Source organism: Calypte anna, chromosome 1 (assembly GCF_003957555.1).
Source record: "Calypte anna isolate BGI_N300 chromosome 1, bCalAnn1_v1.p, whole genome shotgun sequence".
Lineage (NCBI taxonomy): Eukaryota > Metazoa > Chordata > Aves > Apodiformes > Trochilidae > Calypte > Calypte anna.
The window spans coordinates 187,357,157-187,499,754 of NC_044244.1; the positions used below are offsets into that span (position 1 = coordinate 187,357,157).

At 40.8% G+C, this 142,598-nt stretch overlaps 5 protein-coding genes and 10 non-coding genes across 16 annotated transcripts; 11 read left to right on the forward strand and 4 right to left on the reverse strand.

The window, feature by feature from the left end:
• The first annotated feature begins 12,733 nt into the window (after positions 1-12,733).
• VSTM5 (V-set and transmembrane domain containing 5) lies at positions 12,734-18,055 on the forward strand. Its single transcript, XM_008500531.2, has 4 exons — positions 12,734-12,900; positions 15,841-16,170; positions 16,269-16,409; positions 18,012-18,055. Exons 1-4 carry the CDS (start codon positions 12,816-12,818, stop codon positions 18,053-18,055), a joined length of 600 nt encoding a protein of 199 aa, XP_008498753.2. The 5' UTR covers positions 12,734-12,815.
• A 2,551-nt stretch (positions 18,056-20,606) lies between these two features.
• MED17 (mediator complex subunit 17) lies at positions 20,607-34,757 on the reverse strand. Its single transcript, XM_030468814.1, has 12 exons — positions 34,466-34,757; positions 33,976-34,142; positions 33,399-33,618; positions 31,900-32,036; positions 31,719-31,803; positions 30,458-30,610; positions 29,521-29,651; positions 28,294-28,478; positions 27,581-27,718; positions 26,472-26,589; positions 25,110-25,269; positions 20,607-23,311 (listed from the first exon to the last, which is right to left on the reverse strand). Exons 1-12 carry the CDS (start codon positions 34,695-34,697, stop codon positions 23,106-23,108), a joined length of 1,932 nt encoding a protein of 643 aa, XP_030324674.1. The 5' UTR covers positions 34,698-34,757; the 3' UTR covers positions 20,607-23,105.
• A 1,530-nt stretch (positions 34,758-36,287) lies between these two features.
• C1H11orf54 (chromosome 1 C11orf54 homolog) lies at positions 36,288-45,700 on the reverse strand. The gene is made up of 9 exons (XM_030450051.1): positions 45,615-45,700; positions 42,941-43,049; positions 40,903-41,001; positions 40,685-40,758; positions 39,865-39,966; positions 38,737-38,913; positions 38,315-38,464; positions 37,610-37,726; positions 36,288-36,668 (listed from the first exon to the last, which is right to left on the reverse strand). The coding sequence occupies exons 2-9, from the start codon at positions 42,996-42,998 to the stop codon at positions 36,495-36,497; spliced, it is 951 nt and encodes a 316-aa protein (XP_030305911.1). The 5' UTR covers positions 42,999-43,049; positions 45,615-45,700; the 3' UTR covers positions 36,288-36,494.
• Positions 45,701-46,070: 370 nt separating this feature from the next.
• TAF1D (TATA-box binding protein associated factor, RNA polymerase I subunit D) lies at positions 46,071-59,414 on the forward strand. 2 transcript variants are annotated; one of them, XM_030469407.1, is made up of 15 exons: positions 46,071-46,247; positions 47,975-48,214; positions 48,321-48,783; positions 49,045-49,220; positions 50,521-50,575; positions 50,874-51,042; positions 52,741-52,786; positions 54,006-54,128; positions 54,392-54,439; positions 55,265-55,299; positions 55,836-55,907; positions 56,640-56,688; positions 57,541-57,610; positions 58,415-58,487; positions 59,164-59,414. In XM_030469407.1, exons 2-6 carry the CDS (start codon positions 47,988-47,990, stop codon positions 51,000-51,002), a joined length of 1,050 nt encoding a protein of 349 aa, XP_030325267.1. In that variant the 5' UTR covers positions 46,071-46,247; positions 47,975-47,987; the 3' UTR covers positions 51,003-51,042; positions 52,741-52,786; positions 54,006-54,128; positions 54,392-54,439; positions 55,265-55,299; positions 55,836-55,907; positions 56,640-56,688; positions 57,541-57,610; positions 58,415-58,487; positions 59,164-59,414. The 2 variants fall into 2 exon arrangements, with proteins under 2 accessions (XP_030325267.1, XP_030325268.1); XM_030469408.1 differs by lacking the exon at positions 46,071-46,247 and having other exon boundaries at positions 47,933-48,214.
• Positions 52,536-52,605, forward strand: LOC115600509. The gene has a single exon (XR_003989032.1). It is a non-coding gene; the product is annotated as a small nucleolar RNA SNORD5 (small nucleolar RNA).
• Positions 53,770-53,898, forward strand: LOC115600501. The gene has a single exon (XR_003989025.1). It is a non-coding gene; the product is annotated as a small nucleolar RNA SNORA40 (small nucleolar RNA).
• LOC115600492 lies at positions 54,164-54,273 on the forward strand. Its single transcript, XR_003989017.1, has one exon. It is a non-coding gene; the product is annotated as a small nucleolar RNA SNORA8 (small nucleolar RNA).
• On the forward strand, positions 54,648-54,780 carry LOC115600495. Its single transcript, XR_003989019.1, has one exon. It is a non-coding gene; the product is annotated as a small nucleolar RNA SNORA1 (small nucleolar RNA).
• Positions 55,445-55,517, forward strand: LOC115600489. Its single transcript, XR_003989014.1, has one exon. It is a non-coding gene; the product is annotated as a small nucleolar RNA Z40 (small nucleolar RNA).
• Positions 56,455-56,585, forward strand: LOC115600498. Its single transcript, XR_003989022.1, has one exon. It is a non-coding gene; the product is annotated as a small nucleolar RNA SNORA18 (small nucleolar RNA).
• LOC115600491 lies at positions 57,275-57,414 on the forward strand. Its single transcript, XR_003989016.1, has one exon. It is a non-coding gene; the product is annotated as a small nucleolar RNA SNORA8 (small nucleolar RNA).
• Positions 58,046-58,168, forward strand: LOC115600496. Its single transcript, XR_003989020.1, has one exon. It is a non-coding gene; the product is annotated as a small nucleolar RNA SNORA32 (small nucleolar RNA).
• On the forward strand, positions 58,532-58,661 carry LOC115600494. The gene has a single exon (XR_003989018.1). It is a non-coding gene; the product is annotated as a small nucleolar RNA SNORA25 (small nucleolar RNA).
• A 598-nt stretch (positions 59,415-60,012) lies between the features above and the next one.
• Positions 60,013-98,735, reverse strand: CEP295 (centrosomal protein 295). Its single transcript, XM_030454648.1, has 29 exons — positions 98,652-98,735; positions 96,306-96,430; positions 95,998-96,198; positions 94,880-95,004; positions 93,944-94,034; positions 90,890-91,003; positions 89,482-89,622; positions 88,213-88,396; positions 86,255-86,440; positions 85,116-85,340; positions 83,858-83,964; positions 82,198-82,410; positions 81,334-81,431; positions 80,124-81,207; positions 79,018-79,174; positions 78,643-78,795; positions 77,011-77,235; positions 73,603-73,709; positions 72,584-72,722; positions 70,963-71,202; positions 69,493-69,647; positions 69,039-69,201; positions 66,202-66,839; positions 65,217-65,387; positions 64,017-64,134; positions 62,358-62,561; positions 61,727-61,835; positions 61,127-61,238; positions 60,013-60,311 (listed from the first exon to the last, which is right to left on the reverse strand). The coding sequence occupies exons 2-29, from the start codon at positions 96,402-96,404 to the stop codon at positions 60,276-60,278; spliced, it is 5,595 nt and encodes a 1,864-aa protein (XP_030310508.1). The 5' UTR covers positions 96,405-96,430; positions 98,652-98,735; the 3' UTR covers positions 60,013-60,275.
• Positions 72,959-73,042, reverse strand: LOC115600500. Its single transcript, XR_003989024.1, has one exon. It is a non-coding gene; the product is annotated as a small nucleolar RNA U2-19 (small nucleolar RNA).
• Positions 98,736-142,598: the final 43,863 nt, after the last annotated feature.

The following is a 142,598-nucleotide window of genomic DNA, read 5'->3' on the forward strand; positions in this document are numbered from 1 at the left end:
CAGCCCATTACAGCCCATCCCACCCTGTGTCTCTGAAAGGGAGATACCTTTCCTCAGTGGTGTTGTGCCCAGCTGCTCCTCCTGTTCCCCTGCAGAGCCCTAAAGTTTGCTATTAAAGCCTTTCCATGCTCACACACTCAGCCTGCTGGCAGGGGACACACAGATTCTTGAGGCAGTGTCAGAAACAGTGCTCTGGGACAGGACCTTGCTGAAAAGCATCAGCATCACAGTCACATCACCACCCAGCGTCACCACAGAAAACTCCCAGTGGCTTCAAACAAGCACCTCTCAGCACTGACAGGAGTGTCTGGCACACTCAGCAGAGACATTTTGCAAAGCTCCTCTGAGTTTCATACCACAAAAACACACTCTGCTTTGCGGGGAGAGATGAAAATGGCAAAGACACAATTACTGTAACTCTCCCAAATGTTTAGTATTTTCCATCCTTATATGACTCCCTCCTCAGAACATCCCCCAGCAAGCTTAAAAAGAAAACATTCATCAAGGTCAGGCAAAATTTTGAAAGGAACTAGCTGCAAGTAAAATAAATATAAAAACAATTCTAGCCTATACTTAATGACAAAATGCCCAGTTGTTCCAGCCCAGCACACCCAAAGCCCTTGAGGTGTTGCCAGCACAGGGGATAATGACCCAGCTCCCATGAAATCATTCCTCTCACGGACTATTGCCTCTAGTTCAGTATTCCTTTTCTTTCTTTCCTCCTCTTTATAAAAAATTCTTGGCACCAGAGGGTCCCAATTTACCCTCCACTTGTGGATTTACCTACTTTACCCCCTAGATTTGTCCACACCAAAGACTCTGCACAGTTTCAGTTTTCATTAACTTTCCCCAGCCAAGGCAGCTGTGCTACCTCTTTCTGGCATTTTTTAGGTTACTAACACCCTATCTGTCAGTTTTAGGATTTCCTACATTTGTCCTCAGTGGGGTTACAGCTGAAAGTGAAGAAATACATTTTTAGCACTGTCAGGGAGAAACCCCCCCATGAGCCATGAGCTGCATGGGGCCAGGATGATCCTCTTATCCACAGGAATGCCTTGCTCTCTGGCTTCACCCCATATGCCACACACTAATCTTCCCTTGCAGTTCTCAGACTTTACTACAGCCTCTGCTAATAGAGCTTTTTGCTCATCTGATGTCTTTTCCTACTCTAGATCACCACTGACTGTTGTGCTCCTATAGCAAAAGGCTTCAGATGTACTAATCCCCCACAACAGAACGTTTGTAAACCCCCCAGAAGAAGCCAGCTCACTTTGCTGGTCCTTAAAGCCTTGAGGCAATCCATCATCCCTGGGGATAGGAATGCTGCTGCAGCAAAGCAGGGCTCTCCCTGCCATCCGGGTGGGGGCCAGGATCATGTTTCTGATTGGAATTTGGTCTGTCTGGAGGGAGAAAAATGTGACCTGTAGTAAGTTTCCCATTATCAGACAAAAAGCCTGAACACCCCAAATTATGTATAGTTGCATGAAGTGAGAACTTCTGTTCATAGCAGGAGGGCAGTTTTCTTGATCAATTTAATTCATTATTCTAAAGATTCTAAAAATTTATAAAGAGCTTCCAGATTTGAAAGAGTAGCTGGATTAGGTTTTTGTCAGCTGTCTCAAAGGAGTTTAAGAACCTCCTGGGCACTGCTTGTGCTGGCCTACTCCATGGGGCAGGGAGAGGACACAGGGAACTCAATGTCCACATGACTGAATGCTTCTGCATGATAGAGCAGTCCTGGGCCATCGGGTGAAGTTTTAGAATGAATGCAACCAGACTGTGCAGGTTGTTAAAGGGTACAAAACCTGCTTGAGTAGCAGTGGGAGACAGCAGGAGGTGGATGAGCCAAATATACATAATTCAGTCTCAGTCCTTTAGAGTGATCTGGAGTGAACTGTCACCAGAATAGCACCTGATTTTGGTTTCAAATAAACCAGTTTGTTCACTCAAAAAAATATCAAGAGAATGTATTAACATTCACCCAAAGTAGACAAATCAGCAAATGCCAGCATCTGGGCAGCACTCTGCTGTCACCTGGGCTGGCAGGAGCTGCTGAGATGCCCTGAGGCTTCCATTGTCTTGGTTTTCTTTGACATTTTTAGACTGCATTTCCTGTGGAGAGTCTGAGTGGGTATCAGAAAGCAATTTGATTAAGAAACAAGAACAATGCAAAATCAATGCCATGTGCATTAGGTGGATTTTACAGCTGGCTAACTGACAGGTCTTGAAATGTAATTATAAGTAGGAAATTATCATCCAGTCTCTGAATCTGCAGGGAGGTGGCTTCTTGGCATCACTCTGTGGAGCTGCACTCAGCAGTGACTGGGCAGGCAGTGAGGAGCAGTCAGAGCCCATGGTGTGCTCAGAGGGTCAGGCAAGCAAGAGGAGCTTCAGTAGGGCTCATGGACAATACAGTGCAGATGTCTATAGACAGATCAGGCAAGTCATAGCCTAAAACTGACTACTGACTGTGCTCTCCTGAAAGGAAGCTGTGATATGCCCTGCAACACTGAAGTTTACATGAGATGTGTCAGAACCCAGAGCATGTTCCTCCTACTTTGATAATGTCTCACAGGCAGAACTTATTCAAGATCCCATGTCTGGAATTTAAAACTAGACAAATTCAGACTACAAACATGTCTCAGCTTTTTAAATGTAAGGTCCATTAAATGTAAGAGCAATATGCTAAAGACTAAGGTGGATCACTGAAAGTGCTTTAGTGACACCAAAAGCTTTTCTGAAAGTTATTCTCTGTTTTAAGGAGTAGTTTATTCAGGGGAGTCTTAGAGTATGTGATAACCAGCCTAGAGTTCAGACTGGCAAAGCCCATCAATGTCTTGTGTTCCTTACTTCTCCCAACCCTGAAGGGAATGAGCAACCAGGTGCCATTCAGAAAACCACTTCCACTTCTAGCTTAATGCTGACAAATGCTTCTGCTTGGTACCTTCTGCTCCAGCAATGGAGAAGAAGTCAAGACCACACTGTGACTTGGATTTCTCAATCAAAGCTGGGTCCTACATTAGTAGACTTTCTAAATCCTGAAACACAGGTTATCTGTGCAAAGACAAGGGAAAAGACTGTGGTTATTAATGAAGAAACCAGAATTTAAAAAAATGAAGCATATTTATGACTCTGGAATTCTTGCTATGACACTTGCATTGCATTGCAGCAAGGGCATGACAGTGTTTTCTTTAATACAGACATAGGATTTGTTTTCTTTAAGAGCTCAGCTATGTCCTTAATTCAGGAATAACAGACCTTGACATGATTACAAGACTGGAGTGAAATTTTACACTACAGGACTAAAGCAAACTGGAAAACTTCCAACTTAAACGCATTTTTTACAATTTTGGTGAACTCTGTAGTGTTTCACTGCACATCACAAAACAGACCTCTGGCCAGGGCTTGGACCACAGCATGATGAGCACAGTCCAAGGACTGATATGGAACAGAACTGGAACAATTCCTAGTAGACACTACTTCCCTTAATCAGACCAAGTTTTCAAGCCTAGCTAGGATAAAGAATTGCAAAGATTATCTATCTAGTTGGTGGTTATCATGATGGAATTAGGAAGAAACAGGCAGAGAGGCCTGCCAGTTTGAAAGTGTTTGTTGGTGAAGGCTAGAAAACAAGAAAGAAGAGTGGAAAAGCCACAAGAAAGAAGAGAAACACAGGATCCAGACCAAGAGGCACCACACATGATTGGCATATGGTGCTCAAAAGGAGAATGTTCTCTCCCATGGGAAACATCCCCTCCTGGAGGATACTTAAAGTGATAATAGGATACTGAACAATGGCCAGATACTCAGCAACCAATAACAGACACCCTTAAGTAACCTGCCTTTAATATCAGAAAAAGGACTGTGTTGCAGAATTTACCCCATTGTGCCATGTCATCATTGATCTGTGACACAGGAGTGGGAAGTTTGTGGGTGGTACAGGGTAATTTTCAGGATATGCTTGTTCATGCAGTATCTTCTCAGCCAGGTATCACACACAGTTGACCTTGATTATTAGAAACTATGCAGCTGTCATCATTTCACTGGGTAGTGAAACAGAGATAAGAAAAAGGAACCCATTTAGGTCCTGAAAGGACTTTTTTATTTTTTAATTTCTTGGTCTCACTACTCAGTCACTAGCTGTAAGTGTAAGAAGCACTTTATGGACAGTGAGTTACTCAATGGACATGAAAGACATTTGGTTTCCAGAAATGAGTTATTTTATGATGCATGGTTTCTCATTGGTTGGATGAGGCTGTTAGAGACAAACTTTCATACCACTGCTCTGGGCAGAAGGAGAAGGAGTGTGGGAAGTAACTGGGTCTGTAGTGCAAATGTAACCAGGTTGTATTAGCTTTCCCTCTCTGACATGTTCAGGCAACTGAGAATAACACACTGCTCTGAAAATGAAGATTTAATGTCTATGAGCACTGGTGACCACCTGAACAGCAAAGTACAAGGAAAAGATGACCTTTAGCTGTATTGCAGTCACCATGCAAATGTTCTGTCCTGACATAATTCAAGGAGATAAATGCCATTATAGCATAAATTCGTGCTACCTTGTATGCAATCTATGAAGTATTACTGCTTAATCCCATTAAGGTAGATCTAAGACCAACCTCGCTGAAGCTTCTTTGGCTGTATAACCCCCTCAGCAGGAGGAAAGTCACCTTTGAACACATCAGACTGGGAAAAGGACTTAAAACAAGTGGAAATGAGGCTGAAATCGAACCTGCAATCTCTGCTCTGGGCTCTTTCAGCTCATCCAGTTAAGCACAGGTTCTCCACAGGCTTACAGCGGGTTTCCCCAAAAGCAGGAATCAAACATCCAACTGTTACTGAGGACCAGAGATGAATATAGACTGAATATCAAACTTTTTTCCCCACTTACTGTATAGCTATTTCTACATAAGTCCTTTAATAGACCACCTCCCCAAAGACCTTTGAGGTTCATTAAATTGTTTAGCCATTTGAAATAGAAATCTGTGATACAGAAATACATGATGAAACCTAAATTAGCAGAAAACACAGAACTTTTCCAAAGTATCATGGAAAAGTAAAACCTCCAGAAAAACTTGAGTGCTGTTTGAAGTAGATGAAGGCTGGGAAAACCTTTCAAACTTCCCCCTGCTTGCTGTTCTTAGAACCAAGCACTTCTTTCATTTTCATGTGTATCTTGATTTATGGGGTTACTCCAGTTCACTTCATTGCGGCAATTCAAATCCATGAAACACATCATAAACTGAGGTCATGGTCTTTCTGTGGTCCCTGCATGTGAGGGTCAGTGCACATCCATGAAGATCCACAAACACCTGGGGCTCTGGACAAGTCTCTGATCAGCTGCATGTGTTGTTGTGCAGCCCCTTCTTGGAAACTCAAAACAAACCCCACAAGGTGGCAAGACCACAGCTGGGGAAGGATGTAGAAAAGCAAGAGGCTACAACTTGCAATACAGATCATAGGTCTGGCCATGGTAAACCTTGCATTTAACTCTGCAGAGGAGATAATATCTGTCAAATTGACATACTACTGGTGAAACCAACAGCAAAACTTAAAACTGGCAAGTTACGTATAAAACCTGGAATTTCTTAGCTGTATTTCCACTGTGGAGTCCAACACCATCACATGCTGGCCCTGTTGCTATAAAGCACCAAATTCTAGGTCCTGGGCATTTTTTGTAAAGCAAGCACCATGTCTGACAGCCCTTATCCAAAGGCTATATGTGCCAGGGCTTTAACACACCCAAGAGGGAGAGGATGCTTGCCTTCAAGAGGTGAAAAAGATACTGAAACTCAGGCAGGCTCCAAATTCCTGAGGGCAGACTCAATGTTGGAGAAGCCCCGTTGTGCTCTGCTGAAGATGACCACCACCCTGCCCAGCTCTCCTGTCCCTCCCATGACTTGCAGGGCAACGCAAAGCCCTGGTGCCAATCCTGATTTGCACAGCTAGAAAGAAGAATGGGGTTTCTTGGGAAGCTGGAAGAAAGAAAGCGAGAAGGAGAGGTAGGAGAGAGGCTGTGTTCACCACTCCATCAGCTGTGCTCTTGTGGGTGAGAGAAGGCAAAAAGACACCTCTTGGCCTGTGAATTTTTATTTGGGCTTTATCATCCTAAATATCCCTCTGGTGGGAATGTTAGGATGGGATCTTGTCAGTGGTTTAACCTGGAGGGTCTCCTGTTCTTCAAGTCAAGTTTTGAGAACATGCTTAAAGGTCAAGACAAGTTTCCTTTTCCTTAAACACTGCAGGCCTGGCATGTCTTGTGAGATGTGCCTTATGAGGCAGTGTTGAATCCACCTGATCATCCTTTTTCACAAGAGATGTTTAGTGACAGATGTCAGTGAACTTCCCATTCTGACACCTACAGTGCAGAGAGGTTTTTATTACTTACTCTCTAGCACCACCTAAGCGCGGCCCCAGGTAAACCAGATTCCCTTCGAACCAGATATTCCCTTTGGGAGCATTCCTTTCCCTGAGACCTGAAAGTGTCTCCTCAGTGTCCTCAGAAGTGTCCTCACCTGGAGATGCAGGGTGACACTTGCTGGGCAAATGTGACCTTCCCAAGTGGCTGATGGACTCTGGGCTCTGGCAAGACACCCGCAGCCTCTCTTGGGTCACCACACACTTGGTGCCTCTGCTAAGGTTATTGGGAGGTCTTCTGCTGTCAGTGATGGTGCTGCACAACCTCCACCTGCATAACCTGACACCTCCAGGGATGGTGCTGCCACCTACCCACACTGCCCTTCTGCAAATCAGAGACAAAAAAGTAAATGAAGTTTCCATCTCTGGTATGTTCGGAGCAGTTCCCAAGTCCTTCACACACAGAGGCTGAGGGGGATGTGGAACCAAGGCTATAATTGATGTTGTGATGTCTGTGGTGCCCTAGGAGGAAGCCACCCATGGTACATGGCCTGGGCTGTGACTACCCTGAGTTCCCCACTCTTGCTCCTGCAGTAGACACCATAACTACACCCCCATTGCTCATTCATAGGTGTTATTTGAAAAAACAACACAGCTAAAATGCTTCAGCAGTCATTGGGCAGAGCCTGGATGGACTTGACTCAATTTGCTTTGGTGCTGCAGATTTCCAGCAGCCCTGTAGGCACCGTGTCCAGACATGGGAGTGTGGCTGTCTGTGGCCAGGAGCACCAAGCCTGGATCTCCAGGCTCAGCCCTTGTGCAAAGCCAAAACCAAACTAAATCAGTGGTAGAGAAAGAGGGTTCTGGCTTCAGCAGCTCAGTGACACCAAGTGAAGGCACAGCTGTGCTGACAGGGCAGGTCAAAACAAATTATTTGCACCAAATTTACACCAAATGAAATGGAGAAGTGCTTGGGTGATCCACATTAAAAGAGTTGTTGAGACTAAAGTGTAGATATTTAAAAGGTCTGTTTCAACTAGACCAGCTTAATCATGCTTAATTATTGCTTTGCTTAATTATTACTCATGTTTAATTCTATTTAAGTTCTCACCCAATCTGTTCATATCACTGCTCCTGCATCTTAGGAGAGTGACTAAATCTGAGAGGGGAGACAAGCTTGAGCACCTGGGGCATTCCAAGATTTAGGATGACAAAAGTTTGTCCTGTTCTGGAAATGGAGAGGATAGAACCGAAACTCATAGAGGGAAAAAAAGGAAGATCTAGGAGTCCCTTTTGTATTTGCTCCCTTTTGAGCAAATCTCTTTGAGATTATTTTAATTCTGCACACAGTAGACAGATGAGCCATTTGCTTTCCTAAATTCTGCAAATGAAAAGAACCATCTCACTATTGACCAACAATGAAAAATACCCTGGTATTTCCAAGGAAAATGGTCAGAGGATTCTTACATGTGATTAAAACTCCATTTATATTTTCTTTGCATGGTGTAACACAACCTGAGCCCTCTTCTAAACAATAGACCACAACTTCAAATCAGATGTGAGGTGAAGGGTTGGTATGAGTGACTGACCATCTGGTGTCCTGGCCAAACTGGAACATAAATATTTTTATTTAATCAGAAGTGCCTTACTACTTTGCTACTATTTTTGCTGGGATGCATAGTCTAAGGGCAACCAAAAAAGACCTCAGGGCCTTGGGACTGTCAGTGAAAGAATCTGGAGCACAGGTGATTTTTTCTTCCTCTAGAAGCGGACAGCAACAATGGAAGAAACAGATGGACACAGTGTATTAATATGTGGTTCCATGGCTGGTGTCACCACCACAATTTTGGGCTCCTCAGTAGTGGGTGGTCTGCATGGCTCATTGCAGAGCAGACTGGACCAGATGACCTTTAAAGGTCCCTTCCAATCCAAGCCATCCTTTGATTATATTACTTTGTCTTTTCTTCTAAAATTAAAGCTTACTTTGTTCTGTGGGGTTAACAAAAAGATATGGGCATTCAATTATTCTCTTCCATCTCACCTCCCAGAAGTGTCCACATTTGAGCCTGGTCTCCCATCTGCTGTGTGAAATGATCTATCCCTGAGCTGATGAGCACAAGGCAAGAGGAGAAAGTCAGTAAACTCTGCTCATGGACTTTTGGACTCGAGCCTGGGAAAAGACTTCTGCATATACTCAGTAAACAGGTTTCAAATTCTTCAGCAGTTTTAGATGAACCAAAACAAGTTTCTGGTAATCGATTTAACTGCAGGGTGATGCCTGAAATTCTTTAAGCTTTTTGATTTATAGAGCTGGACCGTAAAATCTGAGACTCAAGCCTTGGAGTGACAGGTACAGAGCCTCCTGGGAGAGCCACCCTGCCTGTGTCACCAAACACAGGATCTCCAAAGTCCTCAGAGACACACACTGATTGCACCATGCTGGAAATCCCAACCCAGCAGCTGCCATAAAACTGAGGCATGGGAGCTGCCATTGCCTTCTTTTGGTCTCTGGGAAAATCTTGATGACAGAGTCCTACCAGAAATCTTCTCTAGCCAACTCCTGCAGAAGTTACTTCTGAATTTGCAGGATTTGAGTATGTTTTAATGATGGTCACACCTGCCCTGATTGAGCTGCTTCTCTGGGTCAAGCAATTTTTCTTGGCACTGACATTGGTGCAAAAATTGCAGCTTGTGTTAATAATGAACACCCCAATGCCTCAGGCATCATCTGCAGGCAGATGCACTGAGTATGATGAACTGGGCAAAGGAGGGAGGGAGGCAGAGAGAGAGGGAAAAATGCTACTGAAGAATTCAATGAATTACAGCAGTCATCTGGTTTGTCCTGGTATCACAACACAAAACTAAAACCAGTGTCCCTGTGCTGGCTGTGCTCTGTGCTTTTGCCACACCATCTGGAAGGGATAAAGGCAACCTCAATGCCTCAAGAAAGAAAGAATATTTTTCTCTATTTTTCCATAAACTTTCTAGGAAAAAAAGTAACTTTGTGCTTTGGTATCCTGTTTAAAGAAACTGGGAAATACAGAAGGGGGTAGAGGATGTAACATCTTGGAAGAGTTTTAATGCCACGTAGCTAAATCCTGTTTAATTGCTGACACTGGACAGTGTCTTGTGGGCAAATACAATCATGCAGTTATCCCACAGGAAGCTTTGAGCACCTCCCATTTGATAAAAGCTGTCTGCAAAATTCTCCCTTATGCTAAACATTTATGCATCCTCAGATACACATTTCTATATCTTTCAAGGTTGAGTTTTGCTTCTTTTCACTTTCCCCTCAATTTTCCTAACCCATCAAACCAGGAGGAGACTCGGGCAAACTAGATAGCTTTGAAAGTGAAGGAATGCTGGCAGACCAGGATTACCCATGGCATCTCCTCTCACAGCTATTGACTGATTTAGACTAAGCAAAGGGGGTTTTGTACTGTACCTCTGCCAAAAAAATGAAAGGGCAAAAATAAACCACTGACAAACAAAGTACAGATTTGGCCAGGTCCTGCTTCAGCTGCTGAAAAATATTTCTTTAATCTTATTTTTTATTTCATCTTTTTTCTTTCTTTCTTTTTTTTCATTTTACTGGGACTTTACTCCTTCACTTCAAGAAGACTACAATAACATAAGCCTGGACCACTCACTTCACACCAAAGAAGAAGATTCAGCAGCATGTTACGTATTTCTTTTTGTACCTGTGCCTGGAGTACATTTCTTTAGCCAGGTCAGAAGCCTCCAGTTCTTCCCTGCTCCCTGCCAGCTGTTTGCCAGCTCACTGCATCAACCAAAAGCCTCTGCAGCCTTCTGACCCTGCAGATGCATCCCCTGCAGTCCCTGTTAACATCTCTTCACTGAATTTTCTCCCATGGTTTCCGACAGGACAAAATTATCTCTAAAGTGCTATTGTTTGGAAGCTCTGTGAATTTTTAACTCCAGGGTATTTTTCTTTTCTTCAGCAAAATAGAAAGTCAAGCATTTTGCCGAGTCCAAAGAGACATCAAAGGAAAAGAGAAAGAAAAAAAAATATCAAATCCTCTGTATAAAGCATTTCAGAGTACTTATGCAGCATAATAGCAAATGAGATTTCTGGCTCCTATTTGGCTGTTGTTGCCATTGTTAATGTGTTTTTGTTTCATTATTAATGACACCAGAAAGAGAAATCAGGCTTTCCAGACAAACTTGGGAGACTCTCAGATGGCAAAGAGAAGGAAGGGGAAAAGAACACCTTAAAATAATGGAAATAAGCAAATGGAAGGGGAGGGGAAACTTGATACACTGAGCATGTAGCAATAGAAAATAAAATATCTGCAGATGTCTGTAGCACTGTAGGGACAGTGAACTCTGTCTTTTGTAAAGCTTGTAAATCATTACAAGAGCCTGATATTTTAAGATCACTTTGTAATGAAACAAGGAAATCTAGCTTCTTCCAGCCTGTACTGTATTGCTTGATACATCCATGTTTCTTAGAACTGCTGTTTGACAAGCGGAGAAAAATAAAACCAGAAGAGCAGCATCAGAGGATAAAACATCTGTAACCCAGAGTGTTGTATCATCTGAATGTGGTTGGACAGCCTGTACTGTATTGCTTGATAAATTCATGTTTCTTAGCACTGATGCTGGGGAACTCAACTGGGCCAGGTACCAAGGTTTAATTTGACTAGATTGGCTGCTAATCAATAGTAGAGCTATCATTGGTACTCAGTGGAGTCAAGCAACTTGCTCTGCAGCCATGTGCTGATGGGGCTGTCCCCAGGGTCCCCATCACCACTCCCTGTGGAGCAGCTCACCATGGCCATGCTCCTCTGCAGGAGGCCAGCAGGGACTCTGCCCCTGAAACCTCACCTGCCCAAAGTATTTCTGCTTGACAGAAGCCTCCTCACTTCCAGAGGCGATGTTTGCAGCACAGCAGGAAAAAGCATTATGTGGAATGGGCTCACTGGGAAAGAGGAACCAGCCTGCTTTCAGATATATAGGGTCTGTAAAATCTGATTAAATGCTTTCTCAATACTGGGCATTTTGTCAAATGTGTTATGGTATTTCTTGAGGTGCAGTTTATATTATAAAAAAACGCAACCTCTAGACATTTTACAACTTCCCCTATAAAAATAAGGAATCTGAAAGCTCTTGGCTGTTAATTATTGGTGCTGAAAATAAACACTTGTCTCTTACCCCAGGACTGAACACTTTACCTGTGCCACGAAGGCAAAATGCCAATACTGCAGACATGGATTGCAATTTCATGAGTAACATCTGTCTTTCCAACGGGGTGGATTAAATCAATGCAATCAGTGTGATGCATTTTAAATTACTCAAAATTCAATTCATTTTACACAAGCATCTGCCCCATATGTTTTGCTGCCAAAATAGAGCTCAAAAGCTCAAAACAAATTGAACAAAGGTTTGAAGAAATTAAAAGGGAAAATTACCATGAAGCTTTCTTTAATGCTTGGAGTAATAAAACTTCCATGAAGCAATGGGGTCAGTAAGAAGTTTTGCCACTGGGGATCTCATTTTCATCATGGACACCCCAGCACGATGCTGGCCTGATGAGGCAGAGGGGATTTGGTGAAGCACAGGAGCAGCTGAGACAGGGTGGAAGGGAAGCATTTTGGAGGTTGCCTTTGCATATGAAGTGACACCGTGCTTTCAGGAACCCCCAGCACCACAGCAGGCTGCAGAACCTACGTGAGATCAAGTATTCAGGCAGGATGACTTCAGTGACCTCTCTCCCCCTGTCCCTGCATCTGACTATTGAAGCTTCAAGAGAAGCACCAGAAGTCAGGAAGCTGGAGATTTCATTGCACCCTGAACAAAAGATGGACCCTGGAGTCCCAGCTTGCGCTGGGCATGGTGGGATGAGAACCGGGCTCACTTCCCAGCGTGGTTATCTGAGGTGGGGGACTAAAGAGCTGCGCAGTCACCGCCACCTCACCCGCAGCATCACCGGACTCCTCAGGACAATAAAGTAATTTTAACAACGCGAAGGGAGATTTCCCTTGCGGGTGAGTGCTTCCTTAGCGATCACCCCACAAACCAAGCATCCTGGGTAGCGTGTCCCGCTGCAGGGCCGGGCTCCTGCAGGGCCGGGCTCGCTCCTCGGGGGAAGCGGCCCAGGCGGGCAGGGCTGCCCGGCCCTCCCGGCCCCCCCGGCGGCCCATTACCGCTCATTTCCTGGCTGGGGCGATGGCAGGCGGCCGGGCAGCACTTTGCCTTTCTCAGCCAATTGCATCTTCAGTCCGTATCGGAGGATCGCGGGGTGTGAGGTGTGGGAGAGCCCGGGGGCGGCCGGAGCGGCGGGTGCCGGGGGGGGGGGGGGCATCGAGCGGCACGAAGGGGAGGGAGAGGAGGGAGAGGAGCGAGGAAGAAGCCTGGGGCGCGCAGCCTCCGGGTTCGGGCTGTGCTGGCCGGCCCAGACGCTTCAATGCGAGCCCTGAGGCATCGGCTTCTCTCTGATGACACCGCTGCGGGGCTGCCGGGGACGCTGCATCGTCGTGGGGACCGTCACCCTCTGCCTGGCCGCCGGGTGGGCTCTGCAGAGTAAGTGTCCCTTTCTCCGCTACTTTTCCCCGGTCCTCTCCTCCTCCTCCTCGCCGCGTTACCCCCGGCTCAGCCCCAGCACCCGGCAGCTGGGCGGGGGGTGCGGAGAGCCCTGCAGCCCCTCGGGGCTCCGGGCCTGCCGGACCCCGGGCTGCCAGGCAGCGGCCAAAGCTCTTCCCAGCCTGACTTAACCAGGAGAGCTGCCGGGTAGGCGCTCGGGCAGGTTCTTCGTAGGCTCTGGGAAGGCCCATACAGCTCCTACTGCTCGGGAGGGAGAGAGGTGCCAGCCCGGGGCTGCAGCCCGGTACCAGCCCCAGCAGCCGCCCTTCCCCTCTGCCATGCCGGCAACGGAAAAAACCCCAAAACTGAGTAACCAGCCCAAAGGGGACAAGCTGGGAAAGGCGGCGGGGAAGAGGGCAGGGGGGCTTCAACCCAGCATCTCACGGGGGGCGAGCGGGGACAGGGCAGCAGGCAGGGAGCCGGGGAGTCCTCACTGAGTGGGAGCTGGGGTGGGCTATGTCAAAGGTGGTTTTGGTGTGGACAGGTCACGGCCGTCTCCTTCGTCATCGAGATGAGCACAAACAGGACATCGAAGGGTGGAGGAACCGCCCTGGGAGTTCAAGAGCTCCATCGTAGACCTGTTCCCCCGTTTTAGACCTGTCCCCCCATTTTAGACCTGTCCCCCATTTTAGAGCTGCTAGTGGAGGGCTCTCACTTCAAGCCCTTTCCCACCCATTCCCCAGCACGCTGCAGCCCCGGGGGGTTGCTATGACCCGGTCAGGTACACAGAGCCACATTCCCAGCTTTTGACTCCCGTCCAGGAAAAATACTTTGGAGTGCAGCAGTGAGCCAGGGACAGCAAACTCGCCGGTACCCTCTTCTCCTGGGTGTATGTGAAGGGTCTGGTTTGGCAACCAGCAGAGTGCAGGGACCTTGTGAAGGGTGCTGCGGGTGGGTGTGATGTTTGCTTTCAAGGCTGATGGGAGCTCTGTTTGCACTAGATCAGTTCAGGTGATCTAGGAGGACTCTGTATTGAAAATATTTTCGAATTGCCTTTTTTGGGTTCGTTTGCTGGGAGGGATAGAACAAGTTTGATGGAAGGATTATGTTGTTTAGGTTTTTGTTTTTGCATTTACCTTGTAATCACAAATTCAAAACAAAGCCATGCCTTTGTCAAAACATAAAAGGGTCACCAGGGCGAGATACTCAGCCCCTGTCTAGTCAGAAGCTGAGCAAAAGGCCTTTAAATACACACATGGAACAGAAAACAATTAAAACAATTTGCAGCGATTACCAGAGGTTCCCGTCTCTTCTGTTTCTCTGGCTGCACAAACCCCTTTTTCACAGCTCTGGGCAGTCTCTCCTGCACACAGGGTGAACAGGAGATCACAGCTTAGTGGAGGATGTGCAGGGCTACCCAGAAAGCATGGTGTGCCTCCAATGGGACCTGGCAGCAGAAGCATAACAAGAATGCAAAGGGAATTCCAGGAGTGTTATCCTGGAAAACATCTAGATCCCATCTTGTCAGGTCATATAGGTGAGGACCTGGGAATAAAGTGGCTTCCCCAGCTTTCCTTCCCTATCTTGAACTGCAAAGTGTCTGATGTCTGCTACAGATCCCTAACAAAATTAATTTGGCTTGTAATCAAATTACCAATCTCTCTCCATTTGTGGTTGCTCTGAGATTTTGCTGACCAGGGGGGGTTCTTATTTTTTAAACAGTATTTTTAAAAAATAATTTATTTTCATTGGAGGTTTTTTCCCCCTTCATCTTTTTTGACCATTCTTTTCCCTCAAGACACTGCAGAACCTCCAGGACCATCTCCAGGGTTCCCGCTTTGCACTATTTCAGCATAGCTGAGGGGCTCATCTTCCCTCCCCAGTGGGTTACAAACATTTGCAACACAGAATTATTTTTTGAGTTCTGCTTTTGTAGTCAGACTGTTCCCACAGTATGGGAGGAAAGCGAGTGAGCTGCTCCAAGCCAAACCAGGAAAAGGCATTCAGCAATGAGGCTTACTCTGTGCTTTATCTGCCTTTTGTCTGATCTGATTTTTGTGGGAGATAACAGGATTTCAATCTCTAGCCAAGTGTCTCAAATATGCTACAAATTATTAAAAAAACCCAAGTATGCCAGCTGATAATTGGATGTTTGGTGTTGATCCAAATTTTCCTGCAGAAATATCCCCACGCAAGCAGAAATTATTGCAGTTACACATTAAACTAACTGGTCAGTTCAGTTTCACAGTGTTAGGAATAGCTCTGCAATCACATAAGTAGGAACTAGGTGAGAATTAAATACTCCTTCATGTGCATTTTTGCCTGGAAATAATCAGGAACATGAGGCTCCTGACTTTGCATGGAACTGGGTACCTTTGATTACATGTGAGTTGTCTGCACTGGCATATAACTGGCTGCCTTTTCCAAAGCTGTCTCAAACATTGATTATACATCCTGAAAACATGATGAAGTCTTTGCCAGGTCTTTACATATTAAGTCTGCTACAGTTCTTGCTTTTGAGGGATGGTATTTAATTAATAGGCTATCTTGGCCATGGTGATTAAAATTTCCATTTAAATGCACAGTTTTGAAGAAAAGCCAGTACTGATAAATACAAAAGCATTGCTTCGGTTTTTCAGAAAATGTTACACTCCCTTACTCAAAAGACTTCCAAACCCTCTCGTGGTTACTTGTCCTGTATGGTGGAAATGTTTCTCCTGACTATCACTCATTAAAAAATATATATTTAGGGTTTAATTTAAGTAGGTATGTTCCTTTTGTGGGCAGCAGAAAGAAAAAGAAATGGCAAAGCATAATACATTCTCTCTTAAAGCAGACCACTGAGATAGACAGGATGAATCATGCCCCAGAGGTCCCATCCAGCCCTGGACAGATTGTGCAGCATCACCTCCAGAGTCATCACCCTCCTTTCTCTTTCAGCTCCTCGAGGAGTTTCATTAGTGGTACCACAGCCCAACATCAATGCAACAGTGGCACAAACCATCTTGCTCTCTGTTGAATACTCTGGTGGGGGCATCGCCACCATCGAGTGGAAGCATGTGTCGAGCTGGGGCACCACCAAAATTGTGGAGTGGAAAAGTGGGAATTACGTCAACATATCCACAGTCTACAAGGACAGAGTGACTACTTTTGAAAACGGCTCGATACAGCTTCGGAACGTGGGCATGAGAGATGCTGGCTACTATTTTATCACTGTGACAGAGGAGTATGGAACCAACACCTATGGTACCATCATACTCAATGTTTATGGTATGAACTGGATGAGAGGTATTAGCTTTACCCTGTGTTTAAACATTAATCTGCTCACAATCAGTTTTATAGTATTTTTTTTTCTCTCCTCCCTGCAGAGATTATCTATGAAGATCTACATTTTGTAGCAGTTCTCTTTGCATTTCTGGCTGCACTATCTGCCATTTTGATCTGCTTCATGTGGCTGTGTAATAAATCTCTTAATCTAGTCCAGAAGAAGGTGACACACCAACTAACAGGTATCCCTCTGAGAATGCAGTCAAGGTATAGAGTTTTAAAGTCTGAGTTTTGAGCCTAAAATTCACTGGTGATTTGAGCCATAAAGGTGCTAAGCAGAAACACTAAGAAACAAGACTGGAAGGGATCATTTCAGCTATCCGACTCAATTCTTCACTATATATGAGTGATAGGTGCTTAGCTGAAAAATGATCCAAAAGGATTGTGTGTAAGGACATTTACCTTACATATTTTACATAAGATTGCGAATCTTATGTAAAGTCACAAATTGCTTCCCAAGTTTGCTAACTGCAAAACAGGAGAAAAGGCCTGAGCCACAATAACCCCCCATCAGAGGGCTTAAGACAAAGTCAAGAGCATCAGCAACACTCACAATGTCTGTACCAGAAGAGTATCTCCTAAGGGAAAATACTCAGATATTCAAAAATATTCAATGAGAGTGGCTCACTTCATGGAGGACTGCACCTCCTTATCTACCTAAACCTCCCTTTCACCTGTCCTCATGTTTGATCTTCTTGTGGATTTCAGTGAACACTGCCTAATATCAAAAGCAGACTCCTAAAGCATGCCTATGACACACAGGAAAAGGAGGTCAGGGGCTGCACTGAAGGGAACACTCACATACTCAAGAAGATACTTCCAAGCCACAGACAGGGACACAGAGCCTGGGCAGCAGGACAAGGTGCCTTGCTACGGGCCTGGGCTCAAGCTGTGGGCACATCCTTGGAACAGAAGGTTTCTTTTACCCCTTCAAAACATGTCAGGCATTCACCTCCCTTCGTTGTAAATGCAGATCCATCAGTGCTTTCTTGCCACGTAGGTAAAAGGTCTGCCTGTCTTCTCATACAAAGGCTGCTTAAACTGCTACATTACATCAAGCAGCCTGAGTATCAGATGTACCAGACCAACACAGATACTCCTAAGCCTCATGGCTCAGACTTTGTGTCAACACTGCATAACCTGATAAAAGAAGAGATGAATTTGGCTTGAGCTTTCTCTTCCTTTCTGCTGCTCACCTAGAGCTCTAAGGGCTGCTGCTGTTTTCACACTGTACATACCACTCATAAGCATCTGTAGATACTGAAATTTTCCTATCATGCCAGAACAGACAGGTTTTTGTTTAGATAAAGCCTCTCCTTCCTCCACTTAAAGCCAATCTTCCTACAGAGCCAGAGTTCCACGCAGTCTGATTCAAATACACTTGTTAGGAAGACTTCAGGGAAACCACAGTTCTGGAGACTTGCTCTGTCATCTCCTAGAACCTGGTCCAAAGCAGGGACCTAACTTTTTCCTCAGTTCCACCTTAGAAGAACCCTCCTATAAAAAGTCACAAAGAGAGGTGTGAGGACTGGCACTACAGACTTCAGTTTTCAGTGCCATTGGTCCCACACTGGAAGAAACCAGTAGCACTTTGAAGATTGTGAGGGACTTTATGCAGTTAAGTATTTTGAAAAGATGTATTTAAAACCTAATTGTAGATGAGTAAGCTTGAGCTAATATTAAGAAGTTCAGAATGTCTCCGCTCTTGACACAGTGTTGTTAATTTTGGAACACTGGCCTTCTAGTCCATTTGCCAATCAATAATAATATCCTTTTGTTTGCAGCAAGTACAACTGAAGAGATTGAATTGGAAAACATTGAGTGTTAGCCAAGGACTGTGTCGTACACAAAAATAACAATTCTACCTCAGGAGAAAGCACTGGCAAGGGAAGCGAGAAGAAGCCTGAAAGGTAAAATGTTTTTGACTACTGTAGGAACATCCTGACTTGCAAATCTTGGTAGGCATAAAAGCAGCAATGTCTGATGGAGCTGTCTTGACCTGTTAAGATTTTGACTTTGCTAGCCAAGGTCCAAGTAAAAAAGAATGCACTTTCATGCTGAGCACAAATACATTTTTGTGACAATTAATAAAATCTACAGCCTCTACCACTCTTAAAAAACAAAACAAAACCCAAAGCTCTAAGATCAACCCATAAAGGAAATTATCATGGTCTTGAAGGACATCTGCATTTTGGCTACAGAAAGTCTCCTGTTACAGACAGAGCACCCATTAGCATCCTTAAACATAATAAATTTAATGTATTATTACAGTATTACATTTTAAAAATTATTGCAAGGATTCAGTCCAGTTTATTGTGCCTATGTTGCTACTTCATAGGTATAAGGAATTTCCTGGAGCTCTGAAGACAAACTGCAATTCTTCACAATACAGTGACTTTCAAACAACGCAGAGCTGGTCAAAGGTTCCCCATTTACATTTCCTGTTGTTTGTACCACCCCAGGATATTAACACATAATTTATGACATTATTGGGAAAGGTTGTTAAACAAGGAACTACACACAGGCACTGAAGAGGACGCTGTCTGTAATGATTAGAGGGGTCAGACAAAGTACTGACAATATCATACCAGGGGGCAGAAAAACTAAGTTTCGTGGTGGAAGACGTCAAGGCCTTTTTGAGCTTAGCACAGCTTTCTGGAGGAAAAAAAATTTGGAAAAAAATTCAAACAGCCTTACTTTGAAATTTAGTATTTACATACGGTTCTGAAATTGCTCTTGTTGAGAAGCCACCTTTGCTTTCCTATGTTGTAAGAAAACCTGAAGTAATTGGTGTTTTCTGGAATCTGCATATCACACTCCTCTACCTGCAGAGCTCTGGGGTCAAGTAACATTTGCTCTTGTTTGTGAGAAAGCATTAAACTGGCCAGGCTTCAACTTGCCCTGCTTTGGTTTTGTAGAGAATTTTGCAGTGTCAAATAAACTTTTAATATGTAAGACACCATGGAGTAATCTGTGTCTGCAGATTACCACATTGCTGCTGGAGCTGAACTGCTCCTATTGCACATTTGTTTGCACTAGGATTTTACAGGACAGGCTGACAAGAGCTTCCTCTCTGGTCAGGGATTGTGATGCTCAGGTGCAGAACTATGAGAGATTAGATTCAGAAAAAACAAGAATTTCTCACCAAGTGCATGGTAATGCAAACAGGCTTTCCAAAGTACCCTGTACACAGTACTTCTAAAAAGCCATCCCCTGCTTGAACTGGCCCTTTGTAGTGCAAAGGGCCACTCACTCACTCAGCTACCAGATTCAGCTCATTGCTTTGTCCTTTGCATCTAGAAGAGGTTAAAAACAGGTGAGAGACTAAAAACAAAAAATAGCCCCAGCTACAGCACAGCCTGGCAAAGTATGTTTGCTCTAATTCTTCATTTTAAATATGTATTACCAACCTTCCATGTGATTAAGTGATTAAGTGATTAAGTTTTGACACACAAGTTTAGCGTCTCCGTTTTAATCACCAAGCTTGAAATATTTTTGTGAAGTATCTGTATGGAATATGGAAAACATAATTAATTTTTTTCTGTTTAACTGTTCCACAATATTTTTTCAAATCCTTAAATACATACAGCTGTGCATTAGGCTGAGCCGAACACAGAGCAGGTGTTTTGTCAGACTTATTTAGAAAGGAGAAAAAGCACAGTTTACACGACACATTACCTGCTAACATTGACCTGAATGCTGCAATTGTCAAAGGAAAAGTCAGAGGGTGCAGACAGCCATGAGTGACCATTGGAAGGCATTGCTGTAGCTGTTGGTACCACACTTTTAAACTACAATAGTTGAAAGCTGGAGTGAAACTAGGAAATGACCATTTAAAAATAATCAATTTAAGAGGCACTATAGCAGCAGCTGGAAGATTCCAACTAGCACAGTTGTTCTACCTCTCTCAGCTTGGCTAAGATACAGCAACTTCAGGCACCCATCCTTGGCTCCTGACACTGATGCCAACCTCACTTTGAGGCAGTAATATCCTGGATGGACAATGGGGATTCAAATAATACTCAGCAGGACACATAGCAGGCAGCCTGTGTGCTGTGTTCCATGTAAACAATGCTTCACCCATAAATTTTACCCTGGATTTAACATGCTTGCTTTACATAGGTAGAGTCACTTATAAAATATTCACATTCTGTGAAATGGATGTTTATCTGTATGCATTAGTTAGGTCAGTAATATTTGATATACAAAACATAAGGCTGAGCTGCCTGTAGCACTTTCTTAGTACTCTGGAGCTGCCTGACTTATGTCTTACACAAGATAGAAGTTTTGCAATAGCTACTCTTAGTCTAGTTGTAAACCCCATGCAGAACACCAGCAAATTTAATATTTAGACTATTCCAAGGGATCAAAGGAATTAAGGCATTTCATATAGAAATTTTAATTGTAGAAATGTCCAAACTCACACGGCTGCTTTGACAATCAGTTACAGGGGATCTTAACCATCCATAATGCATTCATGTTCAAAGATGCACTACCAAGAACGCTGAGACTGTTCCACTGCTAGAAGCAGTTTGCTTTCCATTAAAATTAGGAATCCCTAAATATTCAGCACTAAAAGACACTTTCCAGGCTTGGTGAAAAAACAAAAAAACAAAAAAACAAGCAAAACCGAACTAAGCCTGAAGGCCTTGACCTATGTATTCACTGCTACTGTGCAGTGCTTCGCAGGTCAGCACACAGGACAAGTCCTCGAGCATCCATTGTTTGTTTTAAGAAGAAAACAAATGCTGTTACTAGGAGACCCGAACAGTTCCACACTGAGCCTATTACTTGGTAACAAAGTAACTCTTTCATCTAATTACTTTGAAGAAAAAGAAACGCACACAGTCCTGTAAATTTAACGAACAGTGATGTTCTTATCTTTTAATTATTAGTATAAGATCTATCGTGTTACCAAGGATCAAAACAGCTTCATATAATCAGATGCACGAACAGAAGCATCAGGCTGTTGGCTGAATGTGGGAAAACAGTCTGCGGAGGCTTAAGGATTGATTCCATGTGCACATCAATATGATCATATGAAATCGTTTAACAACTTGCACTCACTTATATAGAGAAGTCTTGTTTACACCATCATATCATGCAGGTGGCTTTGTATTCCAATTACACATTCCATTCTTATGGAACCATTCTTCTCACATAATTATTTTCCTCCTCTGTTGCCAATTAAGTTATCTCTTTCCCATTAGCTCATTTTCAGAAAGCCTCTAACTAGGCCTCAATAACCATTAACCCAATGTGGCCTAAGTCAGGATTGCTCACAGTCTGTATATTTCTGAACTGTTTCCCCAACAGCCGAACTGTGCTCCAAGGAACAAAACCCCTCTGCCTGCAACTGAAACGTCTGCCGGGCAAGCACCAGGGGACCTGGCTGCACGGGTTGCTTAAGATACACCCATCTTTCAAGATCAAGAAACTACTTTTCAGTAGTATTTTTTCATTTTCATAAGTCTTGAGTAACTCTTCAGAACCTGAAAGGAACCTTTCTCATAGTTCAGCTGCACAGGAGCAAATACTTGAAGGAACTGAAATAACAGAAGGTGTTCTACATGGGCAAACAGCAGCACCAAGTTCAATAGCTGCTCTGGATACACACTGGGCAGCAGCTTGACAAAAGCAGTTGCTTAATATACATTTTCTACCACTATTCTTTATTGCAAATACAGCAAAATAACAACTGCCACCATAGAATTATGGTGTTCATTGCAAACATGTTATATGTGCAATAAGTTCTCATATATATACACAAATATATACACAGACCTCATAGCATATAATATGGACATAGGTCTGAACCAGTTCATCCACACAGGTTCCAAAAAGACCTTCAGCAATTAATTGCCAAAAAAATAAAACAAGCTTTGTGCAATGCCTTACTAAAAGCTTTGAGAAGGCTACCATTACAACAACAACAAAGAACATTTTTTAAAAGAACTCAAAAGAGATGATCTTCAGGAGGATATTAAAAAAAAGCAACACAAGAGCACATGGGCAAATCCTAGGTCTACTGTATGAGTAAAATAAAAATAAAGTAAAAAATGAGATAAAATGCTTTTATCTAGACATGAATTTACACAAGTCACCCATAAACTCTAATGGTCAGAATTGTGTAAGCAGAGTGAGGCCCTCTCCTCTACATGCTTGCAAAAAACAGGTGAGCACAGCAAAGCATCTGACACCACGCAGGCTCATCCATAGTGATCAAGAGAGAGGTTTGCCACAAGCTGTGACTTCACAACATTAATCCAAGTCACTCAGCAAATGCATCTCTCAAAAAGAAATGTCACCCAGAAGCCACATTGATGTACAAACTCCAACTCAAAAATATCACACAGCAAAGACTCTTTCTGGATTCTGTTTTCTTTAGCCTTAACTCTTGACAAGAAAGCTCTGCTTCTCCTTTAATGTCCCATTTACCGAGCGAGCCCATTAGCTCCCACAATAGCCACTGAAAAGGCTTTACAATAGCACAATTCAATTCTTCCAATTTTGATTGTAAAGATCTAGAGAAAAAGTAGGAGCAGGAGGGGAAAGGGAATGACTGAGCAGACACTTTCTGTGTAGCAGAGGACTTCTGAATTCAATTTTATAAAAGGAAAATACATTAATTATTCAGTTACATTACTCTAGGTAGAGCAATCTAAAGATACAGCTGAAAGTAACATTCTTGAAAAGCTGTATTTTGTGTCAATGAAAAAGTTTTATTACAAACACTACAATGAATATATCTGTACAGGAAATAAATTTGGTTTTGCTTTCTTGTATTGCCCCATAGGTTCCACTTCCCTTTGCTGCAGGAGCAGTGCTCATTCACAGCAGGGATTGCTCAAAGTACCCATGAGGAGGCTGCCAGTTCATCAGCATGGAGTTAGGGCAGCCATGAGCAGTTCCATTTTATACACAAAGTTACGCCCTTCCATTTTATTCCACTGCACTTCCTTGAAAGGCCCTCTCAGGTGATTCCACTTGTTGTCCTGCAGAACATCACCCTTGGGGAGATCCTTGCACTGGCTCCGTGGAAACTGAACCATAACTTTGCTGCCACTTTCTGGACCATTCCGTACTGTAATGAACAGAGAAGTTTATTTTACACTCTAGGAGCTCCTCATACAAAATATCCTTCCTCACATTCAGTACACCTATTCAATTCCAACATACTGAAAGTGAACAAGGGAAATTATCTTACTCTTTTCAGAAAAAGAGTTTTTATCTTTGGATTTTCTCTCTCATCTTCCAGTTCTTTATGATTTTGTTGCTTCAGCACTGCATGTTCTTGGTTAAAGCAAACCAGACAAACATCTGACAACAATCCCCAGATGTACATCTTAGAAATGCATTTCTTTTTTCCTAATGATGCCAGGGAAGACAAAGGTTTTTTTTCCTTATTTTTGGATTTATTCCCCACGATTATGTTTAAAAATGTGGTCAGAAAATATTGTTTCTACTGGATTTATCTCAAATGCACAAGAATGAAGTCACTCAGGATAGTTCTTGCTCTTTCAGAATTCTTCAAGATTGGTGGAGGGCTGGTGATACTCTATTGGTTCAGGTGGATTTTTGTGTTTTGACACTGGGGGTAGTGGTGGTGTGTGCTTGTTTGGTTTTTAAATGAGCAGTTCAGGAGATAACACTTTGCTTTTGCCTCACCTACCAAAGCTTTCCTTCTACAAAGAAATGAATACCAGGCTGATTGAACATAATTGCTCCTTCAGAAATCAATACTGACCATTTCCCATTGCCTTCTTTATGTTTGGTAACTACTTCTGACACTGTTTTTTTTGCCTTATCTTCCCAGAAATCACAGTGAAGCTGACCAGACTGTAGCTACCTAGATTCTCCCTCTTGATTACAGGTTGCAACATCTGCATAGAGTACTCAGGACCCTTCCTGATCACCACAACCTATCAAAGGTAACTGAGTCATCTTACAGGACTCACGCATCCCACTTGGTCCCATGTTTGTTCAAACATTTTCCAACATGATCCACCACTACTCAGGCTAAGTCTGCCTTGCTCCAGTACCCTCAGGGACATGGGATTCCTTCATCCCAGCCTGAAGACCAAAGCAAAGAAGGTACTGAGTGCCTTGGTCTTCTCCATGTCCTTTGTCACCAGGTCCTCCCCATTTAACAGCAGACCCCAGTTTTCCCTGGTCTTCCTTTTGCTGCTGATGTACCTATTCAAGCTCTCATTATTGTCCTTTATGTACATCCCTCATCAGATTGAACTTCAGACAGGTGGGCTTTAGTTCTCCTGCCCTCACCAATCCATGCCTGGACAGTCTGTCTGTCTTCCTGATAGGTCAACTGCTCCTGCTTTTAATTCTCTGGCAGCTTCCTTTTTAGGTCACGAGTTTAGTCATGAGCTCCCTGTTTACCCACACAGATCTTCTAACACCTTTAAACAAATTTCTGAACATACAAATGAGGATTCTAGAGCCTGAAAGGTGATTCTTGAAACAAATAATCAACCAGCTCTCTTGGAGCCCATCTTCAATACAAGAAGATTCATGAAGAGACCAAACTCTTTTCTCCTTTAGTTCAGAGTTGCTGCTGGCTGCCTTGTTCCCTTCTCACAGGATCTTGCTAAGTTTCTGTAATCTTATTTTTTCTATGCTAACTCTAGGAAATATTTTCAAGCCTGTGTAAATTAAATCAGGTCTATATTAAGTGGCTTAGTGGGCAAATCATTCTATTATTCTATTTAGGTGTCAATTCCATACAAGAAAGAGACCGTTTCTAGAATATTTTGCTGTAAGTTGACATTATAAAGTCCAGAAACTCAGAAAAAGACTTACAAAGCCTGTAGAATTTTGTTAAGAATTTTAAGATTTTTCCGTATATTTGCAACAGAAAACACTACCTGAAATGGCATAGTCTCCATTTGGTGATGCTACAGTTATTGCTGATGCATTGCCAATGCTCTCCACTGGCCCCAGGCCAACATGATTACTGAAACTCAGCACATGCCATCCCATAACTTTTGCAAGCTGCTGAACTGCGTGTACTTGGTGCTGTGACATCTGAAAGATAACAAGAGGTTCATCTTCTCTTCAACAATTACACACCACAGAAAGAACTCCATACTGGTTTTACCAAAATTTTCCTTCTGCTCTGTAGTAGTTGTTTATAAAAGTAACTGTCCTATAAGTTCTCTAGTTTCAGAGGAACTATTTTTTTAACATATATGCTATACAAGTGGTATTACAGCGTTGAGTTATTGGCATTAAGAGTAGTTCCTTTGCAGAGAAGACCACTGTATTAAGCACACTATGCCATGAAATAAAATGCATAAGCCCATACACCTATGAAAAATTAATCTAATTGTTACTTTCAATTTACAAGAACATTTAAGTTTCAAGAACTAATTCAAGAGATACAAACAAGATTTTGAAATTACCATTTTTTAAATGAGACCTCTGCTGTGAAATACATAAAATCTGTGAGAGTATCACAACAAGCTCAGAAAAAGAAGTTGAGGTTTTCAAAATACGTTATTATCTCCACTAATGCTCAAGTGTACACACTGAGCTTTAACAGCTTTAAAGTTCAAATGCTAATGTTTTTCTGTATCAAGACCTCATACTTGCAACAAGGAATAATCTCTAACTGTTCAGCAGTTCTCTGTGAACAATATCCTCAGCACAATCTGTCTCAACTTGTTTTCTGTGTCACCATCAACCACTGCTATTAAAGACCTGTGCTCTGACTATTTATAATGCATAGTAGGAGGACTGTCACTTCTGAATAAAACCAGCAGCTTGCTCTAGGCAATTAAGAAAATACAATTCACTTCCAATATCACCTGATTCAGTAACAGCTGAGGCAAAGTGAACATTAAAAAAGAAATGTTGAAATGACAGTACATGTGAGCTCATCAATATCTCTAGGTTAGATGGGACTTGGTTATAGTAAATTTCATATACTGAATACTTTACTGTCTGCTATGACTCTGACTTGTTCTGAAGCTAAAATCTTAGTCCTCCCATAATGAGTAGCATAAAGAAATGTATTTCAAGAAAAATTATTATTACTACTGACCTCAATAAAACCTGTTATTGTATTTTACTAACAGTTCCTAAAGTCCCTACATTAAAAGTTCAGTGATTTGCCTTCCTGTTCTATCTTTATTTGAAGTTTTCTAACATTTCTACATAAAGGTGAGATTCTAAGTTCTGCTTCCCAAACACTACAAGAAAGGGAAAAGTAACATATATGAGTTTACCTGAGATAAAAGGAAATCCTGCAGTTCTTGCTCTTGATGAGACAATGTAATAACTCTTCCATCTCTATGTACAACTCTGATCTGTTCAACTCCAATGTTCAGCTGTAGCTGAATGGATCTTTGAAGACAAGATGTGTCTTTATTCACAATGTACCACAACACTTAAGAAAAAAGGAAACTATGAACACACAATTCCTCCCACTCACTGAGAACTCCAAGATGAGGACAGCCTACAGAATCTGACAGCAACTCCAAACATTTTAGTTTCATCATCACTCACAACAGATTCCTCTATACTGCAGGGGACAAATTTTGTGGCATGTTCCCAGACCTGGTCCACTGCTTATTTGTGTCAAGGAACCTCCTCAGGTGTCTCAAAGCCCCCTTCCTGCCACTGTGCCCATATTTCCTTCCAGAAATGCTGGGAAAATGTTGTGCACTGTGTTGATCTATGCTAAAGCCAAGACTTGGGCAGCATGTGTCCTCTGGAACTGAGACTGTAATTTGCACCAGCAACCACAGCCTGCTCTGTAGACACAGCCAGAGAAGATGTTCAAAACATAAAAAAAAAAACTTCCATCCCCTGTCAAGGCACTGGTTAATTCACTGCCAGTCAGCATGCAGACATTCAGTTGTGGAACACAAAATCTCTTCTTTCAATGACAATGTGCATTACTCATGAATTACAGGAGTTCCACATTTAAGTGCTCACACAGCCCAGCTATGACTGAGCACTGAGTGGCTCTCCATAACCAGACTGGAAATTTAGAATCCAGCACATACTAAGATACTTTATATTCAGCTCTCTCTATGCAAAGTAAACTCCCTCTTAAAGGGCCACTTTCACCTTCAATTCCTTCTCCTAAAGGAAGCCATGCTAGGTAACTGCTTACAAAGTTTCTTCATTAAATTGTAAATTGAGTCAAAAAATATCTTAAGGTAGCTAAATCAGAATAAATCAACCCCCATAAATCAGAAAAACAAACACTTGCACACAAATAACAGGCTCCTACTTGTCTGATAATACAAACTGTAAACCACAACTTGAATGTACTCTGCAATTGTTGCATGTTTCTAGAACTAGAAAAATACAATGTTTTCGTACTTACTTGCATATCTGTTCGTATCCTTGAGAAGTTATTAGAACTTTAACACTGGATTCATAAACATCATTTATATTGGACCAGTGGGCCTGAATCTGAGGATCCTCAATCCGACTGGCCAGACTGTCAATGGTTCGAGCAGTTCTAGAATATAAAGAGATATTCCATGCACAACATTCTAGAGAGTTTGGGCTGTTCTCTTGTTTAAAGGAAATGGTAGGTTATTGATCTGGGGTTTTGGTTTGGGGTTTTTTTGGTTGGTTGGTTGGTTTGGTTTTGACACACAAAAAGGGCAAGTTTAACAGAATCATGTGGATCAAAGTATTTCAGTGCCATTCTGGTGCTAAGAAACACACTTGTTTACTCTGTACATTTCATATGCATTGTGCAGCAGTACTGAAATGGTATTAATATCAGCTACAGCACAGCAAAAATACTAAAAAAAGATCTATGCAGTTTAAGAAAAATAGGGACAGTTGTCAGCAGCCAACATCATAACTGTCATAGATTTCAAATATTTTTAAATATTTTTTTTCTAGGTAAGTGTTGTTTGGTTGTATTTCACCATACATTACTATTTCTTAGCACATAACATTAAAGACTATATTAACAGTGAAGGAAGAAGTAGCTACTTTTAATAACATTAAGAAAAGATTCAATTGCATTCCACACGATTGTACATCTTACTTTAACTCAAACAAGAGCAGTCTGTGACGTACCTGCGTCTCAAAAAGATATGTTTTGCTTGCTTTATTATCTTTTCCAGAAGTCCTTCATTTGACTGTAAAGAGCTGATATCATTTTTATCAAAAGCCTGGGGTCCTGCAAGTCTCATTCTCTTATGGCCAAAAGGTGCACTAGCTGGATGTGGCATCACTGTTGAGCTCAGGGTTTGCTTGTGACACTGCAACAAGCAACAGAAGTCATAAAAGTGACCAAATAAAGTACGTGTAAGAAACAGTATGTGCACTACAATATGCTGCTCTACATCATTTTTTAAAGTGTAAATACTTTCAAAAATGTCATCTTTTTTACTCTACATACTTGAGAGCACCTAAAGTCAGCTGTACACTCATACTTTGCTTCCCCTGCTTATACAGGTCTTTCAAACCTTATGGAAAGCAATTTCTAAAGAAAGGTCATAGGAAACAAGAATTTGTTAATATGGCAGTAGCTCCTACTAAGTCTGCCTTGTATACATCTCTAGAAACAAAGAGAACTGTCAAACAAAACCAAAGGAAACAATCTGGAGACAAATGTTGAGGTACAAAAAGATTTAGCACACTATTCAAAGCCAAGGAAGGAAATTCATTGCAGAGCTAGACAGTGAGCCATGAAACCTGTTCCAGAGTTTAAAACCCTGTGCTATTCCACATGACTGCATGACCTGCAGAGCCATGCTACAAGTGCATGAACACTCTCTAGAACATGCTTTCTTAGCTGCTAAGACATGCAAAATTGTGCTCCATTCCTGAACAGATGCATCCTCAACCTTCTCCCAAATGTCCTTCGGGTAGATTATACTAAAATCTGAAACACTGAAGCAGAGAAGCAGAACTCAAAAGAAACAAAGTTATTATGGTAATTAATTGTTCCTTCTTTATGGGAGTATGGTCTGGACAGACACTAACTTCAAGTACTTGACAAGCACTCATTAGACATAAAGGAAAGAGAAGGACCTGTGAGCTGTGCTGAAAAACTCTGCGCGGCTTTTCTGAAGTGAGCAGCCAAGCCCGAGGTTAAGAACCACCGGCACTGTTTGGTAAACAGCTCCCCAGTTATCCACCCCTACATCCCAGAAGGAAAGGAAAGTCGCCTCACGCAAATGGAGAGAAAGTGACCGGCCCCTAGTGGCACTCTCTTGTTACAACACTACCGCACACTACAGAGACGTCTGAAGAAAAACCCCGGGACTTACCCGGGGTGCCTGACCCTAAGTGCATTACCTCTCTGATCAGCTGGTGCAAATTGTGCTCCAGAACATAGAGATGATCCTCTGCATTCTGCTTTTCAGAAGCAGACTTCTGTGATTTTTTGTCGTTAGAAGAGTGACACAGAGAAATAGACAGCTGCAAACCTGGTAATGAAGCAGATAACAAAAAAAGAGATTAGGACACTGACCATTTTCAAGCAGGATACTGAGAACTGCTTTTTTTTCATGTTATACAGTCAGCAGATTTACAACCAATATTCACGATATCACAGAAAAATCAAAGTACAGTGCTGGAGAGCACAGCACCAAAGGTATTTAAGGCTTGCCAGCTGACAGATTATTAGGTACATTTCACACCAATTTCTAAGACTCAATCCCACACAAAAAGAGTCCCCAGGACCCCATTCATTCTCAAGAGATTTACTATCATGTAAATTTTAAGCAATCCAGAAACACACTCTTCACAATATATACACACATACACAGTTGTGTACTCCTTGTAAGAACAAAGGATTCAACACTGAGCCATCTTCACACTGTTTGATTATCCTCACTGAAGAGCCTAAGCCTCCATTCTGCTTTAGACCCCACCACCTCCAGTCTTATATTTCACCCACATGCAATCCAGAAGCAATGACTTATGCACAGTCCACAGTGTAATGTACACATGGCATTACAGTCGACAGCTTTAAGTGCTACTGAAAAAAAACCCCAAAACACTACCACAAAGAAAAAAAACCCCAAATCCACACATTCAAACATTATCAAATTAAAAACTAAAGTGCACTAGCTGCATTTTTCTAAGACTAGCAAGCAAGAATCAAATTCTGGGAACTTTTGCTTTCCACAACCTTTGAAAACCAAATTACTATTTTTTTTTTTTACTCAGACGTTTCAGTTCATATTTAAACAAGTAACTGTGGATAAAGAAGTCTTAAAAAGTTTCCTACCTGGGAAAGGCTGGGAGATGATCTGATTTTTCACAACAATGTGAGGAATTTGTGATTTTATTTGAACAGCTTCTCGTGACAGCTGGGCAAAAATTTCTTTACATAAAAGAACGTTCTGTGCAGTCTCTAACTTCGTCTGCCAGTGAGGAGAACCTGAAAAATATAAAAGGAAAAGTAAAAGGAAACTCTTCTTGCAAAAGGAAAGAGTAGAGAGAAGCTAAAAAGGCAGCTTCAGATACCACATACTGTGCAGTAGCTATGACTAGTTGGCATCTTCTACCAAAACTGAGTATTCTGAGGACTCTACTGCAGTTAAGCAAGCACTTCAAGACTACTGCATCTTAATTGCTTATATATATATATATATATATATATATATATATACGTGTGTGTGTTTTGTGAAGTGCACCACCCATCAGGAACTACCTGTTAGGTTACCAGGCCTTTTGTGAACTCTGCTTACACCACCTGCCTCTTAAGTTGCAATTTACTTCCAACATACCCCTACCTTTACTAAATACCCCCTACAAACCACCAAATAATGTTAAATTGATGTACATGCTTTCACAGGATTGATAGGCCCAAAATTCTTGGAAGACTCTGGTCTGAGCAAGTGCACTACTCTATACTGTAACCTGAATACCATGTGAAACTTAATACAACATCCTGTCTATGCTCAGGACAGCACAAGCTTCATAAAATAAATAAATAAAAATCTGCCAGTTCTTCATAATCCTAAAGATTACAGATGACTTTCTGATCTCAAAGATTTATTCCTTCAGGAACTGTCACATAGCAAATGAATCAAGCAGCTATTTGCCAGGTTGCTACTGGAGTTACTGCAGACTCTGCAAGGAAATTTTCAGATTCTGAGAAAACATTTGAGCCACAGAAATGAATTATGCATTTGGGGCAAAGTTAAGACTTAACAGACCTTTAGTCCAGCTGAGCCACAATACCCTCGTTTTGCTTTTGGTTATAAGCTCAAGCTCTTAATGACCAACAAAAGGTGCTCCAGAATACCTAAAATATAATCCTAGTAATTTTATTTCAGAAATTGAGTAAACACATGTAAAACTGTAGAAGCACACTTTAAAATCATCATCTTCCCAAAGCCCAAACTACCCTTACACATAAAATGTAAGGTTCAATAAGCATATTCTTGTTCACTTGTCTTTCAAGCCAGAATTTCCACATGGACATCAGATGCAAACTCATTTCTAGAGAATGTGCACAGAGAACAACATACAACTGGCTGTACCTGGTTTTGATTTTGGCATGGGTCTTTTAAAGAGATTTACTGTCCCCAGGTCACCAATGTCTGGAGCTTGCTTCTGAATAGAAACCTAGGCAAGAGAGAACATTATTTAATATTTGTTCTTTGTTGCAAGCTTACAAATAACAAAAAAATCCTCCAAGCTCTTAAATTTTCTCTGGCAGACCTTTATATAGGCTGATCCTTCTAAATCACTTGGAATTTGAACATCCAAAGGACAGTAATCTTCAGGTATCTTTTTATCCAAGTCAATGTCAGTGTTCTTTATCACCTCAAATGTGCCATGATGAAGAAAAAGGGAACCTAAGAAAAGAAGGACAAACCCACACATACAGTAAGGCATCTGCAGATAATGAAGCCTGTATCTCCATTTTGGAAGAATATGGATTTCTAAGTGCCCAAACATCCACAGTTGCACTTAACTCAATTTTCTTAATTAATTTATTAAAAAAACCAGTAACATTAGGAAGCTCATTTCAGCACATCAGCAGCTCAGTTCTCCAGCATGTGACTTGCAATATTTTACAGGAAATTAACAAGTAGTATTTAATAGTTAAAGGAGAAAACCAACAATGTTTCAAAATGGTGTCAGCACAACCAGGGAAGGAAACAAAAGGTTATTTGGTTAAAAGGTGACAAAAAAATTAACTGCCAGAAGATGTCCAAGCAAACAGATTAAGGTGCAACACCCCAACTGATGTAAAGGAATTCTGATGATGTTCAGCTTGCAGTCTGAAAACTCTGACAGCCTTCAGTCTGTGAAAATCACACAGCCAGTCAGTCAGTCAGGTGGGACTGATACAGGCAGATGCCCACATCTGTCCTAGCTGCATCTAGTTAAAACAAATCATCTAAAAAGATGTACATCCTGGGTTACATCTAAAGCTTCTTTGTGAACACCAGCTTAATTACCCTAAATTTGACAAAGACTACAACTAAAGCCCAACATATCCCGTTCAGATTCCAACTTTGTACTAACTCTTAAGTTTGGTGAGGTTCTGTTTTCACTCTTTCACTCCATAACTGGCTCTAGCACGCTGGGCTGGTTACCCTCTCTCACTGTAATCCATGAAACAACCCACATTCTCAGTAGCATTTCATCTTAGCAATAAATAGGTACTAAAAACCCACTCAGAGAAAAATGCAAGATGCTCCTCCATCTTTTGCAGACCAAATGTGAATAAAAGACAAAGATTTACTAGGCCTACCTGTCAACTGGTCAACTTCACTGTCAGTGAAGAATTGCTTCTGTAAAGGAATTTTGGCTATACTCCTACACTGCCAACTTTTAAAATCACCTTCTAGGTAGAAGATGGTGGGATATTTTCCCTGATAATAAAACAAGTTTCCTTCTTTCATCTCATAATTAGAATAATATTTTATTACCTGATATTACTTGTTATTATATATATTCCATCGGTTTTCCAGTGACAAAAAAAAAAAGTAGTTGTAAAATATAGAATCATAGAATTGGCTGGGTTGGAAGGGACCTCAGAGATCATCGAGTCCAACCCTTGAACCACCGTTGCGGTTGCTAGACCATGGCACTGAGTGCCACATCCAGTCTCTTTTTAAATTTCTCCAGGGATGGAGAATCCACTACTTCCCTGGGATTCTCCTAATAAAGACCTATTATTGAGAAACCCAAAATACCCTACTGATTACCTGCACTTCTGTAGCTCAGATCACCAAGAATTTTGTCTCCCACTTTTCTCAGCTTCCAATGTTGTCTCAGTCTTAGCAGCTCAGAGTTGAAATCTCTTTGTCTCTTATTTTCCTGGTTTTCTGCCACTGATTTGGATAATCTTTCTGCACCTTTCAACAGGATTTGAGCTGCTCCAGCCAATGACTTCTTTTTTGAAATAAGCTGCAGGAACTGAGGATTCTATAACAAATACAGAGAAAAACTTCTTGTATCTTAATTTTTCAAAATCATTATTAGTGGAACTAATTAACAGTGACTGATAACTTAGTCTTGCTGGATGTTCTGAAAATTATTTAGAGTAACTTTCATGACAATATCACATAGCCACAAGCAGCATTTTGACCTGGAGCTTCAGCAGAGGCCTTTGAAATCAGGCTCAGTCCCCACTCTCTGCCTTCCCTTGGCTTATAAAGCACTGTACCAGCACACTGCAGGGAACATTTGATTAAATTCTGCATGTACCACACATGAAAAATCCCAGTGAGACAAAGTCTTTGGTATCAAGCCATAAAACCTATACAGTGAGGTACAACACACCTGTTTTGGAGGAAGGGGATCCTGCACAACTGGATCCAGAGTCATGAACTTCTTATCCTTGACAATACTAAGGACATCGTACAGAACACACATCTCAGTCAAGGCGCTTCTTAAGTTGTTCCTCACTGAATCCCAAGGCCACAGGGATGGCTGAAACTTCACCACCCCTAAAAATAAAACAAAAGAAGGGAAAACAAAGGGTTATAAAAAGATACGGTGTAAGGCTCACTCTTAAACCACAAAGAAATCATAACGGCATGAAGTAAACCATCACACGTTCGGATCACCGTAATTCGGTCGCGAACCTCCCGACCCGGTCCAGGGAGAACCACGGGGAACGCCAAGCCAGGCCCAGGCGCCCGCGGGGCTGCGGGCCGGGCACCCCCACAGCTCGGCAGCCCTCCCTGAGCCCCAGCCCGGAGAGAGAGCCCAGGCCCTGGGCCCAGCCGCGGGCCGCCTGCCAGGGAACCCCGGGCCCGCCGCCCCTCACCTTCCTCATCCTCCGCCTCAGCCGGCTCGGCCCAGGGGCGTCCCGCCGAACCCGGCTCGTCCTCCTCGGAGCCGGAGCCCTGGCTGAAGTCGATGCGCTGCGCCAAGCGCGCCAGGTTCTGGGACATGGAGAGGGGCTGCAGGTAGGTCTCGCTGCCATCCAGCCCCACCTCCTGCACCTGCTTCTCGCACGCCGACTCGATGCTGATCCGCACCGCCGGCACGCCCGCCATCTTGCTGCGACCTCCGACCGCCGCGCGCGACCCCCGCCCCACTACGGGTGCCGGGAGGGGGCGGGGACAGAGCGGCGAGGGGCGGGGCTACCCCTGCCGCGAGCGAGGGAGAAGGCGGGGCCGCCCCTGAGGGGCCCCTGAGGGGGAAGTGCGGAGCGGGATGCGGGGCAGGATGCGGGGCGGGATGCGGGGGGCTGCTCTGTTCTGTCCGGGCCTGCCCTGTTCTGTCCGGGGCTGCTCTGTTCTGTCCGGGGCTGCCCTGTTCTGTCCGGGGCAGCCGGCAGCTCACAACCGCCTTCCTTCTGTCTCTCACGTCTCAGGCAATGCCCAGCCCGGTTTGCTGCTCGGAGCTGCAGCGATTGGCTTTACAGGGCTCCTCTGCACCAAAGCCTGGTTTAATTTCCCGCTCTAAACAAATTATTCAGCCCGCAGCTTGGACAGGAGCACCCTGTGCTGGGTTAGGAACTGGCTGGAGGGCCGGGCCCAGAGAGTGGTGTTGAACAGGGCTGCATCCAGTTGGCAGCCGGTCACTAGTGGTGTCCCCCAGGGATCAGTATTGGGCCTGGTTCTGTTCAATATCTTCATTGATGATTTAGATGAGGGGATTGAGTCCATCATCAGCAAATTCGCAGATGACACTAAGCTGGGGGGAAGTGTGGATCAGCTGGAAGGCAGGAGGGCTCTGCAGGGGGACCTGGACAGACTGGAGAGTTGGGCTGATTCCAACGGGATGAGGTTCAACACGGCCAAGTGCCTGGTCCTGCACTTTGGCCACAACAACCCCATGCAGCGCTACAGGCTGGGCACAGAGTGGCTGGAGAGCAGCCAGGCAGAAAGGGACCTGGGAGTCTGCATCGACAGGAAGCTGAACATGAGCCAGCAGTGTGCCCAGGTAGCCAAGAAGGCCAATGGCATCCTGGCCTGTATCCGGAACAGCGTCACCAGCAGGTCCAACAAAGTGATTCTGCCTCTGTACTCAGCCCTGGTGAGGCCACACCTCGAGTACTGTGTCCAGTTCTGGGCCCCTCAGTTTACGAAGGATTTTGAGGTCCTGGAGCAGGTCCAAAGGAGGGCAACCAGGCTGGTGAAGGGACTCGAGCACAGACCCTATGAGGAGAGGCTGAGGGAGCTGGGGTTGTTCAGCCTAAAGAAGAGGCAGCTCAGGGGAGACCTCATCGCTCTCTACAACTACCTGAAAGGAGGTTGTAGCCAGGTGGGGGTTGGTCTCTTTTGCCAGACGACTTTCAACAAGACAAGAGGGCACGGTCTTAAGTTGTGCTAGGGGAAGTTTAGGTTAGATATTAGAAAGAATTTCTTTACAGAGAGGGTGATCAGACATTGGAATGGGCTGCCCAGGGAAGTGGTGGATTTTCTGTCCCTGGAGATATTTAAAAAGAGATTGAATGTGGCACTCAGTGCCATAGTCTAGCAACTGCAATGGTGGTTCAAGGGTTGGACTCGATGATCTCTGAGGTCCCTTCCAACCCAGCCAATTCTATGATTCTATGATCTTCTGTTTCGCTGTCGACAGCTACGAGCACACAGGATGCACAACCGAACAGAAAAAAAAATTTAAAAATGACACAAGAATACTGCAACGAAATCATCGTTTTAATTCAGCCGTAACAATTTCAAGTGTGCATACACTCTGAATTCCTCTCTTTACAAAATGAAGTCAGCGATTCACTGCTCGATTTACTCTTGACCGTGATTAATGCGGATTATTCAAAGCTTTACAAAACTCAGCATCCGTACTTCGGAAAGGAGCGGGTGAAGCCGCCGCGGCTCCCTGCAGCCTCAGTCCCTGCCGATGAGGTGGGTCTCGGTGGGTCTGTCGATGCGGAAGAGCAGCTCGGCGGGCAGGAGGTACCCCCGGTACTGCACGGTGTCGGGGCTGGTGTCCTGGTGGTAGTGCCCTCCCTCCCCGTGGTGGCTGAAGCAGTGCGTGTGCTCCAGGCGCAGATCGAAGCCCTGACATCGGAGAGAGACCCGAGAACGTGTGAACCTGTGCTCATGGCAGCTGCAGATACAAGCCCTGGCATAGTCTGGCTCTACACATCTCAGAGCCTGCTCCAACCACCAAATAGTGAAAGATTCTTGTGAAACTTAGACAAGAGGGGCTGGGTAAGGCTTCACCATAGGACATCAAAGAGAAAAGAATTTAGAAATCCTGACAGGCCCAATTTTTTATGTTAATCTACAGATTTCCTTTTTTTCCTTTCTTTTTGCTTTCTTTCCACTGGGATTAAATAAAGCAGTCACACCAAGGAACCCTCACTGGAAACCAGAACCCCTTTGCAATGCCACAGACCCATGTGATAAAGGGACAACCTCTCCTCCAAGACTGAGAGACAGATTAGAAGAAAATGGGAAGAATAGACAAAAAAAATAACAACTTGCATACTGTGAGATAATCCCCACCAGTTTTATGTATCACTGAATCACAGAATGGTTTGGGGTCAAAGGGACCTTTTAGCACCTAGCAAGAGTCTTTGCAAACTTTAATTTGCATCAGAAGTTATGAGACAGATGCTTCACATATTTTGTCATTAGCAGGGACAGCTCTTATGAAAGTGAACTACATAAACACACAGCTGAACAGGCTTCAGTGCTCTTGAAATTTCTCCTGGTGTGGCCAGCAGTGGATGAAAAGTATGGTGTTGGGTTTGGGACACAAACATTTGCAGCTGGAACTGAACCATCAGGTTCAATCCACTATGAACAGCCACTAAGTTTCATAACAGATTGACCTACCCTTAGTTCAAACCAGTGACAGAAAGAGGAAGCTTCTATTTGATTACACCAGCTCTGGAAGAGTTTAACAACACTCCTTTTCATAAACAGAAAATCACATTCAAGACAGAATTGATTACAAGTCTCAGATTACACTTGGAAAGGAGAAAGAGACTTACTGGATCTCTGGAAACTATTACTGGCTGACAAATCAGTGGAGCCTTCATTTCAAAGAATTTCAGCCAGTTATTCACATCCTCATCGGTGTTCAGAGGACAGGCAGAAAATTCTGAAGGCTACAGCAAAAGTGCAAACTTTTTAAGTGAAAGAAACACAGTTGTATCAAGATACTTTTTCTCTATCAGCTTTCCTTCACTTTTCCCTTCCCCACTATTTTGTTCATATTTCTTTTTGACTAAAAGAAGCTTATCAGTGTTTCTACCAGAAAGAGAAGTGGCCAGAATGTTGCATCTTTGCATAGGTAGTGGGAGTACTGAGAAGTGAGGATTCTCCTCCTGGTACATTTTCAAAGCTCAGTTATTAAAAAAAAAAAAAAAAGTCTATTGCTTCTGATAAATATCATCTTGGTTCATCTATTTAATCTCAGTTCATTTTACAACAGTTCTAAAGTTCTTTACCTGCCTACAGATTTCAAAATAAAAGCTTAAGGCCATGTAATCCAGAATCACTCGTTTTGTAATGTCAGTTTTGTAAGGTTAGCTCCTTACTTCAATACCCTGCTTAGCCTAATAGTGTATGCATACACTAAAAAAAAAAAAAAAACAAACAACCATAAAACAAAGTGAAGGCACTAAGATGTTACACTGTGATTTATACTTCTGTTTTCAGTAGGGTGAAGAAAGTTATATGAATTGAGAACTTACCATTATGTGAATCTTTGCTTTCCCCTTCTGGATGATAAATGTACCACCCATCCCAACTGGCTTTTCTCCATAGTGTTTCTCTAAAATTTGTCTCAGACAAGATACAAAGTTAAGTTCCCCAGTTCTTCCATTGGCTTTCACTTCAATAACCTGGAGAATAAAGTTAATATGTCACTGTATCCCACTGCAGTCTGCAGAGGTCTGTGAAAGCTGCTCTGAAGTTCTCCCAAACTATAAACCAAGAATAATTTTTGAAAATGCGAGTGTCACAAATTCACAGACATCCTTATGTTGGAGTATTTCTTTCATGGACTTACTACTTTACTTTTATTACAGAAAACTGATAGGAAAACACCAAAACACAAGTTTTCCTTCAGCTAAAAAGCTCTACAATCAAAGTCACCTTTGATCCAAATACATACCTTACCAGGTTGGCCCTCACTGGCATAAAGGTTGGCCAACAGCCCAAACTCACAATCAGTGTATTTACTGCTGTACTTCTCAAGCAGGCACCCTTTATCTGCAGGATTTATGTGAGCAAAGTAGCTCCCATTTACAGCAGGCTTTTTTTCACTCTTAGTTTGAACGATAGGGATAAGCTGAAAAAAAGAACATGTAAGAATAATTCAAGGAAGTAAAAAAGAATGTGTAAGAGTCAGTCTAATGAGCAGAACTAACATAAATGCAATTTAAGCTTTGTGCCACAATCCCAAGAAATAATCCCCTCTGTCACACAGCTGTCTCTCTCAAGTTGAGGTCTGTACTGGTAAAAAAATGCACTACTACTGTAATATAAATTAAAACTCTGGATAGCTTTCTCTGGAGAATTACTTTTAATGTAATGTGATAATGAATATTAGTGTTTAAAAAACAAAGAAAAATAAAATAAATTTAAAAAGTCTAACCATTGAGATCCGAGGCCTGCATGCAAGTGTTGGAATTCTGTGTAATACTTTCTCCTTTACAGTAATGACCACTACTATAGTGACCCAAATTTAATACTGAGATGAACTACCTCATCTTCCTCACCTGCCATAATGAATCAAAAGGAGATGGCAAGACCACAGGCTTATGCTTGAAAAGACTCTGACCAAGCAAAGCCTTCAGAGGCAGCAGGTGTCATCTCCTGCCTCTCCTGCAGCTGATCATTGGCATCTTTAAAATTTACAATGGAAAAACAAAGCCATCCACGAGGGCAAAAGGAGTACTTCAAAGCCATTTACCAGTAACTTTTACAAGCATTTTCTAAATCTTGTCATTAAAACCTCTGGTCAGGTCTTTGTCAATCAGTTTCAAAAAATCGTGTTTCTTGCATGCTTCAAAATAATCACATGCTTCTTGTAGGATTAGAAGTTAAAAATTAATCTTTATTATCTGAATAGTATGCACCTCTTGGATGGCCCTCATCTGAATTCCTTCTAATGTGTTTTAGGTGCTTTAGGCATGAAAGGTGTTTATTAAATGTTTTGTTGTAAATGGGAAATACCCAGCATAACAGTGCTCTACAATTATAACTCCATTAACTGAGAACCATCACACTTATGACTGACCTCAGCATTTCCTCCAGTAATCCTAGATGAAGCAGCTCCAGCTCCAAGAAAGAAAGCACCAGGTAGCTCTATGTCTTTTGCAACTGCATTTAGATCATAAATCTGCAAAAGAGAAACAATCCTTTGATTTTTGCTCTGATTTGGAATTGCCATTCTATTCACTGTAACCTCTGGATGCATTTAATGCTCAACGTCCTCAGTAGTATTTTGGATAATTAAGTTGAACACAGTTTCACAACATTTGATAGTAACAAATTTGTAATGTCCGTTTGTATTCTGAAAGGTAGAGTGCCTGTATGTTCTGCTGAATTTTTGTTCTGTATTTGTTTAAAGTAAGAAATGGAAGGGAATATCACATAGAGACAGAAGAGGGGTGAGGTGTCAGAAAGGAGGCATGATAAAAAAAGCACATTAATGCAAATCCCATGTTGGTCTGAAAATACAAATATAGCAGTTTTTGCATGGAATCATGGCTGTGACTTGAAATCACAGGCATGATACAAGCCATATATAAACATGCAGCCAAGCCCCTTGTTTAGTAGCTCCTTCCATGGCTCCTGTCATTCCAACACTACCCTGTATTTGAGAGCAGGAGAAGATGAACCATCAACCATGATATGTTATTTTTGCTACAGTGTGCAAGATTTCCTGACATAGTCTATTTTTAACACATCAGAATCAATCTCATAAAACACTGAGAAGTCTTTTTTACAAGTGGAATCATAGTATCTGTTAGTCCTTAGCTTCACTTATAGTTCAGTAAGATATTACTTTTATTTTAACAAATCTACTAAACCCCACAGCTAAATGAAAAACTCACTTTTTCTGTTTTTGCAACAGGTATAAGGTAAGGAACACCTCCCACATCTGCTATTCTAGGCTTTCCACATATTCCTGAAAGAACAGAGCCAGTTAGCTTGGTAAAACATCTTTTCCCAAAGAACAATTTACAGCTCTCCTAACATCTTTAGAAGATCAGGTAGGATGAGGCAGAAAGAAATGGAGAAGTCTTAGTGAAAGACAGGAATGCTAGATTACCTTTAGCAGGAAATTTGAAGGGCTCTTGAGTCAAATCAGGACAGTCTACAACAGAGACTTGAGCATCAGCAAAGTTTTCCTTAAGCCCTTTCTGCAAAACTATAATAAAGAATAATGGTAAAGTCATTGACGATGAAAAATTGTTTGACAATTTACTAACAATGATAAATATAACTATTAAATATAACTATTTAGGCTTTATTTCAGTAAAATACATTAAAGGACTTATGCTTACCCTAAATAACTCCATTGATTTAAATATTACTGTCAGTAGGCACTTGTTTTCTGAGTTAGATCTTCAGAGAAGAGTAAAAGCTTGTTCAGATAATTGCTAGTTATCACATTGATTAAATTTAAGAATTTTAAAAACTTTCAGTTGAAATACAATAACCATTAGCACTAGCAGCAGTATAATGAGAAGTAACACAGGTAAACTTAAGCCACATTCAGCAGTGGTTTTGCTTCCAAAGAGCAGACAATTATCACTGTCAAATATCATGCAAGAGAAAAGGACAAAGTAAGTTCTAGATGAAGTGAGAAGTGGTTCTTTAAATAAATAAACTAAACTGTTTGCAATAGCTTGATTAAAATCTCAAACTGTCTCTGATGTCTGGAAACTTCTGGCAGGATATTGCCTGTCATGTTTACATTAATGTGGAGATTTTCTGGCAAGTGGCACTGTCAGCTCACAACAGATAATGAATGGTGCTGATGATAATGAACATCTCTCAAATCTAAAATTTTGGGCTTGCTTCATATCAATGTTTTTAAGCTCAGATCCAGGAAAGTCACTCAGACAACAGGGAAGATTCTGACTTAGACAAGTGCACTGTTTGAAAACAACTTTCAAACCTTAACTAAGTGTGGGATTGCCTGCACATGAACAGCTTCAAATATTGTGTTAAATGGCCCAAGTTCTTTCATGCCTGGAGGTCTGCCTTGGTATTTGTTTCAAACTAAGGAACAGAAAATCCAGTCAGTAATCTTAAATCAGGCAGTTCCTTAATCACTCAGATGACTTTCCTGTGCCTTTGTTTCCTCCAATCAAGATTTCAGACGTATCTGACTTCCTGGGAGCAGATTTACCAAGCTGTTGACCAGAAGTGTCACTAGAAGGTACTTGGCAAGTTTCTAACTACATCTCAGCACCTTCTCGTAAGTGGAAAAGGACAGTGAAAGAGCACTCCTCAAATTATACTCAAGAGCTGAACAACAACAATAAAAACCCAAAAGAATTTGCTTCTTGACTAATTTTTCTGCTACTGCTTCAACCTGTTCTAATGCAGGTACACCATGTTCTCTGCACAGCCCACAGGTCTATAGCAGGGCTGGCTTTTGGCACAGCCTGACAGCTACTGGGTGACAAAAGCACTGGGAACCAACCAGGGTACTGCTGGGACCACACTTCTCAAAGCAAACTGACAGATTTGGAGACTGGCAGACTGAACTTAAGACTTCTCTGAAAGAAAAAAAAACCTTTAAAAAAACCTTTAGGTCCCTTCCGATCTTAGTTATTCTCTTATTCTCAGCACATTCTGTGAAGGCTTTGGAAAGAAACAAACTAAATTAAATGTTTCCTGCAGCCTGGTCCTAAGGTAATAACCAGAAGAGACAACGAGGTTCAAGCAAGAGGACCTGACATGCTATGCTGCAGCTTGTTAGCTGTGTTTCAGAGTAATCCTGAAAAAGAAAGAAATGTTGAAGGACAGAGTAGAACAGATGATCCTGTATATAAATAAGTTTACTCTGTTCCTGTCAAACTTTCACAATCCCTGCACAAATCTGCAAGTGCAGCATTTTACAGGGATGGAGAGCCTGATGGTATATTTTAATATCATTCGGGTTTGGGTGAAGAGTCATTGTTTGCTTTAGGGAAATAACAGCATGTAGAAAAATAGTGCTTTTCTTTACATCTTAGTGTGCTAAGAGTAGGAACATACTGCATGTACCTGCTTTACAAAGGTTTTGATAAGAGCTTTAAGGTAAGTTTGAAAAGTACATTATGAGTTTGTAAAAAGTTCCATGCTGCATGACTTACCCCCAGCAAGCTCCTCCAGACTTGGAACATGGAAAGCAAACCTTTCAACTTTGGCCATTTTCTGATTTCTTCAGGTAAGAGATTACAATATACCACACTGTAGGAGTAACTGATATGATAACAAGGGTAATAGTTTAACAACTGGAACAGAATGTTTTCAATATATTACTTATTTTTCCATTTAATTCAAGAATATATAGACAACAGTAGAATTGGAGTTCTGTCATAAAAGGAAGGACTAACAGCTTCTAGATTGTTAATTTTCTTATGTGCTTTGGAAGAAAACAAGTTTTTCAGCCCTGTATTTGGCTCAGTTGGCATTACACATGAAAGTCCACAAGCTTGCAGCTTGGTATAGGCAAAACACATCCCATACTGAATCCAGATAAAGGGAGAAGTCAGGAGATTATGACTCCAGGCTTACAAAGAAGAGAGAAATTTGGTTATGAAAGAAAGCTATGCTTTTCTGAGCATATTAACTACCTCCTCAGGTCTGTCTTACTTTAATATTTACTTTTCCAGCACTGGCTATGGTGGACTTTCAACCTCAGCCGTGACAGAACCTCCAGTTAGTTCTGGGCATGTGTTTCTGCTTTTGGAGGGGAACTGGCCAGCAGCAAAATAGAAAACAACAGCAGCAATTCCTGCAGTATCAGACTCTGTACCCATACAAAGTCAGTAATAAAAAGTTTTGTTTGAACATAAGTTTAAGGACCCCTTTACAAATGAACTTTATTTCAGTCAGCCTTGCAACAGCAAAGTCAGCTAATAGGGCAAACCACTAAATAAGGGCAGGAATAGCTGATTATACACTACCTATAAATCAGCCACAGCAATCATTAACTCCTTAGGCACATGATTGCTGAACACAGGAGAAAAAGAAAATGGATCCCAATTAACCAGATCTCAGGCCTTGGGATTACATTCCCAGACCTGACAAAGTTTTTGTTAGTAAGGCCTATGATGTGAGCTAGCTGTTTAGCTAGTATTCTAGCTACTATTTTGAAAATACCCCAGCTTTTATGATTGTCAGAATTTGTAGCTCTCCTTATACCATAGGCCTTTGAGTCTGCATAAAGGAAAAAAACAAACAACACAGTAGAATGAAGAAATAAAGAGTAGGGAGATCATAGCAGTCACTTAACTGAAGTATTTGAGCTCAAATTACTGCTGTAGCAAGCAGTAGAGAATGGGTGAAAGACAGGTATATTAATATATACTAATTCTCATCTTAGTTGGTCTTATCTATCTCCACAGGTGACTCCCTCCCTCCTTTGGCTGTGGAGGAGAAAGTAATAGCCTGGATTTGGTGCCTCTGGTAGAAGCCTACTGTCAGATGGAGTGAATCAGACTCCAAGACTTTAAGTGGGGACCAAATGCAAGAAAAGGAGTAATTAGTCAGAAGGAAAGTGAGAAGATGACACTGGCAATATAATTTTTAATTATCCTCATCCCTTCAAGAACCTTTTGCCATGGCCAGAAGGAGGATGTGCCAGTGCTTGACACCAGCTCAGAAGGTTCTGAAGCAGACAGCCTAGAGCTCCTGTTGTGCAAAAAGGCAGAGTGTAAGATTTGGACATACTTCAGCTAAGTAGGCACAGATTTAACACCTACACCTGCTGTTTAAAGGACAGTAGTAAGCACCTCAAAATCAAGAAATGAGAGAAAGATTATAGGAAAAGCTCCATGGGCCATATTAAAATTGATCTGGTTGCTAGACAGTAGTGCTTAACAGGAAGGGAATAGAAGAAAAGTAGATCCCTGATTTACCAACTCAAGACCATTAACAGGGGAGTTTGTGTGGTGTGGGGACAGAGAACCTGAAAAGATCCATCGAAATCTATCGTAGAGGGGTAGACTAACATTGAATTACTACAGAAGACTTTCAAAGAAAGAACACAAATGCTAAAAGGACAATAAGATTGTTAAATCTGGGACGGTGCAACAAGAGCTGAGAGAACAGGCATATAAACTGACTTGAGAAGTCCATCTATTTGAAGCAGGAAGAAAACATCAGAGAGAGCAGTCAAGGGACACAAGAATGCCGATCAAACGGGAACCATGATATTAATAAGGTGTGTGGGGTTGTCAAGTACCCAAACCTGAACCAACAGCTAGTTTGGAGAGTAGATAGAAGGCAGAAAGATGCCATAGGCAGGCTGGAGGTGAGTGAGGGAGGGAAAGAAATATCCGGGGAAGACTGAAGATGGCAGTCTGAGAGGAATTTAGTGGTGACCAAGGCGAGCAACACATCTACAGATCCCTTCCCAGAGGTTGGATTCCTGAGGCAGGGCAGAGGCATCTGCTTGAGAGGCTGGGATCTGGGGAAGGGCAAAGTCAGGTGAGCCAGATGAGACTGGGGTTCTTAGCAGAGCATCCAGGCAGTTCAAGGCAGCAAAGAAACATTAAAGCTGACGCTGTGCCTGCCACGGCTGCGAGAGTAAAGCAGGGAACTACCGAGGCAGGAGCAGCCGGAGCCCATCCGGTGCAACAAGCAGCTCCTCAGAGCTTCGCACCGAGCGGGAACTGCTGGAACTGCGCCCTTAAGGAGAGCTCGGACCCTCCGGGAGAAGAGGGGAGCGGCTGAAGGGGGAAACAGCCGGGAGCTGCCCCAAACTGCTCAAGCCTGCAAAAGCCCAGGCGGACAAGCCCCAGCCCCAAACCCCACACGTACCTCTCCCGCCGTACCAGTTCCGCTCCCACTGCCTTTCCCCGCCACGGCCCGGCCACGGGACAGCCCGGGACGGGACGGGACGGGACGGGACGGGACGGGACAGCCCAGCCCAGCCCAGCCCAGCCCAGCCCAGCCCAGCCCAGCCCAGCCCAGCCCAGCCCAGCCCCGCCCCGCCCCGCCCCGCCCCGCCCCGCCCCGCCACTCCCAACATGGCGGCGCTGAGCTGCCGACCTTCCCCCTCTCCCCTTCCCTCCCTCCCGTCATCCCGCGCGCCTCTCGCGAGCGCCGGGCGCTATTTAAGCGCTGGGGCGGCCATTTCGAGTCTTTTGGGTGAGGCGAGCGGGTGAGTCTGCGCTTGGCGTCCGCTGCCATCCGCTGCCATCCGCTGCCATCCGCTGCCATCCGCTGCCATCCGCTGCCATCCGCTGCCATCCGCTGCCATCCGCTGCCATCCGCTGCCATCCGCGGCCCTGGGAGCGAGGGACCTGGGGGAGAGGGGAGAGGTGTGTGGGGTATCGAGTCGTGACCACTCCCTAAGAGCCTCCTCTGGGGAACCCGTCTGCGGGGAAGGGCCCGGGGCAGGTCAGGGACAGGCCGGGCCAGCCTTTGCTGGGGGGGTGTTCCCACCATGAGGTAACGTGCCGGTGCTCACGTACACTTCTGTTTTCCGCGGCGGCGCCCCCGGTGCTGCTGAGAGACGAGCTTGGCGGGGGGGGCAGGGTCGGGGGCCGTGTGCCCGGCGCCATTCGACCTGAGGTAAAGGCGAAGTACTGAGGCGTTCGTGTGAAATAATCACCCGGTTACATGTGGGTTGTTTTTAGTTCCCTAAGGGGTCTGCGCCGTGTGCGAGCTGTTCAGAATAGAGCTGCAGTGCCCGCGGTGCGTGGTGCTGAGCTGCAGAGCTGGGTTATCTCTGCCTCTCGGGCACGTCAGGACCTCCCGGTCCGCGGGGGCCTCCGCCTCAGGTCCTGTGTCCACAGCTGGTCCAAGGATTAGGTGCGGGTTGGTGTCAGATACCCCTTCCCTCACAGTGAAGGGCGGATTCGGGCCCAGCACTGCTATTTGAGGTGCACTGGGGAGAGTTTAAGCTCTAGTTTATTTCTAAGCCTGCGTTTAATGCAGTATTGGAATGAAGTAATTTTGGAAAATAAAGCAGGGTGGGCTCTGCCCTGAATGGTTAGATGATGCAAAAAATAATTTTAATGTACAAAATTCAGTCTCTGATGTAAGGCTGCAGCACATTTGCACATTTGTGATCTTTGTGTTCCCTTTTTTCTGAAAATAATTTAGAGGTGTCTGTAGCTGTGTGGGTGAGAGGGGCGATAGGAATTTATATAGTGAGCAGTCATGGCTGTGCATGTTCTGCAGCCATTTGTTCTGGCCTGCTATTCTTTACTGCTAGTCTACAGCCATCTACTCCATTTTCAGACTTAGTCATTTGCTATCCTATGGGTTTGTCTTGTATGCTATTTTGAAGTGTTCTTCCTGAATCTGCAGTAATTTGTATTCTGCAACGTGAGGCTGTTACCCAGACAGTAGCAGGTTATCTGAGGACATTAAATGAGCTCTGGCATAGTGTATTCAGATGCTAAATTGTATGTAATTACAGTTAAAACATTAATGGGTATGATAATGGGCCTGTGGAACTGTAAAAAGCACAATAAAATCACAAAGTTACAAATGTACCGGTCTAGTAAATGAGCTAATAAGCAAGAAGAATAATTCAAGGTATTTACATGGGAAGAACAGATTGTTTTGTGTTTCAGTCTCTCTTGCATAGACTTGAGAGCTGACTTGGTAGATTAAGGAGTTTTGAAGATTCAGCTGAAAATTACCATTTTGTGGGGCTCATCTCTTTGTGGCTTGATGAGTGGACAAAAGTTTGGAATATTGCTAGACAAAGAAGCTTTAGATATCATGTAGCTAACAAAAAAACCAGGGAAGGTGTCTTTCCTTCTGATGGTGGCACTGCCTTGCATTGGTTTGTGAAGGTTTTAAGCCAGAGTGAAGTGACCATTTTATAACTGTTTGCTTACATGTGTGTGTGTGGTTATTTAGGGGGAGATGAAAGGGTTAAAACATTTAGAATTCACCTCTACAAGTTTCTGAAAAAATTGATATAATTCTGAAGTTACTCTTTCTTTGAGCAGGAGTTAGAGCAAAAGAACTGTAAAAACATGAATATCCAGAGTGGCACAACTTAACTGTGACTCTGCAGGTTAAATACATTGGCTTGTGGTTCTCAGGAAAAATACATGTTGAGGTTTGCTCAGGTTCTTCCTTCGGAATTCACCCTGTTAAGTGGAGTGGTTTGTTACCCGACTGACGTAGAATTTTCTTGAATTCTCATTGATTTTTAGGGTAAGCTGAAACATGAGTGATACAGATGAATCCGAGGCTTCTGATTCTGATTACACTGAGGCCCAAGAGCTGATCTGGAGCCAGCAGAAAGAACTAGATAAGGTTCATAGACAAATGGAGAGTTCCTGTTCAAGGCAGAAGAGTGCTGCTCCTGAGGAGTCTTCAGATGAGCATAACAGTATACATCAACCAGCAGCTGCTTCAGCTGAGATTATACTGGACACCAGTGATTCAGAAATGTGAGTTTTTATTTCTAATTTAGAATTTTTCCTGTGAAGAACATAGATTATATGTCAAAAAATATACATTCCTTTGAAAGTAAATGATTTTTTTTTCCTTTTTCAGTGATCTCACTGCTGCTGGTGGCAGTGAATACCATCCCAAGTGCTCCATTGAACCTTCAGAGCAAAAAAGATTTCAATCTTCAAGGCAACAAGCTGAATCTGCTTCAGGAGGGCCTGACAATGACAGCTCTTCAGATTCTTCCTTGTCCCCTCAAAGTGCAGTAAAATCATCTGAAACTTCTGGGAAGCAGAAGTCAAAACTTAATTTGAAAGCCATTTTTGCCTATCACTTCAGGGGAAAGAAGTTCAAGGCTGCTGCACACCGAAAATACAAGGAAAGCTCACGCAAGAAGAAGAAGAAGAAAAAGTATGAGAGCACAGGGATGCCTATAGGGAGGCCACCACTGACAGCCTCTCCTCAAGAGCGGAAGAGAAGGCTTCAAGACAGAGGTTTTCAGTTCCCTTTTGTTGAACAGCATTATGGGAAGAAACATATTCCCTTAAAGATGGTTCTTGGCTATGAGGTTAGACCTCTGTTTTGTGCAGTAAATGTATTTATATAGCAAAAGAGTGACTTTAAATTGGTTGTGTTGTGCTTCTACTTGATGTGCTACAATTAAACAATGAAACAGTTTTCAGTTCTGTTAAACGGGACACTTGATATTGTTACATTTAAGACAAACAGAGCTAAAACACAAGTGTCAGTTTGATACCAAAATTTTGTTGATAGTATAAATGCTTTATAGTGGTATTTTTAAGATCTCACCTGATACATTTTTCTTTAGCAAGCAGCTGCAAAGGGATACTTCCAGTACATTGAAGTTCTGAAATATGAAGAACACCTTAAAAAAGCTTTGAAAGCCCTCCAGGCTAGTGAAGATTTAGAAAGAGAATGTCTGGCAGTACGGAAACACAAATATTTAGATGATGAAGGCCCCATTTCCCCCATCCAGGAGACAAAGTAAGTTCATCTTTATCTTTTCAGGTGCTTTTTTGTTCTTAACAAATATAAATGTGTGTATGCAGGTAGGTGTGTGACACACACCCCACCAAAGACAGTCAGCTCGTGGTTGCCCTCAGCCTGTTTGCACTGCTTTAGTGGCAAATCCAAAGCACAGCACCACGCAGGCTGCTGTGAGGAAAGCTCTGTCCCAGCCACACATCTGCTCTTGCAGGAGGTAGCACCAGTGCTTGTAGTAGCATGTAGTTTTGTGTCAGTTGTCAGTATATGGAGTTCAGTTCCTGTGCTGTCCTTTTAGTCTATATCAGCATTGGAATATCTGAAAGCATTGTTTAATTTGTGAACAAAACACTTGGCCATTGGTTTTTTTGGTTGTAAATGTGACTTGGAAGTTCTCACAGAATATTTTTAATACAAAGTCTGTTTCAAATGGTGATCTGTGTTGCCTGGCTAAAGGTATCAGTATATTTGATGCTGTAAATTTACTCAGCATCTTAAAATTAACCTAAAAAAGAGCGTAAAGTTTCAGAGCTGTCTTTCAGCTATTGCTATCTCCAGTAATTAATTACTTCCTTGGCTAGTTTATGCGAGTTGAAGCATTAATATGAGCCTGTAAAATGAGTAACAACTAGTTTGTTCTCTTACAGAACAGCAGAAGAAATTAAGTTCTGTAGCATAAATGCTACAGCGAGCTCATCCAGACACTCAGTTCTCTATATGAAACAAGAGCTAGTACTAGAAGGCTATAGGTTTTGGAACCAGTTCTCCTGGTGCTGTTTGTTGAAACCATAGCAGTAAAAATGGCTTCATTTCATTCTGGGGGAGTTCTTTCTCGAGAGAAAAACCTGTGGATGACTGTGGATGCCTTGTGTTCCATGGCACTATGGAGATAATTCCCAGCTGTAATACCAGGAAGACAAGTGTGCGTTCCTGCTAGCTAAGGCAGGAACTCTTACTTTCTTGGTTGTATTCTGTTTTGGTTTTAACTTTCTGACTTTCTAGGTTATTTGTCAGTGTAATTTTAAATGTCACTATCTAGTGCTGAATCTTTGTTCTGCTGTTAAGCACTGCTTTCATCTTGTCAGTGTGGTTAGGATGTAATTCTGCTGTCAGAAACATGATTTGTGAACAACCTCTAGTATTTTATTACACCTACAAGCTTATAGCACTTCTATACACATAAAGAGAAACAAGGGGTTGTGATAGGAAAATAATAGTTCATGCATTTTAGGCTACTTTAGAAGTACAGAGTGCTTTAAAAATTCCTTAAAACACTTTATTTGAATGTTCTGTATTTCAGTGATGATGACAGTGTGAATTCTGATAATGAAGATGACTTTGATGCCAGAGTAGTGGTGAGTATTTGTTCTAAACTCAAACTCTAACCTTTCTCTTCTAAGGTTAAATAATGAGTAGATAATGTTTTGAGTACTTAATTCTTGATCTTTGATACAGAGTTAATGGTGGGACACCTGTGAATCCTGATTTGTAACACAGAAGGTTGTTGATCTTCTCTTTCAAATAATGCTGGAATGTATAGGAATTCTGGTCTTCTCTGAAGAGTTCCTAAAGTTTGCAAAGCTACTGCCAAAATCTGAACTCTTAAATATCTCAAATGTAGTCTTGTTAATACTTGTATCTTTTTTTTCTTAGGAGAACAGCTCTTTCATTTTAAGCAGCAAAATTCCCAGTAAGAAAAAATCAAAGCCAGGAACAAAACATGCAAAAGTAACTGAAGTGATTGAAATAGAGGATGAGGAGGACTGTGCTGCTGATAACTGAAATTCTGCATAGTTCACTGTAGCAACAGAAAGCTACCAAGGTGAGAGTGGTCACTCTCGAGATACCTTTTCATGGCCCACCTGGTTTAAAACATGAGTCCAAAGTCAATGTTGAGCTGTCAGCCAAGCAACCCAGCCAGGCTTGGCCTGGGGTGAGGGTGTTTGGTTTGTGTTGTACATGGTTACAAAACAAGCATATGTGTCTCTTTTGCTCTAGCTTTTGAGTGTCTGCTGTGCCATCCGGTATAAAGTGTTCATATCCTTGATTCAATGGCTGATGCTCTGGCTGAAATGCCCAGGTTCTGCAACTTGATTTCTGTTAACTAACAGATCACAGAATTTATATAATCAGAAGTAGGAAAACAATTTCCAAATATTGTAAGGTGACAGCAGCATAATATAAAAAGTGTATGCATTTGCACACATACATTTATGTGTTCATTTTACCAAAAGAAATTCAGATGCCTTTCTCTTTCTTAGCTGGCTGTTTCATGAGTGGTACTTGAGGGATTGTTTCTCTGTATCTTACAGAAATGCACATTATGCATTAAAGTACTTGGAGAGCTGAGATGAAGACAGAATTGAAGCTTAATGCAAATCAGTAAAAATATAAAAGTAATCAGTCAGCTTTGACCAGAATTTTGGCAACATATGGTTAATGCATTTGAATGATAAAATCAGTTGGTATGATTTGGGTTGTCTGTTCCATGCAACATAACTTTTGATAGAATGCTCTACTCCCCAGTCAAGTACAATAATCTGAAGTTTATCTTAAACCTGTAGCAGAGTAGTGAATCTGAGATTAAAAAATTTTCCCCCTCTTGCCTTCCTCTGTTCACAATGGGGTCTGATGTGAATGTGACTAAGCAGAAGATACATGCTCTTTATTATGACAGAATTTAACTATCCCAGTTGCAAATACTTTTCTCAAACCTGTTTCAGAGAGTTGGAAACATTACTAGACAATGTTTAGAAATAGTCTGAATGCAGCTGACTCCTAGATTGAGGCTGTCATGGTAGCAGTAGAAATAAAATTGTTTGAGAAATTTACCTGTGAATCAACAAGATATAAATGAACTGTGATCTGCCTCACTGAAATAGCCCCCCAGAATAAATCTCTGTCAGAAACAAACACCAGTTAGACAGGTAAAAGCAGCCTGTGCTGAACAGGGATGCTGTTGCAAAAAGACACAGTATCTACTGGGTTAATTTCCTCCAAAATTATTGACAATCTGAGGAGAATCACAATAGGTGGTAGGTATAATGAGAGCAGGTGAAGTTGCATTAATTATGTGCTTGAATTAAGGTCTCAAATCTTTGGCAAGTTGTTTGAGGTTTCCCAGTTTCAGCTGGGGAGCTCTGAGGAGTAACACTGCAGAAGTTACTCTTCAGTAATTGAAGATCACCTCTAACATTGGTCCAAACCTATTGGTTATAACCAACTCTGTGGCTTCAAAGACTCATCCTGGATCTAGGAGTGGGGCCTTGCTTGGTAAGGCAAAGGGGTGGGATGTGGTGTGCTTCTCATTCTGCAGCTCATGTGATGAATTTTTCTGTTCAGCTGCTGAGTGACTCAAATTAACTAAATTGCAATTCTGATTAGAACTGGATAAGTACACATTAAAATCAAACTTACTAAAGATTTTAAATTGATAGCAGAAACCTAGCTTTCAGCTTCAGGACTCTTCAGGTTTTTGACCATTTCTGATAGTTTTTACTCATTTGCTTTTTTCTTCTAGTTTGTTGGTTTTGGAAGATGAATGCTCAGTTTTCTTGATGTAAAAGGTAAGCTTTTGTTTGGTTTTCAGTTCTGTTCAGAGAGCTTTTTTGCTTTACTTGACAGTGTTTTGAAAAAAAAAGTATTCCATAATTCAAGTGAATATATTAATGTGTGGCAGCTGTGCAACTTCTGCCTGATGCTTTCATGGTATTTCAGTGCAAAATCTCTTTCAGTTTATCTAAAATTGGAGCCTGTAGCTTCTGCTTCAGTGAAAACTAGAACTTTTGAGTTCTTGAATACCTCTGTATTACATGCAGGCTTTGATATAAGTTATATATAGAAATACTTTGTCTTTAGTGCTTCAGGGCAGCTCAATCTATCTGACTTGGTTTGGACTCTACCTGGGGTCTTACCTGCTGCAGATGCTGGAGAATTCCTGTACACTTCAGGAGTAGTACCCCCCCTGCATTTGCAGTTCCCTGGGGTGTAACCTACAGGTTGTGATCACTCCCCTCTGGGAAACTTTCATCTTAATGGATGTCTCATGCAAGCAAGAGGGACAGCACAGAAAATGGTGGTCTCTATCTATTGCTAAAGCTGTGAAACTTCTCACTGCAGGATGTTTCCAAGTTTGTGTAGCTTCAGGAGAGTCCTGGAAGTGGCATGGAAGGTGCCATGTAGGATTACTGGACAGGGAAATGTCTTTAAGTGTGGGAAGCCCTAAGTTTAAAGCTGGGCAAGTAACTTTCCAGAACATACTTGGAAGGACAGGAACAGAGCACCTTACTTGGCCACTGCTGCAGGAGGGGTACTTCACTAGGTAGCATGCTGGTTTGACACAGCATAAATGGTTCTTATGTCAGCATAGCTGATACTGAAGTCCTTGCCACAGTCACCTTAGTTCAAACTACACCTGTCTCTAAAAATAGAAAGCATAGCACTGGAAGGTGGGACTTATTAATGGTAAGTACATAGTAAGCTGAGCAATAGCTTCAAATTATTTCAGAAATAATTGGGAAAAAGAAACATGATGCATTCAACCTGTTCCAGCACGTGTTCAGTTTTTGTCTGTTGCTGTAGACAAAAAACCTGGAACCTGGTGCTTAGAAAAAAACCCTTCTTTTGCAACCCACAGCTGATGAACATATTAGTTGTGTTACTTATATGAAGGGACAATATCACATGTACTAAAACCAGTTCATTCAAATACTGACAAATCTAGGGCATGACTTTCATGTTCCAGACTTGCAGAAGTGTAGTTCAGCTGCATCTTTTTCTTTCCAGGCTGCAGATGAACACACCAGCTCTCAGCTCTGCAGCAGTGAGCAGTTATAGTCTTCTAGACTTCTTAACTTGCTGGCCTCCTGATGTACAAATCTGTTAGATCTGTGCATGCTAGTGAACAAGGTAAGCTCTCTGTATGTTCTGGGCTTCAGCACAGGAGTATTGATTTCTTAAAACAAAAAGCAGTGCTGCAGTAATTTCAGCAGCTGGCATTGTTGGTTTTCATGCAGATGTGCTGGTTAAACTTGGTATCGCTGCTGAAACAATTGGATGAAGTTTTTTAATAGGAAGCTTGTCAAATACAACACTGAAGAACTGTTAAACTGTTATGGGATAAAAGAATCCTTAAAATCTCCAACTTTATCCTAAAATATTTCTTCTTAAAGGGCCATTCCTTTGATGTCTGGAACACTGTGAAAAGCCTCTGCTTCAGGGTAAGTATTGAGGAAATAGTTGGTTTTCGTAGGCAGAGGTAACTGAATGAGGATATAAAAGTGTTGGCTTTTTGCTTGCCTTTTTACAATGAAGCAGTATTTTATTTTGAAACACAAATCCAGTCAGCAATTAGTGACAAGTTTCTTCAACTTCCTGGGCTTCCAGACCAGAAGCTGTTCTGCAGGCAGTGTGAAGAGTTCATTGTTATGCCATTATTATTCAGCAGAGACACACAACTCACTCTGTGTCTAAATTGAATAATGTGGCTAGAAGAGTAACAGGTTGTGCTTTCCTCACTGTACAATTAATTGCAGTGGTGACAATGAGACCTGTAACAGGTTTACTTAGTGGGATAGTTATGTAAACACAGTTCAAAATGAGGCTAAGGTAAAATCCTAAGGATTAGTTTGTTTGAATTTTTTTTAATTCTGCATCCTGACTACTAAAGGAAGCAGTGTCAGCAGCTAGAGGTAAAATACATGCAGTGGATTATTAGAGCATGTGTGTAAATTGTCTTAAAAGTGTTCTTATATGTGTTTTATTTACATCAGAGTACCAGCTAACTTGGTTAACTCCTTTATTTGTACCCTCAGTGCCATAGTCCTGCAGTTTCTTAAACTGCAAATAAATCTTGTTGATAATTGCATGGTAGAGGGGGCCATGGCTCAGATTTGAAATTAAATGCTTAGTTTTGGGGGCATTTTTAGCATTCAGATGGGGTAACTGGATTACAGTGCCTGCTTCTTAAGACTGATTAAGTCTTAATTACTAAAATACTGAAGACACAACTGTTAGTCACAATGCAACAATGTATGTCGTTTCAGGAAGTCTGCATGGTCCACTCTGAACTAGCATCTTGGTAAGTTAGTGTGACAGACTGGTTTGTTTTTAACACTTGCCTCTTGCAGGTTTAACTTAGTGAGCTGGTTATATTGTTGTTTTTTTAATGGAGAATTGCAGCATTGCTTTAGAAAACAGAAGAGCTTATTTTCCCCAAACTTGAAAATTGTTGTGATGATTGGCAAAATGTTCAACTGCTCTGAAGAGAGTGAGTGAGAACAGCCTTTCTGAACAAAGCTGTTACAGGAGTGTCCTTTTCATGTCACTTTTATCTGGGCATCCATTTTTAGTACTGAATATGCAGCATTTTGTGTCCGTGAGAAAAATGTGTGTGACTTTCTTATAGAAATAAATGGATTTATTAAATTTGAACAAACTAAGAACTGTCAAATGAAGTAGGAAAATATGTATAGTAGTTTTGTGTGTGATTCCAGGAGAGGCTGTCAGAAATGCTTACAGTGGATAGGAATGAGTGTTAAGTACTGCTCTAGGTTTTGGTGGTTTGTATGCACATACATCTTGGTTTGTAAAATGACAATGATCTTGCTTTTTCAGGTAGTACGGGATTAGAGAAGTGGGAGAAGAAATGCAGGACGCCATTTCAGGGAGATGTAAAGTCCTTCCTAGGTTAGTACAACATCAGAAGTTCTGCATATTCTTGAATGGTTGGAGGGCTGTGATTTTCAGTGGCTGTAAGTCTGTATCAGATCAAGCTTATTGACTTGTGAAGCATTTCAGGGCCTTATCAATACTATTTTACTACATTTTAATGTAGTATTAGTTGTCTGTTAAGCTTAATTTGGATTTGTCCACAAAGAATGACTACAAGTTTCTCAGTCTAAAAGGTCATCAGCTTAACTGCTTAAACTGGTTGTTCTACTTGTAGAAGTAAGCTAACACTTAGCAGGAAAGTTACAGGGAGGATTCTGTTTGACTGGACTTTTGTATTTAATTCCCTTTGTTTGCTTTTTGGGTAGTGTTAACTTTAACCCTAAATCTGTCACTAATATTGAAGGAGTTACTTCATTTTTCCCAGTTGTTAGTGTATCATTTACCTTTTCCTACAAGTAACGAAACAAGTTTAAGACATTTGGTAGGATGCTTGAGATACCTTTCCAGTCTGCTTGATTTGGATCTTTTTTTATCTTTTCTGTTAATTTATAGTACCAGAAGTGCTGAGGTCTATCCCGATAGGATCTCCTCTGTAGGTTCTGTCGTTGGAAACGCCTCACAGAATAAACTTGTGGTCTCACTTTACCCACTGAACTACCTGTTAGCTCTGTGGGATAAAACTGCAAGACAAATTTCTACAGATATATCACTCTAGGAACTGTAATAATACATGATCTTCTCCTTTAGGTACTGACTTACGATACAAATGAAAAAGTGATTCAAGTGGAAAAGCTTGGTAAGAAGCAAGAGATGGTTGTGTTCTGGGACTTCCAAGTGTAATTAAAATACTGAATTGTATGGGCCAAAATAACTCAGCCAGGTTTTTGTGTAGTACCTGATTTCAAGTACTGTTATTGTGGTTTGACTTTTCTGGAATGCTTGATGCAATTTATTTCACCTTTGATCATGAAGAAGTGGTGATTCTTGGTTTAGTGACTATAGGTAAGAAGAGGCAGCACTGTGGTGACTTCATAAACATTCATGCTGCATTTTTCTTGTGTGTCAAGTTGATACTTGATATTCTCATCCTGAGCAGCAATACTGGGGTTGTATCTTAGGAGTTTTAGAGACTTAATCTCTGAGCAGCTCAGCCAGTATTCCTGGCTTCTGTGTTGTGGAATATACAGAGCTTAAAGAAAAGCAAAATCCTCCTGAAGAAGTGTAAAATCTTTCATGGTAGGAACATATAAAAAGTATTAAGTTTTGAAGTTACTGTTCTTATTGGGTGAGACTCACAGTCTCCAGTAGACACTGTGTGGTACATACAGAAACCTTGAATGCTGAAATATGAGCAGTTGTGGGTGAGGAACTGCTGCAGCTGTTGCACTGTATGGTATCTGCACCCAGCAGCATTCTCCTGATGGGGTGTTCAAAAAACAGTGCTAGAGGAGTTTCAGCAGTTGGCATCGTTGGTTTTCGTTCTGTGGTGTCTGTGAAACCTGGTATTTTTGCTGGTACAGGCTTTGTCCTCTTCAGGGAACTGAGTGTACTTGCTTGCTGCTTTCATGTCCCAGTGTGAGGTACAGACACTGGCCTCTGCAACTTGGCAAGAGCTTTCAAGTTTTTTTTATTTTCTTTATTTTTTCAGCAGGTACTTTGAGGTACCTGAATTAAGCTGTGTTTAAAGGATTGGCTGTGGAAGATAACCTGTTTGACAGGTAAGCACTGAGATACCTGTCAGGTCAGAACACTTCATGCAATTTCACAGAAGTTTGTGTGTTGATCTGAGCACAACATTGGTGCTTCAGTGAGCTTCTGCATTTGAAGAGTGGAGAAATGGCTGTCTAGGAGCAGAGGTTGCTGGGCAGCAATTGCCCCTGATTTTGGCAGTGTCTGAGCAGGTTTTTAATCTGTGTGTGTATATATACATATACTTGAACAGATGTTGCAGCAATCTGTAGTACTAGTTGCTGAATTACACTGCTGTTGGTTGTGGGGAATTGTTCTGGGAGCGTGTAACATATTCAGGCTTGTTGGTACACACTGCTTGGCTTACATGTTGGCATGATTGGTCCTTCACAAAGAAAGGATAAATGGAATAGTGATTGCAGTCCCTGTTTTAAGTTGTTAACAGCAGTGAGAGGAAAGTTACGTGGTCATTACCAAGGCTGCTAGGATGTTGCTGTTTCTGGTGAGCTGTGGACATGACCATAAAACAAGTCCATCAGACTCTGGAATTGCTGCATGATGTGGCATGAAGTCTGTTGGGAATAAAGCTTTAGTGTTGGTCAGACAGTGCTCCCTGCTGGGGTGTAGGCATGCTGTATGCTTGGGCACATGAAAAAATACAAGTTCCAATTAGAACATTTGAATCTTGGACTCCAGAAGGTGCTGTTGAGAGGATGATTGTCATGCACACAGAGGGAGAAGGGGGGGGACAAAAAGCTGCTCCACGCAGTTCACATCCCCCTTCAGTTTGCTGTAACTCTTCACTGACACTGACCAATCTCTTTAACCCAAAGTGTCTGCCACCAAGTCACTGCCTGTCAGAGGGGTGAACATCACCACTTGTGTGCTACCACAGTGAGTTTGAAGGTAAGAGTGCTTGGCAGAATTGCTGCTACTAAAAAGAAATGTCAAGGTCACTTCAAAGAGGGCTCGTGTGGCTGAAACACCAGCGGCTCTTAACGCGGTGACCGCATAGTGAAATCCTCTGCAGGATGCTGTGGACACTCGGTGTGTGCTATGGTCTATTAATGAGGAGATAAACCTTACACAGCCTCTTGGACTGAAAAAGGATGTTTTATCTACTGCCCTCAAGTTTTTTGAGATGCTGATGTAGGGAAGAGGCTGCTCAGCTTTGTCCTGAAATCAGTCAGTAGACAGCCACAGCATGTGCACTGGAGAACTGGCTGAAGGAGTGGTGGCAGGAGACCCACTTGTAACACTGTGACTTCTGTGCTGCTTCCTTTGACAATATGATGCATTCCTAAAGCTGCTGAGATGTCTTACTAATCCTGGAGTCAGTGGAGGATGGGAATTCTGTAGACACTGAGGAGTTGGAGAAAACAGAGATGGCATTATGCTTGACATCTTACTAAGGGTTATGTACACATTCCCTGTGTTACTGCTTTTATATCAACACCATGTCCTGAAACGTTAAGTCTAGAGGAAGCCATGTTATGCTAAGCATGAAGATTTTAAAGAAGATGAGTTCACATGGATTTTTTTCTTTAGTCAAAGTACTAACAGGTGATTTTTTTATTTTCAGGTCCTGGTGATGTTGCTGTGAAGCTGCTGCAGGGAAGCACAGCTCTTAATCACAGGAAGAACCCTATCTGGTGTTAACTGCAATAGAATTAACCTTCCCTTACTGTGTATAACAGTACTATAACACCCTCTGTCAGCTCTTGTTTCCTCACTTGCCTGTCACTGAACTCAATTGTACTAAAGCTCTGGAGCAGTATTCATTCTGTCCAGAATGTCACCACCTTTAAATAAAATGGATGTCTGAAAGCTGCAGCCTGGCTTTCTCTCCTCATGTTACACTGCAAGCAGACACAGCAGAGAGAGGATTATGGCTGATGAGCACCTGTGCTACCAGCAAACCCAGGTGTAGGCCTGGTGTCTCTTTGGGTGAGGGATAGGAGACTGCACCGTACCACACCTCTCAGCTCTGCGGGGTAGAAGGTCTCCCAACTGCTGTTCCCTGTAGAATGACAACCTGCTTGGGGCTTATGGTCTCAAGTGAGAGGGCGGGTAACAGTGCTTTAGTTCTGCAGTACATCAGCTACACCACAAACCCCCAACAAGTCCACACAGTTAACTGCTCAAAAACAAACTGCAACTTCACTACCTTTTAAATGTGACCAGATGCAATGAATTTGGTTATCAGTGGGTGGAGCAGCAGGACTATTTCAGTTTATAGCAAGTTTTGAATTTGTCCTGTCCTGATGCTGTAACTACTTAGCTCAAGAAACTTGGATATAACAGTACAAGGTCCTTTAAGCTGTACCTGCCTCTTGACTGCAGGAATCCACACTCAGTAATCTTGAATTCAGCTTTACAGAAAAAAAACATCTGCATCCTGAGGATTTGATTAAAAAATTTATTTGGAAGCTTTATACATGTATATTACAACAGTTAGTGTCTCCCTTTAAAACATCAATGCACATCACAGAAGGCTCCCAGTGTCAGTCTGCTTGATCCCAATACAAACCATGGTCAGGCTTCTGTAGTGATCACAGTACAGCATGGATTGTACTTAACACTTGTGGCTAAAAGCTGAGGTTTCACAGTGGCTCCACAATGAAATTAATGGTTAGTCCATAGTCTCTTAGATTGTACCAGGACAGTACTGGTTTGGTTAAGGGTTTCTGCCAGTCATGGTGCTTTCCAAGGCTTCTTTGCTCGTAGTTTCTCCTAAACCATGAAATCACCGAAGTGCAACATAAGTGGTAACACCACAAACTACAGTGAGGGGGGGGTGTGCTATTCAGGTAACAGCTGAGTATCAGTTTCAGATAGTGCAGGTCTCCACACTGAGTCAATTAGTGCTCAAAAGACCCTCAGACTTCAGGGGATGATGGGCTTATTTCTCTTAAATTTTTGTTAATTGTGAAACTTTTAAAACAAGGTAACAGGAGCAGCAATTCACCACAAAAAAAAAGAAAGGAGGTGGTCAGTGCTAAATCCCCCAGCAGCAGTCTTGGCCCATCAGGATTATCAGGCATTTCCTTCCTTGCAGTTATTAGAGGCCCAGCAAGGGGATGGAATTCACAGCTCCAGTCCTCCTGTTCAACCCCTCTAGCCTGGAGCAACTGCAGGAAACCCAGGCAGAATTCTTTAAACTTGTAAGTTCAGGTGTGCTCACTGAGGCAGAACCTTGACCTAAAGCAGCCAACAAAGCGAACACCCCCCCAAATTGCCTTATAATGGAAATTCAGTCAAATTTGGACTACTAGACCCTACCATTACTTTGCCAAGTAGACGTAAGAGTTGGGAGTCTCCCAACAACCATTTTTGCACAGCCACATCACAAAAACAGACTGAGGCAGACCTGCTTTTTAGAGAAAATTTCATCTCTGAATGAAATGTTGACATGGAAATTCTTAACAGCAGCATCACTGGAACTCCAGCCTGGTTTGATGGTCTCTCTTCCAATTTCACAAACACCACAACAATCTACTTAGAAGCTTGGGGAAAGGATGAGAACTATCCAGGTAGGATGACACTGGCAGACTTACCTTTTGAAACTCTTTAGCCTTTTCTCTGTTTTTATCAGAAGTTTCTTGCCTTGTTTTCTTTTCCTTTCTTACTTTTACTTCTGCAGGTTGATTATAAAGCCTGTCAAAACAGTAGTAAAAAAAATTACGTCAGGAAGAAAGTGTCAAATTTATGAAGCTTTATACTGTCTCACTGGAAATGAAGAATGGAAAACCTAATTCTGCTCTCAAGTAATCTCAAATCACTTTAAATTCCTCTTTGGCTGCAGCTAACCAATACCTGCTGAGGAGCTGTGCTTGCTGCATGTTACAGTTAGTAAGGGCCCAAGTGCAACTGTGAACTCTGCTTTCATCTGAGCCTGGTTCCAAGCATTCCCTGGCACAGCTGCAGTACCATGAGGTGAGCAGCTTGCCAGCCATCCCCACTGCCAGCTCTGCAAGGGCATTCCCCACAGGCACCTCTTTGGTTTCTCTCTTTAAATTGTTTTGTTGGGAAACCCAGGAAGATCACAGACTGCTCTGACAGCCCTGTGGCTTTCACAAGACACATATGAACTACCTCTGTTTTTTTTTAAATCCAAACTTGTCCCACTTGTGTTCATGCAATACCTTGAAGCACACTGGTGCCTTCCAGTTTCTCCAGACTTCCTGTTCTCTGGTGAAGACACTTGTACTTCTCCTACTTTCTTCAACTTCGGGGCAACTGCACTCTTCTTCCCTAACAACAACAACAACAAAATACAAACAAAGCCAAATGTATTACATTTAAATCTCCAGCCAAGCCAACTCAAAAGCATGATAGGTTCTCAAAGATTTTTAAGTGGCAAGAAGCCATCAGGATGGACACAGTGGAGATGACATCTTGCATAATAAATAAATTTTCACAGTTCCCCATTTTCAGGTGATGTCTGTACTTTAAGCCTGCTATGCTGCTCAACAGCCAACTTCCAGCTCCCCATTAACAGACATTAGAGATGCATCACCTTTCTTCTTTAAAATAAGCAACTATTATTTGCAGAGGCACCTTATGACTACAAATGTGTGGGCAGATGGAAAAAGCACTTTATAACAAGAAGTAGCCAGACAGCAGGGAAAAAAAACCTCCCTGTATCCCTGAGAAAACAAAGAATATCCCACTCCACAACAGCAAAAAGGCAATAAATGTGAAATCCATTCTTTGGATGTAAAACAGCAACTAAAAGCATGCCTAATGCTATGCCTTCTCCCTGGATAAACCTACCAGAGATAACTGAAGATTCCTTTTGTCTGCTTAACTTCTCAGACTTTATTGTTTGAAGCTGCCTGGCTTCTGGCTTTTCATTTTTCCTCTCTCTATTTTTTATTTCTTCTACTCTTCTCAGAGACTTCTGGATGAAGTTCTTCTTTCTTTTCAAAAAAGATTCTTGCAGACTTCCTGGAGTAGCTGCAAACTCCAGCAGCATCACTGTGTAAGAAAATAAAAAGTCTGAACACTTCTGGGTCCTGCCTCTGGGAAGGAAGAAGCCCAAGCACCAGTACAGATTAGGGGTGGACCTGCTGGAAAGCAGTTCAGAGAAGGAGCTGGGAGTGCTTATAAATTATCCATGAGCCAGGAGTGTGCCCTTACTGCCAAGAAGGGCAACAGAACCCTGGGTTCCACAAAGAAGAGTATAGGCAGTAGGTCAAGGGAGGTCATTCACCCCCTCTGCTCTGCCCTGGTGACATCACAGCTGGAATACTTCATCCAGTTCTGGGTTCCCCAGTTCAAGTGAGAGAGGGAACTACTGGAGAGAGTGCAGGGGAGGGTGATGAAGATGACTGGTGGATTGGAGAATCTCTCCTGAGGAAAGGCTGAAAGAACTGGGATTCTCTCGCCTGCAGAAGACAAGGCCAAGGGGAGACCTTATTAATTATTTAAAGAGTAGGTGCAAGGAGGATGGAGCTGGACTCTTCTCAGAGACAGGATGAGGGGCAGTGGGCATAAACTGGAACATAGGAAGTTCCATTTAAACAGGAAAAAACTTTACTGGGGGGGTGACAAGGCACTGAACAGGCTGCTCAGAGAGGTTGTGGAGTCCCCTTCTCTAGAGTTATTAAAAAACTACCTGGATGCAGTCCTGGGTAATGTGCACTAGGGGATCCTGCTTTAGTGGGAGAGTGGGACTGGATGATCTCTAGAGGTCCCTTCTAACTCATAATTTTGTGATTTTTCACTTTTAGCAATGAATAATATAGCCTCTATTAAGTCATGCATTTCAAAGTATTTCTCCTGAAGTGCTGAGCTTGACTACTTTTTCAAATTGCACTTAGGAGAATGACACTGTGAATGATGAATAATCTTGCAAAACAAGCATCAGTTCAGACCTATGGAATCTAATAACTGTAAGCAGGTCTTGCATGACAAATACTGTATCAAAAGCATCTTAATGCCTCAAACGTATCAAAGACCTAATAAGTCCCTAACATGGTTAATATCTGTCTTTCAGGTTACTGCTGCTCATCTTGGACAAAAAAAGTATTTCAGTATTTTACTGATGCTCCACACTCTCATCAGAATAGAAAAAGATGACATTCTTTGGCTGGGAAACCAGCAGGAAATAAAAAGCAAGTGGAGGTGCATAAACTATGACAGACACCACAGTCCTTTTCAAAATAAAGTAAGCTACAACACAAAACCCAGGGCACTGTGGATATTACAAACATCCATGAAAGATGGCCTGGCATAGGAAGAGGCAAGTCACTACTTGACACATACTGAGCATGGGTCAAATGTTCTGCAAACCAAACCTGAACAGCAAGATACATTTGCTGAAGTAAAAGAAGCTCTATGTTTTCCAAAGGAGAGGTGCATTTTATTATTTTAGTACTATAAAGACTTCCTCTATCTCAGCTTGAGTATATTGAAGTTACTGATAATTACCTGCAGTCTGATGTGATGGAAAGTGACTGTCATTGGGATTCAGGGCTTTGGATGAACCATCAGGCCTTACAAACACTGAATTATCTACATCTGGAGCTAGTGGTAAAAACTCTCTCACCTGTTTCAAAAGGAATCAAGTGATTGGAAATGCTTAAAATATACCACAATTTTGAGTGAAGTGGTAGTACTGTACCACTAGCATAGACCTGATGCATATACAAGACATACTCTTTCACCTTTATAGCAGATGTGAAAACATCAAAAATGGATCTTGGTAGTAAGTATTAAAAGTATTAAAAAACTACTTTCTAAAACCATTAATAAAAAATCCATTAAAGACCCTTTGTCCACCAGATTTCAGCTGTCAATACAGGACTACAGAATGTCATGCCAGCAGTGTGGTTTTCCTTCCTCCTGTTCTCTCTCGTTCTCCCTACCAGTCACTCACTACTGCTGGGTTTCCTGCCCCCATTTTCAGCTGGAGAAGTACAGCCTCCACCTGCTAACATCCACCCTTCCCCCATGGCAACAGCTTGATAAAGACCCATCCTCAGGCACTCTCAGGATCTTCTCTAAGTGCCTCCTGCAACTGCAACACTTTAATCTCATCTGTCCACCTAACAGACACCCATTCTTGGTTCTGTTACTGCTTCTGCACCCAAACTATTCCCTCACTACAAACCAGTCCTGCTACAATTTATGGCCTTTGATTCCCATCAGCAGAGAGGAGCAGACCACAGGCAGCAATGCATGGCAGCATGACAAACTGGTTGTATTTTCTCCTTAATCTCAAACTGCTGTGATGTCTGGTGCAGCTGCTCTCTTCACCAAATAAGGGATTTTTCCTTTTTATCCTGTTTAGTTTGTAGCTTTTGTTTTGTCCCTCTCCCTCCTCTCATTCAAGTCTCCAACTAGTGGGATTAAATTTAGTCTTGCAAACACCAAGCAAGATGGTTGTTTCTCAGCAAAAATTCTTCCCAAACTCTATGATAAGGTAGTGACTCCAAGGAATAGCTCAATTTTAAGATCTATAATATCTGTCTGGAAAACATAACATCAAGCCAAGATGAATCCAAGTTCTAAGTTCAGATAACCCTAACTTTGTCTCATTTTGCAGTGGATTAACTGCTACAGTGGGGCCTTTCCTTGTTGTGATTAAGACTAAGCTAAAATCAAAATTACATTAGAAAATAGACTCACCTTAGGAAAAGTATTAAATTCAGACTGATCCACACATGTTGAGTTATTGATTTTATCCTCTTTAATTTTCTCTTGGTTATGTTCAATGTCTGATTCTGCAATACTGATGTCATTTGAGCTTATCAGAGTGAGTTCAGGTTCTTCCATAATACCATGCCCTGACTCAGTCTCCTGGAAAATAAATTATTCAAGACAGTGTAAAAAAGACAAGAAAAAAAATAAAAGCACTATTTTCAGCAATACCAACAGCTTGTCAGAAAGAAGAGGCTCATTCAACTTGCACAAGAAAGAAAATCTGCCCTCAAGCAATGAGTGAAATACAGAAAGAGCACTTTGCAGAGGTTTTGATGAATGCAAACCCCAAAATTCAAATTAAATGCAAAATATTTTATATACCAGTGTTAAAAAATCCAAACCAATAGCCCAACACATCCCAACAAAAAAATCCCACCTCCCCTCCACCCACCTCAAGTTCACAGTACTTAATTCTAGGGTAAACTTTTTTTTTTTAAAGCCACATCAAGCTATTTCCCTACGTTTGCTTATGCTTTGATTGTTTACCTCCTTCAGGCTTCTAAATGGAGAGAGGGGCTGCTCAGCCAAGTGATTGGGTCATGTAATGCAGAACCACACACATGCTCTACCAACCAATGCTAAGAGTAGGGAGATGCAAGAGGGACACTAAAGCTCCTCCCAACAATCATGGGAACACCAGCTCCTTTTAGCTACTTACTGCTCATTATTTCAGTGCTTTGATCTGAAATAAGTAGTGGGGCAGAAGTCCAGAAAACATGCAAGTCAAACTAGAATTCTAAAATCTTGGCAAATGTTGATTTCACATATTAAATGTCTAAGATAACTCAGTGCAAAAACAAACAAAAAAACAAAAAAACCCCTAACACCAAAGCACCCACAAACCAACCAAAACCAAACCAACACAAAAGCCTGTGCAAATAAATGCTTCTGTGAAATTCATTTTACTTACCCAGACTGGAATACGACATAACTTTCTGGACCCAGAGTTAGAATGTTTATCATGTTTTTCCAGGAGAGAACCATTCTCTTGTATGACAGCCTGTAAATGGATGTCTGGGTTTGACAAGTTGGTTTCTCTGGGACACCTCAAAGATTTTTTTACTTCTGGAAAACCTTGATCTGACTCCTTAATATTTGTGTTGCACTGAGAATCCACTTCCATAGCTTTGTTTACTTCACATAAATGAAGTTTTTCAGGAAACTTCACATACTTCTTATCAAATGGCTCTACACCTAATTTTTCAGAAGACACAGTCTCTTGTGTTAAGTGTTGAGGGAAAGTTTCATCCACTGTAACTGGTGTGGTATTTAGCTGATAAAATGATTTTTGCTCTTCCAGTGAATTCAGACTTTCATGTCGCAAATCTTCGATTGAGTGCTGGAGATTTACACATTCCATATTTCTTGCCAGTTCTTCATATTCTCTGACAGGTGAAATAGAGTTCTCAATCCCCCATTTTTTAATTCCAGGGGTTTGTTGAAAAGCCCCCTCTAACATGGTGTGAAGCTCCAGTGGCTGATCAGCATTCTGACAGTGATCGCTCAGAGTGGATTCTAATTGCAGTGAGTGAAAAGATTCTTCAGATTCTGTTTCAAAAATTATGAACAGTCAAAATTCTAACAGCTAACACAACAGAATTTCAACTTTATCTAAAGCACCTTCATAATGAGACTTTTCGGTAATGGATAATAATAAGATTTGCAAACAGGAAGAAACATTTTGTCTAAAAAAAGGCTGCTTAAGTTTTATAACAAATTATAAAATAATTATTATACATATTATTATTAAAATAATTATTATACATAAAATTATTTCTTCACAGTGCACAAACTTTCCCAAGAAAAAACACTTCTTGTTTCTTATAATATGCTTACAGACAGAGTTTGTGGTGGTGCTCTCTAACTGCATTGAAAAAAAAAAAAAAATCAATGGATTTTACAATTTTTATTCTCTAAATGGAAGAGCTTTGGGCCTTCAAAGTCTCTAAAGCAGGAAGATGACGATCCAAAACACCAAAACATGGGCAGAAACTCTTCAGAGTAGATGAAAACATCCAAATTGGAATAACTGCTGTTTCTATAAGTTACACTATTGCACCCTAAATTATCTTTCTGTTAGGCTCTACACACACAAACTAAGATATTATTTGTTTTCCAGAAGAGGCTGGGAAAAAGGCTGAAATGGGTATCAACATTTTATATAAGGAGGCATTTCAGAAGTACAGCATCTGCCAAACACACACCAGGGTGCTCTGTTCTTAAAAAATTTGTACTATTTAACTATGTCTTTTTAATTATGTCTGATAAGCTGGGTTACAGAGACCACACCATTATACTATCAATACACTTTTTATATGCACAGGAATATACCAAGTAATTATTTAATGGTTTCCTTTAAAGAACTTTTTGCATTTTTTTTGACACTTAAAAATATCCAGTTTTACATGTATAAAGAATATTGTCTTCTGATAAATAGCTGTTAATGAATGTGAAGAATTACACTGCAACATCAATGGAAAATTTTCCAGATGACAGATTTACATAAACCTACCTTGAAATGACAGAGTAGTTTTCAGATGCTTAACCTGTTGCTTTTGTTAATTTCCCCCCTTATAAAGCATAAAAAATAGGTTTGGGATTATAAAAAAACTCTTCAGAGGTGGGGACATACTACAGTTGCAGTTAAAGAACAAAGGGAAAACCTAAATCCTATTTGCTATGACTATGAATCATCTCAAAGTGTAATAAAAATTTAATAAATTCCACAGAAAGCTTATTTTTTTTTTTCTACCAGCATTTGCCAGCTGAAGAAAAAGGGAAGTGTAATAGACACAGAGTAATTGCTTGTATCTTTAAATATGAGTAGTGTGTGTTTCCAAAAAGATAACTAACCCAGAACATTTACCTTATAAATACATCTAGTACTTAAAATACTGTGCTATTTCTGTTACTGTTCAGTTTTCTGTTGGAGCACCTTAAGATACTGAAGCACCTGATCCTAGATAAATAAGATTTTGGGAAATAGATTATTACTAGCTGCATATCAAGTTAATTTGATATTAATATTAAAAAATACTTTTCCTGCTACGAGCTGCAGTTGACACTGCTGTAGAAGCAAACACTTAATCTGTTAAATGAATTACTTTGTTTTCACCTACAGGTTCATTCCTTTCTCTCTGTTCCCTCATGCCTTTTATTTTGTAGACAGATAAAACAATTCCATAATCAGACCAAATATCACAGCATGCAGTACATGACTGTTGGTGTGACTTAGAAGCAGAAAAGGAAAATTCAGTGGTTTCTTGAAGGACACAATGTGTAAGAGACAAATGAGTAAGCTCAGAGAGATTCTAACATATACCTCAAAAAAATGTAAATCAATTTCTGGATACTCCTTAATTTCCTCAAACTTAAAAAATTCTATAAATGCATTGAAAAATATTTGAAAGATTCAACTGACAGTTTCAGTCAGTGTTGATTATTTCTTGATTATCATCATAATTACTGCACAAGTACTGAGTAACTTTAGATCCTGTATGGCAGGTCTGTTCTTGTATTAAAGTAGAAACTGCCAAGGAAGCAACTTTACAAAATTTAGGAGTTCTGCCCATTAAAGGTGGTGGAGATGACAGGGTGTGAGAGCAGCAGCAGAGTGAAGACATATCAAAGTAGGGCTAATAGAGAGGTGAAGAGATGCAACACAGCAACCCCCATCTTAGGGGTTGGCATTTACAAACTGCCAGTAGGTTGATTTTGAAAGCATTGATCTGGCTACACCATACACACCTGGAGTATCATTGTCATTAACAGACTGCTCTTCTGAACTAATGTTGTTTGGCCCATTTGTTTCAAGACCAGAAGGCAGACTGCTTCTTTCTGTATTCAAACTGGAGTTCCCCACTTCTAGAAACTTCGACCTGTCTTGACTTTTTGATGAAAATTTTGAAGTCTAGAAAAATAAAAATAAATAAATCCCAATTTATCATTAATTTTCTCAGAAACATGAATGATAAAAAGTTAAAGGTCATATTTGATTTTTGGATCACATTTCTGCTTCAACCAGCAAAAATGCTTCCAGCTTTACATATATAAAAAACTGTTGTGCTTCTTCTAAATATAAGAAAATGTAAGGATTATACATTTAAATGCTATACAAATCTTAAGCCAAAGTATTTCCTACATTTAAATCTTACAGAAGTCTTAAGCCAAAGCAATTCTTCTATCAGTGTTCCTGCTGTACCTTGCTAAATTCTCTGCTATCTTGAGAGATTCTGTGTTGAGAACAGGATGATGAAGTATCAGAGTCAAGAGTGGGTTCCAAAGGCTGAAAGAGCTGGTGACAGGAGTTCAAAAAAGGTCTCTCCACTTCAGGAAAATCAAGTTCAGCTGCTAGAACTAAGAAGAGAGGTCATTTTAAATACAAACAAAACCACTCTCCCCCCCCAAAAAACCCCAAAACAATGGATGTATCATGCCATGCTTCCAGATGCAGTAAAAGCATATGGAGTTCAATACTAATACTAGAATTCATACAAATACTAGCTTGCAATAAAAAACACAAAAAGTGAAAAAAGAAATCTTTACAGCATCCAATTCTTTCAATCTTAACCAATGGAGGTATAAAAAGCAACAAGAATAGAGCTCCATTGAAGCTTTTTTTTTTAATGAAAAGTCCACAAGCTCTTTGTTCAGCACTTTTGAGACTGCATCAGAAGCAGTGTGTGTGTCCCAGTACAAAACAGAGCACAGCAAGGCCAGTGAGGAGCCACAGGGATGAGTAAAGGAAGGATGAAGCACATGATGTTCAGGGAGAAGCTAAAAACTGAGTTTGTTCAATCTTTAGAGAAGGCTTGGGTGGGTGTGTGGGGAGGGCCACAGAAATGTCTGCAGTTTAGAGGCAGTATAGAGAAGATGCAGTTAGCCTTCTAAAATGTGCTCAGTGAAAGAAAAGAGAATGGACACAAGATTGGACAGGGGAAATCTTCACGGATAAAATAAAAAAAAATAAGAGAGTAAAGGTTGTAAATTTTTAGAAAGTTGCCCTGAGGGTTGGGATCTCTGACCTTGGAGATATTTAGAACCTGCCTGGACAGGGCCTTTAGCAAAGCTGGTCTAAGTTGGCTCTGCTTTGAGCAGGAAGGAGAATTTGAACCAGATAATTACAAATCCTTCCAAGGTCTAGATTAATCTATAACTCTGATTCTAGGTTCTCAAACATTCCAGGAAGAAGCAATTCAAATTAAAATACTAGCATTACCTTCGTGATAGCTAATAAAGATGTTTGTATTTTGGATAGCTAATAAAGATGTTATTTTCTGTTCTCCAGAAAGCACAGAACTCCCACCAGGTTGTTAATCAGTCCTTCATCAACAATGTGACCCTACATTAAAGTTGTACATAAACAAGTAATAAAATTGGTGTGGATAACAGACAGCCTAGCCATGGCAGCAGTAGAACTGTGATCAGATGGATAGCTGACCAGACTATCTTTTTATTCTTTTGCACTAACCTATGTGGATATGCACATAGAATCCTAGAACTTAACCCAAAGCATGAAGAACATCAAAACAAAGTTCTCACATGAAGAGTCCTTACTGACTTTAAAAGCTAAGCTGAATATAAATAATACAAAGTTACACAAAACACAGAATTAACTCCTCATTCTGTATCATGAGAGCACAGCACAAAAATGCTTTTAAATGTCAAATACCTTGGAAAGGTGTATTATCCTCTGAGTAGGAGTTCAAATCTCTGGCGTATTTCCCCAAGATCTGCTGTATCTCACTTCCTTTATCTCTCTTCCTGTATCTCTCTTGTTCAGGCAACTGACTTCCAGATGCTACAGATAAATTCTCTTGCCTTTGCTGCAAGGTAAAAGGCAGCAAGGAGTTCCAGGGGTGGCTTGCTGTTTCTCCCAATATTTGATCATCTGTACTATCAGAAGACAGTCCTGAAATAGTAAAATCTAAATGTTCAGTTTTGCATATAACTACTTACATGAAGTCATCTGAAAAGACCTTCCTTAATATTCTGATACATTCTAAAAAGCTCTGAGGTTTTGTTTCTTTGTCTCCTGTCAATGCTCCCACAAACCTCAGCACCAATTTCAGCAAATTCAAGTTGATGCCTAATACTTAGTAGCTGTTAGTACAGCTTAGCACTTTTAAGAGTATATAGACTTTTGAAATTCTGAAACAATAATAATAGAGAAGAATTAATACTGCTATTTTATACCAGCTAACATATTTTTACTTCCTATTACATAAATCTGTCAATCTTTTAAATGATCTCAAATATCTTTATGACATTGGGCAGTAGTTACACTCATGTTTAAACAGAAATTGTTTAACACCAACACAGGGAATCTGAGGGAATCAAAGAAACAAAAATCATATTATTAGTGCACTAACTCCTCTTTGTCATCATGCTTACAGAAGAATTGCACAAAGCTATCAGAAAAGGTCAATATTAAGCATTGAGCCTACACAACCAGACCTGAAAAATTTACTCATGTAGTGAGCAACCAAAACAACTAAAAAACAAATGCAAAGCTACAACCATCTGATCCTAGAATGTGCTTTAGCTTTCTTACATCAATAAAACACAATTTGTCACATGATTTATAACCTTTATCATTCAGAATAACACTAACCACTTTAGAATATCTGGGTTAAAACACAGCCTAAGATTTCAGTAGCTCAGAAACTCAAAAAGTGATTTACAAACACTGAATAACTCTCATGCAGTACATGACAGTACACAGAGGAGCAATGCCATATTTATTATGAAGGAATTTCTTTCAGTTTTAAAAGAAGGCTAATTTAAGATCAAGAGGCTGACTACAAGCAAAAAAGCATAGGAACACATTTCCCAGATAACTACTGAAAGTCAATACAACATTCAAATTATATTTTCACACAGAAGTTAAGAACTACTATGGTGACAATCAGAGTTAAGATAATTCTTTTAACAGCAAGACAGTTGTACCTCTGTAGCAATCTATGGTATACACTGACTAGAAAGTTTTTATCAGTGTACCATGTAAGGATGAATTTTTTTTGGTAAATTTTGCCACTCAAAAGTTATCAGTGTTACTGTTGCTTAATGAAACTCAAAGTATACTTTGCCAAAGCTGATGTGTTATTAAATTATGAAAGTTAAACAATCATGTAGTCTACCAATACTCAACTCTAAGACATAAACCATTCGTAAGTTCCCCATGAGCTTATTTCAGAAGAATGTAAGTCAAGTGAGTTAGTCCCGTTCTACTATAAAATAAAGATAATTCAATTTTCATTTTACAAGAGCATCAACAAAACCCAAAAGCTTACCAGTACCAACAGGGCTTGCATCCAGTGTTTCAGTAGTCAAAAAACTTCCAGTGGAAATTGTTGAAGATATGTCACAGGGTATTCCTTCCACAAAAGCCTCTGAACCTGAGTTTGTGGATTCTCCTTTAGAAAGTACTTCCTAGGATGAGGTATCATACTTATTACCATATATTCAGATATTTATAATTAAAGCTTGAAAACCACACATCTTATTCTGAGCTCAGTTCAAGTGTAGAAGCCTTCATGTTTGGCACAGTCAGGCAAACACAAATTCATCACTGCTCAGTACAAAACACACCCAACACTCAGACATTCACTCCCCAGCCCCCCCTCCCCTCAGCACACACACACAGACACACACACTCTTACAAAGCCTCTCAGAACTGAATACAAATCATGACACCTGGAAGATTATTTTATCTTCTGGTGGTCAGATTTGGCTATTTCTCATCACAGACCCACTTCAGTAGAATTGTAGATCTCAGAGGAACATAGAAGCAATACAACATAAACTCAGGAGTTTTACAAGTTCTTGTAATACTAACCTATTTGCATACAGAAGGCTGACTTATTTCTGAAAAATTAAACAAAATATATTCTAAAATATCCTAAAATATATAAATGGCAGTGCTTATGTCTAGAGGACCTTGTGAGGCTGGCCCTACAGGAATGTTACTCAACTCACCAAGAGCAAAGGCAAAGTCTAGAAAGAACCTTATGCCTCAGTCCAGACCCCAAGCTGGGGCCTGCCTGGGGATCATCCCTGTGAAAAGGACCCTCTCTTGGCAGACAGAGAGCTGAGTGTAAGCCCATGATGCACACTGGCAGCAAAGAGGACAAGATCCTGCACTGTATGAACAGGAACACAGCCAGGAGATTCACTGCAGTGATTCTCTGTTTGGTGCTTGTTATACAGCTGTATCTAGAACACTGAACCCAATCTTAGTCCTCCAATATGAAATAGAAAGATTTAATCACAAAATAAAAGACTGTTATACAGTTATTTTTACATGACTAACCATATTATCACATCTGAATGATGGTCCAGCATGTGTTGTAATGCCCTCTCCAACTTCAGTGGAAAGAACTGGTGAGTCTTGAGGTGCTTGAGAATTCTGGGACTGGGCTGAACACAAACACAACAGAAGCATTAAGGAAGAGAAAGCAACTTTTGTATTCAAAGTTAGCAACTTTTTTTAAACACCAGATGGCAGTAATACTCTACTGCTGCTGTTCTCCCTGCCAGACACCGACTTCTATATCCTTAGCTCCCTCTTCTCACCTACAACCAATTTTCTGCTCCACTGTATCTCCAATTTAATTGGCAACCAGTGGTTTTCCTTGAAGAGCCTTCCTGAAATTTCCAGCTAGCATGATTATCCTCTGCTGAGCATGGAGGAAGAGCTAGAAATTCATACAGAATGAGACATGGCTTTGCTAGTTTTACTGTTAAGCCATTTAATTGTGGGGGGAAAATTTTATCCTTTACCATCACAATAATTACAAGGAAAAGCAGACATTCTAAGTAGATCAGAGAAAAAAGAAATACTGAATTACTTAGCTATAGCATAACAACTAACACAGAACCTTTGCCATAATGCTTATACATAAAAATAAGATCATTATCTGTGCTAAAGAGGTACCAGAGCAGCATGAGAAAAATGTAATTTCTGTATTCAGTGCTGACAGGCAACTTCCAGGTTTGATAGATCTTTTAAGGTTGTTAATTAACTGCCAACAAACAACTCTAAATAAGTATTCTTCTTTCTTGAAAATTAGTACTGGAAATAAGTGCTAGACACCAAACTGAAATTAAACAGTAGATGTTAAGGGTTTTTTTCTCTCAGTTCTTCAAGGGCTGCTAGAAAGAAACGTTTCAAATCCTCAGCACTTCTAAGGCTTTATAGGTAAGGTCTTGTAACTTTTTGTGAATCCTAGCACTACTTTGTACCTTATATAAACTGAAACTCAAGTTTCTTTCTAAAAGGTGGAGTTCAGTTTTTTCATTTTTTCCTACAACTCAAAAAAGGGGGAGGAGAGGTTTCTTCTGTGAGACAACACCAGTGAAGTATCTGTATGATGTGGTATTTATCTAAATCAGTATGAAACATTTTGAAACTCATGTCAAGGAGGGGAAAAAAACACCATAATCTAAGGTTTCCTATAGCCACTATCACCAGTACTTGTCTAGGAGAAAATACAAGACATGCAATTAAATGCATCAAAAATATATTTATTTTGATTAAAGGAGAAGTTAACCTACTCATAATTTGTTTATCACATTACTACATAAATGCTGACTGATCTAAACATAAAGGGTAAAGAAATTCCCAAATGGCTTTTCCCACCCTCATCCAACACTCCAATTCTCCAGAAACTTCAAGCAGGCTTGATCCTGATCATTTTTAGCATTTTGATTGGAAACTGAACAGAGACATTTGCAATATAATCTGCAAATAACAGAAGTGGAAGAATGGTAAACAAACACAGTAGCACTGTAATGGTAAGAATTACCTCAGGCTCCTGCTAAGCTGTGTCTGTTAAACACCACCATTCCAATATAGATAAAATTGTAAATTAAAGAGCACAAAGCACTCCTTTCTGATCCCTTTACTACAAGTATGTGACAAAGATCTTCAAGTTCACAGGAAATAGAATTTTAAGGTTTGAGTAGGTAGAAGAAGGTGGCAACTATCTCCTTGATGGGATAATGCAGTAGCATTGAGTGGTCTGGCTAGAACACTGCAGAAATCTGCTCTTTGGAGCAAAATTGAGGAGCCAGGGGGATCCTGAAAATGAGCAAAGCCTTGAAGAAAATTCCCTGAATCAGCATGAAAATGGCAATCATAGCTCTTGGTATTAAAGTATCTCCATAGAAAAAATGCACAGCAGAAAAAGTACAAAACTCAAAGGAAAAACAAGCATTAGCTAGAAAAGGCTGTCAGGCATTCAGAACCTGGAAGCACATTTTTCATTTTATAAATTGATTAAAAAAAATGCTGGAAGAAGTTACTAAAAATTCTCCACTTCCTGGTATTTTTACATCAGGATTAAGTATTTTTCTTACATTATTTCATTTTCTAAAGGATACCAGTGTGACAGGTAGCAATTTAGGATAAATATGAGATGAGATTCAAATATTTAATACTCACATTATATAAATTCTGTGGAGAGCTATGCTACAAATGTTTCATTATTATAATAATGTTCCTGTGATATTAATACAGTGAATGCAGAGTAGCAATTTCATGCCATGAACCAAATTAGTTTTTAAAAAATACATGCTCACATCTCATGACTATTACATCAATATTCTTAAAAAGAAGAGATTTTTATTCTCCTCTCCTCCCTCCAAAATAATAGTGCAAGGTTATTTTTCATCACAGCCTTCCTGTGACATTGAACTTCAGTATTTTTATCTCCTAGTCATGACACTGTCTTTAACTTTTATTTAAAAATTGAGGCTGTAATCTCCAGAATGCATTTTTTCCTCCAACATAAATTGCAGTAAAATAGCAGCAATTATTTTAGGGTTCGATTTGAAAGACAAAAAAAAGACTGAACAACAAACCACTCAGCAGAGACAATATAAGAACAGGGATTAGTCCAAATCCAACCATACAGATAATTGTGTAAACAATTTTTTGTTGTTAGTTTGACTATATTGGTGATGGAGAAGACAATCTGCCAGAATGACAGAAAAATATTTGGGGTTATGAAAATTAAGTTGAAATCTTCAGTTATAGTTTTGATTACACAAAACAGAATCATGCCTGCAATCCCATCTCTAGCTATACATGAAGAATATCACATCTGGAACACTGATTAAGGAGACCACTGAAGATGAACAAAGAGAGAAAAGCCTCTTGGGATGTAATGAAGGAGAACTGTGAAAGAGATGTATGTATCAAATCCAGTCACTATTTTCAGGCTGATTTTCTAAAGAAATTAGGTTTATGCCACCAAATTACCTGTCTCATCCATAGGACTACAGTTCTGTATTAACAATTTGCATTCCATTAGCCCATTTTAACCAAATTGAGTTGGGAAGAAGAAAGAATGTCCCAAGTTCCTAAATCATCTTGTCATACATCAATGGCACGGTAAGAGACAAGAACTCAAATCTTAGCTTTACTGGTGGCACTTAGTGCCACATCACTGTAACAGTTACCTGTCCTCTCTGGTGATCAGCTTGTGTAGCACTTGTAGCTACTCAATACTGAGCATAGGGATTTATCCTCCCCCAACCAAATGCAGTCCTTAAGACACCTTTTTATATTCAGGCATGTCTGCCTCTAGAGAGAGATTGCAGGTTGTTTGTTTTGTGTTTGTTTTTTAGTAAAGAAAAATAATATACAAATATATAGTAAAATAAAGTGTGCTGAACAGCACTGGCACAACTCCTCCGAGGAAGAGGATTTCCTCACCTGAACTAAATGAGTTTTCAGCAGTCATCCTCAGCACCTCTTGTAACAATCTGCTTGTCTGTTTGCTTTGCCTTGGACTTCCATGAAGGATTTGTTCCTGATAGCTTCTTATGCTGGAAGGTGAGCTGCCATCTTCAGCATGGGAACGACTGTGACGTTTCACAAAGGCAAATTCCCCAGTGCGTAAAATGGGAAAAGATTCTCCACCAAAAGAGGCCGTTTTATCTGAATTCACAACATATAGGTACAGAAATGCAGGGGTTTTGTTTTGTAAAAAACAGCTAAAGCATTATTCAGGTTGAAATATTATACAGCTTACACACTCATCAAAAAGTAATTACTAAGTCAACTATTTTAAAAAAATCATACTGATTTTTCCACTCAGCAAATCCACAAAAACTTTCAGTAGTTTTTCCAGATTCAGGGACAATGTAACTTCTCTGCTCCAGCTTCAAGACTTTTTTTCTCCACAACACACCCTACACAGCAGCCCTTTTTGGCTTCTAACCCAATAAAAAACCTCAACTTTTTACAACCTACCAATACCAGTGATTAAACAGGAATAAAACACCCATGGATCATAACAGGATTACACAGGATTACTCAGCAACCGAGTATCCTACGCTCTAGAATTCCAGAAATATTTCACAATAAATACATTTTCAGAATAAAAATATTTCAGAAAATTTTTGGAATACACTTTTTCTTTAAATTAAGATTTGTAACACTAAGCCAAGTGCTTTTGAGAATCTATTCTTCAACCAAAACCCTCACCAAAAAACTTGTTAATCAAGATTCCAAATTGATCTAACAAGAATTATTCTGTATAAAGTGATGCTGACTAGCATGAATTACCTCTCTTTAATTAAAAAACGTTCCGTATCAGCCATTTCATTATTTTGCTCAAGATGAATGACAGCCTGACAGGCCTAAAAGTACTCCAATTAATTTAATTGTTCTGCTTAGCTCTTGTAAAAACAATGGCACAACACCAAAGCTTTTGGAAAACACTCACTGAACTTTAAAACAAACATTTACAAAACATCAGTTTGTTGTACCTCTTGATTAACATTCCTTATAAGGCATTGTATGAAGAATGTAACAAAGGTACTCACTGATAACTTTTGTTTACTTGCTCTCCAAAATTTTTATGAAGAGTATTTTGTAACTGAAAACTAAAAAAATTATCAAAAAAACTCCTGTAGACACTTGACACTAACACCTTATTTCACACTCACTTTCTTGGTATGCTGAAAACCCAAACCTTTAAACACTGCCCATCAACTCTGATCATTCTCTTTACAATTACTGTACAATTGTCTATTACACAGACCCTGCCTAACAGAAGAATCAAAAGGGAATTTAAGACATGGAATTGCAGTGAATTTTCTGAAATTGTTTCAGTTACACTTTTCTAGACAGACACTAATAGGATAAACTTTTCTAAACTGTAACCTATTTTTTTTTCTGGTATATAAATTATACCTTAAAGGAAAAAGCATGTGCTATTATTTCAAAATTAAGTATCTCAAAGTATCCTCAGAAAAGATTAATTTCCTCCAATCTGTGTTTTTCAGGGACAGCAGAATTTATTATATATTTTTACATCCATATATATATATATATATTTACCTGCAAAAGAAATGTTGCAGCTCTTTGGAGTGTCTACCTCTGGTATAACACTGAGCTCATGTTGTTCCAAATCAAGTCTTAACTTGACTTTTGTAACAGGTGGTTTGGAAGATCTCCATTTCTGTTCTCTACCTAGAACTTTGATAGACTGTTCTGTAAAACAAAGGTTTGCACACTATATAATATGTCTATATTTATATATGTCTATATAAATGTATGTGTATATACATATGTGTGTATATATATGCACACACACATTAAAATTAAAAAATAAAATTGAAAAAAAAAAACCAATCCAAAGCTCACAGAGATGGAAGAGAACTTCATCTCAGCTGCAAAATGAGAAAAATAAGAAAAAATACTGTGCAGCCTTACCACGTTGCTCAGTTGGACCAATGCAGGGTGAAATCATTTCACTCCTGCCACAGTTGTCTCGTTGATGGTTTTCTGAGGCTGGGAACAAGTCAGTCCTATTAATCCAGTCAGCCTTTTGTACATCTGTCATTTCTTCATTTCTGCAGATGTGTCTCACCTTAGAATGGAGGGAAGCTATTATATATAAGGTTATATTTATACTTATGTAGTAAACCAGCATTTCCTTCTGTGTGCATCCCATGCAGGGCAATATTGAGCACTTTGAGAAAGTGATTCAAGTATGCAAGATACTGGACAGACTTGCTTAGCTTACAAAAACATTTGGGCATATATGTACTTTGGGCATATATGTACATATATGTAGCTCTACAAACCTTAATAGGCTAAAACACAATAATTTACATTTTCTGTCTTTGTAAGATTAGATCAAAATACTCAGCAGTTTTAACAGATACAGTTCCTGTAAAGTTTGCTTTTAGTTTTTCAGATTCCTGATTCAGGAATTCTAGCTGCTCGGAGACTGAAAAAGCAAAGACAGGGACTTTAGGCAACAGTTGCTTTTCTAAGAAGGCTTCCACTTAAAAAAAAAAAAAAAAAAGGCAACAAAACACAAACTACTTGAGAAACTCAAAAATAAACTTGGATTTGTCTTGTTACCCAGAAACTAGCAAAAATATAAGTCAGGAGTGCACCCACAAAAGCAATTTCCTAACAGGTACACATAAAAATTAAATTTAAAAATAATCTATTCAAAATATTTACAATCTCCTTTAATGTACTGCTTAAGGATTTTAATAGAAGAGCTACTTTGCACATACAGCTGAGTTTCTAGAGCTGAAGAAAATTATACCTGCAGGTATTCAGACAACATAGCACTAAGCACAGAAGTTGATACTATTTCTGTTAGGCTGAACAAAACAGCACTCTTGGGGCTTACAGGAAAGAACTACTGATTACAAATCACAAGTTCTAATGAAAATTTTCATTACAGTAAATCACCTAAAACTACCAACACTCCATGGGATACTTTACTAAGTGGAAGCATTCACTCTGAAGTTTGACCATCTACTAGATGACACACCATGCAAAGCATTTATAAAGCCTACCTGCTTGTTCAGAAATTCTTTCAAAGCCTCTTGATGCCTTTGCATTTGTTCCTTCAATTTATCTTGCTTCTGTAAAAGTAGGTGTTCTTGGATTTTCTGTCTAGAAAGAAGAGCTTCCCTTTGTGCATCTAGCTGTTCTTGCAATTCTTTTAAATACTTTTGCTGAGCTTGGATGTTTTCTGTTGAGATCAACACTCTGTCCCTTAAATTTAGTATATCAGAATAATTTAACAAAGATGCATGTCCTGGTTTTGGTATCAAGAATTCCTTAACACTCTGGGCCTTAGTTTCTTCACGAGATAAGGTCATGGGTTCAGAAAGACTGAGGGGTTGTTCAAGGCTTGTTTTGATAGCACTCTCTGCAGATTCCTGCTGATATGCCAAAGAATCAACGGGGGCTGCCTGAACTATACAAGACCTGGTTGCTTCTGGCATGAAGGGGGTCCCAGGTGAAAGCACTTCTTCAGCTTCTGTCTCTGTTTGATGGTTCCACATCTTTGGAGATGACTCTTTGAAGTGCACTGTTCCTAGAGGCTCAGAGGAATCTTCTGCAGGCACAGCAAACCTAACCTGTTGTACACGTGCTTCTGGTTGCATTCTTGCTGCAGTGACATCTCTCATGACTAAATCTGATGGCAAATGGAACCGAGATGGTTCCCTGGTATGGTCACTGGAGGTTTCCAGTACTTCCTTTTGTTCCTGTGTAGGACAGTCACATGACAAGTGAAACTCCCCAGGCTTCAGTTTCAATGCTTCTAAAAACTGCACCTCTCTTCCAGGACAAACCTTATGCATTTGATCTTCCTGTTTGCCCAAAGATGGGTTTTGCAACCCATGCAATGTTCCTGAGCACACAGGTAGTGACTGTGCATGCTCTTGTGCATGAACTTGTTCAAATGACTGGTACTGTGTTGGCTGCACTCCTTGCCTCTGTAGAAGTTGTTTTGACACAGATTTTAAATTAATTGATTCTGTTTCCAAAGAGCTTGGAGATGCTGCAGAAGTAGATATGCATCTTTGCTTCAGTTTTTTCTGATACTCCTGTAGATGCTTTGTAGCTTCTTCAATGGTCTGTTTGTGCAGCCTGAACACAATGAAAACATGAATCTTTCAAAGTGGTGCAAGGATGAACATTAATTTCTTTAATAACAGCAATTAAAATTATTCTGAAACAGTTTGAATCAGAATTCTATGTGATAAAGGAATTTACCTATTTTGCTGTAGAAGGCGTTGTTGATAATCACGAATCATCTGTAAAGAGCTGTCTTCTCTAGGACTCCTGGTTTCTGATACAGTCGTATTTCCAGTCTAATCAGAATAAAATATTTTTAAGTGCAGATAAGTCACAGAAAACTATTAAATCAAGAACCTTAAACTATATGTTCTTTCCCCTACGTTTACAGAAGCCACTCACTACCATCATTTGAAGTATGCAAGATCTCAGCATGAAGAAACAAAACTAAAGGATTTTTTGGAACAGATGGCCCACAGCTACAGTGTCTCTTGGCAAGTGGTGCATACACTGTCAAAGTCAATGGTGCTTACAGCAGCTTAACTAAAGGTGGTAAATATATCCAGCAGCAAAATTAGGGAGCAATGATCCAACAGGCAATCAGATCCTCAGAGGAGTACAGCTTGTGGAAATGATTCGAGATTTAAAAAAATATTACTTTCCTTCAACACCCTCAATAAATTCCTCTCCTTTAAAGATTGTTTGAGATCTAGACAAACATAAAGGTGAGGATTTTTGTCCCTTCTTGCCCCTTATTGGTTTTATTTCTTCTTGCAAAAGGGTGTGTGTACAGGCACGTACTCTAATCATACTTTACTAACAGGCATTTTAAACAGCCATGCTGTCCCTGGACTATGCAAAGACAATTCAATATTTGAAGTATGGTGATGTCATGTGAAATACAGGCTTCTGCATTAGGCAGAAGGAAACTTTTACATGTGCAAAACTCTGATTCACAGCCTAAGAAAAAAATTCTCAATTACTTTAATTTAAAATCGGCAAATTTTAAATCCTGAGATTTATAATAACTGAAAACCTACACAATTTTCTACAGTTCTTCACCTCATGTTCCACTTTGGCCTGATCATCTGTAGAGGGAACACTGGGGCCTTGTACCAGCTGAGCTTGCTCTTCCTCCTCCTTTTTCTTCTTTGCCCCCTCTAAGCAGCTTTGCATTTGGATCTTCAGAAAATCAGCCTCCAAACGTGTTCTCTCTTCTTCAATTTGTTTAAGCAAGGCCAACTGTTCCTGTTTCTGTTGCTCTATCTGCTCATTCTGTCAAGAAAAATGAGTGAGCCTCTAGAACTGAATGACAAAAATCAGAGAACCCTCAAACACCACCACACACACAAAACCTTGCTCCAACTTACAGCAGCAATTATATTGTTTGTGACAGGCTTTCCAAATTGCAGGTGGCCTTCAGTAAGAATTCTTACATTTACAAAATAATTGTTTCACTGGCTAGATATTTCTAATAGTCACTAGTGAACTCCTATCTGTCCTCAAATTAACAGAACTGATAAGATCAGAATATACCACAATTTCCCAGAGACTGCAAGTCTTTTTCTTAAATTGAATTCAGAAAGCTACTTTTCATCAAGAGTTCAACACATTTAAATGTTAATTCAAGGCTTAAAAAACTTCTGAAATAACTGAAGTATAACCACTTTAAGACCACTCTAAGTCTGTGAAGTGGTTTGTTTTTTCTCTTCCCATATACCTATCAGCAACAAATCACTTAGAACCACAGGCAGAAATGACACATATACTTCTAGAATGGAAACGAACAAAAACCTCAAAGTACTGGCAATTCTGAAGTGGACAACAGCCTTTAATGTGACAGCCTGGGTGGGGGTTGTCAGGAAAAGCAACCCAGTAAAAAGCTAGATCTGAGAACAGTTAATGTGGGCTTAGTAATACATACACCCAGGCAGGTGCAAAGTGGGAGAAAACAGAATTTAAAGAAACTTCCACACTTCCACAGAGGATCTGTTGCTTCTTTCTGTTCTGTAAAACAACACTATTTTGTCAAATTTTTGTTTCCTGTATTTTGAACATAAACCCTACAGTTTAAGATTGTACTAAGACCCAAATTTCTATTTTAGCTTCTTAAAATAATAAACAACTACATTAATAGCTGGTAGATCAATAAGAAACACAAAAAAGAAAATATAATGAAATGTACCACAACACATGCAACAAAATAAAACAGTTCTTATTTTCTAACTATAACAAATGTAGCATTCCGGTAGATACAAGTTATTTTCTGCAGTTGTTTCCTAGTTAGTTTAAAACCCAAACAAAACCAAACCACAATAAAATTAAATACTCAAGGTTTGTAAGGTTTTCCTGTCACTCTAAACACATTCCCACAGACTTTGTTACTAAATGAGGTTAGTTTTCAGACTTGTTTATTGTTGACTAAATCAAAGGCATTAAACTACAATTGGAATTCTCATTTACTCATGGGGCAGCATCCCTCATCTGGAACTTATGATGCTTTTAGAAACTGGGTTTTTCCACTCTATTTGAAATTCCAGCTAGAGCGAAGTAATTTTTTAAAATACACAGAAACTAAGCATAGGAAATGTTACAGTAAAGGTTTATTGAAGTGTTACACACATGCTAAAAGGGTCTACAGCTGCTGTACAACTTGAAGCATTTTGAAGTGTCCTGTAAATATCTTCTTTTACACCATAACTAAGACAGCACACACACTCACCCACTTTTGTCTCTCCTCTTCCATTCTAATTTTAGCTGCTTGTTCTTGAGGATGGATTAAAGCTGAATTTTCAGATGCAACTCTATTTTCCAACATTTTCGGAGAGTCTGAAATGTACAGGTTATTAAACTGTAACTGCAGTCAGGAAGAGCCTTGGATTTTCTTTACATCTTGCTTTACAGTTTCCCAACCTCTTTAAACAAAATGCCTAAGATGCTCTTTAAAAGATTACCACCTTTATCCCACCACTCTGTCTCTATAAGCTTTAGGTTTTTTTGTACTGAAGTCTCTAATGGCTCATCATCATGTGTCTTCCTTGACTATACAGTAATGACCCAGCTCTAACAGCACAGTTCTTCTACCCAAATTACTTGGCAGCCTGATAGCAAGATCATCCTGAGGAATAAAAAGCCACACATCCTACTGCACAAAAAGCAAGCCTTTATCCTGTCCCATCAGCTTCAAATAGCAACACTTTCCCCAGAGGCACGTTTTCACTCATGCTGCACTCTCCAATCCCCAAACATTATGCTGGTGTAACCATGTACACAATTGAACTAAATCACTTAATGCCATTAAAAAAACCCAAGCATCCTATGAAACCATAACAACAGCCACAACTTGATCAAGTTAATATTTCAGAAATCCCACTCTCATACAAGTTCAACAACTTAAGCACTAACACAACCAAAGGAGCACAAATGATAGAAACTGGAAGCAATTCCAAAATTATTTGACTACCAAAAAATTGCTATAAATTCCAGATTTACAAAGAGGCTTCTCAGAATGCTACCTAGAAGTAGGAAAAAAGCACCATGATTTCATCAGCTCATGCTTCTCTTGTGCATTTCCAGCTGTGAATCTCTGACACATCTGGCTTTTCCAGTGCAACGAGTACAGAACTTCAATGCAGAGTTCTGCACTGAGAATTCTACTTCTGGAGGCAAACACCCAGTCAAGCATAACATCACCAAGTGTGACAACAATTTGGGCAACATTTAAGAGACACAAAGATATTTTAGGCATCTTTTCTCCTTAAGAACTTAGTGGGCAAGTTGGACATAAGAGCAAAATATCTCCTATTTGTGGTTTCAACAAATCCACAATGCACTATGTAAAAAGACAAAAGAATTGTACTTTCTGGCAACATTATATAACACTATTGCTGAATATTCATTAAACAGTTTTGTTACAGTTCACCTGTATAAGTCTTTTTCCTCCTACTCCACAAATTTTGATGCAAGTATGTATCACGTACCTTTGGCTTCAGGTACTGTGTTTTCCTGTTGCTCACAGCTAAGTTCTAAATCACATAATGGTCTCTCTTCACTAGCAATTGTGCCTGATTCAATAGTCTCACTTTCACTCTGAATGTCTTTCTCACTTTTTGATGTCCACTCCTCTTTTTGGTTTCTGATCTTGTTCAGTAATTTCTTTAAGACAAGTTTTGACTGAAGTTGACGAGTTTTTCCTTCTCTGTGATCTGTAAAGAATAAGTACTATTAAGAGTTTTGGGTAATTATTATATTTGCATTATAAAAAAAAAAAACACACCACACTTTCTGTGTACACAGTTGCACAAATAGCTCAGGTATATTGCCAAGTTTTAAAAGCTTGACAATATTTTCTCTTACATGAAAGAGGAGCAGCAATTTTTAGCATGCTCTAAAAGGAGATGGTTGTAGTGTTTCACAGTCAGATTACTCCCAGGCTACACTGTTGCCTAAATAAGCAGAACTATTCCCCCCACCCCCCGCATGTTCCTACCCTTTCCTTTGTATTAGCACTGGCAACAAAATGCACCACAGACTGAAAAACAGATTGTAACAGCAAAGGAATGTGGCAGAAATGCTTGGTCAAACAGCAGATTTCAGTGTCACACATCTTGTTCACATGGTGTTATCCTGTACACACCACAGAGTAAGTGTGCTCACACATGCAACTGCTGCAGACAACTCACACTACAGAGTAACTCAATCAGAAACCTGAACATAAAGGACAAACAATAAGGAGACTTAATAGAAATTCAAGCTTTTCAAAACATAAAATGAAAAAAAGTATATTTAAGTTCACATACAAGCATCATGCCATAATTAACATTAATTATATAGGAAAAATTATGGCTACTAGCACTATAGTTCTTACAACAATTACAAATAATTCTGAGTATACTGAAGTACATTAAAGCAAAAGTAACATTTTAATTTTTAAATTTACAATCATCAGAGTATGATCATCTATGATAAACCTCATAAGCTACTTGATGCTACTTCACAGGCATTAAGGAATTTTAGTACTCAGGACAGTTAATACTGATGTTTTTTGCTATATTAAACTAAACCTCTTCTACTATAAACCCAAAATGTTAAAGTTGAATGCCAAGTTAAAAAGTTTTACTTTCTGATTCATTGAGACCATCCTCTTCTATCATCTGTCCCAATTCTTCTCCAGTATCACAAGCAGATTCTGGTTGAGTGTCACAAGGAGATTCTTGCTCCAAAGAGATATCAAGATCTTGAGATCTGACAGAAGGGGTTGGCAACGGTTGTGGCTCAAACTGCAGAATCAGATCTCCTTTCACTTCTGATTAAAAGAACACAAATACACAAAATGACCAACTGGAATAAAAGGGAACAACATTGCAGGACTACACTTACCATACAAATTCCTAAGAAGTTAAAATATCAGTAGCTTGTTTCACAACAGATTTAATCCAACTTGTTTGTTTTTCTCCAAAACAGAAGATTCAACATTTTTTTGATCATTAGCCACATATCAATTCAGAAATTCTACAGTATTTTCCACTAGAATATGCTACATCTTTCAACATAAAAGTTCATCATAAAAGGCTAATCTTTACACAAAAACCAGCACGCTGGAACAACTACATGCAGGAGTATCCCAGTAAATTCCATCAGGGAAAAAATGCACATCCTGACTTAGCTACTCACAGGGCTGTCACAGGAGAGAATTATTACAGGGTCCAGGGGTGAAATCCTACAAAACAAGTCAACAGGAGTTCTACAATCACCTTCCTGCCTGAAGGGATTACTGCTCAGAAGGGGTGTGGGACACATGGGAAAATCATCTTGGGATTGTACACTTATAGACATTCAGGGGAGGAACCAAAGGCAGGGAAAAGAAAGGTTCAGGTTAGTCTGGGGAGGAACAAGTGTGAGAAAGAATGTAAGAATAAGGGAATAAAAGGAGCAGGGCCAGTGAGCACAACGTGTCTGGCCATGCACTGTGCCTAACAGCCTATTTGTCTTATTAAATTCTAATCCTAAGTGAGGATTTTGTATGCATGGGGGGGGGGGAGGGAGTGAGGGGAAGAAGTATACAAGGGCAAGCAATTGGAGTGAGGACCAAAAGTCAAAGGGGCACCTATGTCCAAAAGTGCTGCAGAGACCAAAATAAATGACTGCATAGTTGTGGATACATCAGCATGCAGTGGCTAGCAAACCACAAGCCAGACTAGCCAGCTTATGAGCTACATGTCAAGCAGCCACAAGACCAGGCTGGATACCAGAGCACAGATCATCTGCAAGCAGACTAGGAGAAGGATCAGGAGATCTAAGCTTTAAGTCAGCTACAGGGGAGACCATGGGGTCTCAGAGTTAACTGAGAAACCTGCTGTGACAACAGGAGACAAGGGCATCCAGAGACAGGTACTGGGTAGAATATTTATGGTCAGTTACCACAGGGCTCCATAGTATGTGAATGTCTGTGCATAAATCCAAACCCATTTGAGTCTGTGAGGCAACAACTGGAGTGGAACAGCAAGCAGGTCTCAGGGATTCACATGCCCCAGAGCCAGCAGCTGAGAAGGTTATGGATCAATGGATCAAGGGGCAGCTGCCAGGCAGAATGGGTGCCTAAAGCCACTCAGTGAGGAATCCACAATACATACCTGAGCATACCAGTGCATATGTGGACATGAAAGGTAACTGGGAAGCTACAGGGTCCAGGATGAATTACTGGACAGACTGGGTGTTTAAGAACTGTTACTGGAAGGTATCCACAGTGTGATGGGTGGAGACCCTGGATGCAGGGGACTGAGTAGATGAAGGCCAGCTGTTGGAGGAATCCACACTGTCTATGTGGACATACATCCCACTAACAGGCCTCCATCCTGATCAGCCAGAGTAGTGAGCAGGATGAGGCCATTTGTGCTGTTTGTGTTTAACACAAGTGCTTTTTTTCCTGTGCTGGGCTGCATTCTGAGAGGCTGTTCATGTGTGTGCCTGCTGTGAATACACACACATCCTTGGCTACTGGCTGGACCTAAGAACAGGCAGCTGCAGCTGCCTCTCCTTTACCAGGATACCAGATTCAGGAACCTCCAGATTACTTACTCCTGTCTTCACTGTACATATCTTCAAATGCAAACTCCAATTCCCTCTGCCATTCTTCTTTTATTTCCATGCGTTTGTATGCAGGCAGAAAGAGCTGAGGTGGTAGCTGTGCTACAATCTGTTTCCTGAGCATCCGATCCACATTCTGCATTTGCTCAAGTTCTTTCAGTAGCCTTTCCCTGTCCTGCAGGCAGAGAGAAGGAACAACAAACATTTATTTAGTGTTCACGTTCAAACAGCCACATGTCAGGACTGAGAAAATACTTTCATTTGGTTACCATGAAGTTTTTTTAATCCTTATGGTTTAAAGTTAAATTTTATTCTAGGGAGAAGGTGCTTCCTTGGGAGAAGGACATCACTGACCTTTAAACACAGAAGTCATTGACACTACCTAGCAAATTCAATGTTAAATAAAGGATCTGAATGTACACCTGCAGGCCAACTTTCCCCAACAGAATTAAATCTTCTGTTTTAAAAGCTAAATGAGTAACTTTGGCAAGTACTTTTGTTAGCTTAGGCTTCATAAATTTCTGCTTCTTAGGAAGTGACCTAATACTCTTGGTACACATAATTATGCATGAAAGCTGTTTAAATAAGTTTTATGTCAAGTTTGCTTGGATTTTTTTCCTATTAACTTAAGGAGCATCAGTAGTATTTCCACAGGTTCCCATTTTAGTTAGGTTATCCATTCAGGGTAAATCACACCTCAGCTGAAAACCAGGAAGCTTTTGCTATTTCTAGCATCCAAAAATACTTTTAAAGATAACAGACAATTAAAAACATTTAAAATATATATATAAAGAAAATCACAGTATAACTCTAGGAACAAAGATGTTTCTCAATAGGTTCAAGTTTTACTTCTTAAATGAAATAACTTCAGTATTTCCAGACTTCTAGACTGAAACATCCTCTGTCTTTGAGCAAACCTTGAAAAGTTTTTAAAATATAAAAAATACACTAATTTATTCTTCTGAGGCACAGAATAATCAATTTCAACTAAAGCTTATGTGGAAAAGTAGATGTCACCACTTTTTAGAACGTTTATCTTCATTGCTACCAATTGGTTAACAGATGGTCAAACACTAAGATGATAAATATTTAAGGATGTTTTTTTAAAGAAGCAACCAGTTTGATGTTTAATAAACACATAGTGAAAAGTCCATTTAGACCATCATTTTTCCTCTTGTAACTATAATGCCTTTACTAATTACCTATCTAGAACCTACTGTTTGTGTTGACATGAAAACCAAGCACAACTGGTTTGCCTACCTGAGCCAAATGGACCTTCTTTAAGGCATGACTTCCTCTGAGATGTGCCTTTTCAAGCTGCTCCCTTCTCTCCCTCTCTGCCTCTCTGTGTTGTTCCTCCAAACGTTTCCCTTCTTCTTCAGCAGCTAACCAAGCATCTGGCTGGCAGTCAATCAACAGTTCAGGCCATGAAATTACTTGTAGTAGTTTAAAACATACGTAACAATAAACAAACAAAATAATTCTGCAGCAAAAGAACTTTTAAAAGAGACATACAATGCCATATGAAGACCCTTGAAGGCTTATAATTCCTGTCTGCAAGCAGACTTGGTTTTGTCCTTGAAGCTTGTCCTTGAAGAAAGAGATGCATATTTACATACTCCCTAAGTGTAGATATCAAAGTGTCCTTGCTTCAACCTGTACTACAGACAATAATTTGTATTATTTGTTATTATATACAGGGTGAAATGAATAATAGAATCAATATTACAGATTGACTACATCTATCCTCACGTTTTTGTTCTACACAAGGGGGGATTAAATGTAAAATTCAGAAGCATTTTCATTTTCACTTGGGACACCAGAAACAATCTGCAATTTTTAAGTAAGAAAAATCTAACATATTAAAATTATAAGATACTCAAGTGAAGAAAAATTACTGCACATAAGCAAGGCTACAAAGATTAGAATTTTGGAACTCTCCATGACAAAACTGAGCAAACTACAGTATCTCTCTCCTCTTGTTTTTTCCTGGTCCTTCAAATGTTAAAACCTAAATCTTCAGGAATGAAAATTTCATGAATGCACTGAATATTCATTTAAAAAATTACTGACATCTATTTTATAGTCTAAAAGAGGCTGAACAGGAACTTAGATTGTGGTCTCACATCACCAATAACCCAAACTGTGGTTTGGTTCACTTTCAAATAGCAATACCCACACACAAAAATCATCCCTAAGAACTCAGCTCTTGCTCCACCTCTCACTCTTCCCGGTCCTCCCTCTCTTCTGACCTGACTTCAGCTTTTGTCCAAGTGTACTGTAAGTGTGAGTCAAACTTTTCCACTTGGCAAAAGTGGAGAGGGACTTCTTACAAGGGCATGTAGTAACAGGACAGCCAACAAACATGGCTTTCAACTGGAAGAGGGGAGGATTTAGGTCAGACATTAGGAATTTTTTACCATGAGGGTGGTAAGCTGGCACAGGTTTGCAGGGCAGCTGTGGATGCCCCATCCCTGGAAGTGTCAAGGCCAGGCTAGATGGGGTATTGAGCAACCTGGTCTACTGGGAGATGTCTATGCCCATGCAGGGACAGGTTGGAACTAGATGATTCTATGAATGTTAAATATGAACTGCTGGTGTCCAGAAAAAGTACACAATATAAATAGACAAATGCAAACATGTATCACAGATGTTTGGAGTTATTCACCTGCTCTTCATCCACTTCTCTGTTCACATAAGGCTGGGAAAGATGGTAACGTGTAAGAGAAAAGTTGCCAGCACTATGGGGCTTCAGTGCAGGAGTCTTCTTCACTTCAAAATTCTAGAAAGAAAAGTGCAAGTACAGCTGTATTAGACAACAGGATCTCTAGCAAAGCAACTAAACAGAAGATAAGTGGTCTGTACACTTAACTTAGGATTAAAAAGAAAGCCACCCCTCAAAATTAAACCTCAGACTTCTGAATGATTAAAAAAATGTAAAACTAGCAAACTAGAAATTAAGAATTTAATCAAACATCCAGAATTTTATCCAAAAGCTATGAAGATGTGAGAGTTATGTTGCGGGCTACAGTTTTCCAATTAATCTCAAAAGCAATTTAGGTTGGAAAAAATTCAATTTGTATCTTTACTACACCTCATGGCAGAAGCACAGCTGTTAAGAATCCACCCATACTTCCATCAAGAAGCTTGCAAAACTTTTTGCCTCAAGCAGTAAATAATTCCGTATCAAAATCTTGCAAAACTGGAGCAGTAATGTATTGTGAAATTTAAAAATGACCAAACTCAACTCTACAGGTGTTATGAACAATCAAGAAGATTATGGTAACATTTTTAGGTTGCGTTTCCATTACATAAAAATCCTAAAAGTTCACAGAAAAAAAAAGTTCATAAGACACTGTAAAGCTTGTCAATAAAATGGTGTTTATAGTTTAACTTCAATTAAGTAACATCACAGTTGGTCTAACTAAAGACTCAACATCCTTCTGAGTATTAAACTTCATTTCGGTAACAGATGGAGAGTAAAAACACTTCTTTAGTAACTGTGTAAAACAGTAACCATGTATCTTCAGAAATGTTACTTATATTCTAAGTAATCTCTAGGTAATCCTGCAATGAACAACACTGCCGTAGCTCAATGCTATAGAATTTTATCCAACTGTTATTGCCACAGAACATCAGATTATGATCACAGTTATGTTTAATAAGCTATTTACATAACTTGACTCAAGAAACTAAGCATGGTTATGCAGATGGACTTTAAATCCTGTGAATTACAGAAAATTACAAGTTAAGCAATTCAAATTCAGTGCTTTCTGAGTATACATTTGCAAGACAAAGCCCCACATTTTCACCACCCTACCCCAAATTGACAGCTAACATCTCATTTTCTCCCTCCATACAGAACTAATAAAAAACCACAGCCATCATCTCTGATCTTCCACTTAGCATTTATCCCAGGTAGCACCTGATACCCAGTTATTCTTGCAAGAATATAACTTCAGCCTCTGCACTCCCAGCAACAGATCCATGACTTAAACAGGATACTGACCCTGATCTGTCATCCTACACATGCACAAATGCAATTGTACCAGAGCCTGGAGAAACCTAAACAAAGCCTTCTTGCTTGCCTAGGTAAAAAAGATTACAGAAGGGAATTTTACATTGTAAAATGCAAAATGAGATGCATTACTGAGGTTGTTAGATGAAAAGTAGTTACAGTACTGTGTCTTTTTAGTTGCTACATCATCTACAAATACGCATGTTAACTGCAGCTGACATTCAGTCAGCAATTGGTAACCTGGTTTTGGTTTCTTTGGGGTTTTAGTTTGGTGCATTTTGTTTTGTTTTGTGGGGTTTGTTTTTTTATTTTAATGGAAAGCATCATAATAGATCTTAAGCTGCAGGAGTTACGAGAAGCAGTGCTGCAACATCTCATGCTTTTCCAACAATGCCAAACTGAGCAACACAAACTTCTGAAAACCAAGAAATGAAAAGTCAGAGTTTTCACTGTACAGCCTTTATCTGCTCTGCAGCAGACACATGCAAACAATATCATGTGGAACAACACAGAAAATAGCACCACAAAAGACTGACTGAATTTACCTCAACTGTACCACATAGGACCTTATTGCACCTGCTCTAAATTACAACTTTGCATATATTTCACCAAAAATAATAGCAGACTTGGCCATTCTCTTGCAACACTTGCTTTGACCTTCACTCATAACCAACAAAACCCTTCAGCAGCCAGTGAGGAGACCCACAGTGAATTGTGTACTGAGGGATACAAATAAAACTATCCAGGCACTCCCACTTCTCATTATTCTCAAAATGGTGAGGCAGCTTTTGCAGACACATCAGTACCAATGTAATGTGCTGGGTGTAACTGAGAAAAGCTTTGATGACTTCACTAGCTCCAAGAGGGACTCGTATTCTTCAAGCCTCTCTCTTCTAGTCAGTGGTCTAAATACACCTGAAACCCAAAGGTCTGAAAGGGCACAAGAGCACATAAGGCAACAAACTCCACATTAATGAAGTTCCATTAAATTAAATTTAGTGGCAGTTAACTCCAATGTAGAACTGCACGTAAGGTTCCTCCTGCAGTTCAGATCTGCAATCCTGCAGTAACTTCTGTACCTATGTAGAATGTCTCTGAAACCAAAGAAGCATGAAGATAAAAAGTCACCCCCTAAAAAGAGTAAAACAGAATTAAAAATGTTTATCTACTTTCCTCCTCAATAACCTTAAGTACCACTTTCCCATTAAAAATAAACAGCTTACTCTGCATTTAGCATTCCTAACAGGAAAGCAAAGGCACTGAAGAAAAAAAAAAACAACCAAAACACAGCTACCACAGAGCTACCTTTATTACAGAACTAAACAAAATGATACTACTGCATCATTATGACAGAAGGCTGAGGTGTTGTGTACATGCTGAGAAAGATAAGCAAATAGTTTATTACCACTGTGGTTATTAAATGAAAATGAGATAGTGCTAAAGTTTAGAAGACACATTAACCACAAAAACAAGACCTCAGATGATGAACAATAAAATACACACATAACAGGAGAACACATATAAACAAACACTAGCAAAAGGTCTGCTAATACACAAATAAATTTACTGATTATTGCTGAACCATTTTCCTTATTGCATGCAAACAACAACTTCTGATACCATGTTGTGAGGAGGCTAATTAATAACTCATTACATCACACAGTCCCCTGAAACTGTCGTCATTACTGCATCATGGTTACATACCTCAAGAGGACGTGGTGGAGGTGGCAAGCTTGCAACTTTGGCTGCTCTTTGTTTTTCCACTTCCAGAGCATGTTTACGTGCATTTATTCGCCTTGGGGAAAAAAATAAAAACAAACAAACAGTCCCCACAAACACACAAAAAAAATCCACAAGAGAAGAGAGAAGGAAAATTAGTCAAGCAACAATGACAAGACTGTGCAAAATAAAAGGCAAACCTCAAAAAAAGCAGATTCAGATGTAACTGAACTGAATGCTTAGGAGATATGGCTGGGCAAGCACACTGAAAAGTCAACAGAAATTATGCTGGAAGGCAGCACTGGAGAATTAGCATCCTGAAGTAATACAGAAATGTTAATACTCACAGGCTTCCAAGCACCAGAGCACTTTTCACTTACATTTCCAGAAAGCACTGCATGACTTCAACAGATTTAAAGTGTGGACAAAACTAAGTATCTGATACGGAGATGTCAGCTGTACTCAAGCACAACTATACCCAAGAGTACACAGCTCATTTTTCATGCCAGCTCAAGTTTGATCCAACCTGCTTTGCTTAGAAAACCAAAACACCACAAAGAAGGAAGACCATGACAAATGCAATAGGTCCTTTTTTCAAGTGGGTAATGTTCCATTAGGAACTGGCTGGAGAACATTTCATATGTGACTGAATAGCTGTCAGTCAACAATCTAGACTGAAAATAGCAGTGGAGAGAAAGACTCCACAATCATTTAGAGTCTATAAGGCCAGCTTACAAACTTGCTTATAAAAATACAGTTCTTCTCAAGATCCACAAGCTTTGTCCACAAGCATTATTTCTTTAACCCATGGAATTTTAAGATTTAAAAGGTCCTAGCAAGAAGCACCAAGATTTTTGCCTTTTAGCTTATGACATTGTAAATGCATTTTGTGCTTAATAAAACCAGGTAACTATTGCATACCAGGCTTGCTCATGAAGTAATTTTTCTTTTTGGTACTTCTGCTCTTTCAGGGCTTTCCTGTGTCTCTTCTCTGCTCTTTGTTTCCTTTCCTCTGCTTGTTTTGCAAGTGCTTCCAAGTCAGGTTCCTTAAAAATAAAATATCACAAGCATTTAATACAGGATTATATTCACTTTTCACACTATCAGTGTGATATTTCAAAGTAGTTCTAGTAAGAATCACAAGCTCAAAATTACTTTCTACTGAATTAGAGTTAAAATACCAAGTTTTCCTTCTAATGCCATCTTCTTTACTCTCTTCTTCTCTACCACCACATTCTCTATCTGCCACATTCCTCAGCCAATGTAAAAACAATTGATGTGGAAATCTTAGCTTCTCTCTGCATCTTTTTGACAAAGAGAGTAGTACCAATATACTCACACATTTTAGCAAATGCTGACTAAACTGTACACAGAAAACATATTACTACCTTTCAGTCATTAGAGTATTACAAAGAAATGTTTCTGTTGACTAGTTCTCTGTTCTTATGGATATAGAACCAGTTTTCCACAAACTCATCCATCCTAGCATTGGAAAAGACTTTGCAAATCTTTGATTTAGATTCTTCATTTTAGGTATGAGGAAGTATAATGTTATTTTACAGGGGTTACACCACAGAACTCTGAAGTCCTTGGCTTCTATGACTTTCTATGTCACTTCAGTAATACAGAAAAAAAAGTGTATTTTCTTAACCATAGAAAAGATACTGTTAAATGATAAAGAAAAAAAGTTACTATATTACTGGCATACTTGAGACAATGACTCACCACGTGCAATTCAGTTAGGTACAAACATACACTATCACATATGTGTACAGTCTAATGTAAACAAAGTAACTGTTAAGAGTGCAAAGCAAAAGCCTGAGCAGATGGTTCTGCTAGACCATTTAGTCCTCATCTTGTGGAAAGGTATCTGCAAAATAATACATAAACACTTCTAAGTTTCCATTCTTAAAAAAGTATGTGTTTAGGTATTAGGAAAGCAAGATCAAGAATATTAAAAAAAAAAATCAAACAGCAATCTTGGTGTTTCTCGAACATCAAGAATTTCTCTGAAACAGCTTGATGTGATTGTCACTTACATTCTCCTTGGCTTGTCGATGACCCTCACCAATTGCTCTTAAGCTTGATAAATACAGTTCTTCTAAAGCTTTCATCTTCTGATCCTGGGCTTTCTCCCATTCAGCTCTCAGTGCCTCCTCTAACTGATGCAGTCGTTCCTCTCTCCTTTGCTTCACTTTCTGCCTTATGTGCAAGGCAATATACTTCTGCTGCTCTCTAACCTGTAGAAATAGCATTTATGTTTTGTCACCAACTCTAAAAAGCACAGTATTTTTGGCACTCAAGCCCCCTTTCACAAAATACACAACATATAAAATTACAGCCATACTTGCTGTAGCCTCAATTTTCTTCTTCTTTCATATTCTTCTTTCAGAAGCATGGTTTCTTCATTAGGACTTAGCCTCAATTTCCCAACTTTCCGCTTCATCTTTGGAAACACTGAGCAATCAGTTTCTATGAGAACATGAAAAACAGAAATGGTGCATATGTGATATAGGTAAACCAGCTATAACCAAGATTGACATAACATTCCTGACATAATCTTAGAAATCTGTGGTATCTAGGACTGTGAATGACAACTATTCATGTCTGTCCCAATATTAATCAACACTGGCATTGTCTGTCAGTGTCAAAAAAAGGAACAGCTTTTTAACTTCTATACTGCACAGCCAACCCTGTCACAGTTCTACATCCACACCCTACACTGTGGGCCAGACAAGCATATCTGCAGTGAATAGCAAACACCACTCCTGGGAAGATTTAAAACCAAACCAAAACAAAAAAACAACAAACCTGCTCAAAACGACACAGTAAAGCAGGCTGGACACCTAGGTGATTTGTATTGACATATTCTCATATTGAGTTTTTAAACATTTTTTACTGTAGCCCATGGTTTTCTGCCTTGAAGACTGAAACTCCACCAACAGTCTGCCTGCCAACCATTTCACCAGAATGCTAGAATTGCTCACTGACAAATTCTAGAGTTTTCTTAAGCAGAGATTTCAAATTATGTTTCCCTAGAGACTCTTGTGGCTATGTTAGCTCTACATATTGCTTCCCATCTTCCTAACAATTAAAATTTTCATCTGCACAGCAAAAGAACCCAATAAATAAACCCAACATTTTCAGCCTGATATGTAGCCTAGTCCAGAACTGCCCACCTCTCTTTATTTGATCTTTAACTATTTTAGTCTCCAAAAATATTGTTACAAAACAAAACAACATAGACTTTCAAAAGCCATTGCTTAGTCCTCAAAATCAAAAGCTCATTACTAATGAACAATCCACATAGCACTAGCAACATAGCTAACATGTTATACCTGTAAAGATTTTTTTTCGGTGTGATAAATTAAAAAAAAATTACAAAGCTCTGAAGAAATCGGGTGAGGAGTAAAAACGAAATAATTATCTATAAGATACTTCTGGTATAGTGTCATTAAGCCAGTCAATCCCAGGTTCATTACAGAATAAACAGAGACAAGAGTATCAAGGTTCCTACCAGCCTTCCCTTATTCATCTGATGAGGAACAAAAGTTTATCAACACACATACCTAAGGAGCAAATTACTTCTTCCCCATCCTCTCTCCCCAAAGGAAGGAAAAATTCAGAGGGTGAACAATACTAAGCCTAGATCTAACACTTAAAGGCTAGGAGCAAAAGCAGGTAACACAAAGGCCAAAGTAGCCAACATGTGCACAGATCAGCAATCGGTAAATACAGGACAGCTGAACTGAGCCAGCCTTCCCCAGAGGCAACCAGAACACCCCGTACTGCCCTGCCGAGGACAGGCAGCCGAAGCGCTTGTCTAGAATCATAGAATTGGCTGGGTTGGAAGGGACCTCAGAGATCATCGAGTCCAACCCTTGAACCACCGTTGCGGTTGCTAGACTATGGCACTGAGTGCCACATCCAGTCTCTTTTTAAATATCTCCACTATATATCCACTACTTCACTGGGAAGCCCATTCCAATGCCTGATCACCCTCTCCGTAAAGAAATTCTTTCTAATATCTAACCTAAACTTCCCCTGGAACAACTTAAGACCATGCCCTCTTGTCTTGTTGAAAGTCTGGGAAAAAGAGACCAACCCCCACCCGGCTCCAACCTCCTTTCAGGGAGTTGTGATGAGGTCTCCTCTGAGCCTCCTCTTCTCCAAGCTGAACACCCCCAGCCTCTCCTCACAGGGTCTGTGCTCGAGTCCCTTCACCAGCCTGGTTGCCCTCCTTTGGACCCGCTCCAAGCAGCGCCCCGGGCTCAGCCCTGAGCCGGGCAGTTGTGTCAGAGGAAGCGCGGGGGGAAAAGGGGTGGATACAGCGTGAGGAGCGCTTCCAGGCCCCGGGGAGAGCCCCACGGCCGGCCAGCCCTGCCCGGGAAGCCCTGGGCCCGCTCCCCATCAGCCACCACGGGGAAGCGACCACTGGGGCTGCGGCTGCTGCAGCTCCGGCAGCCCGAGTTGAGGAGGGACAGTGCGGAGGGAAGGGGAGAAGCAAGGGAGAGGGGAAGAGAAACAAAACGGCGAGGGGAGTTGTGAAGAGAAGCAAACCGGGGGAGAAGGGAAAGGGAGAAGAGAAGCAAAGGGGGTGGGGTGTAAGAGAAGTAAGGGGATGAGGGGGAGAGAGACGTAAGGGAGGGGGAGAAGCAGAGGAAGATCCCCCGGCACGGCTGCTCACACCCACCCGCCTCCGGCTGCGCTCTCCCGGCCGCCGCCGCCGCCACCGCGTCCCCACAACGCTCCCCCCGAGCCGCCAATCACCGGGGCCGCGGCGGGAAACCTCCGCGCATGCGCAGTAAGACCCCTCAGCCCCCGACCGCCCCGCCTCCAGGCTTCCCTCCTCACCCTCTGCCTAAGCCCCGCCCCCGTCTGACGGAGGCCAATGGGAAGTGAGGAAACCCGTAACTGGCGGGGGGGGGAATGGGGCCGGCCTGGCCGCTGCTACAAAATGGCCGCTGAGGGGCTGGAGGGTGGTGGTGTGTGCCGCGTTACTGCGGGTCTTGTGGGGTTTTTCTCATGCTCCCTTCCCAGGGACTTATTTGAACACGGTTAATGTTCTTCCTGCTTCCTCGGGCTGTGTCAGTATGTGTTTGGAGCGGTTTATTACTGTAGTTTTCTCACGGCACTGCAGATGCGGGTCCCGGTCAGGGACTAAAGCTGGTGTGGGAGGGGTTTTGGGTAAGCTCGAGGTGGTGAGGGAGGGAAACTCAGCACTGCTGGTTTTACCTCAGTACTACTACCTGTTTTGCTTACCATTCCTTATAGATGCACTGTGTCAGTAGGGTTAAATTTCATAAATTCATAAAATTACAGGATATCGAGTTGGAAGGAACCTTAAGGATTATCTGGTCCAACCTTTCCAGGTAGGAACACATTTTAGATGAAAAAAGGTGCTTCTACAAGGAGGAGAGCTGTGCTGCTGACTCAGCCTCATAACTAAGGCTGATCTTTCTTTTATAAGTCTATTTTTGAACTAAAGCCTGGTGCCACACACCTGTTTCCTTCTTTGCTTTCATTTCATGATTTAGGATTTTATTGTATGTGTGAGAATTGGAGCAGCTGAGATTTGGAAGTGGAGTCATTTGATATCCTTAATTTATGAGGAACGTAAAACAGCAAAAACTTGTTACTCATGTTGAGAGAAAGAACTCTGTTGCACATACAGATGAAGTAAGAGAGTCTGTGCTGGACTGTTACTTTACATTGGGTGTTTCCAGAGCCTGAATCATAGAATTGGCTGGGTTGGAAGGGACCTCAGAGATCATCAAGTCCAACCCTTGATCCACTACTGCTGCAGTTACCAGACCATGGCACTAAGTGCCACCTCCAGTCTCTTTTTAAATATCTCCAGGGATGGAGAATCCACTACTTCACTGGGCAGCCCATCCCAATGCTTAGTCACCCTCTCGGTAAAGAAATTCTTTCTAATGTCCAACCTAAACCTCCCCCGGCACAACTTAAGACCATGCCCTCTTGTCTTGCTGAGAGTTGCCTGGGAAAAGAGACCAACCCCACCCTGGCTCCAACCTCCTTTCAGGTAGTTGTAGAGAGTGAGCTGCTGCTGCTGCTGCAAATTTGGGAGAAATGGTTGTGACTTGACCAACCAGCAAGGCACAAAGAAGATCATTGGTTGTCTTGAACTGAAATATGAGTACATAGTACAGCTACTTGCTGTAGCATTTTCTTCTAGAAACTGGAAAAGAACAGATTTGTACCAGAAGCTGTCATAGTATCACACCATATTGTGCCTTACAGGACTGAAAATGGGAGATCTGAGATTCCTTGGTAAAACAGCAGTTCAGAGCATGCAGATGCATGGCTGCACAGGAAATACCCTAAAAAAACCGCAAAACAAAAGACATGCGCATAGGAAGAAGAGGTAACATAGCAGTTGAGTGTGCTTTCCTCCCAGTCTTCCTCATTTTACTGCTAAACTGTCTTATTCACAGACTTCTGTGCTATGGGATCAGTTAGGGAGATAATTTCCTTTCTGATGAGTTTGCAACTTGCTGCAAACTGCTGACTGTAATAGTTGGTACCAAGTTAATACCTGATTGTGCATTAAAGACACCCAGATGTTTCACAGTATGCATAATGAATAAATTAAGTGTGAGCAGTGTGCTTCCAAATGTATTTTCCAGTCTCCTTATTGGATTTTTTTGTCCTTCAGCATTTTCAGTATGGCAGTGCTCTCCACAAGAACATCTCTTCTAAATAGCTTTATCCTGCAGGTCAACAGGTAAAAAAAATAAATTGAAGACAGTCTATTAAGAGAGTAATTGAGATTATAGATTTTAGAATCCGCTACTTATAGAATGTGAAGGAGGTCAGATATATGCTTCTCAATTATACTACTGGAAGAAAGAGATACTCTGAAACCTGCATGTGCTGGGTATGAGTTCAAGGGTATTTTCTAGTCAATGTAGTGCAAAATTATTTCTGCTACCACTTAATTTACATATATATACTGAAAAACAGGGGTTTTGGAAATTTTAAGATTGTAATGTGTTCTACTTCTTATTAGACCAGTTAGAATCACAGTATTACAGGCCTGCAATACTTCTTTCCTCTTGTGAAGCAGACAGCGATCCTTTTATAAAAAGTAAGTAATAATGCAGCAGTATCAGTGTGTCTAGCCAGGGATACATAACACTGGAGATAATGGCTTCCCTGTGCTTCAGTTCCTGGTCATATTTCTCCTGGGCAAAAAGAATAATACTTGGAGAAGTTACCTACAAACTCCCAAGATAGCTGGGGAAAATTGTGAATTTACTTTAAGGAACAGAATGCTTTCCATGCATAAAGAATGTCTTGGAGTGTGAATACACACAAAAACACAGATTTGAAAGAAGTTACTTTGTATGGTGTTTGAAGAATGGTTGTGTGGCTAAAGTTTGCTGCTGAGCTGACAGGCAGTCTGCATTCAGGAGCCACAGTACAGGTCTTGTACTTTCCTAGGGAATGGTTTCTGGGAGTGTGAGTGTCCAGACTTCCCTGTCACAGCAGATGTTTATTCTGCTGATGAACCATTGCAAGAGATTATCTCAGGCCCGTTGCCCTGGTGTGCTCTGTTAAATCTGGAGTTAAATCTCACACTGAAGAGTGAGACTGGAGTTGCCTTTGTGTGGCCTGAGGGAACAGACTCCCTGCATCTCAGGTTGAGCAGGCCACCATATGCAACCTACATCTCTTACTGCTGTGCTGGAGCTCTCCTTCCTTTCTGCATTAGAGATTCTTAGCTGGCAACTTCTTTCTCTCACAGGAGAAGGATGACCTCACAGGCTCTTCTGCATCTTCAGCAGGGAAGATTTATAGATTTTTTGAGATTTGGTGATGAAGCAGTACAACCACCTGACAGCTCACTCTTGTGTGGAACTTGGGACCCTGCAGGAATTAAGTATTCTCCTTGAAAACCTTTGAAATGGTTTTAAAGGAAGTGTCATATTCAAACTCTAAACCCTCCACCCTGGCTCCTCTAACATCTCATTAGACAGTAATGCAGTTTAATGGTTTTTACTCTCCTTCTTGCTGATTACTAAAGTATTTGAATGAAAGAACTTCTCTCAGTTTGAACTGGCCTTTCTCTGCACTTGGTATTCCTCAGTGTCACATACCACATTATCATATGGTCTGAAATGTTTCTCTGTGGTTCATTCTGTTTTGATCTGTGATTACTTCTCCCATGCTGTTATATCTCTTTTAGCACCTGACACTGGACACCTAATTATCATGACTAACAGGATGTGGTTTTAACAAAGCTTTGTAACCCTCCAGTTCATACAGCAACAAAGCTGCAAAGTGCTTTTGTTTAATAGTTTGCGTTAAGTGCATTTTTTACAAATAAGCTGTGCAAACATAGATGGAGTTTCCTAAGAAGGAAAAAGGGCTAATCTTTGGTTTTTGAGACTAACTAATCTACTATGGTCAGCCAGTGCAAGCACAGCCTATAATAGTCTCTGCCTGAGTGATTTGGAGATGAATTTTCTTGACAGATGAGAAGGGGTAGTTTTCACTACTATAACGGTATCATGTAAAAGAAGGCTTCAAAGCTATGCTTTCCAGTGCCAAACCAGAGCTGTGCCTGTGTAAATTCTCAGTGTTAAGATTCTATTCATTAAAAAGATGCTACAGGTAAGAATAGGACAATTTTAAAGAAGTAAAAAGCTAAGTAGCTGGTAAGAACATAATTGCAGGTAATTAAATATAATGTGCATCCTAAAGTTATTGTCACAAAAAGACAAAAAATGGCTGTAGATTCAGATCTGGTTCTGGATAAATGGTGTTGTCTTAAAAAAAAATTAAATGGATGGTTTCTTAAGACATTTGTCTCTTATTAGGGAACCAACAGCAACCTTAAGCAATGCCCTTTCTCTGTCATGAATGTCCCTGCAGCTTCACCCAGCCTCAGCCCAGCTTAATGATTTGGGTCTCTGGAAAAATACCAGCCTAGGGATGGGAAGACCAGCACCAAGTGCATAAGAACTTATTATTCATGTATGAACCATGGTGCTGCAAAAGGTCATGTTAAAATGGGCTCTTAAACAGGGAAACTCTCCAAAAGATAGAAGCCAACAGAACTGAGCTGAATTCATCTCCTTACATGCAAAAAGAAGCCTTGTGTGACTACACTGCTGCATGTCCCCAGAACCAGTCTGCCTAACTACCTACCCAGTGATTCCAGTGTATGCAGAATTCTACAACACAAACTTGGTGTGTGCACATTCAGTTAGTAAAATCCCTGTAATCTCATGTTCAGCCATTTAAAATATATTGGAACCATACACAGAGTTTTCTCCAGTTGTTTTAATATGCATAATAACACTGTGCACAAATAGGCCAATTATGCTCAGCCCAATATGTCTATAGCTGGTCTATGCCAGCTTTTCTCAGCTACTGTGCCATATCTTTTTGGCTAGCATTCCTTTGTTTCTTCTTGTAATGTCTACTGTTATTCAATTTCAAAAACTATATTGAAAATTACCTGCTTTATTGCAGGTAGTTTCAGACAGAAAATAGAATGATGCTGAGTTTTCTGGTGTTTCCTTTAAATAATGGATTCTACTCCAGCATGATCCTTAAACAGCTTAGAGTTTTTAACCTTGTAGAAAAAGACATCTGTATATGATTAAAAATGCTTTTTTAGTTCAGTCCATTAGTAATACGTGTCATATTTTCAGCACATGGTACAGATGAAACTGCGAGAAAACTGATTTTTTTTCTCTTACCTAAATTTCCTTGTTTTGTACTGTTTGCCTCTTCTGCTTGTTTATGTTTATTACCTTGTACATAGGGGTGATGCAGTTTTCAAAAGCTTCAGTTTCTCTCAGATGTGCATCCAAATCCTGTGCTGTGGGCAATAAAATTAATGTAAGAACATCTTGAAAAGCTTAATGCTTTAAGCCTACAAATTGCCAAAGAAGAGGTTAAAGGTTCTGGATGAAATCATAAAGGCAAGCAAATGCTCAGGCCCTGCCAATTTAGTGACTGATTCAATCAGAATCTCTTTTGATGTCTTCATAATCATTCATACGTACCACAACTAAAACTGTGTGTCAGATACTCCCTTTCCTTACTGCTGGCATCTGCTGTCTCTGACAATTTCTACAGTGGGTGATATACAGGATAAGATACAATGCAGGTCTCCCCTCAGGAAGTACATGTCATTATCCTTGGATATCTCTTATAATATCTTAATATTGGTTATGAAATACCAGCAAAATATTCACACTGTAAAAGAGTGGATCCTGGTGTGATCAAGACCTTCACAGTCTATATCAAACAGACTCTGTGATCAGACCAACCTGTGATATACTAGATTACACTTCTACCACAACTTGGCTTTGATGTTTTCTTTAGCAGAAAGAAACTGATGGAGTCATTAAAAGGCTTTATGGAGAAAATAATGTTTCAAAAAGAACCTTACAAAATGAACGGATGGTGAAGAAAAATTCACAAAAGTGAGAATGAATTTGCATCAAGAGAAGGAACTTGGAAAGAGCTTCAGAGTGAACAAACTTGTGTTTTAAAGAAGCACTGAACACAGAGCTGTGATGTTCTGGTTCTTATTGATCCCATTTTACTCTTTTCACAGAAACCAATCTTTGTACAGACAGTGACATTTTCTGTCATTATTTTGCTAAATATTATAGCAAACTAGGAAGGATGGAACAAAGTGACTTCAGAGATGGGAAAGATAAATTTATAGTCAAGTCTGAGAGCAAAAAGAAATTGTGGGAGCTGAGCTGATTAATGGCTTAGATGCTACTTTGGTAAAGTGAAGTCTGAGCTTCAGTTTTCTGCAAGACTATGGATTTTTGTGTGTGTGATCTTGGCTTAGTTTCTCAGTGATTGATCTGATAAATGGAACAAAATCCCAGAATCCTGATCCTGAAAAGCTTTGCTAAGCTGCTATACTCCAGAAGAAGTTAGCATTTTTCAGTCCTAAAGATCCCTGAGCTTCTAGATTTGCTGACCTTTACATGCTCAAGCAGTTCTAATGTTGACAGGACTGAATGGCTCAGAATCTAAGCCTGAACAAAACTCAAGAACTTTTCTTATATATAGGTCAACATCTAGTGTACTCAAAGTACATGCAACACAACTGCATAGGATTCTGCAGAAAACTCATTTCTGTTTTCTTTTGTGATTGGAGAGAAGAGTCAAGTGAAGACTGGGCCTCCTGGTTTTCATGCTTTTATTCTGAACAGCCTGCTCACTCTCTCTATGGCCAGAGAAATCCTGAGTTACCTTTTGCACAGGGGCATGGCTTCACAGGAGGAGGCAGATGAAAAGCCCTAGAAAGGGTTATGCCTGGTGGTCAGAACATCTCTGTGGGAGTTGCCTCTGAGTTGTACAAAAAAAAAAAACAACAAACCAAACATTGAATCTTTCCCACTTCCTCCACAAATGTTACAAATGTTGTGGCCACCAAACTGCTGTTAAGTCCATGCAGTTCCCATCACTGCTCCTGTTGCAGGGGGTGAGAGGGGAGAAGAGTTTTGGCCAGCTTCTTTTGCTAAATGAGTGTTCCTATACTTAGTAGAGGTTTGAGGCTGAAGATGTATTTTCTGAAAAGCATATCCCTACAGATCTGAGAAGTGTAATTTAAGATCTGTTCATTTTCTCAGTATTTCCTATAAGCTAGAGCTAGATAGCTGCACCTTTGATTGTAAGTGGTTCTCTATTGGTGTGCTTGCATCCTTAGATTATATTTCAAGGTTCCAGCAGTGCTTAGCATGTGTACCCAGCAGTATGAGCTGAATTCAGCCCTAAAATTGGAGGTGTCTATTGGATCTAGCCCTTTGTTTCAGATGTGAAAGTAATACTGAAGTCAGTGAAGGGGACAGCAGTATCATCTGCCCCAGTAATGTCCTTGGTAGAGCAAAAACATTTTTTTCCCACTGGTCCAATAAAATTGCCTCAATCTGTTTCCTTGGGTGATCAGTGCTTATCTAGATTTTTATCACTGTCCTTTTTAGAGGATAATTTAATTGTTTTACATGTATAGAGGCAAGGTAATAACCTTAGATGTACATAGAGCTAATTTCTTTGTGAGTGGGTTCTGCAGGATGGGAGCAATTTAAGCTTCTGTGGGAGGATACAGGAAACGTGGTTAATGGATCAAAGAGGACACCAGCTAAGGAAAATGGGTATAATACCAAGAGAGATAATGCTCCATTTCACAATAGTTATGCAAATATGCCAAATGTTGAAGAATTCAATTAATATTTGACAAATGGAATTTCCGTGATGCAGAGTAAACACATACTGGGCAAAAAAATAAAGCTTTATTGCACTTTATCTGTTTGCTTCCTCTCACACAGGCTGGGTTGGCTGGTCAGGCATCTCATTCCACTGCAGGTGGCAAGGAACAGCTAGGCACAAGCCAGTGCCAGTCAGTGATACTGTTCAGATGAAAAGGATTGACCAAGGTTAAATACTATGCACATAAGTCCAATCAGTGCTTGTTAGTGTGCTCAGTCCTCTGATAAAAGTTAAATTTTATTCCATGTAAATGAAAAGTGATTTAAGAATGAAGAAGACAGAATTAGACACAGTTTATGTTCTTGTTTTTCTTATCTGTATCTCTTTTCTTATATGTAAAAGGGATATTAGCAAAACAAAACAAAACCCAACAAAAAAACCCCAAAACCATGAATCAAGTAATAATCGAATGCCTGAGCCAGTGGAAGACAGCAGTCTGGGACTTATAAAACCTGAGCCTCTGTTACCAAGGTATAAAATGAGTTTAATACTAAAGCTACGTAAAGGCAATAAGTCATTCAGATACTGTAATGATGGGAGATCACAAAATATCTAGATTTACTGGAAACATTAATTTTCTTATTTGTTTGCTGTCTTCATGATATTGTAGAATACTCTGTTCACTTACTAAAATTTTATATGAGGTTTTATTCTGAAAAATCTGGACCCAGAGGAGGAAGGAATTTGAGAAGCATATTGAAGAAACTGAAGAGTCTTTGACACACAGGACAGGGCACTGAGCTAACAAAATGCAGCAAGAGTTATGGAATTGAAGTTGTAAGTAGGAAACAAGTTTGTCCTTTAGTTGCAGTGGTGCTATAGTATCAAGAGCTACATCTGTGTGCACAACCAGAGCCCCTAAGTCATGAATTCCTTTAGTGGTCTAGGAGCTCCCCAGATAGGCACCTGCACTGATGATTTAGACAGATTTGAAGCAGTGAACTGACTTGAGAGCAGGTGATTGACTGGACTTCCAGCCACCTTCACAATTACAAATTTGACTTTCACAGGTATGAATTTTGGCCAGTTCTACAGATTTCCCCAGACAGCTCCTGCTGTCCCTGTATTAATTTCTATGCTTACATGTGTTAATTAACATTCTGGGCACAAAATCTGGTTGAGAGATTCCCTTGTGTGGTTATTGCTGCAGAATTGATCAAACTTCACATAGAATTTGTAAATAGGCAGTAGAAACTTCCTACATATGTAAAATCAGTCACAGAGAACCTTTCTGCATCCTTACAACAGTTAGGAAATGTTTTGTATGGCATTTAAGATATTGTTCTTAAGACTATTTAAGAAGTTTAAGAATGAATTATGGAATGGTCACATAGCCCCACAGACCACTTACGTTTAAAAATAGAGCTAAACAGTGGTTTCAGAAGCTGGATGACATGATACAGTTAATCACAACCCCTTGCAATGGCAACTCTCAACACCAACCAACCAACCAACCAACCAACCATCCTGTCTGAGAGATCTAATTCACCATGTGAGTGTCACCCTATCTCAAAATAAGCTGTTTCTTTTTAGCCATCACTCTGACTGTCAGTGCAAAACAAATACTGTGCTGTTAGGACATCCCATGCCTTGAAGTCAGGAAGGGGACATTCCTTCAGTGCCTAGAGACAAGAATCTAGGGAGAACTTTAGAAATTAATCTTTAAAGTCTTGTGTTCCTCTGAAAACCTACTCTTGGAGATGGCATGCTCCAGCTTGACTTGGAAGCTCCCTCAGTACTTCAAATGAGACTTTTGTTTGTCACTCTTTTCTATGAAAGCAGGTGCCTACTCTGTGAGAACAGAAGCCCACTGTGATACACCCAGGAATGATTAGGTGAGCTATAAATTTAAACATATATCACACAAGGATTGTATTTTTTTCAGTTCAAAGCACGACAGACAAGTTACCCAACCTAAAAGTGGTACTACTGTTGCCTTCCTCAGTGCTGTTGCTTAGTGGTCAAAGCAGTTATCCAGCATAGTGGAGATTTGAAGTTGATCTTTAGCCTGAAAAAAGATCTCTTTGGGGCATACCCTCTGTTAACTGGGCTGCTGTGCGTCCAGGAATGGGACTCATTCCTCCTCAAGAATGAGGAAGGAAAGCAGACAGCATGGTGCCAGGCTCTGGAGGCATGAAGAGAAAGCTGAGGGGACCTGGAAGTCAGGCAAAGGTTGAATTCTTCTCTGCTGTGCTCTGACGTATCAGTGTATTTTACATTAGTTAATCATGAGATGAAGATTCAAAGCTAATCAGGGAGTTGTGACCCCAGGTTAGGCTCTAAAAAGAATGAGCCATGCCTGGTTAGGCCACCACAGTGAGGGGAAGGTTCTGTGTTGTGTGTCCTGAGTAGGTAAGAAGCACCAGGGCCCAGGAGAAGAGAACTGCTCAGACATGTGTTATCCTCAGGGCTTTATAGGGGACAGGCACCAAGTCTGTGTGCAGCATCCTGGGAAGTGTCTAATTCCTTTCTTTGAAAATATGAACCTTGCACAAATAATTTCAGTTCTTTGATTCACCCTGCTGAGATCAGACTTTGTGATGTCTGTAAGAAGTGCATAAGTGGGCACTCTGGAAGGATCTTATCCTTGCATCATTTAAGTGTGCATTTTCCCTTTGATTTTGACTGTAGAGGAGGATATGAACCATTTTCTTTACTTGCAAGGCATGTGCTCATTCATTTTGATTCACCATGGTCAAGTTACAAGATCTTAAGGAAATGCTCCTGTCTTCTACTAAGCCATCTGTTTAACTCAGACTTAATAATTTCAATAAACATTGATATTTTCGCAGATTTGATTTCTTTTAACAAGAAATTTTGCTGTGTTTTTTTAGTTATTGTCTCTAATGGATGACTTCCCTATTGTCAGGGCTGATTCTATCTCAAAATGTATTTGTCTAGCCCATGGGTACAATTTAGGTAAATTAATCTTGGCAGACATCCACCACTGAAAACAGAACTGAGCAGCACAAAAGTATTCTTCTAATTGGACATAAAGTTCATAGTTTTATCATATAATTCTTTGCTATATACACTGTGTCCAATTAGATTTAATGAGCTCATTTGCAGGACAAGTTGGTAAAACCATTGCCATTGCTAATTTACATGGGCTACAGGAAAAGTTACTTGATTAACTTCTTTCCTAAATTAAAACTTTCTAGGAAATACATTGTTGCTTCTTTTCCTTTCAGCACATGAATTTACAAAAAGCCTTATTTTGGAAAGAAGATGTTTTCATAGAATCATAGAATTGGCTGGGTTGGAAGGGACCTCAGAGATCATCAAGTCCAACCCTTGAACCACTACTGCTGCAGTTACTAGACCATGGCACTGAGTGCCACATCCAGTCTCTTTTTAAATATCTCCAGGGATGGAGAATCCACTACTTCCCGGGGCAGCCCATTCCAATGCTTGATCACCCTCTCGGTATGCTGGGATGAAAGGAAGCTTCAGCCATTACTGTCTGAATTCACTAGGCCTTGCAAGTTATCCAAACCTGAGCTGGTTCACACTGGAAAGCTGTGTGGTACAGACCTAATTCAAGAGATTGTAGTTGAACCCCTGGAAAGATTACAGCATGGAAAATAACACAGAGGAAGGAGTTAATTTGGCCTCCTTTGGTCACTGCAGCACTAGCAGAGTGAAAACCAAAGCAGACTGGAAAATTGATTGTTGAGGATGCAATGTATAATGTCAGTGTTAACACATGGTTGAGAAGAGTGATATTTGGGGAAAAAAAAAGGAGATCCAAACACTTCAGTGTCATTCACAAGGAGTTCTCTAACACGCTAATGTTGTTTTATGTGGTGCTCTTCTGTTTTCTACCTTTCATCTAATGTCAGTGGATAGATGTGGGGAGCTGGTAGGCCAAGGTTCTCTTTCCAGTTGCAGGAGCAAGGGATGGGAACAGGTCTGTGGGATGGCTGCTGCTGGAAATGGCAGCCTCGTTCCCACCTTCCCACCCCCCCTCTTCCCAGCACTCAGCTGCATGGCTTCCTTCCACCTTGTTCACTGGCTGAGTTGTTTCAGAAAGGCACTTGTCCTATTGGGATCACTCTCCAAAGCTGCAAAATGAGAATAATACACCTATTTGAAAATGCATTGAGAACTCCCAGCATGAACCTCAAAACAGGAGAGGAAATACTGTTATTGCAGTTTTATTTGCCCCTACTTGCTGTGCAACAGTGTCCCAGGCCATGATCCCTTCATGAATTGCTAGATCTAAGTTATTAAGAATTAAACAGTTATGGTCCTGTTGGTATTTGATAGACATATGCTAAGGCTTTCATGCCTGGTGTTGCTGCTAGTTCTTACAAAGATGTTTCTCATTTATATACAGGAATAACAAGTCAGAAAAATGTTAAAAGGATTGCCTGAAAGCTGCAGATCACTTCTGGCAATAATTCTTTATCTTTCCATCATTTTTTCTGTGCATGTTTTATTCTCTCTCAGCGTATATATAACAAGTTACTTAGCAGAATCAAAGCTGCTTATTTTAAACTTACAAGGCTCTCTTTTGACCTGTACACAAACAATCAGCATAGTGGAGGACATATGCACATTTTACTCTCCGTAATCTCTTGGTGTTAATTTATTTACATGCATCTGGTTGCTTTCCTAGTAGAATAGACCAGACTTCCTTCCTTACTGAAAGTAGTCAAGGGGAAATTGCTTGAGGTGCTATAATGAATATTATGAGTTGTTTTCAGCAGAGTGAGTTAAGCATGAGTAGCTTGTGTGTAACTTTCTTTTACCTGTAAAGTACAGGGCTTGCACTAACAATGTATTAGCATTTTACACAGTGAAGAGTAAATATTAACTATCCTTGCCATATCCCCCCTCAGAGGACAATGTCATTAACCACTTCTATGGGTGAGGAAATGACATTGGCATTGTAACTTCATTGACTTCTGAGGAGCTATTTCCCATTTAAACCAGTAGAAGCAAGACTAATATTTGTCCTCATGATTTGCTCATGATTATCTAGTCACAATGCTGCACACTTGGAATTAGAAACCGAAGACATCCACTTTTCCTTTGCTGTTACAGTAAGACTTTCTACTGATACAGCATCTATAAACCTTGAGCTAGCATAATTTAAAAATCCCAAACCATCACATAATCTTACATAGTTCAACTTGTGTCTAGAAATAATTGCCCTGTGTCTAGAAAGGTGTGCATCCTATGGAGATAAACTAACAGGTATAAGCTATTGTTTGTGAGCTTCTACTAGCCCAGAAATGTGAATATTTTTTGGTGTAAATGTAATAGCAGCAAAAAATAATGGGCTTCCAAAGACTGCCAATGAGCAAAGAATTTAAGTTAAAAGCCTTTTGATATGCAAATACTTAATTATTTTTTGGGTTTTTCTGCTTTTTTTTTTTCCTTTCTTAAAAAAAAAATGTAAAAAGCACAATGGAACATCATTTATTTCAATTTACATATGAATACTCAGAATTAACTTTGCACTTACAGTTATTCCAGAGTCACAGTGGTACCTGTCAGCATTTGAGGTCTGAAGTAAAGTAGGAGTCTGCTGACTTCTCTAGACAGAGTACTCTGCAGACACTCATATAATCATAAAACAGTTTGGGTTGGAAGAGACCTTAAAGGAGACTTTAAAGATCACCTAGTTCCAACCCTCCTGCCATGGACAGGGACACTGTCCACTAGACCAGGTTGCTACTAGGAGTCTATTTATTTCCAAGAAAGTGATGGCAACAGCATTATTTCTGAAGCTCTGTGACTTGAAAACACCAACAAAACCAATTATCATGTCTCCTAGTTAAATTATTTCTAATGTGGTCATTATAAAAAGGCTTAGACATCAGTTATGCTTAATGCAAATCTGGGAACTAGAGCTGTAATTGAGCACTATACAGGGGATCATTACTGAGCTTCATGTATAATCCTCACTCAAAAAGAGGTAAAAGTCCACTCATTAATCTCCTTGCTCTGAGTGCCCCTTATGGGTTCAATGGGCACTGACTGCACTGGCCAGTGGCCCCTTATCATGGCCAAGAAGTACCCTAAGAATTCAAATTCCCTCTTGAAATCATGGTGGCAAATGTAACTAAATCTTGAGTATTCCACATGAAATAAAATCAGAGTTGCAGACTGAAAAGCTGCTTGCTGGGTCAGACACCAACATAGAGACCAATCTGCATGAACAGGTACAGTGACATCTCTGACACTATACAGAAGCAAATTCATAGGGAATCTGCTCTGCTGAAATTCAAATTAATATTCCAAAAGGGTTTTATATTCTTCTTGAAATGTAAAATATTTAAATATTTTAAATCTGAAAATCTAAATAGGAAATAAAGCATTTCTTTCTTTCAAAATTGTCACATAAAACTCCTTCAAAAGGTAAATGCACAAGAAAACCAATAATGTCAGTCTTTGCAAGACCATCTTGGACCCAGACAACTAAATCCATTCAGATTTTAGCAGAACTCTAGAGATTGCAGTCCATCTCTAAAAACATGCAGCAATAATGAGGAAATCTCAAAAAATGAAAGATAGCATTTTTAAAAGTATGAATTGATTATTTATAGTCACGTGTCACCGTTAAGTTGCCAAAATACTCACTACTAATTAAATTTGAAAAACCTCAGTTTGCAAAGGGAATTCAGAAAATACTTATCACTGTTTCATTATTTCAATTATCCGTGAGTGCTGCTTTTCTTTTTGTCAGAGATGCCTCTTTTCTAATACTGCTTATCATCAGGTGGGCTTTTTATCTGTCTTACATGGCAGCACATGGATGCATGAGAGATGCTGGCAAGTCTAATAGATTTTGTGTGGAAAACTTTTACTTTGTAAGGATTAATAACAGCCTTTTTTCTGGGACTTGAACAAACCTAACAAGGACTGCTTGGGATCCATTTCAGTGGGAACAACTCCAGTTGACTGCAGTCAGATTGGTTCAGGTCCTTAATCATCCTGAATGTATTTCCATTTGAACAAGCAGCAGATATTTATTGATACTATCAGAGAAAAGGAGGGTGACAGGAATCCATCTCCAAACAACAACAACAAAAAGATTTAGGGGCCAGTTGGAAGTACAGCCCATTTATTTTCTTTAAAGTTAATGAGTGGCATGATCCAATAATAATAATTGTATCTTATGCTTTTCATAAAGCTCTTAAGGCATTTCATAATCAATTAACAGCTCAAGCATGTCATCATTATAGAACACTTTACAATAATCCATTTGGAATTAATGTAGAGTGAGCTTTCTGTCATCACTATACAAACTGCTATGCAGCTAGGATCCATGCCAAGCAGACAGGCTTTGAATTTTCTAATGAAGATTATACATTCTGTGCAAGCATATCACCAGGACTTTCTATTCACCTCCACCCCACCACCTGCAGTTTTTTTATGTTTAGCCGTTTATCTGTACTCTGGTGAGATGAATAAAACCCAGTGTTTCTGTGCTGCATTATCTTTAATTCAGATATGTAGGACAAGATGGATCACAGAAAATGCAAAATGGAGTAGTTACACTCCTGGATTGAAAACCAGTTTGTAGAGTGACTCCATGCACTTCTGTAGTTTTTCTTAACAGCTCTCGGGGTTATGACTCCCAAATAAACTTTTGCTTCCTCTTCTTAAATCTTGCTACTTCTCCTATTTTTCCCACTTAACTGTTCTGGACATACCTCTACCCTCTATGATCAAACACAGCAGAGGGAGAAAGTGCCTATATATTTTTTTCTGAGCTGTTGTCAGACCTAGCAATTAAATGCCTGGGTCTCAAGTATGTTAGGGCAGCAGCAATGCAGTCAGGCTCCTCACATTTCAGACATAATATCTGGATCTAAATTTCCAGCTTGCATCTGTACAGCTCTCTTGCCTGGCAATAGCAGGTTATTCCCCCTCCACCTAAGGTACTCATGGCTTTGCACACTCCTTTTCTGCCCAGCAACAGTTTGTCCCTTCCTATCTGCAGCAACAGCCTAATGTAAGCATCCTGGCCTGAGATCAGCAGCAGGAGCTTACAGTATGATTTACAAGGGGAAAAAAACCCTTTTCTTCAAAGATTAAAACTGCTTTAGATGTCTGACATTGGGCCCCCACACTGACAGCATCACACAGGATGGAACTTTAAAGCCCTTTAAGTGAGACATGTTTTTGTTTTACAAAGAGAGCACACAGCCTATTATTAATCTTTTGCATGAGAGACATGGCAGTTTCCCCACTGTTATGCCAGACACCAGGGTTTGATTGCCTCTGCCTCCTGTCAAGTCTCCAACTGGAGATGTGTAATATGAAATCGAGAGCAGCAAAACAGGTAAGGATGTGCTCAGGTAGTTAAAATAATACTGGGGTAATTAAGGATCAATATCTACACTAAAAACAACACAAGCTCACCGTTTGAGCTGTTTAACTAACACTGCAGGATTGTAAGGCTACCAGTGGCACATATTCTGTGCAAAGTGCAAGGAGAAAAAATATCTTTAAATAGGAAGTTTGACAGTAAATGGTGCACACTGGAAATATGGAATTTATTTAAAGGTTTTCAGGAAAGTTCTCCTTCTAGTGGAAACAAGAATAGAAAATGCTTCTTGCAGCAACCAGAGCAGCAAGTTATATAGCAAGAGGGCAGTCTGATCTTTTTGCTTACATGTACTGCATGGTTATTATGTGCTTAGACCTGTGGCAAAGGTAGCAATAACAAAGAGAACTGAATGCCAGTGGCACAAAAACTCGCAGCAACTGACTACATAAAACATGAGGAATTCTTCCTGTGAATGCCACATTTTTTTAAAAAACAGCCAAGAGCTCCTTCTTTCCCAGCACCAAAAGATGATGAAGTCTTGCCTAAAAGAGCAGTACTGAACCACAGATTGCTCTTATCAGTGCTATATCATGCAACTTGCTTTGCTCCATAAGGCACCAGAATTCAAGAAACTGAATGAAGGTTACTGCGAGGTACCTGATCTACAGCTCCTTCCTGCAGCTCTTTTAGAGATATTTGCCCTCACTACCCTGTAACCTTAGAAAGATTAGCTCTTTCCTGCGTCCACCTGCACAACAGTGTCAAAATAATTAATTCCAGAGTCTTTACTTTTGTATTTACAAAGTAAACCCTTTTCTTTGGAGACGAAATACACCCTGTGCAGAACTGTTAAGTGTACACCCATAGCGGTGCAGTTTAGGCAGTGCATGTGGAAAAAGAGGAAAGGGTGGAAGTGCAGATTCTCATGGGCTTCATATGGGATATATGACCAGTAAAGGAAGCAAGCTCTCTTTCAAAAATATCAAGGAAAAAAGAATGAAACAATTACCTCTGAAAGATACATTACTTCTCTTTCTTCTCCCCCATGCTAATCATCCCTTGCCTTGTACTCAGTCATCATCACTCTGATGAGGAAGATATTCATGCACCGTAGCCTCGCTCAACCTGAGAATATTCTTACTTTTCTCCCAAAGTGAATGTATCAATTGTACCAATGCATCAACTAGAAATTGCTGTGTGAGAGCCAGCCCCAGCTTTCTGTGTTGTCAACTGAGTGATGCACATTGCTGACAAGCTCAACAGCACAGGCCATTTCACAGCTGTGGGCTGAACAGTGATTGGGCTGATGTTGATTTCCAGCAGTATTCTTCTCTAAAGAGCTTCACATTCCCCTCATGACACAGCAAGCAGCAGGGACATGCTACCCTCATTACTTATCTGTGAAAAAAACAATGGCAGTGATTATTTCTAAATAACAATTAACACCAGAGAAAAGCATATTAATGTCAGCAGTGGTCTTGTGCCTAGTGTACTGCTAGGAGGCTGCTTAGATTAGGTTCAAGGTTAAGCTCTGCTGGGCCTGCTGGATGCTCCTCATAAGTTTTCACCTAAAAGTTCACTGCTAAGGATCAGGACACAAATGTCACTGCTGCTTCTTTTGCCTTGAAGGTCTGAGTTTGTTTTCCTGTGGAAGTGCCATCACGTCCAAGTTGTAGAGCACTCTCAGTGTCTCTCTTGGCCACCTTTGCTGAAGATGTTCTGCTCTGCTTAGAATAATTAATATTCACAAGGACCTGAGAGCATATGGATTGCAACTTGGTGATTAAGGTAGGCATCTGGAGAGGGGATGAGGGGATGAAGGGATAAGGGGTTTCTCATCTGCTCTCCAGTGAATGTATGATGTTCTAATTACTAAGTATGTGACTGAAAAGTTGCAATGAATGTTAGGCAGGCAATGCATAATGACACAGACTTAAATTTGATCATAATACCACTCAGAAAAAAACCTGCAGTGGTAAAGAAGCATCTTTAGCACTTGCCACTCCAATGTGGATCACAATTGGATTCTGGTGCTTTCTGAAGTGAGTGACTTCAAACTGCAATCAGTGCAACACTCTTTGTAATCCACATTTTTATATTATCAGATGCAATCACTCAGGCACAGTGCAGTGGAGTAACTTTTTCTAACTCCAACCGAAGCAGATGAATCAGGCAGCTACATTCTCCTCAGATGCCCAGAGGGTTGTTCAATCATTTAAACTGGCTTCTCTTACATTGCTGGGCAATGCTTCTGTAGGTCTCTATGATGAAGAGAAACCTACTTCCAGTTGTTGGGATTTTTTTTTCAATGATCTTGATGTGTAACACTTCAATCTTCAGGAATTAGAAGATTCCCATTGATTTCAGAGAGTGACAGAAATTACTCACTCCAAAACATCAGTCTTTGAGAATCAGTGATAAACTAGGCCAGTCACACTTCTTAATCTAAAGAGTTTTCTTTGGTAAGTGCTATTTCTATAGAAGTGGAGGGTTTATGTGAAATTATCAATTTCAAAGCAGTTTCTGTCAGGAAATAATGTCAATCTTCCCCTTTCAGTATTCTCCAAATGAGAGATGTTGATTTTTAAATTCAATACTGTTTGCCATTTAGTGACAAAGCTTACATAAGGGAAGTTTAAATGTAAACAAAGTATTTAGAACAGAATTAATCTAAAATTAATTTCTTTTTATTTAACAATTCTACAGAGACAGTTCTCATCCCACTAATCTCCCTGCCTCTCAAAAAGAAAAAGAAAAATTTGTGGAAAATTTTGTCCCACTTAGAATAAGCAAAACTTCTGTCCTGTTGGGAATAAGAGCTTATTTCAAGAGTGTCACAGTCTGCAAATATATTTCCCAGCCAGCTCTACCAAATAGTCTTCTGTGTCTTAGAGCTGTAAATATAATTTACAGATCTTCCATCTGTTTTTGTTTACAATGATGATGAGACATCTGCATAGGTAAGTCAGCTTTTCCATGACAACAGTGTGTACTTCTACATTGCTAGATACTGGTGGTTCTTGAAAACACAAGAATAAGAGAGTATAGAAAGAAAAACCTTGCAGAACAACCAACAGGAATCTAGAGAGGCAGAATTAGTTAATGCACAGAGTATCTGAAGTTGTTCAAGTAGGTAATTGTATTAGTATTGACTCAGTGTAACCATCTCTCTTTCATAAATGAATGCTCTGCATGAGTGGTTTTCTGTGAGTATAAATGCATTAGAATTTTTCTTGTTACTGAATTTTATAGAAAAAACCACAACTACATAGATAGAGGTGAAGAGAGCTAATCCCTAATCTTTTAAATGAGAGGAAGTATACACAGTAGTGAATCCAGATGTAACTAGAGATTATTTGAACCACTAGGGTGAATAAATCTCCATCAGAAAAAGACCCAAAACCAGAACTTCAAATCTGAAGCCATCAAGAACACAGTAGTTCAAATACCCCCACTCCTGACTCTGAGCTTCCATGTGGGTCCAGTTTCCAAAAGGAATTTCATGCCCACCCCACCTTTGAAAATTTGCTCCTGTAGTCCCTGCTCAAGATGAGTAGCACCTGCTCAGGTGAGTTATTAGACTGCAGAGTATATCCCCTCTTCACTTCTCACAGCACTGCAAAAATGTGCAGTTATTTATCTTTGCACTGTAAATATAAAACATATAAATACATATATTTATCTTTGCATCGTAAATACAAAACACTGGGGGGGAAAAAGAAAGATTATTAACTTGACCTCTGGGATCCACAGGACTGAATTAATACAAACGTTTACAGTTCTAATATTAGATATTATATCCACAGATATGGAGAAAAAATTTGGAATTGAGCCCAGAAAGAACTGCTGATATGAGACAGAGTTCCTTATGCTTGTCCTAAAATCTTGAAATCTGATATTAATAAATAAAAAGGTTTTCAGGCTGGAATTAAACTTGCACAGGAACAGGTCTTTACTACCTAGTTCAGTTTCTATGACAAGATAACCCTCAGACTTTGCTCAAGCATTCAAGAAATGTGGTAGTTGGGAAGGTCTTTACAGTCAAGTCACAAACATCTTTTTAGTGAAGGCAAATAGGAACCAAATATTCTCTTCTTATCATGTAATATATGAAAATGTCTTATAGTGACACCATTAGTGATGTTACTGGAACTAGACAGTCTACAACCAGAACCTACTCTACTCCATTCATCTGCCCAAGTGTTGGCATCATTGCTCAGCCCCTACCCTCTGACATAAACACACATCCACCTTACAGTCCAAGCTTCACTGGTCTCTCCTCCTAAGCCCAAAGCTTGTTTGTGAACAAGATATCCCAGCCAGCCCATATGACACCTTCACCCCCCCCCTAAGCCACCAGTCCACACAACCCAGAATTTCAATTTTTATAGTTTTGATGGAAAAAAAGATCAATAAAAGTACATCTGTCCAGTTCTGCCCAGGCAAGTGAGAGGGCAAGGAAAAGAAAATTTCCTGATCACTTCAGGAAATCATCTGAAGTTCTGAGAGCTGAGATTTAATTACAGACATGGGCCTAATAACAGAACTGCACTATGAGCGAAGCAGGAACTATGGGCACAATTCTGCTCACTGTGCCATGACCCGTGAAGAAAGGAAATGCTCTACAGATTCATAGTTCCTGAGACCAAAAGGAACTGCAATGTCTCCAGGCCATAAACTCAGCACATGAGCTGCAAATTTCTTCTATATTATTAATAGGTATTTTGTAAAAAAGATATTAGCTTCTACTTTAAAAAAAAAAAAAGTTTCAGTGATCTACTGCTTCACTGTTAAAGCACCCTACTGTTTAATTATTCTCACAGATTGCCTTATTTCAGGGTTGAATCTCTCCCACTCTGAATTAAATCTTTTGGATTTTGCAATGTCATCAAATATGAAGGCCCACCTCAAAGAGTTACAGTGACATCTATGTCTGCTGGTTCAGTGACCAGCAGAGGCAGTGGGAGAGGGAAAATCACGAGGTAAGCCCAGGGACTGACTGAGATCAAGTGGTTGTTGCAAGCAAGCTTTCCAACCTTGTGAGTCCTTCAGATTATTACCCACTTCTGGTCTATCAGATGGGTAGTGATGATGTAATAACAAGAAGCACCCATTCAACCAAGAGAGACTTCAAGGGCTTGGGGCAACTGCTGAAGGGATCAGGAGCTCAAGTTGTGTTCTCCTCCATCCCTCTAATGACAGCAATAGATGGAGGAACTAGCAGGAAGACATAGCAGGTTAACTCATGGCTTAGGGACTGGTGTCAATGGCAGGGTTTTGGGTTCTTTGACCATGGGGCAAATTCCATGGTACCTCGTGTTCTCAAATCAGATGAGCTTCATGAGGGGCAAAAGGGCTATAGCCCATAAGTTGGTGGGGCTGATCAGGAGGGATTAAACTAGGTTTGAAGGAAGAGGGGATTAAAACCAGGCTCTCCAAAGATGAGCCCGAGGATGGAAAGCCTGAGTTAAGAGAAAAATCAACAGCCCAGCTGAAGTGCATGTACACCAATGCACTCAGTATGGGAAACAAACAAGAGGAGCTGGAAGCCATCATGCAGCAGAAAAGCTCTGAGGTAGGTGCCATGACAGAAACATGGTGGGATGACTGGAGTGCTGCCATGGATGGCTACAAGCTCTTCAGAAGGGACAGACAAGGTAGGAGAGGTGGAGGAGTGGCTCTATATGTTAGAGTCTCTTGACTCTGTAGAACTTGAGGACAGTAACAATAAGGTTGAGTGCCTGTGAGTCAAAATCAGGGGGGAGGGCAATAAGGCTGACATCCTCATGGGAGTCTGCTACAGACCACCCAACCAGGGTGATGAGAGTGATGAATTATTCTACAAGCAGTTATCAGATGTCTCAAAATCACCAGCCCTTGTTCTTGTGGGTGACTTCAGCCTGACAGATGTCTGCTGGGAACTCCACACAGCAGAGAAGAGGCAGTCTAGGAGATTCCTAGAGCATATAGAGGATAATTTCCTAATCCAGCTGGTAAATGAGCCCACCAGGGATGGGTCCCCACTAGACCTTCTGTTTACAAAGAGAGAGGGGCTGGTGGGAGATGCAGTGGTCGGAGGCCGTCTGGGGACAGTGACCATGAAATAAAAGTTTTCAATACTTGGGGATGCAAGGAGGGACAACAATAAAAGCTCTACGCTGGACTTGGAACGGACTGCCTGGGGAGGTGGTGGACTCTTCGTCCCTGGAGACATTTAAAAAGCGACTCGATATGGCACTCAGTGCCATGGTCTAGTGACTGTGGCGGTAGCTGATCAAGGGTTGGACTCGATGATCTCTGAGGTCCCTTCCAACCCAGCCTATTCTATGATTCTATGATTCTATGATTCTATGACTTCGGGAGGGCAGATTTTGGCCTTTTTGGAAGACTTATTCAGAGTGTACCCTGGGAAACAGCCCTGGAAAACAAAGGGGTCCAGGAGGGATGAGTGTACTTCAAGGAGCAAGTCCTGAATGCACAGGAGCAGCTGTGCCTATGTGGCAAAAGGCGAACTGGAGGGGAAGACGACTGGTCTGGCTGAACAGGGAGATATTGATGGAAATTTGGGGTAGAAAGAGAGCTTACAGGCTATGGAAAAAAAGGGCTAGATACTCAGGAAGAGTTTAGGAATATAGTTAGGTCATGTAGAAAGAAAATTAGAGAGACAAAGGCATGATTTTTACTCAATCTTGCCACTTCCATGAAGGATAAGAAAAAGCCTTTCTATAGATACATCAATGGCAAAAGGAGGGGCAGGGAAAACTTCCATTCTTTGTTGGACATTGGGGGAAACATAGTGACCAAAGATGAGGAAAAGGCTGAGGTACTTAACACTTTCTTTACCTCAGTTTTCAACAGTAAGACAGGTTGTCCTGAGGAAAAAAAATGCTTCTGGGGCCAGAGAGAAATAGGAAGCTGAGTAGCCCCCCTGTAATCCTGAAGGGAACAGTTTGTAATCTGCTGAGCCACTTGGATCCTCACAAGTCTATGGGACAGATGGGATACACCCCAGGGTGATGAGGGAGCTGGGAAAGAGTTCTCCAAGCCTCTCTCCATTATTTACTGACAGTCCTGGCTCACTGGGGAGGTCCCAGATGACCTGATTGGAGAATGTCACACCAATCCACAAAAAGGGACGAAAAGAGGACCCAGGAAACTCCAGACCTGTCAGCCTGACCTCAGTGCCTGGCAGGGTTATGGAGCAGATCATCCTGGGGGCAATCACACAGCACCTACAGGAGGGACAGGGGATCAGACCCAGCCAGCACAAGGTTAGGAAGGGCAGGTCCTGTCTGACCAACCTGATCTCATAGAATCATAGAGTCATAGAATTGGGTGGGTTGGAAGGGACCTCAGAAATCATCAAGTCCAACCCTTGAACCCCTACTGCTGCTCCTTTTATGATCGGGTGACCCCCCTGGTGGGTGAGGAAAAGGCTGTGGATGGAGTCTGCCTGGACTTCAGCAAAGCCTTTGACACCCAGAGCATTCTTGTGGAAAAGCTGTCAGCCCAGGGCTCAGCCAGGAGCATTCTGTGCTGGGTTAGGAACTGCTGGAGGCCACCAGAGAGTGGTGCTGAACTGTGCTGATCCAATTGGCAGCTGCTCACCAGTGGTGTCCTCCAGGGATCAGTGCTGGGCCCAGTTCTGATGATTTACATGAGGGATTGAGTCCACCCCATGGGGAGCTCCAGTCTGGGCACAGAGTTGCTGAGAGCAGCCAGGCAGGAAGGGACCTGAGAGTTTGGGTCAACAGGAAGCTGAACATGAGCCAGCAGTGTGCTCAGGTGGCCAAAAAGGCCAATGGCATCCTGGCCTGTATCAGGAACAGTGTGGCCAGCAGGTCCAGGGAAGGGATTCTGCCCCTGTACTCAGCCCTGGTGAGGCCACACCTCGAGTACTGTGTCCAGTTCTGGGCCCTTCAGTTCAGGAAGGAGATTGAGGTGCTGGAGCAGGTCCAGAGAAGAGCAAGGAGGCTGTGAAGAGATCCAGCAAAAGTGGGGAAGGGCTGAGGGAGCTGGGGGTGTTCAGTCTGGAGAGGAGGAGGCTCAGGGGAGACCTCATCACTCTCTACAACTCCCTGAAAGGAGGCTGGAGCCAAGGGGGAGTCGGTCTCTTCCCCCAGGCAGATATCAGTAAGACAACAGGGCATTGGACTTAAGCTCTCCCAGGGGAGGTTTAGGTTGGATATTAGGAAAAAATTCTTTACAGAGAGGGTGATCAGACATTGGAATGGGCTGCCCAGGGAGGTGGTGGATATCTCTGTCCCTGGAGGTTTTTAAAAAGAGACTGATGTGGCTTTCAGTGCCATGGTCTGGTAACCACAGTGGTAGTGGATTAAGGGTTGGACTGATGATCTCAGAGGTCCTTTCCAACCCGGATGATTTTGCAATTCTGTAAAAAAACACAGGGCCCATCTCTCTGATAAAGACTAAAGGCACTAAGCACAAAGCTGGGTAATACCACTATTTTATTTTCTCACATTCCCTAGGGATACCTACATTCCCTTAAACATCCTATTTTACTTTCACAGTTACTGCAAGGGGAGCATCAGGGAAGCAGGAGGAAGCAGAAGGCTCTGTTATGGGCCAGAAAGAACAAAGGGCATGCTGTAAACAGTATCTATGTGCCAAATGCTATTGGATCTTTCAACAGATCATTGAGCAGTCAACAGCCCTGGGTTTGAATTGGGCTGTTTAGAGAAAAACACCTCAACCAATTCAGACTTTTGGTTATCTGGCTGCTTTGATTTAGAAAATATAAAAGAGCTCACAGCATTAATATGTTTACATATATAAGGGAGGCAATTTGTCTGCTGAAAGTCAAGGAACTGCTCATTAACTTTTTAAACTAAAAGCTTTTTACACCTAAGTTTCTCCAAAACATTTTGTCCTTTAACACTGAAGATAGCATCAAAGAAAAAAGTGATGGCTTGTGTGAGAATACTAAAGGAAGTGACAGTAGGTGTTTGCCAGTTAAGTATATTTTTATGTCAAGAAGAAAAAAGAGAAATGTCAAACTATACCTAAAAGTAACTACAAATATGTAAGCTAGTAGAACTAATTTGCACTTGATTCTTTAAAATTCTCAGCTCTTCCTGTAAATAGTCAACTTACTTCAATTTCTAAAGGATCAATAGGAGCTGATAGCATTTACTAACTTGCAGGAAATTGTTCTGCACTACACCATGGTGTTTATAGTGCAGATTTTGAAAGTCTGGCTGGTATGACAGGTTCTTCAGAGAGAAAGACATCTTGAAGCAAAGAAAATCTTTCCTCAAGCATATGTCTCCAGAGCACCTTAAGTCACATAGCTGTTGGTGTATTTAGGATGATTGAATGTGAAACTGTTATATGTAGGCATCAACTTTTCAAAATGGTTGTGATTTAGAGAGCTGCAGGTGTTGCTTTTGTAAATTTCACATAGTTCAGTGCCAAAAGAGAAGACTGTGAAAAATTATAAGCAGATCTACTGAAGCATTTATATCAATAGTCTATACTGAAGAAAGCTTTGTCAACATCCATGACTTATCTTTCCAGTTCTGTAACACATGGTACAGATGTAACTGTCTAATCTGACTTTTAGTCACAATATTTAGCTACCTGAAAGATAAAGTATAAGGTAACACTATATATTTCTCCTCTTTCAGTCTTTTTCATCTTTGGAACTGTGAGCCTTTGAAAGCAGTTGACATACTCAATTATCATCAAGTAAATTTTTTATCTGTCATTTGATCACTTTTGACAGCAAATGAAATGTAAAAAGGCTAAATGAGCACTACAGAATTAGCCTGCAAAATATAATAGTTATTGTAGTGTATCCAACATACAAAAGGTAAATTATCTGTCAAAAGTTTCTGAATAATATCTTCATGCTTTTCAGAGAAGATCAGCCAAATTTTTGGTTATGCCACATTTGTGTAACATCTTTCAGAATAATATACATGCTCTTCTGCTGAAAAGGAATTTAAAGTGCAGAAGTCCTGCTGTAAAATGCAGTTCTAGGGAAAAAGGATAGTCTTAGTGTGTATTAGTCTTTTCTTCAAATGTTCATAGATAAGAATTTCTCCATGTGTAAATCAGTGCAATTTCACTGACTTCCGTGGAGCTATGCTGAGTTAATAGCAGCAGATGAATCCAGTCTTCTGTTTTCTATTACAATTCATGTTTTCTTCTAAAGGTTGTTTTAGGCCCTACATTGAACAAATCATTGTGACTGTGAAACTGTTATCCAAAGTTTAGAAGAAGAGTTCTACAGGATGGTGACAGTGCAAACCATTTCTTTTACCTTGTCAATATGGACCAGCTTTCCATTTGAAGAGCTTATCCCATAGTTGGTAAAGTCAGAACAAAAGCACTGTGATAATTTACTCTTTCTGTATAAAGAGTTCATTGTGATTTCTGGGCTCAATTCTTATGTCAACTACATCAATTTTTTAACATCTTTTCTTGGCTTACACATTAGCAGTATTGACTCTTTCCAAATCACACTGGATGTGTATTACTCTCCCATTTATTTGCTTGCATGGTTTTAATAGCTTTAAACTGAAAGAGGGTAGATTTATACTGGATATTAGGAAGAAATTCCTGACTGTGATGGTGGTGAGACACTGGCACGGGTTGCCCAAGGGAGTTGTGGCTGCCCCCTCCCTGGAAGTGTTCAGTGCCAGGTTGGATGGGGCTTGGAGCAACTTGGTCTGGTGGGAGGTGTCCCTGCCCATGCAGGGGGGCTGGAACTAGAGGATCTGTAAGGTCCCTTCCAGCCCCAGCCATTCTATGATTCTGTGATTCTAACTGCTAGAGTCTGTGAAAATCCCAAATCCAAAAAGCAACCACTGTTTCTAATTATCAGGAAGTATTCTGCCAGTTGGGAAAGATATTGCCTGAAAGGTTTTGCCACTGTAAGTTGTCAGAGAAGGAAAAAAATCCTCCAGGGAAAGAAAGGCCCTTGTACTGTATATGTACCCATACAATTACATTTTGTATTTGAACTTGTAACTACTACCACAGTTACTGCACTTCAGTTACTGTTAATGTTTCCTTTCTTTCTGTAGATGCACATCTATATAATAACATACATATTTATCAAAAGACTAAACTGCTATTCTCACATAAGTAGGATAATACAACAAAATGAAAAAATTTGGAGCTCAGTTATAGCATTTCTCATCCTTTTACAGTACTACATTAAAAAAAGCCTACAGATTCTGAGCAGGTTTAAGGGGAAATTACTGCACACTGATAGCTCAACATGAAAAGACTTTTTTCTAGATAAAAACCAAGCCTGGCAGCGGGTTTGTACATCTACATCCAAAGGACCTGCAGGTTTATTAAAGAACAGTGCAATGTCTTAAAATGTGAACCACACCTTTTACTAAACTTTACTGCAGATTCCACTGCTGCAATCAATACTTCAAGCAGCTCTATTTTTCTTGGACAGAAACCATACATGTATCTGACATTTGAGGAAGCCAGGTGAATAAATCAATAGCTTAAATAAAAAAGCACTTAATCATATTCATTCTGGACAGATGCAGATTTGAAAATCCTACATGATTCACATCTTGCCTTCTGCTTAAAGCTTAGAAATTAATCTGTGTTTCCTAAATTACAATGTTCTGTTGCTAGAGCATCTCTGAAGCTGGAGTGATTACAGTTACAATTAACTGTGTGCCAGCCAGCACTGGACAGAACTATTGCTCAAAATTAAGTTCAGGTACAGTTTATTGTTATGAGTATCTTAGTACAAATATGTAACTTAATAACCAACAAATTATGTACTTTATAAGTGTAACAGCTTTGCTGTAATATTTACAAAAGAGTCCCACACTCACTTCAAGTCTACTGGGCTGCACCTTTTTACCTTGAGTCAGCCCAAGGAGAAGCTTAATATGTACACTTAGTTTGCCTTTCCTTAATGGCTTTAAGTGGTGACCATTACTAGATATTTCTCATGGCATTGCAGGTAATCATTAAACATACATAATAGCCCTACTAAATTATTATAGATAACTCTAATGCCAAAAATGCCTATGTTCAAAGGTATGTTTGTTCACAGAATGGCTCCTGTGCTTAAAGGTGCTCCTTTACTTTACTTTACATCATAAAGCCATTTGAAATAACCACAGAGCCAGGGATGTTTTAAAAAACCCACAATTTTATTTCTTCTCTGCTTTAGCCCTAAGCAGTTCAGTGTTATTTGAACATCAGCAACAGCACTTTTTACAGCTTCAAAGTCAGATTCTCATCTCAAATTGGCAGTGCACCTCAGGATTAAAAATCTGCCTGCCACTGGAAGAAATGGATGTTTTCAACAGAAAGAAGAGCAATAGGAGGTAACAACACGACAGTCTCACATCACTCAATTAGAAGGTACATTAAGATTACACTAAGGTGCCTGACATGAATGCTTTTACATGAAATATTTTAAGAAAGGCATGAGGAACAACACCATTAAGCTAGGGAAGAGTTTTGTAGCTGTTATTAACATGGAGGAAGGGTGAGATCCCTCCCAAATGACCTTTTCAGAGAAAATCTTCTTGTCAGGCACTCAGCAACCATGAAGCCCAGGTAATGTCTTCTATTTTCAGAATGCCTAATCCTGAAAAGAAGAGAATGCAAATAGATGTCTGAGGTCTTTTATTTTCTACCACTTACAGCTACTGTCTGTTTATGAACATGGTGAGAGGTCTCTTCTCCTCAGTAGGGAAGACAGTGGAGCCAGCCCAAACCATGGAAGCTAAGAAGCAGCTACAGGTGTTTAGGGGTCGTGCCAGCACAGAGATAACAGCAGCTCAGGCTGGAGGCAACAGAGTTCCCCTGCAAATTCAGTCCTCTTACTGTCCCGGGTCAGCCCCAGTTCCTGGGTTATGTGGGGACTTTTCTCCATTTTGATTTTAGGCCCACTATTTCAGACTTTCATCAACTCAACAAACATTTCCTGCTGATACACAAGAAAGCAACTGCTGTTGTGATTTCACCTATTTTGGCATTCTCTTTTTTCATTCCATTGGACTAGAAAACCTTTAGAGGTCCCTTCCAACCCAAATTATTCTGTGGCTCTATAATTCACCTGTAAAATCAGCACCTCAGGACTCAGAGCGATGCTTTCGGTGCAGCACCCCACAGCACTGTCCATGATGGCCAAACTCGCCTCTCCCACGCAGCCAGCGGGACGGCACCCGAAGGGACCCAGGTGGGAGGTGGCTCGCGTGTAACTCACCCAAACTTCACATCACCGGGCGGGTTCCTTCCAGCCGGGCACTGCGGGCCACTGCGGGCCGCTGCAGGCTCTGAGGGGCGGCGGCGCCCGATACCTCCGCTTCCCGCCCCTGCGGCTGAGCGCCCCGGGGCAGGGACGGGGGTGACCGCGGCCCCCGGGAAGCGGCAGCGCAGCCGCGGATGCGGTGCCGGCAGCGGGGCCCGGGGGCAGTCGGTCCCTCGGTGTGCGGCAGAGGGCGCCCCGCGTTCCGAGAGAGCGGGGCCGGGAGGAGCCTCCGGCGCGGCGTGGCCGGGGAGGGAGGGAGGGAAGGAGCGAGAGAGCTGCCACGTCCTCTGCGCCGAGCGGTGAGGGAAGGCAGCCCGCGCCTCAGCCCCACGTGTGGCGGAGCGGGGAAGTTGCCGGCGGCCAGCTCGGGCTCTGCCCGTCCCTTCCCGTCCCTCGGGTAAGCGCAACTCTAAGGCGGCGGCCCGCTCCCGCCCGCCGTCCCGGTGGAGGCCGGTCGGGTGGTGGGTGCGGGAGGAAGCGGCGTGCTGGGGGCGTTGGGAAGGGGCGGTGGGGAGCGCCAGGAAGACGGGGGTGCGTCCGCGGTATCCCTCGGGGGAGCCTGGGGCTCCGCTCCCTGGCGGGCCAACTTCCTGCGGACTTTGGCTTCGAGCGCTCCTTCCCGGGGCAGCGGGAGCGGCTCGGGGTCCGGCGGTCGGGGTTAACACGGGAAAGTTTCAAAAGCCGGTGTGTGAGCTGGGTGTCGCGGCGAAGACCCGGGAGGCGAGCGTGTTTCGGCGGCAGAGAACCGCTGCCTCGGTGGGTGTGGGGAAGCGGGGGCCGCGGCCGGCTCGGGGCGCCCTCCCGGCGTCGCTCCGCGGGGCGGCCCGGCCGTAGGCTGGCTCCGAGCCCGGGCTGGAAACCACCTCGGGCGGACACCCTGCTTCGGGCGGACACCCCACCGCAGGGGGGGCCAGGGGCGGCCCGGTCGGCGCCGGTCCCGCCGCTGCCGGCGGGGAGCTCAGGTGCGTCCCGGCGTAGCGGGACGGGAGGCGAGCTGCCGGGACACGCCGGCGGGGTGGAATCGCAGCTCCTGAGAAGCACTGCTAAGAGATTAATGACAATAACTCTTCAGCAGACTCGCAGAAGACTTTCCAGTTTTGTGGTTTTACCTTTTTTTTTTTCTTTTTTTTTTTTTTTTTTTTTTCTTTTTTTTTTTTTTCCCTTTTAATTTTTGGCTCCCCAGTGGCGAGTGCGATTGTGCTGAGGAACGACCGAGACCTGTGTGTAAGCAGCCTGTTGAAAAATATCTCAGTTAAGCATTAAAAGGTGGCACAAGGGAAAAAAATCATGGTAATCTGCTCTGAATGTAAAAATGTCGCTTTTATCGTTTTGTTTTTTTTTTTTTTTTTTTTTAAGCACCGTGCCTCCATCTGCATATGTCCCTGCGATGTGCTGATGTGAGTTCAGCTCCTGGCTTTTTGGCTGTCCCTATTGTTAGTTAACTAAAAGCAAAATTAATTTATTTTCTCTTATGTTTCTAAACCGGTTTTGGTTATTTTATTTATTTTAAAGCAGTGTAAAAATAAAAGTTCTCATGTCATGGAGATTTCCATTCTAGGGCCATGATCTTGCCTGAAATTTGTATGAGCTTTTTTTATCAGTCTGTGTGGTACTCTGGGTTGGGACCTCCTGGGATTTCCATGTTCCTATCAATTTTGAAAATGTGATTGTTAGTTATTTTTAGCTTTGTTAAAAATTTCCTTCTTTAAATGATCCAGAAGGCTTGTCGAAATTCCCTGATGTCCTGTTAAAAAAAAACCCAACAAATGCTAAATGAGTTTCTCATTAGTACATTTTTAATAACTTCTTTGCTCTCTTTCTCTCTTAACTGCCTTTTAGTGGCCTATTTATAACATACAGACCTCCTAGGCTGAAGTTAAGGAAGCTAATTTTATACTGTTCTCAACCTTTGTAGGTAGAAATTTCAGTGATCTTTGGCAGATAAGCAAATGGCTCTTTGTCACAGCAATTTCAGCTGCTGCTTTTTGGGAAACACAGAAGGGACACCTACCAACAGGAATTTGGGGTGCAGATATGAAATACCCCGTATTGCATGGGAAATTAGGAAGTACCTGTTTCTTTATTACTTCTTCCAGCATGGACTTGCACACGCCTCTTTCTCTGCATCTCGAGAGGGTTTTGGGGGAGCTGGTAACCTCAAGTGCCAGGTGATGGGGAATATGGACAGCACTTGTAGACGTGCAGAGATAGAGTCACCCCATTTACAGAGCTGGGCATGTTCAGAAAGCCCTCCTAGGAAGTTCCTAGCAAGCCTGACACCTTTTTGGGATGTGGTAGGTGTTCACAAAATGATGAGACTACTTCATGGGAGCCAGGATACTTTGCAGTGGCTGCCTGTGAGCACCTCCTGTCCCTGGAAGACCACCCGAGCTTTGAAGTTATCTCAGAGCATCAGACTTGCATGGAAATGGTCCTGTGTTAGGTGACAACCATTGATCACATTCCCAAGCTGATCACTGGTTCTTTGCTGCTTGTGTGGAGATGTGTACAGTAACAATGAGAGAGTGGCCTCTTTACTGGCTGCTTCTTATCCTTATGCTAGCAAAATAATCTTGACTATTACTAGGTATTTTTACATCTAACCATGTTTTCCCACGCATTAAATAGTAAAGAGCTTTTACATACCTGTGATATACATGCTGATCAGGTGGTATGAGCTGGCTTGTGGGATGATAAATAGATGGACTATACAGTGTATCTTTTGGCTGTGGCACTTAAATGTATATGCAATGCAGTTTCCTTGTTAATTTTGTTAAAAATTTTCCTCCTCCATCCTCTGTTTCCCCTGCCCTGTTACTCTGAAGCCCAACAAGGCTTGTCTCAATGCTGTGACTACCCAGCAGCAGTAGTGTGGAGTCACTTGAAAGACTTGCTCCATGAAGAATCATGAGAGACCTGCCTGGTTCAGCACTTAGTGCTGCTGACACAAGGACTGCCCTCAAAGGGAAACACTGATCTTTTAGTTATATCAGGCTTTGAGAGAACTGAACACTAATTCTACTGTGAATTGGGCTGGATTTTGCTTTTAGCTCTTCAGCCATGCTATAGCTGCCATGCCATAGAGCGGATCTGGCATCTCTTGATTCAACTACTTTGGTCCAGGTGCTCTGGAATAAAAGGATCTCTATCTCCATACAAGTCTCTCCACCATGCATTGCAAGAAGCATCTATGGGTGGGTTGGTGTCCATTATGTGCACTAACAGTTTCTGTTGTGTGCCAATCTGGATGTCTCTTTTGATATTTTTTTTTTTTTTTTACTGATTCTGAAAATCCTATCATGCTTGGACATGTCTCACAGAGAAATCTTGGCTGTGGTCTTCTCTGGAGATCATTATGGTGGATTGCTATACAAGGCCACCAGAGCAGGGGTAGAGCTGCTCTGTACGACCGCAGGTGAAATTTTTTTTCTCACGGGAGATTCAGAGGGGTCTCCATGATTGTGCTGTTCTGTGTTGCTCCTATTTTGTTCTGCTTTAATCGCAGTATCAGCTTTTCCAGTAAGTACTTTGTGAAGCTGAGAAGTTACCTTCCTTACTGCCCATTATGGGAAAGAGCTTTGTTGACAGATGTGGGCTCTGTGAGGATTTGCTGTGAGCTTTAATCCTGTTTGTGGCTTACAGGCCATGCTAATGTGGAAGGGCATCTCTTTCAGTTTATAAAGGTCTTAACTGCTTGTTACCTTGGGGAAATGTGTTGTTAAATCGCTGTAATTGTCTTTGCAGTAGTGGCAGACCATGAGTTTGTCGATTTAAAACTGCAACAGTGCAAGCCTCTTCCCCCTACTTTTTTCTTTTTTTTCTTTTTATAGATTTTTACTTGTTAAGGCAAACCCCAAAATAATTGCTGCAGGCGACAGAGGAAGCAGGCTTTGTATGTCGAATTTGGCTAAGAGCCAGAGATCAGATATTTGTGAGCCCTTTAGGCACTCGTGTATCGTAAGGGGATGAGTGGGTAATACTATTCTCTTTGTTGTTTTTCCCTACTACTGCTTCAGTTTCAGGCTTTTTTTGGCTTCTCTATCCTGCTTGGTTTGATTTTTTTGTGCACTGTTTTTATTTGCAAATAAGTTAGTTACTTTCTCTCTTTAAAATGTGAGCTCTGTGCTTTCAGATGTCAGTGTGACCATTTTTGTTTTTAGAAGTCTCCTAGAATTTCTTTAAGAATAGGGCATGCTCCAATCAAACTGTTCTGTATTCAAGTTCTGAAAGCATAAGCATAATTTTAAGTATATTACCAACTTGGCTGTGATTTGTCTGTGTAGTCCATCAGTATGCTAGTCAAAATGTTATCTAAATAAACAACGTGCAGTGATGGGACTTTCTCCTGCAGTTTCATGTGAGTGTAGGAGATTCCACAAAACCAGAAACTAGTGCTGGGTTTGTAAATGCAAGACAGAGTAAGGGATTTCTAACACTGACTTGCAGGATGCAAGACATTTGATTTTTAGGTTTCTCTTGAGCAGAGGTTGCCAACAGTGCCAAAGTATTTGTATTTTTCCCTTTATTTCATGTCCTATGACAGCTCCAAGGGAAGGCTTCTTCTGTGACCATAACATATTCTCTCTTTAATTGACTTATAAAAGTGAGACACAATAATAGGGAGACTCAGTGAAAGTGGCCGCCATCTTGAGGAATTATTTCTTTAAACAGTGGTGACAGGAGTGTTGGGGGTTTTTTCAGTTCTTTGCAGGTGCTTCTGGATGTCCTGAGGTGAAGGGAGGTATAAAAGGAGTCTGACTGCATGTAGAGTGGGTGGGTTATGGCAGAAGGTCAGAGGACATAAGTTTTTGTGAAACTGTAAGATGTGCAGTAGCAGGCATGCTGAAAGTCATTACTGGACTTGCCAATAGTGAACCAGGCTAGAAGGTGAACTTGTGACTGGAGCCTTAAGCCTTGGTGCTTCTTATCTGCTCCTCTTCATTATTTTTATTTTATCTTGTTTGGATTGCACATATTTTCCATGAGACTTTTTTTTAATGATCCTTTTCATTGCACTGTAGTTATCTGTATTTTTTTTAACACCAGCTGTTCTTTGTCAGTTTGCTTTTTATTTTAATTGCATTGTTAGGTTTTTCTCCTTCTGTGCACCCATGTTGTTTACATTCATTCTTCCTTTATTAATCTATTTATATTTTCCCCCTTTTAACTCTTACCCTTAGAGGAACCAGTTATACTCTTGGAGACCAGTCCTTTCTTACAGATTGCCAGCTGCTTTTATTGAAACTAATTTGCATTCTCTGCTCTTATTGTGCTAGACAGAGGACTAGTGATTTTGAGTAAAGCTCTTTCCCCAAAGGCTTTGCTCAGAAATTGTCTCTGTATTTCAGAAAAAGAGTAGAAAATAAAGAGCAGCATCAGAGCAAAAGCTGCTTCTGCCTAAACCAATGTGTTTGTGTCTTTGTCACATGAAGAGCAGAGATGTGGCCTGCCCTGCTGCTGTCACAAGTGACTTCTCCAGGCTAAAATAACCTGGTGAGGTGGGGTGAGTGCAGAATGATGATGTGGCCTTATATTTACTTATATGGGTACCCCTTAAACTGTGGAAGTAACAATTCCAGTTTGACTGGGACTGTGTATTGCATTGGTGCTTTTGTTTACAAGCACTTGTCTAGCTGTGGTTTTTATTTGGCCATAGGCAGCTCTAAAAAACCTATTATTAGAAGTAAAGCTATGCTATGGTTAAAGAGTTGAAGTGCCATGGCTGTGTGATGGTAAAATTGGAAAATATTAGATTGAAGTGGGTGGGGAGGCTTGAAAGCTCAAAGTACATCTGCAGTCAGATAGCTGCTTTGATAAAGGTGTTTAATAAGGCTCCTTGAGCCTTATTAATTGCTAAATATAAAAGCCTGATGTTGATTTTGGGCTGTGTATCATGCTAGACATGTGGTTAATCATCATTTGCATGTACCAAAGTTCAGGGTGTGTATCTCCTCTCAGACTGCTTTCAGTTTAGAAATTGATCTTACTGCTTTTTCATCCAGTTGTTTGGCACCTCAGCTTTGTTTGTATGTTTGGGAAGGAGTTCCTTGAGCATGGTACAGTGCTCAATATCAGGTCTGGAGAGGAGGTGTCGTGGTAACTAAAACTCATTGAAGTGCTTTGTCCCAAAAATGTTTGTTCCTAGCACGGCTGCTTACTGGTAGTTAGATGCCAGTAGCATCTTACAGTCTATACAGCATCATTGAACCATGAAAGATCTTGTGCTTGAGTTTGACAGTCAACTAGAAAGTTAACAGAAATAAGGAATTATTCAGGTAAAGCTGCAGAATCAATCTTTTAGTTAGAAAAGGACACCCTCAAACACAGGTTAGGTACATGGCTGTCACAATACTAAGACTCAAGATCCCAGAGCCTTTTATTAGACCTCTTTGGTGCCAGTAAAAAATATGGCCCTGAGCCTGCAGCCATGCCAGAAAAGGAAAAAAAAAATAAAAGGACTTGACCTGTAGTTATTTGTTTTAGGTCTGCTTAGAAACTGGTACACTGAGAGTACTGTATCCATCAACCCACTGCACTCACCATCACAATGCAGCTTGCTTTCAATGGGAGAGCATACAGTTGAATTCTAGCATAATTTAGGGCAAAAAATAAAGGATAAATATCTGTCTTCAGTGGCTTGAGTGGTTTAAGTTGTGATGCTGCATAGCATCATAAAATCTGAAGTTTACTGCATTGATACTGTTTCAAGGAGTGGCTTGTAATTACAGTATTATAATCTATTAATTACGTTTGAAGGGTTGGAGTCGGAGTCACTTGTGGTGAGTGACTGTGGAGGAGAGGGCTGCATGTCAACTTCTTGCATAAATGTTTGTGTTTGATTCCATTGTTCAGAAGTTTTGATGCCGGTTCTTGCTGCAGAATTGAGATTACTTGAATCTGCAGAGCAAGTCTTAGCCAGTTTCCCTCCATTGTTTAAGTCTTTCCCTCAACAGTAAGAGAAATATTTAACAGGATAGGAAACAGTGTCTGCAAAAACAAGATTTGCTCTGAAATTTGATTGCCTGAACTACTTCTGAATCTTTTTCTATTTCTCAAAGCTGAAGTTGACTTACTTCTTTCTGTTGCTAATTTATTTAGCATGTTAACTCATTTACAGTAATCTCCAGCAAATACACTTTTGCTTTGTTGTAAATGACTATAAATTGGGGAAGATAAAAGGAAATATTTATATACAATAATTTTAAAGTTTTTTCCATGTCTTCCAGCTACAGTACTGACTTTCTGAGTGGTGAAAGTGAGGCCTTTTTCTGTGTCCATAAAGAGCTAAATGCAGAGGCCAGCAGTAGAAGTAGGAGCGAGAATCCATTTGGCTTTTCAAATCCTTGCCTTCGCTGATAAAGAAAGGGGTTGTTACTATTGAACATGATGGTTTATTGTTTTTCTTAAAAGGAAGTTACTAAATTTAGTGTGTGCCTAAGGTGGAGCAAGGGGAGTTCCAAACACCCCAAGGAATCTGTCAGAATAAATCTTTGGAGCAAAGTCAGTAACAAGCAGAAATATTCAAGTTGGTCTGGATATCTTAACATTGATCTACTCCCAGACTAATTATGTGCTCCCTAACACTGAGAGGGTTCAGCAGTGCCTGGCAGACTAACCTATACTCCTCTGCCCACATTCTCAAGTAATTAGACAGGAACTGGATCCTCTCTGTAAGCCTTCTAGCTTGTTATTTCAGTGCTGTGCACATTTTAAAATGCAGTGCTGAGAAAGTGGCATTTTTGGTTTAGGCATAGCACTGGTCTAACAAATCACTGGAGCTGGTTTGCATCTAATCTGCTCTGAACAGGAGTGAGGAGGATTGGCTCTGCCTGTGGGGTACCACATGGTGCCCTGTGACTGGTTTGGGTAAATCAAAGCTGTTGACATCTGTCTCAGCTGTTGGTTCATGTTCCTTTCCTCATCCTCTGATGTGTTCCTGAAGGTGCCCTACTGCCAGTGGGTGGTTAGTGACTCTGACTTTGTAAAACTTGTGTGGGGTTTTTGGGACTTGGTTTGGTGGGACTTTGTTGTTTGTTTGTTTTATTTTTGGAAGGTGTGGACTTGATGCTTACTTTTTTAAGCTCTGGATATAGTTTTTCTGGCAAAGAGTGTTCCCACTGCCTCTCACAACAGTGAAGAGAACCCACTGGCCCCTAAAGCTTTTCTACTTAATGCACTTCCTTTTGCAAGGATATAATCCTGGATATATTGCAGATCCCATGTTCCTGAACTAAATGCCAATTCTGGGGGCTTGGGAGGTGTAGGCTTTGATGATAAACGCATATTTTTTACCCTGAATAATTTCATATTCTGTACTGGGCACTCCTGAAGGAAAAATTCCGTGTGAAGAGAGGTCAGACAGTTTTGGCCTTAGCAACCCTTAGAGGCCCAGAAGAGGAAGAATTAAAGGAAAGAGCTGCAGTGTGCAGAGTGTGAAGAATTAGCATCAGTATTTTCAGTCTCTTTTTCATATAATGTTAGGGAAAAGGTGGCTGTAGGATGAAATCTCCGTGGTACTAGCAGAGAAGCCTGGGCAGTATTTGGGAGGCAGATAAGGCCCCACAAGCACCAGAAGCATATTACACTGCAGAAGCTTTCCTGGGCTGTAATCTAAAATACAGTTCTAAAATACAGTTTTAAGAAACAGTCAATAAAATGTGTTTTCCAGGGTTTGAAAAGACTTCCAGAGAGCAATTCCTCTTAATCTATAAACTTCTGATGTGTTTTGTAATCCTAGTATAATGCAAGTTAAAAGTATTTTTAAGTTTGACCTTATTTGAATTAAAAAGAGGCACCATGGCAGGATATTATACATTGCATATTTGCTGAACAACAGATAATGTCTGGATAAATGACTGAAAACTTTGCTACATGGCATGTATTTGCTGCTGTCGGTTGTGTAAATTTTTAGTTGTTACTGGGGTTTTTTTGTTTGCTTTTTTGGGTGTGTGTGTGAATGAATGGCTATGAGTTTTTCTCTGAATATTTTCATTTTATTAATGTTTTTCCTGAGTGAAAATAGTATGATACTGTGTTACTAAAAAGAAAGAAATTTAAATATATACTGTAATATCACAATTTTTTTTGTGTGTGTGTGTGTGTTTCTGTTGTTTGGGGTTTTTTTGGTGTCTTTTTTTGTGTTTTTTTTTTTTCTCTCTGTGAATTACAGTAGATGCTCAGAGTTTGTTAAGGTCAGACTTATAGTTGCTTTCCAAAATAAATACTATTTATGAACAAAGTTCATTTCAGGTTATCTACAGGAAAGTGAATATGCAAGGAAGGGATATATAGTTTTCTTTCAACATACTTTTGCTAAATACATCTTTAAAGGTTGCTAATCCATTTCCTCCCTAGAAAACCAAGGAAGTCAAAGGGAGGAGATCACAGATCTATCTGTTGCTTCAGTGCTGTGGCATCCCTGTGACTTCCATCTCCTATGCAGGTAAAAGCTCTGCAGGAAAGGGATCTGCAACTTGTGCTGAAAACTTCCAGATTTCCTGTTTCTGTAAGCAAGGTTTCTGGCTAAGCCAGTTAATTTTTACTCCTGGGTCATCTCTCTGTAGTTTCCATTCTTCTGGAAAATTTATGTCCACTGTTCCTGAGCACCCTGGACAGGCAGTGATCTCTTCCCTCAGCCTCTCAGTACCAGCAGCATCAGCATCAGCTATTTGCAAGTCCCTTCCAATTCTGCTGTCAGTTTTATTTCTTGTGAGTAAGTGTTGCTGTTATGGAATTCCAGCGAGTCCTGAGCATAAGTGTATCAATTATGTGTCAACACAACAGCATCTGCCCTTGAAATTGGGTATCATTTATTTGGCATCAACATAGCAAAGATTTGGCTGACAGCCACAGTAAAATATTCCAGCAGAAACTGCTGCAACAGGAGCCATCTCTGAAGTAATTCTCTGAAATTCAGGTGATCAAACATCATGTTTTAATAAATTCTTTAAAACATTAGGGACCTAAAGCAAAAAGGTTTCAGGTTCCACCGTCTTGTCTACTTATTTTTCTTTTTCATGTCTTCTGTGTTCCTGCTTTCTGAAGGCAGACAGACAGGATTCTGGGATGTATATGTCCAGTGCTTTAATACCCTTTTTTGTCTTTCCATTTTATATTCCAGCACTTGCATACATTCAGAATTCTTAGGGAAGGAATGACTGATGGCTTCTTTGGGGAAACTGCTTAACTGTGAAAAAGGCAAGGCTTTCGAAATAAGAGAGTAAGACATTCTGTCCCCTTTCTCCTAAAAGATATGTAGTTGTTCGTTTGGTCTTTTTATATTTTCCTTTTTTCTTTTTTTTCCTGATTAACTTACTATCCTTAATCTTCCTTGTTTTCTCTTACACCTTATCTAAGTAACTTTCATGGTCTCACAGATGTGAGTGAGTCAAAACAGTAATTTCAGAAAGTTAGGAAAGCCCCAAGTCCATAAGACACTCAAGTCATCTCAGGCAGAATTGCTAGTGTTCAGTACGTGTTTGAAGAGTACCTGTGGGAAATCAGAAACTCTGATCACTTTGCTGCTATAGAGGATCCTTATCATACTTCAAGAAGTAAAGAAGTAACTCTTCTGTTTAATGGTTTATCTTGTAATTAGTCAGTTGTTTGAGTCTGATGTTAAAATCCTTTTAAAAATGAAAACAGGAGGATCAGAGTTGGAAAGCAGAAAATATTGTAGAAAGACTTGGGGGTCAGATAGCATGGCCAAATGTTCACCTTATGTTCTTTTCACTGACTCCAGTCACTGGACTGTCAGTCCCTGCCCCTTCATCAAAATAAAGCTTTCCACTTGTGTGTTCCTTTCTAGGAAAGCATCAAGAACAATACAGAGATGAAAGTAGTTGGGAGGAAATATACATTGGATTTTCAGTGCTGGAGGAAAAGCTTGTAGAATAAAGATGAGCTGGGTTTTTTAAAGTTTTTTAAAGTTTTATTTGTAATTTTTTTTTCCCTGAGGTTTGAAGTCCTGTGAAGTTCAGTTTCTCTCAGAGGGGAGAGAACAATGAAAGGGAGGGACATCTGCCACATAATCTGCATTTTAAATGGGTTGGTTTCTGTTTGGGTAGAAAAGAAATAGTAAGTTTGGATTAACTCTTAACTTCATGGTCTCAAAAGAAATTGCATATCCAGCATTAAGTAATGAGACCTCTTCAGGAAAATCACTGCTACCTTTATGCAAGTTCAATTTAGCTTTGTGCTGCATTGGCAAATCTTGCATTTAATGGTTAACCTCTTGGTGACTGTTCATGTAACTGCTGGCTTCCCATCTGGTTCTTTTGATAAGCCTAAGCCACTGGTTCCTTATATAAGCATAAGCCAAAATGATAAGAGAATGGTGTAGTACAGTGGTATGTGCTACTTGGGGAAAAATCTCTTCCCAAATCCTATATGCATTATGCATCAGCCCCAGTGAAACTGAGAGAAGCCCATTGCAAAATCCTATTAGCTGTCTGCTCTCTAGATGAGTTAAAATCTCTGTCCAGTGTGGTAATCACTGATGTCTACCTGGTAGCTTATCTGGTAATAGTGCTGTCACCTTTTATAGAGGTCCTGTAATAAATTAAAAAAACCTCTTCATTGCTGAACCAGGCTCTGTCTTGTTCTGTTTTGTCACCTTTCCATTCAGCAGATTTCCGTGTGAGATCTACAAGTGTCATGCAAGTGGTATAAGAGGAGCATACAAAAGGAGGGACAGTCTGCTTTGTGTGAAAGCAACACAGAAAAGTACAGCCATTAGGTTCAAGGTTCAGAGCAAAGTACTGTCAGATACTTGACACTTTGCTTGCTCTCGTGGTAATCATCCCTTTAATTTTCTGCAGGTTAAAAAAATATCCATGTAATTCTGGGAAGTAAATATGGAAAATATTCCAAAAGGAGCTTTAGTCAATGTAATAGTTTGTAAAGTCTAAACTGTTTTCCAGTTAAAATGGAGAATTTAAGGAAGAACAATTCCAATGCCAGGAGTCTTTGATGAATGTATCTCCATTAAATCAAGGTCTGCTGTCTCATTCCATGTCCATGGAGAGACCTGGCTGGATCCTGTGGAGCATCATTGTAGCAACTGAGATAAGATGCCAGATAGGAATTGATGATCAGCTCTTGCCCTGTGTACATGGTCATGTATCTTTTGAAGGTGTCTTCTGCTGGTAGTTACTCTTTCCCTTCAGTGTTCATCTTCCATCTGTCATTTGAAAACCATGAGTTGTGACTGCAGCTGTCCTGATGATTGGGTTTCTTAAGTGCTGTACACTTCTTGCTCTTGAGTTCCATCAAGTTGTCGTGACCTTAGACAGTGCTTTCTACCTTATTTTATATATCATTCTAAATTTGCAATTCTGAAATGAATTATGTCATTTCTGTCTAGAGGTTTATGAACAATTTTGACCTGTTGCCAGCACCCCCAGGTGATTGAAGCTTTAGTATGTCCTGAAGGAAAGCAAGATGATTCATATGGTATAGTGCAGTAGATAAAAGGCTATGTTTCTCTTTTCCTCTTCTCAAAAATCTGCTTTCTGATAGTAGTTCTAGTTTCAAGGCTTGGTTAATTTGCAAAAAAAAAAAAATCTCATTTCTCTCTTGGTCAGAGTGGTAAGCAGTGGTTGATGGCCTCTATCATAGGAGGACTAAGTAGATCTAGGTGTCTTCTGATGTCTCTAGCCCTCTGTAGGAAAAAGTGGTTTTCTGAGTCCTGCTGGAAGTGGTGTGTACTGTCCTCACCTCTAAATGCACACAGTGTACTTGTTGATTCTCTTGGTTTTTGGAGAGCCCAAGAGTATGGGTGCATTGCACTTGGCTGTATTTAGAATGTTCAGGTTCTGGCCTTGGTTAGCAAGAGTCTCTGTTAAACCACTGCTTGGTTTTCTGTCCAGGTACTTGTTCTATTTGCCTTGCTGTATTGAACCTGCACCCTTTTTCTCAGGCTTTCCTCTTCCTCCCAGTTCAAATTAGTGGCAGTTTTTGAGGAAAATAAGATTTTTTATTTCCTTTATGCTGGCGCTAGAAATTCAAAGGACAAAATGCCTTTTAGGGGTGCTGAGTCTGCTTGTGGCACTGCAGCTCTTGTGTTGAGGAACAGCCTGTGTAGAGCAGTGTTTGCAAAACCATTTTGGTTGGTCTTACAATTACCAAGTCAGTTCTGCAACCTTATGTAAGCCAGCCACTTAACTCAGGTCAACTTTAATGATTAATACTTATATAAAAGCTTTCATATTTTCACAGTGAAATTGTCTTGCTTTCAAAAAAAAAAAAGGTGGCTTTTTTCCTGTTGACTCAGTGTGAAAAAGCTTGCAAAGGCTTTCAGCAGTGCTGCATCTGTGATGGGCATCAGCAGAAAATCTAGGGTTGTTTTCAGTTCAGCACTTCATTTCGTGGAATTGCCTACTCTGAGAGAAATAAAACATTTACATGTATATTAACCAGTGTTTGCCAGCTCTTGGAATAAAGCCAGTTCTCCCAGGGCCAAAGGAATGCTCTGAGTGGATGAGTAATAATCTGCCATTGTCACTCTTAATTTATGGAAGGCAGGATAGAGAAATGTTTGCCATTTTAAGTTGCCCTATTCACTTGAAAGACTGAAAATCACCATTAGCTATCAGCTTGGACTATCTGTAGCATGTCTATTTATAGCTGATTTACTCATTATAATTGTGAAGAGTTCAAAAGCTCCCCATGTGATAAGAAGTAACAGTGGAACAGGACTGGAGTGCATGAGAGTTACAGACGTTTTGGGACAGTAATTTGGAAGCTGCAGCCAGAGGCTGAAAAAATATATGGCATCTCCTCTTTTTAAATGACATGCAGGGTACCTGTACCTTGCTTGTTTTTTTTTTTTAATCGGAGAAAATCTGTGTGATCTCTCTCATGTTAGTAGAAAGTAGAAAAATATATTCCAAAATAATTGCTGTATTGAGCTTTTGTTGTTGATAGATAAGAGGAGGGCATAGTACTGAGTACCTTACAAGGATGTTTACCTGTGTCTCTGAGCCTTTTCTTTTGTTTCTTTTTCAACACATGCAGCTAAAAACACCTTTGAAAACTTGCTTTTATGCATTTATGAGTGTGCTTTTCTCATGAAGTTAATAGGAAACATGGCAAGATTGGGCTGAATGAGAACAGAAACAAGACTTTCTTTTGTTGTTTTTAATGGGAGTGTTTAAGGCCCATATTAAATGTTACAGAGGCAAATAGCACAGCATCCCTCTGGAGTAGGAGGTTGAGGCATTGAGAGTCATTCTTGACCTGAAATTGTCCTCAGAATCATAGAATGGCTTAGGTTGGAAGGGACCATAGAGATCATCTACTGCAGCCTCTCTGCCACAGGCAGGGATGGCCCTCACCTAGACAAGGTTGCTCAAAGCCTCACCCAGCCTGGCCTTGGACATCTCCAAGGAGGGGGCATCCACTGGTTCTCTGGGCAATCTATTCCAGACTCTCTCCACCCTTGTACTGATGAACTTCTTCCTAAGATCCAGTCTAAACCTATTTTCCTTCATTTTAAAACTATCTCCTCCATCCTATTGTTGGACACACTTCTCTCCATCCTTCCTGTAGGTTCCCTTTAGGTATTGGAAGGCAGCTAGAAGGTCCCACTGGAGTCTTCTCTTCAGGTTGAACAATCCCAGCTCCTTCAGCCTCTCCTCGTAGCAGAGATGCCCCAGTGCTTGGATCATCTTTGTGGCCCTCCTCTGGACTTGTTCCAACAGATCTATGTCCTTCTTATGGTGGGGACACCAGAACTGGATGCAGTATTCATGGTGTGGTCTCACAAGAGCAGACTAGAGGGGGAGAATTACCTCTCTTGATTTGCTGGCCAGGCT

Coding starts and splice junctions, on each gene's coding strand:
- C1H11orf54 (XM_030450051.1), bottom strand. CDS start 42,998: ATGGCCAAAGTTGAAAGGTTTGCTTTCCATGTTCCAAGTCTGGAGGAG. Junction 39,967..40,684: donor CTGTTGCAAAAACAGAAAAA/GTGAGTTTTTCA, acceptor TCTCTTTTGCAG/ATTTATGATCTAAATGCAGT. Junction 38,914..39,864: donor TTACTGGAGGAAATGCTGAG/GTCAGTCATAAG, acceptor TCTTTTTTTCAG/CTTATCCCTATCGTTCAAAC.
- CEP295 (XM_030454648.1), bottom strand. CDS start 96,404: ATGAAGCGGAAAGTTGGGAAATTGAGGCTAAGTCCTAATGAAGAAACC. Junction 83,965..85,115: donor CACAGTACCTGAAGCCAAAG/GTACGTGATACA, acceptor TGTACATTTCAG/ACTCTCCGAAAATGTTGGAA. Junction 69,648..70,962: donor GGATAATACACCTTTCCAAG/GTATTTGACATT, acceptor CTCTCTTCTTAG/TTCTAGCAGCTGAACTTGAT.
- TAF1D (XM_030469407.1), top strand. CDS start 47,988: ATGAGTGATACAGATGAATCCGAGGCTTCTGATTCTGATTACACTGAG. Junction 48,215..48,320: donor GACACCAGTGATTCAGAAAT/GTGAGTTTTTAT, acceptor TTCCTTTTTCAG/TGATCTCACTGCTGCTGGTG. Junction 49,221..50,520: donor TCCCCCATCCAGGAGACAAA/GTAAGTTCATCT, acceptor TCTGTATTTCAG/TGATGATGACAGTGTGAATT.
- VSTM5 (XM_008500531.2), top strand. CDS start 12,816: ATGACACCGCTGCGGGGCTGCCGGGGACGCTGCATCGTCGTGGGGACC. Junction 12,901..15,840: donor CGCCGGGTGGGCTCTGCAGA/GTAAGTGTCCCT, acceptor TTTCTCTTTCAG/CTCCTCGAGGAGTTTCATTA. Junction 16,171..16,268: donor CATCATACTCAATGTTTATG/GTATGAACTGGA, acceptor TCCTCCCTGCAG/AGATTATCTATGAAGATCTA.
- MED17 (XM_030468814.1), bottom strand. CDS start 34,697: ATGGCGGGCGTGCCGGCGGTGCGGATCAGCATCGAGTCGGCGTGCGAG. Junction 29,652..30,457: donor CATCTCCCAGCCTTTCCCAG/GTAGGAAACTTT, acceptor CTTCATTACCAG/GTTTGCAGCTGTCTATTTCT. Junction 23,312..25,109: donor TGGAGACTATGCCATTTCAG/GTAGTGTTTTCT, acceptor TGTTCATTACAG/TACGGAATGGTCCAGAAAGT.